The 142,434-nt window shown below is 56.2% G+C and overlaps 1 protein-coding gene across 1 annotated transcript; it reads right to left on the bottom strand.

The window, feature by feature from the left end:
* Positions 1 to 22,058: 22,058 nt before the first annotated feature.
* On the bottom strand, positions 22,059 to 140,938 carry LOC140724336 (NACHT, LRR and PYD domains-containing protein 3-like). The gene is made up of 11 exons (XM_073038789.1): positions 140,840 to 140,938; positions 138,580 to 138,939; positions 137,847 to 138,013; positions 134,051 to 134,222; positions 133,886 to 133,951; positions 127,028 to 127,920; positions 126,448 to 126,958; positions 126,186 to 126,267; positions 22,715 to 22,885; positions 22,389 to 22,559; positions 22,059 to 22,233 (listed from the first exon to the last, which is right to left on the bottom strand). The coding sequence occupies exons 1-11, from the start codon at positions 140,847 to 140,849 to the stop codon at positions 22,059 to 22,061; spliced, it is 2,778 nt and encodes a 925-aa protein (XP_072894890.1). The 5' UTR covers positions 140,850 to 140,938.
* Between the last annotated feature and the right edge of the window lie 1,496 nt (positions 140,939 to 142,434).

Below are 142,434 nucleotides of genomic sequence, written 5' to 3'. Positions count from 1 at the left end.
CACTCTGTGTCTGAGCCCGGGAGTGTGTGATGGGACGGTGCGGAGGAAGATTCACTCTGTGTCTGAGCCCGGGAGTGTGTGATGGGTCGGTGAGGAGGGAGCTTCACTCTGTGTCTGACCCCGGGAGTGTGTGATGGGTCGGTGAGGAGGGAGCTTCACTCTGTGTCTGACCCCGGGAATGTGTGATGGGACGGTGTGGAGGGAGTTTCACTCTGTTTCAGACCCCGGGAGTGTTTGATGGGTCGGAATGGAGGGAGATTCACTCTGTGTCTGACCCCGGGAGTGTGTGTGATCGGATCGTGTGGAGGGAGATTCACTCTGTGTCTGACCCCGGGAGTGTGTGATGGGAGAGTGTGGACGGGGATTCACTCTGTGTCTGACCCCGGGAGTGTGTGATGGGACGGTGCGGAGGAAGATTCACTCTGTGTCTGAGCCCGGGAGTGTGTGATGGGACGGTGCGGAGGAAGATTCACTCTGTGTCTGAGCCCGGGAGTGTGTGATGGGTCGGTGAGGAGGAAGCTTCACTCTGTGTCTGACCCCGGGAGTGTGTGATGGGTCGGTGAGGAGGGAGCTTCACTCTGTGTCTGACCCCGGGAATGTGTGATGGGACGGTGTGGAGGGAGTTTCACTCTGTTTCTGACCCCGGGAGTGTTTGATGGGGCGGAATGGAGGGAGATTCGCTCTGTGTCTGACCCCGGGGGTGTGTGTGATCGGATCGTGTGGAGGGAGATTCACTCTGTGTCTGACCCCGGGAGTGTGTGATGGGACGGTGTGGAGGGAGATTCACTCTGTATCTGACCCCAGGAGTGTTTGATGGGGCGGTGTGGAGGGAGATTCACTCTATGTGTGACCCCGGGAGTGTGTGATGGGACGGTGTGGAGGGAGATTCACTCTGTGTCTGACCCCTGGAGTGTGTGATGGGACGGTGTGGAGGGAGAATCAGTCAGTGTCTGACGCCGGGAGTGTGTGATGGGACGGTGCGGAGGGAGATTCACTCTGTGTCTGTCCCCGGGAGTGTGTGATGGGACGGTGTGTTGGGAGATTCGCTCTGTGTCTGGCCCCGGGAGTGTGTGATGGGACGGTGAGGAGGGAGATTCTCTCTGTGTCTGACCCCGGGAGTGTGTAATGGGACGGTGCGGAGGAAGATTCACTCTGTGTCTGAGCCCGGGAGTGTGTGATGGGTCGGTGAGAAGGGAGCTTCACTCTGTGTCTGACCCCGGGAGAGGGTGATGGGTCGGTGAGGAGGGAGCTTCACTCTGTGTCTGACCCCGGGAGAGTGTGATGGGACGGTGCGGAGGGAGATTCACTCTGCGTCTGATCCCGGGAGTGTGTGATGGGATGGTGTGGAGGGAGATTCACTCTGTATCTGACCCCAGGAGTGTTTGATGGGGCGGTGTGAAGGGAGATTCACTCTGTGTCTGACCCCGTAAGTGTGTGATGGGACAGTGTGGAGGGAGATTCTCTCTGTGTCTGACCCCGGGAGTGTGTGATGGGACGGTGCGGAGGAAGATTCACTTTGTGTCTGGATCCGGGAGTGTGTGATGGGACGGTGCGGAGGAAGATTCGCTCTGTGTCTGGCTCCGGGAGTGTGTGATGGGACGGTGCGGAGGAAGATTCACTCTGTGTCTGAGCCCGGGAGTGTGTGATGGGACGGTGCGGAGGAAGATTCACTCTGTGTCTGAGCCCGGGAGTGTGTGATGGGTCGGTGAGGAGGGAGCTTCACTCTGTGTCTGACCCCGGGAGTGTGTGATGGGTCGGTGAGGAGGGAGCTTCACTCTGTGTCTGACCCCGGGAATGTGTGATGGGACGGTGTGGAGGGAGTTTCACTCTGTTTCAGACCCCGGGAGTGTTTGATGGGTCGGAATGGAGGGAGATTCACTCTGTGTCTGACCCCGGGAGTGTGTGTGATCGGATCGTGTGGAGGGAGATTCACTCTGTGTCTGACCCCGGGAGTGTGTGATGGGAGAGTGTGGACGGGGATTCACTCTGTGTCTGACCCCGGGAGTGTGTGATGGGACGGTGCGGAGGAAGATTCACTCTGTGTCTGAGCCCGGGAGTGTGTGATGGGACGGTGCGGAGGAAGATTCACTCTGTGTCTGAGCCCGGGAGTGTGTGATGGGTCGGTGAGGAGGAAGCTTCACTCTGTGTCTGACCCCGGGAGTGTGTGATGGGTCGGTGAGGAGGGAGCTTCACTCTGTGTCTGACCCCGGGAATGTGTGATGGGACGGTGTGGAGGGAGTTTCACTCTGTTTCTGACCCCGGGAGTGTTTGATGGGGCGGAATGGAGGGAGATTCACTCTGTGTCTGACCCCGGGAGTGTGTTTGATCGGATCGTGTGGAGGGAGATTCACTCTGTGTCTGACCCCGGGAGTGTGTGATGGGAGAGTGTGGACGGGGATTCACTCTGTGTCTGACCCCGGGAGTGTGTGATGGGACGGCGTGGAGGGAGATTCACTCTGTATCTGACCCCAGGAGTGTGTGATGGGACGGTGTGGAGGGAGAATCATTCTGTGTCTGACACCGGGAGTGTGTAATGGGACGGTGTGGAGGGAGATTCACTCTGTGTCTGACCCCGGGAGTGTGTGTTGGGACGGTGTGGAGGGAGATTCGCTCTGTGTCTGACGCCGGGAGTGTGTGATGGGACGGTGTGGAGGGAGATTCGCTCTGTGTCTGACCCCGGGAGTGTGTGATGGGACGGTGCGAAGGGAGATTCACTCTGTGTCTGACCCCGGGAGTGTGTGATGGGACGGTGAGAAGGGAGCTTCACTCTGTGTCTGACCCCGGGAGAGGGTGATGGGTCGGTGAGGAGGGAGCTTCACTCTGTGTCTGACCCCGGGAGAGTGTGATGGGACGGTGCGGAGGGAGATTCACTCTGCGTCTGATCCCGGGAGTGTGTGATGGGATGGTGTGGAGGGAGATTCACTCTGTATCTGACCCCAGGAGTGTTTGATGGGGCGGTGTGAAGGGAGATTCACTCTGTGTCTGACCCCGTAAGTGTGTGATGGGACAGTGTGGAGGGAGATTCTCTCTGTGTCTGACCCCGGGAGTGTGTGATGGGACGGTGCGGAGGAAGATTCACTTTGTGTCTGGATCCGGGAGTGTGTGATGGGACGGTGCGGAGGAAGATTCGCTCTGTGTCTGGCTCCGGGAGTGTGTGATGGGACGGTGCGGAGGAAGATTCACTCTGTGTCTGAGCCCGGGAGTGTGTGATGGGACGGTGCGGAGGAAGATTCACTCTGTGTCTGAGCCCGGGAGTGTGTGATGGGTCGGTGAGGAGGGAGCTTCACTCTGTGTCTGACCCCGGGAGTGTGTGATGGGTCGGTGAGGAGGGAGCTTCACTCTGTGTCTGACCCCGGGAATGTGTGATGGGACGGTGTGGAGGGAGTTTCACTCTGTTTCAGACCCCGGGAGTGTTTGATGGGTCGGAATGGAGGGAGATTCACTCTGTGTCTGACCCCGGGAGTGTGTGTGATCGGATCGTGTGGAGGGAGATTCACTCTGTGTCTGACCCCGGGAGTGTGTGATGGGAGAGTGTGGACGGGGATTCACTCTGTGTCTGACCCCGGGAGTGTGTGATGGGACGGTGCGGAGGAAGATTCACTCTGTGTCTGAGCCCGGGAGTGTGTGATGGGACGGTGCGGAGGAAGATTCACTCTGTGTCTGAGCCCGGGAGTGTGTGATGGGTCGGTGAGGAGGAAGCTTCACTCTGTGTCTGACCCCGGGAGTGTGTGATGGGTCGGTGAGGAGGGAGCTTCACTCTGTGTCTGACCCCGGGAATGTGTGATGGGACGGTGTGGAGGGAGTTTCACTCTGTTTCTGACCCCGGGAGTGTTTGATGGGGCGGAATGGAGGGAGATTCACTCTGTGTCTGACCCCGGGAGTGTGTTTGATCGGATCGTGTGGAGGGAGATTCACTCTGTGTCTGACCCCGGGAGTGTGTGATGGGAGAGTGTGGACGGGGATTCACTCTGTGTCTGACCCCGGGAGTGTGTGATGGGACGGCGTGGAGGGAGATTCACTCTGTATCTGACCCCAGGAGTGTGTGATGGGACGGTGTGGAGGGAGAATCATTCTGTGTCTGACACCGGGAGTGTGTAATGGGACGGTGTGGAGGGAGATTCACTCTGTGTCTGACCCCGGGAGTGTGTGTTGGGACGGTGTGGAGGGAGATTCGCTCTGTGTCTGACGCCGGGAGTGTGTGATGGGACGGTGTGGAGGGAGATTCCCTCTGTGTCTGACCCCGGGAGTGTGTGATGGGACGGTGCGAAGGGAGATTCACTCTGTGTCTGACCCCGGGAGTGTGTGATGGGACGGTGTGGAGGGAGATTCACTCTGCGTCTGGCCCCGGGAGTGTGTGATGGGACGGTGCGGAGGAAGATTCACTCTGTGTCTGAGCCCGGGAGTGTGTGATGGGACGGTGCGGAGGAAGATTCACTCTGTGTCTGAGCCCGGGAGTGTGTGATGGGACGGTGCGGAGGAAGATTCACTCTGTGTCTGAGCCCGGGAGTGTGTGATGGGTCGGTGAGGAGGCAGCTTCACTCTGTGTCTGACCCCGGGAGTGTGTGATGGGTCGGTGAGGAGGGAGCTTCACTCTGTGTCTGACCCCGGGAATGTGTGATGGGACGGTGTGGAGGGAGTTGCACTCTGTTTCTGACCCCGGGAGTGTTTGATGGGGCGGAATGGAGGGAGATTCGCTCTGTGTCTGACCCCGGGGGTGTGTGTGATCGGATCGTGTGGAGGGAGATTCACTCTGTGTCTGACCCCGGGAGTGTGTGATGGGAGAGTGCGGAGGGATATTCATTCTGTGTCTGACCCCGGGAGTGTGTGATGGGACGGTGTGGACGGGGATTCACTCTGTGTCTGACCCCGGGAGTGTGTGATGGGACGGTGTGGAGGGAGATTCACTCTGTATCTGACCCCAGGAGTGTTTGATGGGGCGGTGTGGAGGGAGATTCACTCTATGTGTGACCCCGGGAGTGTGTGATGGGACGGTGTGGAGGGAGATTCACTCTGTGTCTGACCCCTGGAGTGTGTGATGGGACGGTGTGGAGGGAGAATCAGTCAGTGTCTGACGCCGGGAGTGTGTGATGGGACGGTGCGGAGGGAGATTCACTCTGTGTCTGACCCCGGGAGTGTGTGATGGGACGGTGTGTTGGGAGATTCGCTCTGGGTCTGACCCCGTTAGTGTGTGATGGGACGGTGTGGAGGGAGATTCACTCTGCGTCTGGCCCCGGGAGTGTGTGATGGGACGGTGAGAAGGGAGATTCTCTCTGTGTCTGACCCCGGGAGTGTGTGATGGGACGGTGCGGAGGAAGATTCACTCTGTGTCTGAGCCCGGGAGTGTGTGATGGGTCGGTGAGGAGGGAGCTTCACTCTGTGTCTGACCCCGGGAATGTGTGATGGGTCGGTGAGGAGGGAGTTTCACACTGTTTCTGACCCCGGGAGTGTTTGATGGGGCGGAATGGAGGGAGATTCGCTCTGTGTCTGACCCCGGGAGTGTGTGATGGGACGGTGAGGAGGGAGATTCACTCTGTGTCTGAGCCCGGGAGTGTGTGATGGGTCGGTGGGGAGGGAGATTCACTCTGTGTCTGAGCCCGGGAGTGTGTGATGGGTCGGTGAGGAGGGAGCTTCACTCTGTGTCTGACCCCGGGAATGTGTGATGGGACGGTGTGGAGGGAGTTTCACTCTGTTTCTGACCCCGGGAGTGTTTGATGGGGCGGAATGGAGGGAGATTCGCTCTGTGTCTGACCCCGGGGGTGTGTGTGATCGGATCGTCTGGAGGGAGATTCACTCTGTGTCTGACCCCGGGAGTGTGTGATGGGACGGTGTGGAGGGAGATTCACTCTGTATCTGACCCCAGGAGTGTTTGATGGGGCGGTGTGGAGGGAGATTCACTCTATGTGTGACCCCGGGAGTGTGTGATGGGACGGTGTGGAGGGAGATTCACTCTGCGTCTGGCCCCGGGAGTGTGTGATGGGACGGTGTGGAGGGAGAATCAGTCAGTGTCTGACGGCGGGAGTGTGTGATGGGACGGTGCGGAGGGAGATTCACTCTGTGTCTGAGCCCGGGAGTGTGTGATGGGTCGGTGAGGAGGGAGCTTCACTCTGTGTCTGACCCCGGGAGTGTGTGATGGGTCGGTGAGGAGGGAGCTTCACTCTGTGTCTGACCCCGGGAATGTGTGATGGGACGGTGTGGAGGGAGTTTCACTCTGTTTCAGACCCCGGGAGTGTTTGATGGGTCGGAATGGAGGGAGATTCACTCTGTGTCTGACCCCGGGAGTGTGTGTGATCGGATCGTGTGGAGGGAGATTCACTCTGTGTCTGACCCCGGGAGTGTGTGATGGGAGAGTGTGGACGGGGATTCACTCTGTGTCTGACCCCGGGAGTGTGTGATGGGACGGTGCGGAGGAAGATTCACTCTGTGTCTGAGCCCGGGAGTGTGTGATGGGACGGTGCGGAGGAAGATTCACTCTGTGTCTGAGCCCGGGAGTGTGTGATGGGTCGGTGAGGAGGAAGCTTCACTCTGTGTCTGACCCCGGGAGTGTGTGATGGGTCGGTGAGGAGGGAGCTTCACTCTGTGTCTGACCCCGGGAATGTGTGATGGGACGGTGTGGAGGGAGTTTCACTCTGTTTCTGACCCCGGGAGTGTTTGATGGGGCGGAATGGAGGGAGATTCACTCTGTGTCTGACCCCGGGAGTGTGTTTGATCGGATCGTGTGGAGGGAGATTCACTCTGTGTCTGACCCCGGGAGTGTGTGATGGGAGAGTGTGGACTGGGATTCACTCTGTGTCTGACCCCGGGAGTGTGTGATGGGACGGCGTGGAGGGAGATTCACTCTGTATCTGACCCCAGGAGTGTGTGATGGGACGGTGTGGAGGGAGAATCATTCTGTGTCTGACACCGGGAGTGTGTAATGGGACTGTGTGGAGGGAGATTCACTCTGTGTCTGACCCCGGGAGTGTGTGTTGGGACGGTGTGGAGGGAGATTCGCTCTGTGTCTGACGCCGGGAGTGTGTGATGGGACGGTGTGGAGGGAGATTCGCTCTGTGTCTGACCCCGGGAGTGTGTGATGGGACGGTGCGAAGGGAGATACACTCTGTGTCTGACCCCGGGAGTGTGTGATGGGACGGTGTGGAGGGAGATTCACTCTGCGTCTGGCCCCGGGAGTGTGTGATGGGACGGTGCGGAGGAAGATTCACTCTGTGTCTGAGCCCGGGAGTGTGTGATGGGACGGTGCGGAGGAAGATTCACTCTGTGTCTGAGCCCGGGAGTGTGTGATGGGACGGTGCGGAGGAAGATTCACTCTGTGTCTGAGCCCGGGAGTGTGTGATGGGTCGGTGAGGAGGCAGCTTCACTCTGTGTCTGACCCCGGGAGTGTGTGATGGGAGAGTGCGGAGGGATATTCATTCTGTGTCTGACCCCGGGAGTGTGTGATGGGACGGTGTGGACGGGGATTCACTCTGTGTCTGACCCCGGGAGTGTGTGATGGGACGGTGTGGAGGGAGATTCACTCTGTATCTGACCCCAGGAGTGTTTGATGGGGCGGTGTGGAGGGAGATTCACTCTATGTGTGACCCCGGGAGTGTGTGATGGGACGGTGTGGAGGGAGATTCACTCTGTGTCTGACCCCTGGAGTGTGTGATGGGACGGTGTGGAGGGAGAATCAGTCAGTGTCTGACGCCGGGAGTGTGTGATGGGACGGTGCGGAGGGAGATTCACTCTGTGTCTGACCCCGGGAGTGTGTGATGGGACGGTGTGTTGGGAGATTCGCTCTGGGTCTGACCCCGTTAGTGTGTGATGGGACGGTGTGGAGGGAGATTCACTCTGCGTCTGGCCCCGGGAGTGTGTGATGGGACGGTGAGGAGGGAGATTCTCTCTGTGTCTGACCCCGGGAGTGTGTGATGGGACGGTGCGGAGGAAGATTCACTCTGTGTCTGAGCCCGGGAGTGTGTGATGGGTCGGTGAGGAGGGAGCTTCACTCTGTGTCTGACCCCGGGAATGTGTGATGGGTCGGTGAGGAGGGAGTTTCACACTGTTTCTGACCCCGGGAGTGTTTGATGGGGCGGAATGGAGGGAGATTCGCTCTGTGTCTGACCCCGGGAGTGTGTGATGGGACGGTGAGGAGGGAGATTCACTCTGTGTCTGAGCCCGGGAGTGTGTGATGGGTCGGTGGGGAGGGAGATTCACTCTGTGTCTGAGCCCGGGAGTGTGTGATGGGTCGGTGAGGAGGGAGCTTCACTCTGTGTCTGACCCCGGGAATGTGTGATGGGACGGTGTGGAGGGAGTTTCACTCTGTTTCTGACCCCGGGAGTGTTTGATGGGGCGGAATGGAGGGAGATTCGCTCTGTGTCTGACCCCGGGGGTGTGTGTGATCGGATCGTCTGGAGGGAGATTCACTCTGTGTCTGACCCCGGGAGTGTGTGATGGGACGGTGTGGAGGGAGATTCACTCTGTATCTGACCCCAGGAGTGTTTGATGGGGCGGTGTGGAGGGAGATTCACTCTATGTGTGACCCCGGGAGTGTGTGATGGGACGGTGTGGAGGGAGATTCACTCTGTGTCTGACCCCTGGAGTGTGTGATGGGACGGTGTGGAGGGAGAATCAGTCAGTGTCTGACGGCGGGAGTGTGTGATGGGACGGTGCGGAGGGAGATTCACTCTGTGTCTGACCCCGGGAGTGTGTGTGATCGGATCGTGTGGAGGGAGATTCACTCTGTGTCTGACCCCGGGAGTGTGTGATGGGAGAGTGTGGACGGGGATTCACTCTGTGTCTGACCCCGGGAGTGTGTGATGGGACGGTGCGGAGGAAGCTTCACTCTGTGTCTGACCCCGGGAGTGTGTGATGGGTCGGTGAGGAGGGAGCTTCACTCTGTGTCTGACCCCGGGAATGTGTGATGGGACGGGTGTGGAGGGAGTTTCACTCTGTTTCTGACCCCGGGAGTGTTTGATGGGGCGGAATGGAGGGAGATTCAGTCTGTGTCTGTCCCCGGGAGTGTGTGTGATCGGATCGTGTGGAGGGAGATTCACTCTGTGTCTGACCCCGGGAGTGTGTGATGGGAGAGTGTGGACGGGGATTCACTCTGTGTCTGACCCCGGGAGTGTGTGATGGGACGGTGTGTTGGGAGATTCGCTCTGGGTCTGACCCCGTTAGTGTGTGATGGGACGGTGTGGAGGGAGATTCACTCTGCGTCTGGCCCCGGGAGTGTGTGATGGGACGGTGAGGAGGGAGATTCTCTCTGTGTCTGACCCCGGGAGTGTGTAATGGGACGGTGCGGAGGAAGATTCACTCTGTGTCTGAGCCCGGGAGTGTGTGATGGGTCGGTGAGGAGGGAGCTTCACTCTGTGTCTGACCCCGGGAGAGGGTGATGGGTCGGTGAGGAGGGAGCTTCACTCTGTGTCTGACCCCGGGAGAGTGTGATGGGACGGTGCGGAGGGAGATTCACTCTGCGTCTGATCCCGGGAGTGTGTGATGGGATGGTGTGGAGGGAGATTCACTCTGTATCTGACCCCAGGAGTGTTTGATGGGGCGGTGTGAAGGGAGATTCACTCTGTGTCTGACCCCGTAAGTGTGTGATGGGACAGTGTGGAGGGAGATTCTCTCTGTGTCTGACCCCGGGAGTGTGTGATGGGACGGTGCGGAGGAAGATTCACTTTGTGTCTGGATCCGGGAGTGTGTGATGGGACGGTGCGGAGGAAGATTCCCTCTGTGTCTGAGCCCGGGACTGTGTGATGGGACGGTGCGGAGGAAGATTCACTCTGTGTCTGAGCCCGGGAGTGTGTGATGGGTCGGTGAGGAGGGAGCTTCACTCTGTGTCTGACACCGGGAGTGCGTGATGGGTCGGTGAGGAGGGAGCTTCACTCTGTGTCTGACCCCGGGAGTGTGTGATGGGACGGTGTGGAGGGAGTTTCACTCTGTTTCTGACCCCGGGAGTGTTTGATGGGTCGGAATGGAGGGAGATTCACTCTGTGTCTGACCCCGGGAGTGTGTGTGATCGGATCGTGTGGAGGGAGATTCACTCTGTGTCTGACCCCGGGAGTGTGTGATGGGAGAGTGTGGACGGGGATTCACTCTGTGTCTGACCCCGGGAGTGTGTGATGGGACGGCGTGGAGGGAGATTCACTCTGTATCTGACCCCAGGAGTGTGTGATGGGACGGTGTGGAGGGAGAATCATTCTGTGTCTGACACCGGGAGTGTGTAATGGGACGGTGTGGAGGGAGATTCACTCTGTGTCTGACCCCGGGAGTGTGTGTTGGGACGGTGTGGAGGGAGATTCGCTCTGTGTCTGACGCCGGGAGTGTGTGATGGGACGGTGTGGAGGGAGATTCGCTCTGTGTCTGACCCCGGGAGTGTGTGATGGGACGGTGCGAAGGGAGATTCACTCTGTGTCTGACCCCGGGAGTGTGTGATGGGACGGTGTGGAGGGAGATTCACTCTGCGTCTGGCCCCGGGAGTGTGTGATGGGACGGTGAGGAGGGAGATTCTCTCTGTGTCTGACCCCGGGAGTGTATGATGGGACGGTGCGGAGGAAGATTCACTCTGTGTCTGGCTCCGGGATTGTGTGATGGGACGGTGCGGAGGAAGATTCACTCTGTGTCTGTCTCCGGGAGTGTGTGATGGGACGGTGCCGAGGAAGATTCACTCTGTGTCTGAGCCCGGGAGTGTGTGATGGGACGGTGCGGAGGAAGATTCACTCTGTGTCTGAGCCCGGGAGTGAGTGATGGGTCGGTGAGGAGGGAACTTCACTCTGTGTCTGAGCCCGTGAGTGCGTGATGGGTCGGTGAGGAGGGAGCTTCACTCTGTGTCTGACCCCGGGAATGTGTGATGGGACTGTGTGGAGGGAGTTTCACTCTGTTTCTGATCCCGGGAGTGTGTGATGGGATGGTGTGGAGGGAGCTTCACTCTGTGTCTGACCCCTGGAGTGTGTGATGGGACGGTGAGGAGGGAGATTCGCTGTGTCTGAGCCCGGGAGTGTGTGATGGGACCGTGTGGAGGGAGCTTCACTCTGTGTCTGACCCCGGGAGTGTGTGATGGGACGGTGTGGAGGGAGATTCGTTCTGTGTCTGACCCCGGGAGTGTGTGATGGGACGGTGTGGAGGGAGCTTCACTCTGTGTCTGATCCCGGGAGTGTGTGATGGGATGGTGTGGAGGGAGCTTCACTCTGTGTCTGACCCCGGGAGTGTGTGATGGGACGGTGAGGAGGGAGATTCGCTGTGTCTGAGCCCGGGAGTGTGTGATGGGACGGTGTGGAGGGATCTTCACTCTGTGTCTGACCCCGGGAGTGTGTGATGGGACGGTTTGGAGGGAGATTCGTTCTGTGTCTGACCCCGGGAGTGTGTGATGGGACGGTGTGGAGGGAGCTTCACTCTGTGTCTGACCCCGGGAGTGTGTGACGGGACGATGTGGAGGGAGATTCACTCTGTGTCTGACCCCTGGAGTGTGTGATGGGAGAGTGTGGACGGGGATTCACTCTGTGTCTGACCCCGGGAGTGTGTGATGGGACGGCGTGGAGGGAGATTCACTCTGTATCTGACCCCAGGAGTGTGTGATGGGACGGTGTGGAGGGAGAATCATTCTGTGTCTGACACCGGGAGTGTGTAATGGGACGGTGTGGAGGGAGATTCACTCTGTGTCTGACCCCGGGAGTGTGTGTTGGGACGGTGTGGAGGGAGATTCGCTCTGTGTCTGACGCCGGGAGTGTGTGATGGGACGGTGTGGAGGGAGATTCGCTCTGTGTCTGACCCCGGGAGTGTGTGATGGGACGGTGCGAAGGGAGATTCACTCTGTGTCTGACCCCGGGAGTGTGTGATGGGACGGTGTGGAGGGAGATTCACTCTGCGTCTGGCCCCGGGAGTGTGTGATGGGACGGTGAGGAGGGAGATTCTCTCTGTGTCTGACCCCGGGAGTGTATGATGGGACGGTGCGGAGGAAGATTCACTCTGTGTCTGGCTCCGGGATTGTGTGATGGGACGGTGCGGAGGAAGATTCACTCTGTGTCTGTCTCCGGGAGTGTGTGATGGGACGGTGCCGAGGAAGATTCACTCTGTGTCTGAGCCCGGGAGTGTGTGATGGGACGGTGCGGAGGAAGATTCACTCTGTGTCTGAGCCCGGGAGTGTGTGATGGGTCGGTGAGGAGGGAACTTCACTCTGTGTCTGAGCCCGTGAGTGCGTGATGGGTCGGTGAGGAGGGAGCTTCACTCTGTGTCTGACCCCGGGAATGTGTGATGGGACTGTGTGGAGGGAGTTTCACTCTGTGTCTGATCCCGGGAGTGTGTGATGGGATGGTGTGGAGGGAGCTTCACTCTGTGTCTGACCCCTGGAGTGTGTGATGGGACGGTGAGGAGGGAGATTCGCTGTGTCTGAGCCCGGGAGTGTGTGATGGGACCGTGTGGAGGGAGCTTCACTCTGTGTCTGACCCCGGGAGTGTGTGATGGGACGGTGTGGAGGGAGATTCGTTCTGTGTCTGACCCCGGGAGTGTGTGATGGGACGGTGTGGAGGGAGCTTCACTCTGTGTCTGATCCCGGGAGTGTGTGATGGGATGGTGTGGAGGGAGCTTCACTCTGTGTCTGACCACGGGAGTGTGTGATGGGACGGTGAGGAGGGAGATTCGCTGTGTCTGAGCCCGGGAGTGTGTGATGGGACGGTGTGGAGGGATCTTCACTCTGTGTCTGACCCCGGGAGTGTGTGATGGGACGGTGTGGAGGGAGATTCGTTCTGTGTCTGACCCCGGGAGTGTGTGATGGGACGGTGTGGAGGGAGCTTCACTCTGTGTCTGACCCCGGGAGTGTGTGACGGGACGATGTGGAGGGAGATTCACTCTGTGTCTGACCCCGGGAGTGTGTGATGGGACGGTGTGGAGGGAGATTCACTCTGTGTCTGACCCCGGGAGTGTGCGATGGGACGGTGCGGAGGAAGATTCACTCTGTGTCTGAGCCCGGGAGTGTGTGATGGGACGGTGTGTTGGGAGATTCGCTCTGGGTCTGACCCCGTTAGTGTGTGATGGGACGGTGTGGAGGGAGATTCACTCTGCGTCTGGCCCCGGGAGTGTGTGATGGGACGGTGAGGAGGGAGATTCTCTCTGTGTCTGACCCCGGGAGTGTGTGATGGGACGGTGCGGAGGAAGATTCACTCTGTGTCTGAGCCCGGGAGTGTGTGATGGGTCGGTGAGGAGGGAGCTTCACTCTGTGTCTGACCCCGGGAGTGTGTGATGGGTCGGTGAGGAGGGAGCTTCACTCTGTGTCTGACCCCGGGAATGTGTGATGGGACGGTGTGGAGGGAGTTTCACTCTGTTTCTGACCCCGGGAGTGTTTGATGGGGCGGAATGGAGGGAGATTCGCTCTGTGTCTGACCCCGGGGGTGTGTGTGATCGGATCGTCTGGAGGGAGATTCACACTGTGTCTGACCCCGGGAGTGTGTGATGGGACGGTGTGGAGGGAGATTCACTCTGTATCTGACCCCAGGAGTGTTTGATGGGGCGGTGTGGAGGGAGATTCACTCTATGTGTGACCCCGGGAGTGTGTGATGGGACGGTGTGGAGGGAGATTCACTCTGTGTCTGACCCCTGGAGTGTGTGATGGGACGGTGTGGAGGGAGAATCAGTCAGTGTCTGACGCCGGGAGTGTGTGATGGGACGGTGCGGAGGGAGATTCACTCTGTGTCTGACCCCGGGAGTGTGTGTGATCGGATCGTGTGGAGGGAGATTCACTCTGTGTCTGACCCCGGGAGTGTGTGATGGGAGAGTGTGGACGGGGATTCACTCTGTGTCTGACCCCGGGAGTGTGTGATGGGACGGTGCGGAGGAAGATTCTCTCTGTGTCTGAGCCCGGGAGTGTGTGATGGGTCGGTGAGGAGGAAGCTTCACTCTGTGTCTGACCCCGGGAGTGTGTGATGGGTCGGTGAGGAGGGAGCTTCACTCTGTGTCTGACCCCGGGAATGTGTGATGGGACGGTGTGGAGGGAGTTTCACTCTGTTTCTGACCCCGGGAGTGTTTGATGGGGCGGAATGGAGGGAGATTCAGTCTGTGTCTGACCCCGGGAGTGTGTGTGATCGGATCGTGTGGAGGGAGATTCACTCTGTGTCTGACCCCGGGAGTGTGTGATGGGAGAGTGTGGACGGGGATTCACTCTGTGTCTGACCCCGGGAGTGTGTGATGGGACGGTGTGTTGGGAGATTCGCTCTGGGTCTGACCCCGTTAGTGTGTGATGGGACGGTGTGGAGGGAGATTCACTCTGCGTCTGGCCCCGGGAGTGTGTGATGGGACGGTGAGGAGGGAGATTCTCTCTGTGTCTGACCCCGGGAGTGTGTAATGGGACGGTGCGGAGGAAGATTCACTCTGTGTCTGAGCCCGGGAGTGTGTGATGGGTCGGTGAGGAGGGAGCTTCACTCTGTGTCTGACCCCGGGAGAGGGTGATGGGTCGGTGAGGAGGGAGCTTCACTCTGTGTCTGACCCCGGGAGAGTGTGATGGGACGGTGCGGAGGGAGATTCACTCTGCGTCTGATCCCGGGAGTGTGTGATGGGATGGTGTGGAGGGAGATTCACTCTGTATCTGACCCCAGGAGTGTTTGATGGGGCGGTGTGAAGGGAGATTCACTCTGTGTCTGACCCCGTAAGTGTGTGATGGGACAGTGTGGAGGGAGATTCTCTCTGTGTCTGACCCCGGGAGTGTGTGATGGGACGGTGCGGAGGAAGATTCACTTTGTGTCTGGATCCGGGAGTGTGTGATGGGACGGTGCGGAGGAAGATTCGCTCTGTGTCTGGCTCCGGGAGTGTGTGATGGGACGGTGCGGAGGAAGATTCCCTCTGTGTCTGAGCCCGGGAGTGTGTGATGGGACGGTGCGGAGGAAGATTCACTCTGTGTCTGAGCCCGGGAGTGTGTGATGGGTCGGTGAGGAGGGAGCTTCACTCTGTGTCTGACCCCGGGAGTGCGTGATGGGTCGGTGAGGAGGGAGCTTCACTCTGTGTCTGACCCCGGGAGTGTGTGATGGGACGGTGTGGAGGGAGTTTCACTCTGTTTCTGACCCCGGGAGTGTTTGATGGGTCGGAATGGAGGGAGATTCACTCTGTGTCTGACCCCGGGAGTGTGTGTGATCGGATCGTGTGGAGGGAGATTCACTCTGTGTCTGACCCCGGGAGTGTGTGATGGGAGAGTGTGGACGGGGATTCACTCTGTGTCTGACCCCGGGAGTGTGTGATGGGACGGCGTGGAGGGAGATTCACTCTGTATCTGACCCCAGGAGTGTGTGATGGGACGGTGTGGAGGGAGAATCATTCTGTGTTTGACACCGGGAGTGTGTAATGGGACGGTGTGGAGGGAGATTCACTCTGTGTCTGACCCCTGGAGTGTGTGTTGGGACGGTGTGGAGGGAGATTCGCTCTGTGTCTGACGCCGGGAGTGTGTGATGGGACGGTGTGGAGGGAGATTCGCTCTGTGTCTGACCCCGGGAGTGTGTGATGGGACGGTGCGAAGGGAGATTCACTCTGTGTCTGACCCCGGGAGTGTGTGATGGGACGGTGTGGAGGGAGATTCACTCTGCGTCTGGCCCCGGGAGTGTGTGATGGGACGGTGAGGAGGGAGATTCTCTCTGTGTCTGACCCCGGGAGTGTATGATGGGACGGTGCGGAGGAAGATTCACTCTGTGTCTGGCTCCGGGATTGTGTGATGGGACGGTGCGGAGGAAGATTCACTCTGTGTCTGTCTCCGGGAGTGTGTGATGGGACGGTGCCGAGGAAGATTCACTCTGTGTCTGAGCCCGGGAGTGTGTGATGGGACGGTGCGGAGGAAGATTCACTCTGTGTCTGAGCCCGGGAGTGTGTGATGGGTCGGTGAGGAGGGAACTTCACTCTGTGTCTGAGCCCGTGAGTGCGTGATGGGTCGGTGAGGAGGGAGCTTCACTCTGTGTCTGACCCCGGGAATGTGTGATGGGACTGTGTGGAGGGAGTTTCACTCTGTGTCTGATCCCGGGAGTGTGTGATGGGATGGTGTGGAGGGAGCTTCACTCTGTGTCTGACCCCTGGAGTGTGTGATGGGACGGTGAGGAGGGAGATTCGCTGTGTCTGAGCCCGGGAGTGTGTGATGGGACCGTGTGGAGGGAGCTTCACTCTGTGTCTGACCCCGGGAGTGTGTGATGGGACGGTGTGGAGGGAGATTCGTTCTGTGTCTGACCCCGGGAGTGTGTGATGGGACGGTGTGGAGGGAGCTTCACTCTGTGTCTGATCCCGGGAGTGTGTGATGGGATGGTGTGGAGGGAGCTTCACTCTGTGTCTGACCCCGGGAGTGTGTGATGGGACGGTGAGGAGGGAGATTCGCTGTGTCTGAGCCCGGGAGTGTGTGATGGGACGGTGTGGAGGGATCTTCACTCTGTGTCTGACCCCGGGAGTGTGTGATGGGACGGTGTGGAGGGAGATTCGTTCTGTGTCTGACCCCGGGAGTGTGTGATGGGACGGTGTGGAGGGAGCTTCACTCTGTGTCTGACCCCGGGAGTGTGTGACGGGACGATGTGGAGGGAGATTCACTCTGTGTCTGACCCCGGGAGTGTGTGATGGGACGGTGTGGAGGGAGATTCACTCTGTGTCTGACCCCGGGAGTGTGTGATGGGACGGTGCGGAGGAAGATTCACTCTGTGTCTGAGCCCGGGAGTGTGTGATGGGTCGGTGAGGAGGGAGCTTCACTCTGTGTCTGACCCCGGGAGTGTGTGATGGGTCGGTGAGGAGGGAGCTTCACTCTGTGTCTGACCCCGGGAATGTGTGATGGGACGGTGTGGAGGGAGTTTCACTCTGTTTCTGACCCCGGGAGTGTTTGATGGGGCGGAATGGAGGGAGATTCGCTCTGTGTCTGACCCCGGGGCTGTGTGTGATCGGATCGTGTGGAGGGAGATTCACTCTGTGTCTGACCCCGGGAGTGTGTGATGGGAGAGTGCGGAGGGATATTCATTCTGTGTCTGACCCCGGGAGTGTGTGATGGGACGGTGTGGACGGGGATTCACTCTGTGTCTGACCCCGGGAGTGTGTGATGGGACGGTGTGGAGGGAGATTCACTCTGTATCTGACCCCAGGAGTGTTTGATGGGGCGGTGTGGAGGGAGATTCACTCTATGTGTGACCCCGGGAGTGTGTGATGGGACGGTGTGGAGGGAGATTCACTCTGTGTCTGACCCCTGGAGTGTGTGATGGGACGGTGTGGAGGGAGAATCAGTCAGTGTCTGACGCCGGGAGTGTGTGATGGGACGGTGCGGAGGGAGATTCACTCTGTGTCTGACCCCGGGAGTGTGTGATGGGACGGTGTGTTGGGAGATTCGCTCTGGGTCTGACCCCGTTAGTGTGTGATGGGACGGTGTGGAGGGAGATTCACTCTGCGTCTGGCCCCGGGAGTGTGTGATGGGACGGTGAGGAGGGAGATTCTCTCTGTGTCTGACCCCGGGAGTGTGTAATGGGACGGTGCGGAGGAAGATTCACTCTGTGTCTGAGCCCGGGAGTGTGTGATGGGTCGGTGAGGAGGGAGCTTCACTCTGTGTCTGACCCCGGGAGAGGGTGATGGGTCGGTGAGGAGGGAGCTTCACTCTGTGTCTGACCCCGGGAGAGTGTGATGGGACGGTGCGGAGGGAGATTCACTCTGCGTCTGATCCCGGGAGTGTGTGATGGGATGGTGTGGAGGGAGATTCACTCTGTATCTGACCCCAGGAGTGTTTGATGGGGCGGTGTGAAGGGAGATTCACTCTGTGTCTGACCCCGTAAGTGTGTGATGGGACAGTGTGGAGGGAGATTCTCTCTGTGTCTGACCCCGGGAGTGTGTGATGGGACGGTGCGGAGGAAGATTCACTTTGTGTCTGGATCCGGGAGTGTGTGATGGGACGGTGCGGAGGAAGATTCGCTCTGTGTCTGGCTCCGGGAGTGTGTGATGGGACGGTGCGGAGGAAGATTCACTCTGTGTCTGAGCCCGGGAGTGTGTGATGGGACGGTGCGGAGGAAGATTCACTCTGTGTCTGAGCCCGGGAGTGTGTGATGGGTCGGTGAGGAGGGAGCTTCACTCTGTGTCTGACCCCGGGAGTGTGTGATGGGTCGGTGAGGAGGGAGCTTCACTCTGTGTCTGACCCCGGGAATGTGTGATGGGACGGTGTGGAGGGAGTTTCACTCTGTTTCTGACCCCGGGAGTGTTTGATGGGTCGGAATGGAGGGAGATTCACTCTGTGTCTGACCCCGGGAGTGTGTGTGATCGGATCGTGTGGAGGGAGATTCACTCTGTGTCTGACCCCGGGAGTGTGTGATGGGAGAGTGTGGACGGGGATTCACTCTGTGTCTGACCCCGGGAGTGTGTGATGGGACGGCGTGGAGGGAGATTCACTCTGTATCTGACCCCAGGAGTGTGTGATGGGACGGTGTGGAGGGAGAATCATTCTGTGTCTGACACCGGGAGTGTGTAATGGGACGGTGTGGAGGGAGATTCACTCTGTGTCTGACCCCGGGAGTGTGTGTTGGGACGGTGTGGAGGGAGATTCGCTCTGTGTCTGACGCCGGGAGTGTGTGATGGGACGGTGTGGAGGGAGATTCGCTCTGTGTCTGACCCCGGGAGTGTGTGATGGGACGGTGCGAAGGGAGATTCACTCTGTGTCTGACTCCGGGAGTGTGTGATGGGACGGTGTGGAGGGAGATTCACTCTGCGTCTGGCCCCGGGAGTGTGTGATGGGACGGTGAGGAGGGAGATTCTCTCTGTGTCTGACCCCGGGAGTGTATGATGGGACGGTGCGGAGGAAGATTCACTCTGTGTCTGGCTCCGGGATTGTGTGATGGGACGGTGCGGAGGAAGATTCACTCTGTGTCTGTCTCCGGGAGTGTGTGATGGGACGGTGCCGAGGAAGATTCACTCTGTGTCTGAGCCCGGGAGTGTGTGATGGGACGGTGCGGAGGAAGATTCACTCTGTGTCTGAGCCCGGGAGTGTGTGATGGGTCGGTGAGGAGGGAACTTCACTCTGTGTCTGAGCCCGTGAGTGCGTGATGGGTCGGTGAGGAGGGAGCTTCACTCTGTGTCTGACCCCGGGAATGTGTGATGGGACTGTGTGGAGGGAGTTTCACTCTGTGTCTGATCCCGGGAGTGTGTGATGGGATGGTGTGGAGGGAGCTTCACTCTGTGTCTGACCCCTGGAGTGTGTGATGGGACGGTGAGGAGGGAGATTCGCTGTGTCTGAGCCCGGGAGTGTGTGATGGGACCGTGTGGAGGGAGCTTCACTCTGTGTCTGACCCCGGGAGTGTGTGATGGGACGGTGTGGAGGGAGATTCGTTCTGTGTCTGACCCCGGGAGTGTGTAATGGGACGGTGTGGAGGGAGCTTCACTCTGTGTCTGATCCCGGGAGTGTGTGATGGGATGGTGTGGAGGGAGCTTCACTCTGTGTCTGACCCCGGGAGTGTGTGATGGGACGGTGAGGAGGGAGATTCGCTGTGTCTGAGCCCGGGAGTGTGTGATGGGTCGGTGTGGAGGGAGCTTCACTCTGTGTCTGACCCCGGGAGTGTGTGATGGGACGGTGTGGAGGGAGATTCGTTCTGTGTCTGACCCCGGGAGTGTGTGATGGGACGGTGTGGAGGGAGCTTCACTCTGTGTCTGACCCCGGGAGTGTGTGACGGGACGATGTGGAGGGAGATTCACTCTGTGTCTGACCCCGGGAGTGTGTGATGGGACGGTGTGGAGGGAGATTCACTCTGTGTCTGACCCCGGTAGTGTGTGATGGGACGGTGTGGAGGGAGATTCACTCTGAGTCTGACCCTGGGAGTGTGTGATGGGACGGTGTGGAGGGAGATTCACTCTGTGTCTGACCCCGGGAGTGTGTCACGGGACGGTGTGGAGGGAACTTCACTCTGTGTTTCACGCCGGTATTCCATCCTCCATCCGTCTCGTACTCGGGACCTCAGTGACTCACGTCTGATATTCGAGCCGATATTAACTGTCTGCGGGGTACAGGAGGGGGGACGGTTAGCCAGGAAGGGGGTTAACTTGTGACGAGATCCTGGGCACCCAGACTCTGCCAGTCCGACCTCCCTCAGCCTGGAGCTGAGACGCTACTGTGTCGGTGTGAGGAGCTCCGACCCACTGTTACAGTGCACAGGGTGCGGGGGGCAGCGGAAACCTCAAATAAAACTCAAGTCCGACACCAAGGCAGGAAGTTAAAGCGGTTTATTGATTTCATCAGGATAAATGATAATTAAACAGTATGTGAGCTGCTGACTTGCGGGAATAAATACACTGTTGTAGCGATGTACTATGTACAGAGTTAGAGACAACGACACGCAGTCGGTAAGTCTGTTCCAGACTAGTTTATTCAAACTTCGCGGCGCTGGTATTTAATCCCTGGGTATTTGTGAGCCGATGCGCCTGCGCATTTAATCCCGAGCGCCCGCCCTCTCCGAGCGGAAATGACGTCAGAGGTGCTCACCGCGCTGGCTATTTGTGAGTCCATGCGCCTGCGTAGAAAGTTGGTCGCCACACTGTTCCCGACTCACTCACAATTAACTGACCGGTAACAACGGGTGACCGGTAGATTAATCAGTCCCGTGTATCACCGTCACTCTGCATCCAATCACACTTCAGGGCCGTGTCCGGGATCGCTGCGGATCCAAGGCCATTGCCGAGGGATTTGTCAATTTAACACCATTGTATCGGCCTCGGCAACGGGAGCAAAAGGATTCTCTCGGTGTCTGAGACTGAGCCCCGGCCCCCCCCCCCCGGGACACCGGTGTCCCAGACTGAGCCCCGGCCCCTCCCCCCCCCCGGGACACCGGTGTCCCAGACTGAGCCCCGGCCCCCTCCCCGGGCTCCTCCTGTCCGGGTAATTCCCCGGGGGGTCACGCGGGAGAGTCTCGGACCCGCACATCCGGCGGAAGTGGCGCCGCCGGACAACGAGCGGAACTGCGTCACTGCGGGAGCGCTTCCGATATCACCGAGCTCGAGACCGCAGCCAGTTCCGTTAAAACCGTTGGGAATCAGCCCCGGCGCGCGGCCGTTAAAGGTAAGGGCGGGAGTTAAAGGGGAGGGGGGAGTTAAAGGGGAGGGGGAGTTAAAGGGGAGGGGGGAGTTAAAGGGGAGGGGGAATTAAAGGGGAGGGGTAGTTAAAGGGGAGGGGGAGTTAAAGGGGAGGGGTAGTTAAAGGGGAGGGGGGAGATAAAGGGGAGGGGGGAGTTAAAGTGGAGGAGGGAGTTATAGGGGAGTGGGGAGTTAAAGGGGAGGGGTAGTTAAAGGGGAGGGGGAGTTAAAGGGGAGGGGTAGTTAAAGGGGAGGGGATTTAAAGGGGAGGGGGAGTTAAAGGGGAGGGGGGAGTTAAAGGGGAGGTGGAGTTAAAGGGGAGGGGGGGAGTTAAAGGGGAAGGGGGAGTTAAAGGGGAGGGGGGAGTTAAAGGGGAAGGGGGAGTTAAAGGGGAGGGGGGGGAGTTAAAGGGGAGGTGGAGTTAAAGGGGAGGGCAGGGAATCGGCTCCATCCGGCGGGCGGGGATGTTCACACATTCAGATGTTCACAGACACACACTCAGTCCGGGTCTGACTCCCCGCAGAGATCTCAGTTCCTTCCTCCCGGTCTGACTGAACCGATTCCCGAACAGCCTGAAACAGAATGGAGAATGAAGATGAAATAAACAGATTACACAACAGTGTCAGTAACAGGGGACCGGGGTTAATGTTTCAACAACACTCACATACAAATATCACCAGAAAACCCGCGGATCCGCTGACATTTTATCACATTGAACATTAACACAAACACTCACTCGATCCGCTCCAGACTCGGGAGGGTCAGTATGAGGCGGCGGAGAGCGGGGACAGATCCGTCTGTCAGAGAGTTTCCTCCCAGACCCAGCTCCGTCAGGGATGGTTTTGTACTGAGAGCGGACGCGAGATCGTCTGCCCCAGAATCTGTGAGACCGACATCGTTCAGCCTGGAGATGAGAGAGAGTGAGGGTGAAGGACACAGAGAGACAGGAGACGGTACAAATCCCCAGTGTTTATCAGTAACACTATTACTGATCACATTAATGTTCGGTGTCAGACACCCAGTGTCTGTAAACACAATCTCCCACAGTCTGGTACTTACCCCAGTTTCTGTATTTTACACTCCAAGTTCACCAGAGCCGACAACACCAGTTTCACTCCTGAATCTCCCAGTTCATTATCACTCAGGTCCAGCTCCGTCAGTGATGGTTTTGTACTGAGAGCGGAGACAAGATCCTCGGCCCCTGAATCTGTGAGACCGACTTTCCACAGCCTGGAGATGAGAGAGAGTGAGGGTGAAGGACACAGAGAGACAGGAGACGGTACAAATCCCCAGTGTTTATCAGTAACACTATTACTGATCACATTAATGTTCAGTGTCAGACACCCAGTGACTGTAAACACAATCTTCCACAGTCTGGTACTTACCACAGTTTCTGTATTTTACACTCCGAGTTCCCCAGAGCCGCAGACACCAGTTTCACTCCTGAATCTCCCAGTTTATTATAACTCAGGTCCAGCTCCGTCAGTGATCGATTTGTACTGAGAGCGGAGGCGAGATCCTCGGCACCAGAATCTGTGAGACCGACTTTCCACAGCCTGGAGATGAGAGAGAGTGAGGGTGAAGGACACAGAGAGACAGGAGACGGTACAAATCCCCAGTGTTTATCAGTAACACAATTACTGATCACATTAATGTTCAGTGTCAGACACCCAGTGACTGTAAACACAATCTCCCACAGTCTGGTACTTACCCCAGTTTCTGTATTTTACACTCCGAGTTCACCAGAGCCGACAACACCAGTTTCACTCCTGAATCTCCCAGTTCATTATCACTCAGGTCCAGCTCCGTCAGTGATCGATTTGTACTGAGAGCGGAGACGAGATCCTCGGCCCCTGAATCTGTGAGACCGACCCGTTCCAGCCTGGAGATGAGAGAGTGTGAGGGTGAAGGACACAGAGAGACAGGAGACGGTACAAATCCCCAGTGTTTATCAGTAACACTATTACTGATCACATTAATGTTCAGTGTCAGACACCCCAGTGACTGTAAACACAATCTCACACAGTCTGGTACTTACCGCAGTTTCTGTATTTTACACTCCGGGTTCCTCAGAGCCGCAGACACCAGTTTCACTCCTGAATCTCCCAGTTTATTTTTACTCAGGTACAGCCCCGTCAGCGATGGGTTTGTATTGAGAGCGGAGGCGAAATCCTCGGCACCAGAATCTGTGAGACCGACACGGGCCAGCCTGGAGATGAGAGAGAGTGAGGGTGAAGGACACAGAGAGACAGGAGTCGGTGCAGATCCCCAGTGTTTATCAGTAACACTATTACTGATCACATTAATGTTCAGTGTCAGACACACAGTAAACACAATCTGCCACAGTCTGGTACTTACCACAGTTTCTGCATTTTACACTCCGGGTTCCTCAGAGCCGCAGACACCAGTTTAACTCCAGAATCTCCCAGGTCGTTTCCCCCAAGTCTAAACACAAACAGACAAATTGATGAACAAAGTGATACAAACCGTGCGTCTGAGGGTAATCCTCTCACGCGGATATTTCAGGAAACATTAAACCCTTCCGTAAATCACTGATCGGAGTTCCCATCACTGTCAAAGTCCCTCACTGCCCAGCTCCAGGGTACTCACCCAATGCCAGTCATTTAGTCTGTTGCTGTGACCCTGTGAACTCCACATATTCTGTATCGTTTTCCGTTGGCTCGAAAAGTGTTACTGACCACAGAGTGTCAGAAGGGGCAGGGATGAAGGTGATATGACCCCACAGATGGGAGATGGAGGAAGAGACCCCACCTGAGGGAACGGATGAAAGGACACAAGAGGAAAGGGATGGGTAAGAGAGATCCCACAGGAGGAACTGGGATGGGGAAGAGAGATCCCACAGGAGGAAGGGGGCTGGGGAAGAGAGATCCCAGAGGAGGAAGGGGGATGGGGAAGAGAGATCCCACAGGAGGAAGGGGGCTGGGGAAGAGAGATCCCACAGGAGGAAGGGGGATGGAGAAAGGAGATCCCATAGGAGGAAGGGGGATGGGGAAGAGAGATCCCACAGGAGGAAGGGGGATGGGGAAGAGTGATCCCACAGGAGGAAAGGGATGGGGAAACGAGATCCCATAGGAGGAAGTGGGATGGGTAAGAGAGATCCCACAGGAGGAAGGGGATGAAGAAGAGAGATTCCACCGGAGAAAAGGGATGGGTAAGAGAGATCCCACAGAAGGAAGGGGGATGGGGAAGAGAGATCCCTCAGGTGAAAGGGGGATGGGGAAGTGAGATCCCACAGGAGGAAGGGGATGCGGAAGAGAGATACCACAGGAAGAAATGGATGGGGAAAAAGACATCCCACAGGAGGAAGGGGGATGGGAAAAAGAGTTCCCAAAAGAGGAAGGGGGATGGGGAAAAGAGATCCCACAGTTGGGGGGATGGGGAAGAGAGTTCCAACAAGAGGAAAGGAACGGGGAAGAGATATCCCACAGGAGGAATGGGGATGGGGAAAGGAGATCCCACAGGAGGACGGGGATGGGGAAAGGAGATCCGACAGGAGGAAGGGGAATGGGGAAGAGAGATCCCACAGGAGGAAGGGGGATAGGAAAGAGAGATCCCACAGAAGGCAGGGGGGTGGGGAAGAGAGATCCCACAGGAGGAAGGCGGTTGGGGAACAGAGATCCCACAGGAGGAAGGGGGGTGGGGAAGAGAGATCCCACAGGAGGAAGGGGATGGGGAAGAGAGATCCCACAGAAGGCAGGGGGGTGGGGATGAAAGATCCCACAGGAGGAAGGGGGTTGGCGAAGAGAGATCCCCACGGGAGGAAGTAGGATGGGGAAGAGAGATCCCACAGGAGGAAGGGGATGGGGAAGAGAGATCACACAGAAGGCAGGGGGTGGGGAAGAGAGATCCCACAGGAGGAAGGGGGTTGGGGAAGAGAGATCCCACGGGAGGAAGGGGGATGGGGAAGAGTGATCCCACAGCAGGAAGGGGGATGGGGAAGAGAGATCCCACAGGAGGAAGGGGGATGGGGAAGAGAGATCCCACCGGAGGAAGGGGGATGGGGAAGAGAGATCCCACAGGAGGAAGGGGGCTGGGGAAGAGAGATCCCACATGAGGAAGGGGGATGGGGAGGAGAGATCCCACAGAAGGAAGGGGGATGGGGTAGAGAGATCCCGCAGGAGGAAGGGGGATGGGGAAGAGAGATCCCACAGTTGGGGGGATGGGGAAGAGAGTTCCCACAGGAGGAAGGGGATGGGGAAGACAGATCCCACAGAAGGCAGCGGGATGGGGAAGAGAGATCCCAGAGGAGGAAGGGGGATGGGGAAGAGAGATCCCACAGGAGGAAAGGGGATGGGGAAAAGAGATCCCACAGTTGGGGTGATGGGGAAGAGAGATCCCACAGGAGGAAGGGGGATGGCGAAGAGAGATCCCACAGGTGGAAGGGGGATGGGGAAGAGAGATCCCACAGGAGGATGGGGATGGGGAAAGGAGATCCCACAGGAGGAAGGGGTATGGGGAAGAGAGTTCCCACAGTAGGAAGGGGATGGGGAAGAGAGATCACACAGAAGGCAGTGGGTGGGGAAGAGAGATCCCACAGGAGGAAGGGGGTTGGGGAAGAGAGATCCCACAGCAGGAAGGGGGATGGGGAAGAGAGATCACACAGAAGGCACAGGGTGAAGAAGAGAGATCCCACAGGAAGAAGGGGGTTGTGGAAGAGAGATCCCACAGGAGGAAGTGGGATGGGGAAGAGAGGTCCCAAAGCAGGAACGTGGCTGGGGAAGAGAGATCCCACAGAAGGCAGGGGGTGGGGAAGAGAGATCCCACAGGAGGAAGGGGTTTGGGGAAGAGAGATCCCACGGGAGGAAGGGTGATGGGGAAGAGAGATCCCAAAGGAGGAAGGGGATGTGGAAGAGAGATCACACAGATGGAAGGGGATTGGGGAAGAGAGATCCCACAGGAGGAAGGGGGTTGGGGAAGAGAGATCCAACAGGAGGAAGGGGGATGGGGAAGAGAGATCCCAAAGGAGGAAGGGGATGGGGAAGAGAGATCACACAGATGGAAGGGGATTGGGGAAGAGAGATCCCACGGGAGGAAGGGGGATGGGGAAGAGAGATCCCACAGGAGGAAGGGGGATGGGGAAGAGAGATATCACAGGAGGATGGGGGCTGGGGAAGAGAGATCCCACAGGAGGAAGGGGGATGGGGAAGAGAGATCCCACAGGAGGAAGGGGGATGGTGAAGAGAGATCCCACAGGAGGAAGGGGATGGAGAAGAGAGATCACACAGAAGGAAGGGGGATGGGGAAGAGAGATCCCACAGGAGGAAGGGGATGCGGAAGAGAGATCACACAGAAGGAAGCGGGTTGGGGAAGAGAGATCCCACCGGAGGAAGGCGGATGGGGAAGAGAGATCCCGCAGGAGGAAGGGGGATGGGGAAGAGAGATCCCACAGTTGGGGGGATGGGGAAGAGAGTTCCCACAGGAGGAAGGGGATGGGGAAGAGAGATCCCACAGAAGGCAGCGGGATGGGGAAGAGAGATCCCAGAGGAGGAAGGGGGATGGGGAAGAGAGATACCACCGGAGGAAGGGGGATGGGGAAAAGAGATCCCACAGTTGGGGTGATGGGGAAGAGAGTTCCCACAGGAGGAAGGGGATGGGGAAGAGAGATCCCACAGGAGGAAGGGGGATGGTGAAGAGAGATCCCACAGGAGGAAGGGGATGGAGAAGAGAGATCACACAGAAGGAAGGGGGATGGGGAAGAGAGATCCCACAGGAGGAAGGGGATGCGGAAGAGAGATCACACAGAAGGAAGCGGGTTGGGGAAGAGAGATCCCACCGGAGGAAGGCGGATGGGGAAGAGAGATCCCGCAGGAGGAAGGGGGATGGGGAAGAGAGATCCCACAGTTGGGGGGATGGGGAAGAGAGTTCCCACAGGAGGAAGGGGATGGGGAAGAGAGATCCCACAGAAGGCAGCGGGATGGGGAAGAGAGATCCCAGAGGAGGAAGGGGGATGGGGAAGAGAGATACCACCGGAGGAAGGGGGATGGGGAAAAGAGATCCCACAGTTGGGGTGATGGGGAAGAGAGTTCCCACAGGAGGAAGGGGATGGGGAAGAGAGATCCCACAGAAGGCAGCGGGATGGGAAAGAGAGATCCCAGAGGAGGAAGGGGGATGGGGAAGAGAGATACCACCGGAGGAAGGGGGATGGGGAAAGGAGATCCCACAGGAGGACGAGGATAGAGAAAGGAGATCACACAGGAGGACGGGGGATGGGGAAGAGAGATCCCACATGAGGAAGGGGGCTGGGGAAGAGAGATCCCACAGGAGGAAAGGTGATGGGGAAAAGAGATCCCACAGTTGGGGTGATGGGGAAGAGAGTTCCCACAGGAGGAAGGGGATGGGGAAGAGAGATCCCACAGAAGGCAGCGGGATGGGAAAGAGAGATCCCAGAGGAGGAAGGGGGATGGGGAAGAGAGATACCACCGGAGGAAGGGGGATGGGGAAAGGAGAACCCACAGGAGGACGGGGATAGGGAAAGGAGATCACACAGGAGGACGGGGGATGGGGAAGAGAGATCCCACAGGTGGAAGGGGGATGGGGAACAGAGATCCCACAGGAGGACGGGGATGGGGAAAGGAGTTCCCACAGGAGGAAGGGGATGCGGAAGAGTGATCACACAGAAGGAAGGGGGTTGGGGAAGAGAGATCCCACCGGAGGAAGGGGGATGGGAAAGAGAGATCCCACAGGAGGAAGGGGGCTGGGGAAGAGAGATCCCACATGAGGAAGGCGATGGGGAGGAGAGATCCCACAGGAGGAAGGGGGATGGGGAAGAGAGATACCACCGGAGGAAGGGGGATGGGGAAAGGAGTTCCCACAGGAGGACGGGGATAGGGAAAGGAGATCCCACAGGAGGACGGGGGATGGGGAAGAGAGATCCCACATGAGGAAGGGGGCTGGGGAAGAGAGATCCCACAGGAGGAAAGGGGATGGGGAAAAGAGATCCCACAGTTGGGGTGATGGGGAAGAGAAATCACACAGGAGGAAGGGGGATGGCGAAGAGAGATCCCACAGGTGGAAGGGGGATGGGGAAGAGAGATCCCACAGGAGGACGGGGATGGGGAAAGGAGATCCCACAGGAGGAAGGGTTATGGGGAAGAGAGTTCCCACAGGAGGAAGGGGATGGGGAAGAGAGATCACACAGAAGGCAGTGGGTGGGGAAGAGAGATCCCACAGGAGGAAGGGGGTTGGGGAAGAGAGATCCCACAGCAGGAAGGGGGATGGGGAAGAGAGATCACACAGAAGGCACAGGGTGAGGAAGAGAGATCCCACAGGAAGAAGGGGGTTGTGGAAGAGAGATCCCACAGGAGGAAGTGGGATGGGGAAGAGAGGTCCCAAAGCAGGAACGTGGCTGGGGAAGAGAGATCCCACAGAAGGCAGGGGGTGGGGAAGAGAGATCCCACAGGAGGAAGGGGTTTGGGGAAGAGAGATCCCACGGGAGGAAGGGTGATGGGGAAGAGAGATCCCAAAGGAGGAAGGGGATGTGGAAGAGAGATCACACAGATGGAAGGGGATTGGGGAAGAGAGATCCCACAGGAGGAAGGGGGTTGGGGAAGAGAGATCCAACAGGAGGAAGGGGGATGGGGAAGAGAGATCCCAAAGGAGGAAGGGGATGGGGAAGAGAGATCACACAGATGGAAGGGGATTGGGGAAGAGAGATCCCACGGGAGGAAGGGGGATTGGGAAGAGAGATCCCACAGGAGGAAGGGGGATGGGGAAGAGAGATATCACAGGAGGATGGGGGCTGGGGAAGAGAGATCCCACAGGAGGAAGGGGGATGGGGAAGAGAGATCCCACAGGAGGAAGGGGGATGGTGAAGAGAGATCCCACAGGAGGAAGGGGATGGAGAAGAGAGATCACACAGAAGGAAGGGGGATGGGGAAGAGAGATCCCACAGGAGGAAGGGGATGCGGAAGAGAGATCACACAGAAGGAAGCGGGTTGGGGAAGAGAGATCCCACCGGAGGAAGGCGGATGGGGAAGAGAGATCCCGCAGGAGGAAGGGGGATGGGGAAGAGAGATCCCACAGTTGGGGGGATGGGGAAGAGAGTTCCCACAGGAGGAAGGGGATGGGGAAGAGAGATCCCACAGAAGGCAGCGGGATGGGGAAGAGAGATCCCAGAGGAGGAAGGGGGATGGGGAAGAGAGATACCACCGGAGGAAGGGGGATGGGGAAAGGAGATCCCACAGGAGGACGAGGATAGAGAAAGGAGATCACACAGGAGGACGGGGGATGGGGAAGAGAGATCCCACATGAGGAAGGGGGCTGGGGAAGAGAGATCCCACAGGAGGAAAGGTGATGGGGAAAAGAGATCCCACAGTTGGGGTGATGGGGAAGAGAGTTCCCACAGGAGGAAGGGGATGGGGAAGAGAGATCCCACAGAAGGCAGCGGGATGGGAAAGAGAGATCCCAGAGGAGGAAGGGGGATGGGGAAGAGAGATACCACCGGAGGAAGGGGGATGGGGAAAGGAGATCCCACAGGAGGACGGGGATAGGGAAAGGAGATCACACAGGAGGACGGGGGATGGGGAAGAGAGATCCCACAGGTGGAAGGGGGATGGGGAACAGAGATCCCACAGGAGGACGGGGATGGGGAAAGGAGTTCCCACAGGAGGAAGGGGATGCGGAAGAGTGATCACACAGAAGGAAGGGGGTTGGGGAAGAGAGATCCCACCGGAGGAAGGGGGATGGGAAAGAGAGATCCCACAGGAGGAAGGGGGCTGGGGAAGAGAGATCCCACATGAGGAAGGCGATGGGGAGGAGAGATCCCACAGGAGGAAGGGGGGATGGGGAAGAGAGATCCCGCAGGAGGAAGGGGGATGGGGAAGAGAGATCCCACAGTTGGGGGGGATGGGGAAGAGAGTTCCCACAGAAGGAAGGGGGATGGGGAAGAGAGATCCCACAGGAGGAAGGGGGATGGGGAAGAGAGATCCCACAGGAGGAAGGGGGATGGAGAAGAGAGATCACACAGAAGGAAGGGGGATGGGGAAGAGAGATCCCACAGGAGGAAGGGGATGCGGAAGAGAGATCACACAGAAGGAAGCGGGTTGGGGAAGAGAGATCCCACCGGAGGAAGGGGGATGGGGAAGTGAGATCCCACAGGAGGAAGGGGGCTGGGGAAGAGAGATCCCACATGAGGAAGGGGGATGGGGAGGAGAGATCCCACAGGAGGAAGGGGGATGGGGAAGAGAGATCCCGCAGGAGGAAGGGGGATGGGGAAGAGAGATCCCACAGTTGGGGGGAAGGGGAAGAGAGTTCCCACAGGAGGAAGGGGATGGGGAAGAGTGATCCCACAGAAGGCAGCGGGATGGGGAAGAGAGATCCCAGAGGAGGGAGGGGGATGGGGAAGAGAGATACCACCGGAGGAAGGGGGATGGGGAAAGGAGATCCCACAGGAGGACGGGGATAGGGAAAGGAGATCCCACAGGAGGACGGGGGATGGGGAAGAGAGATCCCACATGAGGAAGGGGACTGGGGAAGAGAGATCCCACAGGAGGAAGGGGGATGGCGAAGAGAGATCCCACAGGTGGAAGGGGGATGGGGAAGAGAGATCCCACAGGAGGACGGGGATGGGGAAAGGAGTTCCCACAGGAGGAAGGGGTATGGGGAAGAGAGATCCCACAGGAGGAAGGGGATGGGGAAGTGAGATCACACAGAAGGCAGTGGGTGGGGAAGAGAGATCCCACAGGAGGAAGGGGGTTGGGGAAGAGAGATCCCACAGCAGGAAGGGGGATGGGGAAGAGAGATCCCACAGAAGGAAGGGGATGGGGAAGAGAGATCACACAGAAGGCAGTGGGTGGGGAAGAGAGATCCCACAGGAGGAAGGGGGTTGGGGAAGAGAGATCCCACAGCAGGAAGGGGGATGCGGAAGAGAGATCACACAGAAGGAAGCGGGTTGGGGAAGAGAGATCCCACCGGAGGAAGGGGGATGGGGAAGTGAGATCCCACAGGAGGAAGGGGGCTGGGGAAGAGAGATCCCACATGAGGAAGGGGGATGGGGAGGAGAGATCCCACAGGAGGAAGGGGGATGGGGAAGAGAGATCCCGCAGGAGGAAGGGGGATGGGGAAGAGAGATCCCACAGTTGGGGGGATGGGGAAGAGAGTTCCCACAGGAGGAAGGGGATGGGGAAGAGTGATCCCACAGAAGGCAGCGGGATGGGGTAGAGAGATCCCAGAGGAGGAAGGGGGATGGGGAAGAGGGATACCACCGGAGGAAGGGGGATGGGGAAAGGAGATCCCACAGGAGGACGGGGATAGGGAAAGTAGATCCCACAGGAGGACGGGGGATGGGGAAGAGAGATCCCACATGAGGAAGGGGACTGGGGAAGAGAGATCCTACAGGAGGAATGGGGATGGGGAAAAGAGATCCCACAGTTGGGGTGATGGGGAAGAGAGATCCCACAGGAGGAAGGGGGATGGCGAAGAGAGATCCCACAGGTGGAAGGGGGATGGGGAAGAGAGATCCCACAGGAGGACGGGGATGGGGAAAGGAGTTCCCACAGGAGGAAGGGGTATGGGGAAGAGAGATCCCACAGGAGGAAGGGGATGGGGAAGTGAGATCACACAGAAGGCAGTGGGTGGGGAAGAGAGATCCCACAGGAGGAAGGGGGTTGGGGAAGAGAGATCCCACAGCAGGAAGGGGGATGGGGAAGAGAGATCCCACAGAAGGAAGGGGATGGGGAAGAGAGATCACACAGAAGGCAGTGGGTGGGGAAGAGAGATCCCACAGGAGGAAGGGGGTTGGGGAAGAGAGATCCCACAGCAGGAAGGGGGATGGGGAAGAGAGATCACACAGATGGAAGGCGGTTGTGGAAGAGAGATCCCACAGGAGGAAGGGGGTTGGGGAAGAGAGATCCCACAGGAGGAAGGGGATGGGGAAGAGAGATCCCACAGAAGGCAGGGGGGTGGGGATGAGAGATCCCACAGGAGGAAGGGGGTTGGCGAAGAAGATCCCACGGGAGGAAGTGGGATGGGGAAGAGAGATCCCACAGGAGGAAGGGGATGGGGAAGAGAGATCACACAGAAGGCAGGGGGTGGGGAAGAGAGATCCCACAGGAGGAAGGGGGTTGGGGAAGAGAGATCCCACAGGAGGAAGGGGATGGGGAAGAGAGATCCCACAGAAGGCAGGGGGGTGGGGATGAGAGATCCCACAGGAGGAAGGGGGTTGGCGAAGAAGATCCCACGGGAGGAAGTGGGATGGGGAAGAGAGATCCCACAGGAGGAAGGGGATGGGGAAGAGAGATCACACAGAAGGCAGGGGGTGGGGAAGAGAGATCCCACAGGAGGAAATGGGTTCGGGAAGAGAGATCCCACGGGAGGAAGGGGGATGGGAAAGAGAGATCCCACAGGAGGAAGGGGGATGGGGAAGAGAGATATCACAGGAGGAAGGGGGCTGGGGAAGAGAGATCCCACAGGAGGAAGGGGGATGGGACAGAGAGATCCCACAGGAGGAAGGGGGATGGGGAAGAGAGATCCCACAGGAGGAAGGGGATGCGGAAGAGAGATCACACAGAAGGAAGGGGGTTGGGGAAGAGAGATCCCACCGGAGGAAGGGGGATTTGGAAGAGAGATCCCACAGGAGGAAGGGGGCTGGGGAAGAGAGATCCCACATGAGGAAGGGGGATGGGGAGGAGAGATCCCACAGGAGGATGGGGGATGGGGAAGAGATATCCCGCAGGAGGAAGGGGGATGGGGAAGTGAGATCCCACAGGAGGAAGGGGGCTGGGGAAGAGAGATCCCACATGAGGAAGGGGGATGGGGAGGAGAGATCCCACAGGAGGAAGGGGGATGGGGAAGAGAGATCCCGCAGGAGGAAGGGGGATGGGGAAGAGAGATCCCACAGTTGGGGGGATGGGGAAGAGAGTTCCCACAGGAGGAAGGGGATGGGGAAGAGTGATCCCACAGAAGGCAGCGGGATGGGGAAGAGAGATCCCAGAGGAGGAAGGGGGATGGGGAAGAGGGATACCACCGGAGGAAGGGGGATGGGGAAAGGAGATCCCACAGGAGGACGGGGATAGGGAAAGTAGATCCCACAGGAGGACGGGGGATGGGGAAGAGAGATCCCACATGAGGAAGGGGACTGGGGAAGAGAGATCCCACAGGAGGAATGGGGATGGGGAAAAGAGATCCCACAGTTGGGGTGATGGGGAAGAGAGATCCCACAGGAGGAAGGGGGATGGCGAAGAGAGATCCCACAGGTGGAAGGGGGATGGGGAAGAGAGATCCCACAGGAGGACGGGGATGGGGAAAGGAGTTCCCACAGGAGGAAGGGGTATGGGGAAGAGAGATCCCACAGGAGGAAGGGGATGGGGAAGTGAGATCACACAGAAGGCAGTGGGTGGGGAAGAGAGATCCCACAGGAGGAAGGGGGTTGGGGAAGAGAGATCCCACAGCAGGAAGGGGGATGGGGAAGAGAGATCCCACAGAAGGAAGGGGATGGGGAAGAGAGATCACACAGAAGGCAGTGGGTGGGGAAGAGAGATCCCACAGGAGGAAGGGGGTTGGGGAAGAGAGATCCCACAGCAGGAAGGGGGATGGGGAAGAGAGATCACACAGATGGAAGGCGGTTGTGGAAGAGAGATCCCACAGGAGGAAGGGGGTTGGGGAAGAGAGATCCCACAGGAGGAAGGGGATGGGGAAGAGAGATCCCACAGAAGGCAGGGGGGTGGGGATGAGAGATCCCACAGGAGGAAGGGGGTTGGCGAAGAAGATCCCACGGGAGGAAGTGGGATGGGGAAGAGAGATCCCACAGGAGGAAGGGGATGGGGAAGAGAGATCACACAGAAGGCAGGGGGTGGGGAAGAGAGATCCCACAGGAGGAAGGGGGTTGGGGAAGAGAGATCCCACAGGAGGAAGGGGATGGGGAAGAGAGATCCCACAGAAGGCAGGGGGGTGGGGATGAGAGATCCCACAGGAGGAAGGGGGTTGGCGAAGAAGATCCCACGGGAGGAAGTGGGATGGGGAAGAGAGATCCCACAGGAGGAAGGGGATGGGGAAGAGAGATCACACAGAAGGCAGGGGGTGGGGAAGAGAGATCCCACAGGAGGAAATGGGTTCGGGAAGAGAGATCCCACGGGAGGAAGGGGGATGGGAAAGAGAGATCCCACAGGAGGAAGGGGGATGGGGAAGAGAGATATCACAGGAGGAAGGGGGCTGGGGAAGAGAGATCCCACAGGAGGAAGGGGGATGGGGCAGAGAGATCCCACAGGAGGAAGGGGGATGGGGAAGAGAGATCCCACAGGAGGAAGGGGATGCGGAAGAGAGATCACACAGAAGGAAGGGGGTTGGGGAAGAGAGATCCCACCGGAGGAAGGGGGATTTGGAAGAGAGATCCCACAGGAGGAAGGGGGCTGGGGAAGAGAGATCCCACATGAGGAAGGGGGATGGGGAGGAGAGATCCCACAGGAGGATGGGGGATGGGGAAGAGATATCCCGCAGGAGGAAGGGGGATGGGGAAGAGAGATCCCACAGTTGGGGGGATGGGGAAGAGAGTTCCCACAGAAGGAAGGGGATGGGGAAGAGAGATCCCACAGAAGGCAGCGGGATGGGGAAAGGAGATCCCACAGGAGGACGGGGATAGGGAAAGGAGATCCCACAGGAGGACGGGGGATGGGGACGAGAGATCCCACATGAGGAAGGGGGCTGGGGAAGAGAGATCCCACAGGAGGAAAGGGGATGGGGAAAGGAGATCCCACAGGAGGACGGGGATAGGGAAAGGAGATCCCACAGGAGGACGGGGGATGGGGACGAGAGATCCCACATGAGGAAGGGGGCTGGGGAAGAGAGATCCCACAGGAGGAAAGGGGATGGGGAAAAGAGATCCCACAGTTGGGATGATGGGGAAGAGAGATCCCACAGGAGGAAGGGGGATGGCGAAGAGAGATCCCACAGGTGGAAGGGTGATGGGAAAGAGAGATCCCACAGGAGGACGGGGATGGGGAAAGGAGATCCCACAGGAGGAAGGGGTATGGGGAAGAGAGATCCCACAGGAGGAAGGGGATGGGGAAGCGAGATCACACAGAAGGCAGTGGGTGGGGAAGAGAGATCCCACAGCAGGAAGGGGGATGTGGAAGAGAGATCCCGAAGGGGGTTGGGGAAAACAGATCCCACAGATGGAACGGGGATGGGGAAGAGAGATCCCACAGGAGGAAGGGGGCTGGGGAAGAGAGATCCCAGAGGAGGAAGGGGGATTGGGAAGAGGGATACCACCGGAGGAAGGGGGATGGGGAAAGGAGTTCCCACAGGAGGACGGGGATAGGGAAAGGAGATCCCACAGGAGGACGGGGGATGGGGAAGAGAGATCCCACATGAGGAAGGGGGCTGGGGAAGAGAGATCCCACAGGAGGAAAGGGGATGGGGAAAAGAGATCCCACAGGAGGAAAGGGGATGGGGAAAAGAGATCCCACAGTTGGGGTGATGGGGAAGAGAAATCCCACAGGAGGAAGGGGGATGGCGAAGAGAGATCCCACAGGTGGAAGGGGGATGGGGAAGAGAGATCCCACAGGAGGACGGGGATGGGGAAAGGAGATCCCACAGGAGGAAGGGTTATGGGGAAGAGAGATCCCACAGGAGGAAGGGGATGGGGAAGAGAGATCACACAGAAGGCAGTGGGTGGGAAAGAGAGATCCCACAGGAGGAAGGGGGTTGGGGAAGAGAGATCCCACAGCAGGAAGGGGGATGGGGAAGAGAGATCACACAGATGGAAGGGGGTTGGGGAAGAGAGATCCCAAAGGAGGAAGGGGGTTGGGGAAGAGAGATCCCACAGGAGGAAGGGGGATGGCTAAGAGAGATATCACAGGAGGAAGGGGGCTGGGGAAGAGAGATCGCACAGGAGGAAGGGGGATGGGGAAAAGAGATCCCACAGGAGGAAGGGGGATGGGGAAGAGAGATCCCACAGGAGGAAGGCGGTTGGGGAAGAGAGATCCCACAGGAGGAAGGGGGGTGGGGAAGAGAGATCCCACAGGAGGAAGGGGATGGGGAAGAGAGATCCCACAGAAGGCAGGGGGGTGGGGATGAGAGATCCCACAGGAGGAAGGGGGTTGGCGAAGAAGATCCCACGGGAGGAAGTGGGATGGGAAAGAGAGATCCCACAGGAGGAAGGGGGATGGGGAAGAGAGATATCACAGGAGGAAGTGGGCTGGGGAAGAGAGATCCCACAGGAGGAAGGGGGATGGGGAAAAGAGATCCCACATGAGGAAGGGGGATGGGGAAGAGAGATCCCACAGGAGGAAGGCGGTTGGGGAAGAGAGATCCCACAGGAGGAAGGGGGGTGGGGAAGAGATCCCACAGGAGGAAGGGGATGGGGAAGAGAGATCCCAAAGAAGGAAGGGGGGTGGGGATGAGAGATCCCACAGGAGGAAGGGGGTTGGCGAAGAAGATCCCACGGGAGGAAGGGGGATGGGGAAGAGAGATCCCAAAGAAGGAAGGGGATGGGGAAGAGAGATCCCACAGAAGGCAGCGGGATGGGGAAGAGAGATCCCAGAGGAGGAAGGGGGATTGGGAAGAGGGATACCACCGGAGGAAGGGGGATGGGGAAAGGAGTTTCCACAGGAGGATGGGGATAGGGAAAGGAGATCCCACAGGAGGACGGGGGATGGGGAAGAGAGATCCCACATGAGGAAGGGGGCTGGGGAAGAGAGATCCCACAGGAGGAAAGGGGATGGGGAAAAGAGATCCCACAGGAGGAAAGGGGATGGGGAAAAGAGATCCCACAGTTGGGGTGATGGGGAAGAGAAATCCCACAGGAGGAAGGGGGATGGCGAAGAGAGATCCCACAGGTGGAAGGGGGATGGGGAAGAGAGATCCCACAGGAGGACGGGGATGGGGAAAGGAGATCCCACAGGAGGAAGGGTTATGGGGAAGAGAGATCCCACAGGAGGAAGGGGATGGGGAAGAGAGATCACACAGAAGGCAGTGGGTGGGAAAGAGAGATCCCACAGGAGGAAGGGGGTTGGGGAAGAGAGATCCCACAGCAGGAAGGGGGATGGGGAAGAGAGATCACACAGATGGAAGGGGGTTGGGGAAGAGAGATCCCAAAGGAGGAAGGGGGTTGGGGAAGAGAGATCCCACAGGAGGAAGGGGGATGGCTAAGAGAGATATCACAGGAGGAAGGGGGCTGGGGAAGAGAGATCGCACAGGAGGAAGGGGGATGGGGAAAAGAGATCCCACAGGAGGAAGGGGGATGGGGAAGAGAGATCCCACAGGAGGAAGGCGGTTGGGGAAGAGAGATCCCACAGGAGGAAGGGGGGTGGGGAAGAGAGATCCCACAGGAGGAAGGGGATGGGGAAGAGAGATCCCACAGAAGGCAGGGGGTTGGGGATGAGAGATCCCACAGGAGGAAGGGGGTTGGCGAAGAAGATCCCACGGGAGGAAGTGGGATGGGAAAGAGAGATCCCACAGGAGGAAGGGGGATGGGGAAGAGAGATATCACAGGAGGAAGTGGGCTGGGGAAGAGAGATCCCACAGGAGGAAGGGGGATGGGGAAAAGAGATCCCACAGGAGGAAGGAGGATTGGGAAGAGGGATACCACCGGAGGAAGGGGGATGGGGAAAGGAGTTCCCACAGGAGGACGGGGATAGGGAAAGGAGATCCCACAGGAGGACGGGGGATGGGGAAGTGAGATCCCACATGAGGAAGGGGGCTGGGGAAGAGAGATCCCACAGGAGGAAAGGGGATGGGCAAGAGAGATCCCACAGGAGGAAAGGGGATGGGGAAAAGAGATCCCACAGTTGGGGTGATGGGGAAGAGAGATTCCACAGGAGGAAGGGGGTTGGGGAAGAGAGATCCCACAGCAGGAAGGGGGATGGGGAAGAGAGATCACACAGGAGGACGGGGATGGGGAAAGGAGATCCCACAGGAGGAAGGGTTATGGGGAAGAGAGATCCCACAGGAGGAAGGGGATGGGGAAGAGACATCACACAGAAGGCAGTGGGTGGGAAAGAGAGATCCCACAGGAGGAAGGGGGTTGGGGAAGAGAGATCCCACAGCAGGAAGAGGGATGGGGAAGAGAGATCACACAGATGGAAGGGGGTTGGGGAAGAGAGATCCCACAGGAGGAAGGCGGTTGGGGAAGAGAGATCCCACAGGAGGAAGGGGGGTGGGGAAGAGAGATCCCAAAGAAGGAAGGGGATGGGGAAGAGAGATCCCAAAGAAGGCAGGGGGGTGGGGATGAGAGATCCCACAGGAGGAAGGGGGTTGGCGAAGAAGATCCCACGGGAGGAAGGGGGATGGGGAAGAGAGATCCCAAAGAAGGAAGGGGATGGGGAAGAGAGATCCCACAGAAGGCAGCGGGATGGGGAAGAGAGATCCCAGAGGAGGAAGGGGGATTGGGAAGAGGGATACCACCGGAGGAAGGGGGATGGGGAAAGGAGTTCCCACAGGAGGACGGGGATAGGGAAAGGAGATCCCACAGGAGGACGGGGGATGGGGAAGAGAGATCCCACATGAGGAAGGGGGCTGGGGAAGAGAGATCCCACAGGAGGAAAGGGGATGGGGAAAAGAGATCCCACAGGAGGAAAGGGGATGGGGAAAAGAGATCCCCCAGTTGGGGTGATGGGGAAGAGAAATCCCACAGGAGGAAGGGGGATGGCGAAGAGAGATCCCACAGGTGGAAGGGGGATGGGGAAGAGAGATCCCACAGGAGGACGGGGATGGGGAAAGGAGATCCCACAGGAGGAAGGGTTATGGGGAAGAGAGATCCCACAGGAGGAAGGGGATGGGGAAGAGAGATCACACAGAAGGCAGTGGGTGGGAAAGAGAGATCCCACAGGAGGAAGGGGGTTGGGGAAGAGAGATCCCACAGCAGGAAGAGGGATGGGGAAGAGAGATCACACAGATGGAAGGGGGTTGGGGAAGAGAGATCCCAAAGGAGGAAGGGGGTTGGGGAAGAGAGATCCCACAGGAGGAAGGGGGATGGCTAAGAGAGATCCCACAGGAGGAAGGGGATGGGGAAGAGAGATCACACAGAAGGCAGTGGGTGGGAAAGAGAGATCCCACAGGAGGAAGGGGGTTGGGGAAGAGAGATCCCACAGCAGGAAGAGGGATGGGGAAGAGAGATCACACAGATGGAAGGGGGTTGGGGAAGAGAGATCCCAAAGGAGGAAGGGGGTTGGGGAAGAGAGATCCCACAGGAGGAAGGGGGATGGCTAAGAGAGATATCACAGGAGGAAGGGGGCTGGGGAAGAGAGATCGCACAGGAGGAAGGGGGATGGGGAAGAGAGATCCCACAGGAGGAAGGCGGTTGGGGAAGAGAGATCCCACAGGAGGAAGGGGGGTGGGGAAGAGAGATCCCACAGGAGGAAGGGGATGGGGAAGAGAGATCCCGCAGGAGGAAGGGGGATGGGGAAGAGAGATCCCACAGTTGGGGGGATGGGGAAGAGAGTTCCCACAGGAGGAAGGGGATGGGGAAGAGTGATCCCACAGAAGGCAGCGGGATGGGGAAGAGAGATCCCAGAGGAGGAAGGGGGATGGGGAAGAGGGATACCACCGGAGGAAGGGGGATGGGGAAAGGAGATCCCACAGGAGGACGGGGATAGGGAAAGTAGATCCCACAGGAGGACGGGGGATGGGGAAGAGAGATCCCACATGAGGAAGGGGACTGGGGAAGAGAGATCCCACAGGAGGAATGGGGATGGGGAAAAGAGATCCCACAGTTGGGGTGATGGGGAAGAGAGATCCCACAGGAGGAAGGGGGATGGCGAAGAGAGATCCCACAGGTGGAAGGGGGATGGGGAAGAGAGATCCCACAGGAGGACGGGGATGGGGAAAGGAGTTCCCACAGGAGGAAGGGGTATGGGGAAGAGAGATCCCACAGGAGGAAGGGGATGGGGAAGTGAGATCACACAGAAGGCAGTGGGTGGGGAAGAGAGATCCCACAGGAGGAAGGGGGTTGGGGAAGAGAGATCCCACAGCAGGAAGGGGGATGGGGAAGAGAGATCCCACAGAAGGAAGGGGATGGGGAAGAGAGATCACACAGAAGGCAGTGGGTGGGGAAGAGAGATCCCACAGGAGGAAGGGGGTTGGGGAAGAGAGATCCCACAGCAGGAAGGGGGATGGGGAAGAGAGATCACACAGATGGAAGGCGGTTGTGGAAGAGAGATCCCACAGGAGGAAGGGGGTTGGGGAAGAGAGATCCCACAGGAGGAAGGGGATGGGGAAGAGAGATCCCACAGAAGGCAGGGGGGTGGGGATGAGAGATCCCACAGGAGGAAGGGGGTTGGCGAAGAAGATCCCACGGGAGGAAGTGGGATGGGGAAGAGAGATCCCACAGGAGGAAGGGGATGGGGAAGAGAGATCACACAGAAGGCAGGGGGTGGGGAAGAGAGATCCCACAGGAGGAAGGGGGTTGGGGAAGAGAGATCCCACAGGAGGAAGGGGATGGGGAAGAGAGATCCCACAGAAGGCAGGGGGGTGGGGATGAGAGATCCCACAGGAGGAAGGGGGTTGGCGAAGAAGATCCCACGGGAGGAAGTGGGATGGGGAAGAGAGATCCCACAGGAGGAAGGGGATGGGGAAGAGAGATCACACAGAAGGCAGGGGGTGGGGAAGAGAGATCCCACAGGAGGAAATGGGTTCGGGAAGAGAGATCCCACGGGAGGAAGGGGGATGGGAAAGAGAGATCCCACAGGAGGAAGGGGGATGGGGAAGAGAGATATCACAGGAGGAAGGGGGCTGGGGAAGAGAGATCCCACAGGAGGAAGGGGGATGGGGCAGAGAGATCCCACAGGAGGAAGGGGGATGGGGAAGAGAGATCCCACAGGAGGAAGGGGATGCGGAAGAGAGATCACACAGAAGGAAGGGGGTTGGGGAAGAGAGATCCCACCGGAGGAAGGGGGATTTGGAAGAGAGATCCCACAGGAGGAAGGGGGCTGGGGAAGAGAGATCCCACATGAGGAAGGGGGATGGGGAGGAGAGATCCCACAGGAGGATGGGGGATGGGGAAGAGATATCCCGCAGGAGGAAGGGGGATGGGGAAGAGAGATCCCACAGTTGGGGGGATGGGGAAGAGAGTTCCCACAGAAGGAAGGGGATGGGGAAGAGAGATCCCACAGAAGGCAGCGGGATGGGGAAAGGAGATCCCACAGGAGGACGGGGATAGGGAAAGGAGATCCCACAGGAGGACGGGGGATGGGGACGAGAGATCCCACATGAGGAAGGGGGCTGGGGAAGAGAGATCCCACAGGAGGAAAGGGGATGGGGAAAGGAGATCCCACAGGAGGACGGGGATAGGGAAAGGAGATCCCACAGGAGGACGGGGGATGGGGACGAGAGATCCCACATGAGGAAGGGGGCTGGGGAAGAGAGATCCCACAGGAGGAAAGGGGATGGGGAAAAGAGATCCCACAGTTGGGATGATGGGGAAGAGAGATCCCACAGGAGGAAGGGGGATGGCGAAGAGAGATCCCACAGGTGGAAGGGTGATGGGAAAGAGAGATCCCACAGGAGGACGGGGATGGGGAAAGGAGATCCCACAGGAGGAAGGGGTATGGGGAAGAGAGATCCCACAGGAGGAAGGGGATGGGGAAGCGAGATCACACAGAAGGCAGTGGGTGGGGAAGAGAGATCCCACAGCAGGAAGGGGGATGTGGAAGAGAGATCCCGAAGGGGGTTGGGGAAAACAGATCCCACAGATGGAACGGGGATGGGGAAGAGAGATCCCACAGGAGGAAGGGGGCTGGGGAAGAGAGATCCCAGAGGAGGAAGGGGGATTGGGAAGAGGGATACCACCGGAGGAAGGGGGATGGGGAAAGGAGTTCCCACAGGAGGACGGGGATAGGGAAAGGAGATCCCACAGGAGGACGGGGGATGGGGAAGAGAGATCCCACATGAGGAAGGGGGCTGGGGAAGAGAGATCCCACAGGAGGAAAGGGGATGGGGAAAAGAGATCCCACAGGAGGAAAGGGGATGGGGAAAAGAGATCCCACAGTTGGGGTGATGGGGAAGAGAAATCCCACAGGAGGAAGGGGGATGGCGAAGAGAGATCCCACAGGTGGAAGGGGGATGGGGAAGAGAGATCCCACAGGAGGACGGGGATGGGGAAAGGAGATCCCACAGGAGGAAGGGTTATGGGGAAGAGAGATCCCACAGGAGGAAGGGGATGGGGAAGAGAGATCACACAGAAGGCAGTGGGTGGGAAAGAGAGATCCCACAGGAGGAAGGGGGTTGGGGAAGAGAGATCCCACAGCAGGAAGGGGGATGGGGAAGAGAGATCACACAGATGGAAGGGGGTTGGGGAAGAGAGATCCCAAAGGAGGAAGGGGGTTGGGGAAGAGAGATCCCACAGGAGGAAGGGGGATGGCTAAGAGAGATATCACAGGAGGAAGGGGGCTGGGGAAGAGAGATCGCACAGGAGGAAGGGGGATGGGGAAAAGAGATCCCACAGGAGGAAGGGGGATGGGGAAGAGAGATCCCACAGGAGGAAGGCGGTTGGGGAAGAGAGATCCCACAGGAGGAAGGGGGGTGGGGAAGAGAGATCCCACAGGAGGAAGGGGATGGGGAAGAGAGATCCCACAGAAGGCAGGGGGGTGGGGATGAGAGATCCCACAGGAGGAAGGGGGTTGGCGAAGAAGATCCCACGGGAGGAAGTGGGATGTGAAAGAGAGATCCCACAGGAGGAAGGGGGATGGGGAAGAGAGATATCACAGGAGGAAGTGGGCTGGGGAAGAGAGATCCCACAGGAGGAAAGGGGATGGGGAAAGGAGATCCCACAGGAGGACGGGGATAGGGAAAGGAGATCCCACAGGAGGACGGGGGATGGGGACGAGAGATCCCACATGAGGAAGGGGGCTGGGGAAGAGAGATCCCACAGGAGGAAAGGGGATGGGGAAAAGAGATCCCACAGTTGGGATGATGGGGAAGAGAGATCCCACAGGAGGAAGGGGGATGGCGAAGAGAGATCCCACAGGTGGAAGGGTGATGGGAAAGAGAGATCCCACAGGAGGACGGGGATGGGGAAAGGAGATCCCACAGGAGGAAGGGGTATGGGGAAGAGAGATCCCACAGGAGGAAGGGGATGGGGAAGCGAGATCACACAGAAGGCAGTGGGTGGGGAAGAGAGATCCCACAGCAGGAAGGGGGATGTGGAAGAGAGATCCCGAAGGGGGTTGGGGAAAACAGATCCCACAGATGGAACGGGGATGGGGAAGAGAGATCCCACAGGAGGAAGGGGGCTGGGGAAGAGAGATCCCAGAGGAGGAAGGGGGATTGGGAAGAGGGATACCACCGGAGGAAGGGGGATGGGGAAAGGAGTTCCCACAGGAGGACGGGGATAGGGAAAGGAGATCCCACAGGAGGACGGGGGATGGGGAAGAGAGATCCCACATGAGGAAGGGGGCTGGGGAAGAGAGATCCCACAGGAGGAAAGGGGATGGGGAAAAGAGATCCCACAGGAGGAAAGGGGATGGGGAAAAGAGATCCCACAGTTGGGGTGATGGGGAAGAGAAATCCCACAGGAGGAAGGGGGATGGCGAAGAGAGATCCCACAGGTGGAAGGGGGATGGGGAAGAGAGATCCCACAGGAGGACGGGGATGGGGAAAGGAGATCCCACAGGAGGAAGGGTTATGGGGAAGAGAGATCCCACAGGAGGAAGGGGATGGGGAAGAGAGATCACACAGAAGGCAGTGGGTGGGAAAGAGAGATCCCACAGGAGGAAGGGGGTTGGGGAAGAGAGATCCCACAGCAGGAAGGGGGATGGGGAAGAGAGATCACACAGATGGAAGGGGGTTGGGGAAGAGAGATCCCAAAGGAGGAAGGGGGTTGGGGAAGAGAGATCCCACAGGAGGAAGGGGGATGGCTAAGAGAGATATCACAGGAGGAAGGGGGCTGGGGAAGAGAGATCGCACAGGAGGAAGGGGGATGGGGAAAAGAGATCCCACAGGAGGAAGGGGGATGGGGAAGAGAGATCCCACAGGAGGAAGGCGGTTGGGGAAGAGAGATCCCACAGGAGGAAGGGGGGTGGGGAAGAGAGATCCCACAGGAGGAAGGGGATGGGGAAGAGAGATCCCACAGAAGGCAGGGGGGTGGGGATGAGAGATCCCACAGGAGGAAGGGGGTTGGCGAAGAAGATCCCACGGGAGGAAGTGGGATGGGAAAGAGAGATCCCACAGGAGGAAGGGGGATGGGGAAGAGAGATATCACAGGAGGAAGTGGGCTGGGGAAGAGAGATCCCACAGGAGGAAGGGGGATGGGGGAAAAGAGATCCCACATGAGGAAGGGGGATGGGGAAGAGAGATCCCACAGGAGGAAGGCGGTTGGGGAAGAGAGATCCCACAGGAGGAAGGGGGGTGGGGAAGAGATCCCACAGGAGGAAGGGGATGGGGAAGAGAGATCCCAAAGAAGGAAGGGGGGGTGGGGATGAGAGATCCCACAGGAGGAAGGGGGTTGGCGAAGAAGATCCCACGGGAGGAAGGGGGATGGGGAAGAGAGATCCCAAAGAAGGAAGGGGATGGGGAAGAGAGATCCCACAGAAGGCAGCGGGATGGGGAAGAGAGATCCCAGAGGAGGAAGGGGGATTGGGAAGAGGGATACCACCGGAGGAAGGGGGATGGGGAAAGGAGTTTCCACAGGAGGATGGGGATAGGGAAAGGAGATCCCACAGGAGGACGGGGGATGGGGAAGAGAGATCCCACATGAGGAAGGGGGCTGGGGAAGAGAGATCCCACAGGAGGAAAGGGGATGGGGAAAAGAGATCCCACAGGAGGAAAGGGGATGGGGAAAAGAGATCCCACAGTTGGGGTGATGGGGAAGAGAAATCCCACAGGAGGAAGGGGGATGGCGAAGAGAGATCCCACAGGTGGAAGGGGGATGGGGAAGAGAGATCCCACAGGAGGACGGGGATGGGGAAAGGAGATCCCACAGGAGGAAGGGTTATGGGGAAGAGAGATCCCACAGGAGGAAGGGGATGGGGAAGAGAGATCACACAGAAGGCAGTGGGTGGGAAAGAGAGATCCCACAGGAGGAAGGGGGTTGGGGAAGAGAGATCCCACAGCAGGAAGGGGGATGGGGAAGAGAGATCACACAGATGGAAGGGGGTTGGGGAAGAGAGATCCCAAAGGAGGAAGGGGGTTGGGGAAGAGAGATCCCACAGGAGGAAGGGGGATGGCTAAGAGAGATATCACAGGAGGAAGGGGGCTGGGGAAGAGAGATCGCACAGGAGGAAGGGGGATGGGGAAAAGAGATCCCACAGGAGGAAGGGGGATGGGGAAGAGAGATCCCACAGGAGGAAGGCGGTTGGGGAAGAGAGATCCCACAGGAGGAAGGGGGGTGGGGAAGAGAGATCCCACAGGAGGAAGGGGATGGGGAAGAGAGATCCCACAGAAGGCAGGGGGTTGGGGATGAGAGATCCCACAGGAGGAAGGGGGTTGGCGAAGAAGATCCCACGGGAGGAAGTGGGATGGGAAAGAGAGATCCCACAGGAGGAAGGGGGATGGGGAAGAGAGATATCACAGGAGGAAGTGGGCTGGGGAAGAGAGATCCCACAGGAGGAAGGGGGATGGGGAAAAGAGATCCCACAGGAGGAAGGAGGATTGGGAAGAGGGATACCACCGGAGGAAGGGGGATGGGGAAAGGAGATCCCACAGGAGGACGGGGGATGGGGAAGTGAGATCCCACATGAGGAAGGGGGCTGGGGAAGAGAGATCCCACAGGAGGAAAGGGGATGGGGAAAAGAGATCCCACAGGAGGAAAGGGGATGGGGAAAAGAGATCCCACAGTTGGGGTGATGGGGAAGAGAGATTCCACAGGAGGAAGGGGGTTGGGGAAGAGAGATCCCACAGCAGGAAGGGGGATGGGGAAGAGAGATCACACAGGAGGACGGGGATGGGGAAAGGAGATCCCACAGGAGGAAGGGTTATGGGGAAGAGAGATCCCACAGGAGGAAGGGGATGGGGAAGAGACATCACACAGAAGGCAGTGGGTGGGAAAGAGAGATCCCACAGGAGGAAGGGGGTTGGGGAAGAGAGATCCCACAGCAGGAAGAGGGATGGGGAAGAGAGATCACACAGATGGAAGGGGGTTGGGGAAGAGAGATCCCACAGGAGGAAGGCGGTTGGGGAAGAGAGATCCCACAGGAGGAAGGGGGGTGGGGAAGAGAGATCCCAAAGAAGGAAGGGGATGGGGAAGAGAGATCCCAAAGAAGGCAGGGGGGTGGGGATGAGAGATCCCACAGGAGGAAGGGGGTTGGCGAAGAAGATCCCACGGGAGGAAGGGGGATGGGGAAGAGAGATCCCAAAGAAGGAAGGGGATGGGGAAGAGAGATCCCACAGAAGGCAGCGGGATGGGGAAGAGAGATCCCAGAGGAGGAAGGGGGATTGGGAAGAGGGATACCACCGGAGGAAGGGGGATGGGGAAAGGAGTTCCCACAGGAGGACGGGGATAGGGAAAGGAGATCCCACAGGAGGACGGGGGATGGGGAAGAGAGATCCCACATGAGGAAGGGGGCTGGGGAAGAGAGATCCCACAGGAGGAAAGGGGATGGGGAAAAGAGATCCCACAGGAGGAAAGGGGATGGGGAAAAGAGATCCCACAGTTGGGGTGATGGGGAAGAGAAATCCCACAGGAGGAAGGGGGATGGCGAAGAGAGATCCCACAGGTGGAAGGGGGATGGGGAAGAGAGATCCCACAGGAGGACGGGGATGGGGAAAGGAGATCCCACAGGAGGAAGGGTTATGGGGAAGAGAGATCCCACAGGAGGAAGGGGATGGGGAAGAGAGATCACACAGAAGGCAGTGGGTGGGAAAGAGAGATCCCACAGGAGGAAGGGGGTTGGGGAAGAGAGATCCCACAGCAGGAAGAGGGATGGGGAAGAGAGATCACACAGATGGAAGGGGGTTGGGGAAGAGAGATCCCAAAGGAGGAAGGGGGTTGGGGAAGAGAGATCCCACAGGAGGAAGGGGGATGGCTAAGAGAGATATCACAGGAGGAAGGGGGCTGGGGAAGAGAGATCGCACAGGAGGAAGGGGGATGGGGAAGAGAGATCCCACAGGAGGAAGGCGGTTGGGGAAGAGAGATCCCACAGGAGGAAGGGGGGTGGGGAAGAGAGATCCCACAGGAGGAAGGGGATGGGGAAGAGAGATCCCACAGAAGGCAGGGGGGTGGGGATGAGAGATCCCACAGGAGGAAGGGGGTTGGCGAAGAAGATCCCCCGGGAGGAAGTGGGATGGGAAAGAGAGATCCCACAGGAGGAAGGGGGATGGGGAAGAGAGATATCACAGGAGGAAGTGGGCTGGGGAAGAGAGATCCCACAGGAGGAAGGGGGATGGGGAAAAGAGATCCCACAGGAGGAAGGGGGATGGGGAAGAGAGATCCCACAGGAGGAAGGCGGTTGGGGAAGAGAGATCCCACAGGAGGAAGGGGGGTGGGGAAGAGAGATCCCACAGGAGGAAGGGGATGGGGAAGAGAGATCCCAAAGAAGGCAGGGGGGTGGGGATGAGAGATCCCACAGGAGGAAGGGGGTTGGCGAAGAAAATCCCACGGGAGGAAGGGGGATGGGGAAGAGAGATCCCAAAGAAGGAAGGGGATGGGGAAGAGAGATCCCACAGAAGGCAGCGGGATGGGGAAGAGAGATCCCAGAGGAGGAAGGGGGATTGGGAAGAGGGATACCACCGGAGGAAGGGGGATGGGGAAAGGAGTTCCCACAGGAGGACGGGGATAGGGAAAGGAGATCCCACAGGAGGACGGGGGATGGGGAAGAGAGATCCCACATGAGGAATGGGGCTGGGGAAGAGAGATCCCACAGGAGGAAGGGGGTTGGGGAAGAGAGATCCCACCGGAGGAAGGGGGATGGGGAAGAGAGATCCCACAGGAGGAAGGGGGCTGGGGAAGAGAGATCCCACATGAGGAAGGGGGATGGGGAGGAGAGATCCCACAGAAGGCAGCGGGATGGGGAAGAGAGATCCCAGAGGAGGAAGGGGGATGGGGAAGAGAGATCCCACCGGAGGAAGGGGGATGGGGAAAGGAGATCCCACAGGAGGACGGGGATAGGGAAAGGAGATCCCACAGGAGGACGGGGGATGGGGACGAGAGATCCCACATGAGGAAAGGGGCTGGGGAAGAGAGTTCCCACAGGAGGAAAGGGGATGTTGAAAAGAGATCCCACAGTTGGGGTGATGGGGAAGAGAGATCCCACAGGAGGAAGTGGGATGGCGAAGAGAGATCCCACAGGTGGAAGGGGGATGTGAAAGAGAGATCCCACAGGAGGACGGGGATGGGGAAAGGGCATCCCACAGGAGGAAGGGGTATGGGGAAGAGAGATCCCACAGGAGGAAGGGGATGGGGAAGCGAGATCACACAGAAGGCAGTGGGTGGGGAAGAGAGATCCCACAGCAGGAAGGGGGATGGGGAAAAGAGATCACACAGTAGGAAGGAGAATGTGGAAGAGAGATCCCTCAGGAGGAAGGGGTTAGTGAAGAGATATCCCACAGAAGGAAGGGGGATGGGGAAGAGAGATCCCAGAGGAGGAAGGGGGATGGGGAAGAGAGATACCACCGGAGGAAGGGGGATGGGGTAAGGAGATCCCACAGGAGGACGGGGATAGGGAAAGGAGATCCCACAGGAGGACGGGGGATGGGGAAGAGAGATCCCACATGAGGAAGGGGGCTGGGGAAGAGAGATCCCACAGGTGGAAGGGGGATGGGGAAGAGAGATCCCACAGGAGGACGGGGATGGGGAAAGGAGTTCCCACAGGAGGAAGGGGTATGGGGAAGAGAGATTCCACAGGAGGAAGGGGATGGGGAAGAGAGATCACACAGAAGGCAGTGGGTGGGGAAGAGAGATCCCACAGGAGGAAGGGGGTTGGGGAAGAGAGATCCCACAGCAGGAAGGGGGATGGGGAAGAGAGATCCCACAGGAGGAAGGGGATGGGGAAGAGAGATCACACAGAAGGCAGTGGGTGGGGAAGAGAGATCCCACAGGAGGAAGGGGGTTGGGGAAGAGAGATCCCACAGCAGGAAGGGGGATGGGGAAGAGAGATCACACAGATGGAAGGCGGTTGGGGAAGAGAGATCCCACAGGAGGAAGGGGGTTGGGGAAGAGAGATCTCACAGGAGGAAGGGGATGGGGAAGAGAGATCCCACAGAAGGCAGGGGGGGTGGGGGATGAGAGATCCCACAGGAGGAAGGGGGTTGGCGAAGAAGATCCCACGGGAGGAAGTGGGATGGGGAAGAGAGATCCCACAGGAGGAAGGGGATGGGGAAGAGAGATCACACAGAAGGCAGGGGGTGGGAAAGAGAGATCACACAGGAGGAAGGGGGTTGGGGAAGAGAGATCCCACGGGAGGAAGGGGGATGGGAAAGAGAGATCCCACAGGAGGAAGGTGGATGGGGAAGAGAGATATCACAGGAGGAAGGGGGCTGGGGAAGAGAGATCCCACAGGAGGAAGGGGGATGGGGCAGAGAGATCCCACAGGAGGAAGGGGGATGGGGAAGAGAGATCCCACAGGAGGAAGGGGATGCGGAAGAGAGATCACACAGAAGGAAGGGGGTTGGGGAAGTGAGATCCCACCGGAGGAAGGGGGATGGGGAAGAGAGATCCCACAGGAGGAAGGGGGCTGGGGAAGAGAGATCCCACAGGAGGAAGGGGGATGGGGAAGAGAGATCCCGCAGGAGGAAGGGGGATGGGGAAGAGAGATCCCACAGTTGGGGTGATGTGGAAGAGAGTTCCCACAGAAGGAAGGGGATGGGGAAGAGAGATCCCACAGAAGGCAGCGGGATGGGGAAGAGAGATCCCACCGGAGGAAGGGGGATGGGGAAAGGAGATCCCACAGGAGGACGGGGATAGGGAAAGGAGATCCCACAGGAGGACGGGGGATGGGGACGAGAGATCCCACATGAGGAAGGGGGCTGGGGAAGAGAGATCCCACAGGAGGAAAGAGGATGGGGAAAAGAGATCCCACAGTTGGGGGTGATGGGGAAGAGAGATCCCACAGGAGGAAGTGGGGTGGCGAAGAGAGATCCCACAGGTGGAAGGGGGATGGGAAAGAGAGATCCCACAGGAGGACGGGGATGGGGAAAGGAGATCCCACAGGAGGAAGGGGTATGGGGAAGAGAGATCCCACAGGAGGAAGGGGGATGGGGAAGAGAGATCCCACAGGAGGAAGGCGGTTGGGGAAGAGAGATCCCACAGGAGGAAGGTGGATGGGGAAGAGAGATCCCACGGGAGGAAGGGGATGGGGAAGAGAGATCACACAGAAGGAAGGGGGATGGGGAAGTGAGATCCCACAGGAGGAAGGGGATGGGGAAGAGAGATCCCACAGATGGGGGGATGGGGAAGAGAGTTCAAACAGGAGGAAGGGGATGGGGAAGAGAGATCTCACAGAAGGCAGCGGGATGGGGAAGAGAGATCCCAGAGGAGGAAGGGGGATGGGGAAGAGAGATACCACCGGAGGAAGGGGGATGGGGAAAGGAGTTCCCACAGGAGGACGGGGATAGGGAAAGGAGATCCCACAGGAGGACGGGGGATGGGGAAGAGAGATCCCACATGAGGAAGGGGGCTGGGGAAGAGAGATCCCACAGGAGGAAAGGGGATGGGGAAAAGAGATCCCACAGTTGGGGTGATGGGGAAGAGAAATCCCACAGGAGGAAGGGGGATGGCGAAGAGAGATCCCACAGGTGGAAGGGGGATGGGGAAGAGAGATCCCACAGGAGGACTGGGATGGGGAAAGGAGATCCCACAGGAGAAAGGGTTATGGGGAAGAGAGATCCCACAGGAGGAAGGGGATGGGGAAGAGAGATCACACAGAAGGCAGTGGGTGGGGAAGAGAGATCCCACAGGAGGAAGGGGGTTGGGGAAGAGAGATCCCAAAGGAGGAAGGGGGTTGGGGAAGAGAGATCCCACAGGAGGAAGGGGGATGGGGAAGAGAGATATCACAGGAGGAAGGGGGCTGGGGAAGAGAGATCGCACAGGAGGAAGGGGGATGGGGAATAGAGATCCCACAGGAGGAAGGGGAATGGGGAATAGAGATCCCACAGGAGGAAGGCGGTTGGGGAAGAGAGATCCCACAGGAGGAAGGGGGATGGGGAAGAGAGATCCCACGGGAGGAAGGGGATGGGGAAGAGAGATCACACAGAAGGAAGGGGGATGGGGAAGTGAGATCGCACAGGAGGAAGCGGATGCGTAAGAGAGATCACACAGAAGGAAGGGGGTTGGGGAAGAGAGATCCCACCGGAGGAAGGGGGATGGGGAAGAGAGATCCCACAGAAGGCATAGGGTGGGGAAGAGCGATCCCACAGGAAGAAGGGGTTTGGGGAAGAGAGATCCCACAGGAGGAAGTTGGATGGGGAAGAGAGGTCCCAAAGGTGGAAGGGGATGGGGAACAGAGATCCCACAGTTGGGGTGATGGGGAAGAGAGATCCCACAGGAGGAAGGGGGATGGCGAAGAGAGATCACACAGGAGGAAGGGGTATGGGGAAGAGAGATCCCACAGGAGGAAGGTGGATGGGGAAAGGAGATCCCACAGGAGGTCGGGGATGGGGAAAGGAGATCCCACAGGAGGAAGGGGGATTGGGAAGAGAGATCCCTCAGGAGGAAGTGGGTTGGGGAAGAGAGATCCCACAGGAGGAAGTGGGATGGCGAAGAGAGATCCCACAGGTGGAAGGGGGATGTGAAAGAGAGATCCCACAGGAGGACGGGGATGGGGAAAGGAGATCCCACAGGAGGAAGGGGTATGGGGAAGAGAGATCCCACAGGAGGAAGGGGATGGGGAAGCGAGATCACACAGAAGGCAGTGGGTGGGGAAGAGAGATCCCACAGCAGGAAGGGGGATGGGGAAGAGAGATCACACAGTAGGAAGGAGAATGTGGAAGAGAGATCCCTCAGGAGGAAGGGGTTAGTGAAGAGATATCCCACAGAAGGAAGGGGGATGGGGAAGAGAGATCCCAGAGGAGGAAGGGGGATGGGGAAGAGAGATACCACCGGAGGAAGGGGGATGGGGTAAGGAGATCCCACAGGAGGACGGGGATAGGGAAAGGAGATCCCACAGGAGGACGGGGGATGGGGAAGAGAGATCCCACATGAGGAAGGGGGCTGGGGAAGAGAGATCCCACAGGTGGAAGGGGGATGGGGAAGAGAGATCCCACAGGAGGACGGGGATGGGGAAAGGCGTTCCCACAGGAGGAAGGGGTATGGGGAAGAGAGATTCCACAGGAGGAAGGGGATGGGGAAGAGAGATCACACAGAAGGCAGTGGGTGGGGAAGAGAGATCCCACAGGAGGAAGGGGGTTGGGGAAGAGAGATCCCACAGCAGGAAGGGGGGATGGGGAAGAGAGATCCCACAGGAGGAAGGGGATGGGGAAGAGAGATCACACAGAAGGCAGTGGGTGGGGAAGAGAGATCCCACAGGAGGAAGGGGGTTGGGGAAGAGAGATCCCACAGCAGGAAGGGGGATGGGGAAGAGAGATCACACAGATGGAAGGCGGTTGGGGAAGAGAGATCCCACAGGAGGAAGGGGGTTGGGGAAGAGAGATCTCACAGGAGGAAGGGGATGGGGAAGAGAGATCCCACAGAAGGCAGGGGGGTGGGGATGAGAGATCCCACAGGAGGAAGGGGGTTGGCGAAGAAGATCCCACGGGAGGAAGTGGGATGGGGAAGAGAGATCCCACAGGAGGAAGGGGATGGGGAAGAGAGATCACACAGAAGGCAGGGGGTGGGGAAGAGAGATCACACAGGAGGAAGGGGGTTGGGGAAGAGAGATCCCACGGGAGGAAGGGGGATGGGAAAGAGAGATCCCACAGGAGGAAGGGGGATGGGGAAGAGAGATCCCACGGGAGGAAGGGGATGGGGAAGAGAGATCACACAGAAGGAAGGGGGATGGGGAAGTGAGATCCCACAGGAGGAAGGGGATGGGGAAGAGAGATCCCACAGAAGGCTGCGGGATGGGGAAGAGAGATCCCAGAGGAGGAAGGGGGATGGGGAAGAGAGATACCACCGGAGGAAGGGGGATGGGGAAAGGAGTTCCCACAGGAGGACGGGGATAGGGAAAGGAGATCCCACAGGAGGACGGGGGATGGGGAAGAGAGATCCCACATGAGGAAGGGGGCTGGGGAAGAGAGATCCCACAGGAGGAAAGGGGATGGGGAAAAGAGATCCCACAGTTGGGGTGATGGGGAAGAGAAATCCCACAGGAGGAAGGGGGATGGCGAAGAGAGATCCCACAGGTGGAAGGGGGATGGGGAAGAGAGATCCCACAGGAGGACTGGGATGGGGAAAGGAGATCCCACAGGAGAAAGGGTTATGGGGAAGAGAGATCCCACAGGAGGAAGGGGATGGGGAAGAGAGATCACACAGAAGGCAGTGGGTGGGGAAGAGAGATCCCACAGGAGGAAGGGGGTTGGGGAAGAGAGATCCCACAGCAGGAAGGGGGATGGCGAAGAGAGATCACACAGATGGAAGGGGGTTGGGGAAGAGAGATCCCAAAGGAGGAAGGGGGTTGGGGAAGAGAGATCCCACAGGAGGAAGGGGGATGGGGAAGAGAGATATCACAGGAGGAAGGGGGCTGGGGAAGAGAGATCGCACAGGAGGAAGGGGGATGGGGAATAGAGATCCCACAGGAGGAAGGGGAATGGGGAAGAGAGATCCCACAGGAGGAAGGCGGTTGGGGAAGAGAGATCCCACAGGAGGAAGGGGGGATGGGGAAGAGAGATCCCACGGGAGGAAGGGGATGGGGAAGAGAGATCACACAGAAGGAAGGGGGATGGGGAAGTGAGATCGCACAGGAGGAAGCGGATGCGGAAGAGAGATCACACAGAAGGAAGGGGGTTGGGGAAGAGAGATCCCACCGGAGGAAGGGGGATGGGGAAGAGAGATCCCACAGAAGGCATAGGGTGGGGAAGAGAGATCCCACAGGAAGAAGGGGTTTGGGGAAGAGAGATCCCACAGGAGGAAGTTGGATGGGGAAGAGAGGTCCCAAAGGTGGAAGGGGATGGGGAAGAGAGATCACACAGGAGGAAGTTGGATGGGGAAGAGAGGGTCCCAAAGGTGGAAGGGGGATGGGGAACAGAGATCCCACAGTTGGGGTGATGGGGAAGAGAGATCCCACAGGAGGAAGGGGGATGGCGAAGAGAGATCCCACAGGAGGAAGGGGTATGGGGAAGAGAGATCCCACAGGAGGAAGGTGGATGGGGAAAGGAGATCCCACAGGAGGTCGGGGATGGGGAAAGGAGATCCCACAGGAGGAAGGGGGATGGGGAAGAGAGATCCCTCAGGAGGAAGTGGGTTGGGGAAGAGAGATCCCACAGGTGGAAGGGGATGTGGAAGAGAGATCACACAGGGGGGAAGGGGGATGGGGAAGAGAGATCCCACAGGAGGAAGGGGGATGGGGAAGAGAGATCCCACAACAGGAAGGAGAATGGGGAAGAGAGATTCGACAGGAAGAAGGAGAATGTGAAAGAGAGATCCCATAGGTGGCAGGGGGCTGGGGAAGAGAGAACCCACAGGAGGATGGGGATGGGTAAGAGAGATCCTACAGGAGGAAGTGGGATGGGGTAGTGAGATCCCACAGGAGGAAGGGGGATGGTGCAGAGGTCCCATAGGAGGAGGGCGATGGGGAAGAGAGATCACACAGTAGGAAGGAGAATGTGGAAGAGAGATCCCTCAGGAGGAAGGGGTTAGGGAAGAGATATCCCACAGAAGGAAGGGGGATGTGGAAGAGAGATCCCGAAGGGGGATGGGGAAAACAGATCCCACAGATGGAAGGGGGATGGGGAAGAGAGATCCCGCAGGAGGAAGTGGGATGGGCAAGGTAGATCCCAGAGCAGGATGTGCATATAGAAGATAGATCCTGGAGTAGGAAGCTGAATCAGGAAGAGATCCCCCACATGAGGAAGGCGGATGAGGAAAAAAGATCCCACAGGAGGAAGGAGAAAGGGGAGGAGAGATCCCAAAGCAGGAACGTGGCTGGGGAAGAGAGATCCCACAGAAGGCAGGGGGTGGGGAAGAGAGATCCCACAGGAGGAATGGGGTTGGGGAAGAGAGATCCCACGGGAGGACGGGGGATGGGGAAGAGAGATCCCAAAGGAGGAAGGGGATATGGAAGAGAGATCACACAGATGGAAGGGGATTGGGGAAGAGAGATCCCACAGGAGGAAGGGGGTTGGGGAAGAGAGATCCCACAGGAGGAAGGGGGATGGGGAAGAGAGATCCCAAAGGAGGAAGGGGATGGGGAAGAGAGATCACACAGATGGAAGGGGATTGGGGAAGAGAGATCCCACGGGAGGAAGGGGGATGGGGAAGAGAGATCCCACAGGAGGAAGGGGGATGGGGAAGAGAGATATCACAGGAGGATTGGGGCTGGGGAAGAGAGATCCCACAGGAGGAAGGGGGATGGGGAAGAGAGTTCCCACAGGAGGAAGGGGGATGGGGAAGAGAGATCCCACAGGAGGAAGGGGGATGGAGAAGAGAGATCACACAGAAGGAAGGGGGATGGGGAAGAGAGATCCCACAGGAGGAAGGGGATGCGGAAGAGAGATCACACAGAAGGAAGCGGGTGGGGAAGAGAGATCCCACCGGAGGAAGGGGGATGGGGAAGAGAGATCCCACAGGAGGAAGGGGGCTGGGGAAGAGAGATCCCACATGAGGAATTGGGATGGGGAGGAGAGATCCCACAGGAGGAAGGGGGATGGGGAAGAGAGATCCCGCAGGAGGAAGGGGGATGGGGAAGAGAGATCCCACAGTTGGGGGGATGGGGAAGAGAGTTTCCACAGGAGGAAGGGGATGGGGAAGAGAGATCCCACAGAAGGCAGCGGGATGAGGAAGAGAGATCCCAGAGGAGGAAGGGGGATGGGGAAGAGAGATACCACCGGAGGAAGGGGGATGGGGAAAGGAGATCCCACAGGAGGACGGGGATAGGGAAAGGAGATCCCACAGGAGGACGGGGGATGGGGAAGAGAGATCCCACATGAGGAAGGGTGCTGGGGAAGAAAGATCCCACAGGAGGAAAGGGGGATGGGGAAAAGAGATCCCACAGTTGGGGTGATGGGGAAGAGAGATCCCACAGGAGGAAGGGGGATGGCGAAGAGAGATACCACAGGTGGAAGGGGGATGGGGAAGAGAGATCCCACAGGAGGACGGGGATGGGGAAAGGAGTTCCCACAGGAGGAAGGGGTATGGGGAAGAGAGATCCCACAGGAGGAAGGGGATGGGGAAGAGAGATCACACAGAAGGAAGGGGGATGGGGAAGAGAGATCCCACAGGAGGAAGGGGATGGGGAAGAGAGATCACACAGAAGGCAGTGGGTGGGGAAGAGAGATCCCACAGGAGGAAGGGGGTTGGCGAAGAAGATCCCACGGGAGGAAGTGGGATGGGGAAGAGAGATCCCACAGGTGGAAGGGGGTGGGGAAGAGAGATCCCACAGGAGGAAGGGGGTTGGGGAAGAGAGATCCCACGGGAGGAAGGGGGATGGGAAAGAGAGATCCCACAGGAGGAAGGGGGATGGGGAAGAGAAATATCACAGGAGGAAGGGGGCTGGGGAAGAGAGATCCCACAGGAGGAAGGGGGATGGGGCAGAGAGATCCCACCGGAGGAAGGGGGATGGGGAAGAGAGATCACACAGGAGGAAGGGGATGCGGAAGAGAGATGACACAGAAGGAAGGGGGTTGGGGAAGAGAGATCCCACCGGAGGAAGGGGGATGGGGAAGAGAGATCCCACAGGAGGAAGGGGGCTGGGGAAGAGAGATCCCACATGAGGAAGGGGGATGGGAGGAGAGATCCCACAGGAGGAAGGGGGATGGGGAAGAGAGATCCCGCAGGAGGAAGGGGGATGGGGAAGAGAGATCCCACAGTTGGGGGGGATGGGGAAGAGAGTTCCCACAGAAGGAAGGGGATGGGGAAGAGAGATCCCACAGAAGGCAGCGGGATGGGGAAGAGAGATCCCAGAGGAGGAAGGGGGATGGGGAAGAGAGATCCCACCGGAGGAAGGGGGATGGGGAAAGGAGATCCCACGGGAGGGACGGGGATAGGGAAAGGAGATCCCACAGGAGGACGGGGGATGGGGACGAGAGATCCCACATGAGGAAGGGGGCTGGGGAAGAGAGATCCTCCAGGAGGAAAGGGGATGGGGAAAAGAGATCCCACAGTTGGGGTGATGGGGAAGAGAGGATCCCACAGGAGGAAGGGGGATGGCGAAGAGAGATCCCACAGGTGGAAGCGGGATGGGAAAGAGAGATCCCACAGGAGGACGGGGATGGGGAAAGGAGATCCCACAGGAGGAAGGGGTATGGGGAAGAGAGATCCCACAGGAGGAAGGGGATGGGGAAGCGAGATCACACAGAAGGCAGTGGGTGGGGAAGAGAGATCCCACAGCAGGAAGGGGGATGGGGAAGAGAGATCACACAGTAGGAAGGAGAATGTGGAAGAGAGATCCCTCAGGAGGAAGGGGTTAGGGAAGAGATATCCCACAGAAGGAAGGGGGATGTGGAAGAGAGATCCCGAAGGGGGATGGGGAAAAGAGATCCCACAGGAGGAAGGGGGGTGGGGAAGAGAGATCCCACAGGAGGAAGGGGATGGGGAAGAGAGATCCCACAGAAGTCAGGAGGTTGGGGATGAGAGATCCCACAGGAGGAAGGGGTTGGCGAAGAAGATCCCACGGGAGGAAGTGGGATGGGGAAGAGAGATCCCACAGGAGGAAAGGGATGGGGAAGAGAGATCCCACAGTTGGGGGAATGGGGAAGAGAGTTCCCACAGGAGGAAGGGCATGGGGAAGAGAGATCCCACAGAAGGCAGCGGGATGGGGAAGAGAGATCCCAGAGGAGGAAGGGGGATGGGGAAGAGAGATACCACCGGAGGAAGGGGGATGGGGAAAGGAGTTCCCACAGGAGGACGGGGATAGGGAAAGGAGATCCCACAGGAGGACGGGGGATGGGGAAGAGAGATCCCACATGAGGAAGGGGGCTGGGGAAGAGAGATCCCACAGGAGGAATTGGGATGGGGAGGAGAGATCCCACAGGAGGAAGGGGGATGGGGAAGAGAGATCCCGCAGGAGGAAGGGGGATGGGGAAGAGAGATCCCACAGTTGGGGGGATGGGGAAGAGAGTTTCCACAGGAGGAAGGGGATGGGGAAGAGAGATCCCACAGAAGGCAGCGGGATGAGGAAGAGAGATCCCAGAGGAGGAAGGGGGATGGGGAAGAGAGATACCACCGGAGGAAGGGGGATGGGGAAAGGAGATCCCACAGGAGGACGGGGATAGGGAAAGGAGATCCCACAGGAGGACGGGGGATGGGGAAGAGAGATCCCACATGAGGAAGGGTGCTGGGGAAGAAAGATCCCACAGGAGGAAAGGGGATGGGGAAAAGAGATCCCACAGTTGGGGTGATGGGGAAGAGAGATCCCACAGGAGGAAGGGGGATGGCGAAGAGAGATACCACAGGTGGAAGGGGGGATGGGGAAGAGAGATCCCACAGGAGGACGGGGATGGGGAAAGGAGTTCCCACAGGAGGAAGGGGTATGGGGAAGAGAGATCCCACAGGAGGAAGGGGATGGGGAAGAGAGATCACACAGAAGGAAGGGGGATGGGGAAGAGAGATCCCACAGGAGGAAGGGGATGGGGAAGAGAGATCACACAGAAGGCAGTGGGTGGGGAAGAGAGATCCCACAGGAGGAAGGGGGTTGGCGAAGAAGATCCCACGGGAGGAAGTGGGATGGGGAAGAGAGATCCCACAGGTGGAAGGGGGTGGGGAAGAGAGATCCCACAGGAGGAAGGGGGTTGGGGAAGAGAGATCCCACGGGAGGAAGGGGGATGGGAAAGAGAGATCCCACAGGAGGAAGGGGGATGGGGAAGAGAAATATCACAGGAGGAAGGGGGCTGGGGAAGAGAGATCCCACAGGAGGAAGGGGGGATGGGGCAGAGAGATCCCACCGGAGGAAGGGGGATGGGGAAGAGAGATCACACAGGAGGAAGGGGATGCGGAAGAGAGATGACACAGAAGGAAGGGGGTTGGGGAAGAGAGATCCCACCGGAGGAAGGGGGATGGGGAAGAGAGATCCCACAGGAGGAAGGGGGCTGGGGAAGAGAGATCCCACATGAGGAAGGGGGATGGGGAGGAGAGATCCCACAGGAGGAAGGGGGATGGGGAAGAGAGATCCCGCAGGAGGAAGGGGGATGGGGAAGAGAGATCCCACAGTTGGGGGGATGGGGAAGAGAGTTCCCACAGAAGGAAGGGGATGGGGAAGAGAGATCCCACAGAAGGCAGCGGGATGGGGAAGAGAGATCCCAGAGGAGGAAGGGGGATGGGGAAGAGAGATCCCACCGGAGGAAGGGGGATGGGGAAAGGAGATCCCACGGGAGGACGGGGATAGGGAAAGGAGATCCCACAGGAGGACGGGGGATGGGGACGAGAGATCCCACATGAGGAAGGGGGCTGGGGAAGAGAGATCCTCCAGGAGGAAAGGGGATGGGGAAAAGAGATCCCACAGTTGGGGTGATGGGGAAGAGAGATCCCACAGGAGGAAGGGGGATGGCGAAGAGAGATCCCACAGGTGGAAGCGGGATGGGAAAGAGAGATCCCACAGGAGGACGGGGATGGGGAAAGGAGATCCCACAGGAGGAAGGGGTATGGGGAAGAGAGATCCCACAGGAGGAAGGGGATGGGGAAGAGAGATCCCGCAGGAGGAAGGGGGATGGGGAAGAGAGATCCCACAGTTGGGGGGATGGGGAAGAGAGTTTCCACAGGAGGAAGGGGATGGGGAAGAGAGATCCCACAGAAGGCAGCGGGATGAGGAAGAGAGATCCCAGAGGAGGAAGGGGGATGGGAAGAGAGATACCACCGGAGGAAGGGGGATGGGGAAAGGAGATCCCACAGGAGGACGGGGATAGGGAAAGGAGATCCCACAGGAGGACGGGGGATGGGGAAGAGAGATCCCACATGAGGAAGGGTGCTGGGGAAGAAAGATCCCACAGGAGGAAAGGGGATGGGGAAAAGAGATCCCACAGTTGGGGTGATGGGGAAGAGAGATCCCACAGGAGGAAGGGGGATGGCGAAGAGAGATACCACAGGTGGAAGGGGGATGGGGAAGAGAGATCCCACAGGAGGACGGGGATGGGGAAAGGAGTTCCCACAGGAGGAAGGGGTATGGGGAAGAGAGATCCCACAGGAGGAAGGGGATGGGGAAGAGAGATCACACAGAAGGAAGGGGGATGGGGAAGAGAGATCCCACAGGAGGAAGGGGATGGGGAAGAGAGATCACACAGAAGGCAGTGGGTGGGGAAGAGAGATCCCACAGGAGGAAGGGGGTTGGCGAAGAAGATCCCACGGGAGGAAGTGGGATGGGGAAGAGAGATCCCACAGGTGGAAGGGGGTGGGGAAGAGAGATCCCACAGGAGGAAGGGGGTTGGGGAAGAGAGATCCCACGGGAGGAAGGGGGATGGGAAAGAGAGATCCCACAGGAGGAAGGGGGATGGGGAAGAGAAATATCACAGGAGGAAGGGGGCTGGGGAAGAGAGATCCCACAGGAGGAAGGGGGATGGGGCAGAGAGATCCCACCGGAGGAAGGGGGATGGGGAAGAGAGATCACACAGGAGGAAGGGGATGCGGAAGAGAGATGACACAGAAGGAAGGGGGTTGGGCAAGAGAGATCCCACCGGAGGAAGGGGGATGGGGAAGAGAGATCCCACAGGAGGAAGGGGGCTGGGGAAGAGAGATCCCACATGAGGAAGGGGGATGGGGAGGAGAGATCCCACAGGAGGAAGGGGGATGGGGAAGAGAGATCCCGCAGGAGGAAGGGGGATGGGGAAGAGAGATCCCACAGTTGGGGGGATGGGGAAGAGAGTTCCCACAGAAGGAAGGGGATGGGGAAGAGAGATCCCACAGAAGGCAGCGGGATGGGGAAGAGAGATCCCAGAGGAGGAAGGGGGATGGGGAAGAGAGATCCCACCGGAGGAAGGGGGATGGGGAAAGGAGATCCCACGGGAGGACGGGGATAGGGAAAGGAGATCCCACAGGAGGACGGGGGATGGGGACGAGAGATCCCACATGAGGAAGGGGGCTGGGGAAGAGAGATCCTCCAGGAGGAAAGGGGGATGGGGAAAAGAGATCCCACAGTTGGGGGTGATGGGGAAGAGAGATCCCACAGGAGGAAGGGGGATGGCGAAGAGAGATCCCACAGGTGGAAGCGGGATGGGAAAGAGAGATCCCACAGGAGGGACGGGGATGGGGAAAGGAGATCCCACAGGAGGAAGGGGTATGGGGAAGAGAGATCCCACAGGAGGAAGGGGATGGGGAAGCGAGATCACACAGAAGGCAGTGGGTGGGGAAGAGAGATCCCACAGCAGGAAGGGGGATGGGGAAGAGAGATCACACAGTAGGAAGGAGAATGTGGAAGAGAGATCCCTCAGGAGGAAGGGGTTAGGGAAGAGATATCCCACAGAAGGAAGGGGGATGTGGAAGAGAGATCCCGAAGGGGGATGGGGAAAAGAGATCCCACAGGAGGAAGGGGGGTGGGGAAGAGAGATCCCACAGGAGGAAGGGGATGGGGAAGAGAGATCCCACAGAAGTCAGGAGGTTGGGGATGAGAGATCCCACAGGAGGAAGGGGTTGGCGAAGAAGATCCCACGGGAGGAAGTGGGATGGGGAAGAGAGATCCCACAGGAGGAAAGGGATGGGGAAGAGAGATCCCACAGTTGGGGGAATGGGGAAGAGAGTTCCCACAGGAGGAAGGGCATGGGGAAGAGAGATCCCACAGAAGGCAGCGGGATGGGGAAGAGAGATCCCAGAGGAGGAAGGGGGATGGGGAAGAGAGATACCACCGGAGGAAGGGGGATGGGGAAAGGAGTTCCCACAGGAGGACGGGGATAGGGAAAGAGATCCCACAGGAGGACGGGGGATGGGGAAGAGAGATCCCACATGAGGAAGGGGGGCTGGGGAAGAGAGATCCCACAGGAGGAAAGGGGATGGGGAAAAGAGATCCCACAGTTGGGGTGATGGGGAAGAGAAATCCCACAGGAGGAAGGGGGATGGCGAAGAGAGAACCCACAGGTGGAAGGGGGATGGGGAGGAGAGTTCCCACAGGAGGACGGGGATGGGGAAAGGAGATCCCACAGAGGAAGGGTTATGTGGAAGGGAGATCCCACAGGAGGAAGGGGATGGGGAAGAGAGATCACACAGAAGGCAGTGGGTGGGGAAGAGAGATCCCACAGGAGGAAGGGGGTTGGGGAAGAGAGATCCCACAGCAGGAAGGGGGATGGGGAAGAGAGATCACACAGATGGAAGGGGGTTGGGGAAGAGAGATCCCAAAGGAGGAAGGGGGTTGGGGAAGAGAGATCCCACAGGAGGAAGGGGGATGGGGAAGAGAGATATCACAGGAGGAAGCGGGCTGGGGAAGAGAGATCGCACAGGAGGAAGGGGGATGGGGAAAAGAGATCCCACAGGAGGAAGGGGGATGGGGAAGAGAGATCCCACAGGAGGAAGGCGGTTGGGGAAGAGAGATCCCACAGGAGGAAGGGGGGTGGGGAAGAGAGATCCCACAGGAGGAAGGGGATGGGGAAGAGAGATCCCACAGAAGGCAGGGGGGTGGGGATGAGAGATCCCACAGGAGGAAGGGGGGTTGGCGAAGAATATCCCACGGGAGGAAGTGGGATGGGGAAGAGAGATCCCACAGGAGGAAGGGGATGCGGAAGAGAGATCACACAGAAGGAAGGGGGTTGGGGAAGAGAGATCCCACCGGAGGAAGGGGGATGGGAAGAGAGATCCCACAGGAGGAAGGGGGCTGGGGAAGAGAGATCCCACATGAGGAAGGGGGATGGGGAAGAGAGATCCGCAGGAGGAAGGGAGATGGGGAAGAGAGATCCCACAGTTGGGGGGATGGGGAAGAGAGATTCCACAGAAGGCAGCGGGGATGGGGAAGAGAGATCCCAGAGGAGGAAGGGGGATGGGGAAGAGAGATCCCACCGGAGGAAAGGGGATGGGGACGAGAGATCCCACATGAGGAAGGGGGCTGGGGAAGAGAGATCCCACAGGAGGAAAGGGGATGGGGAAAAGAGATCCCACAGTTGGGGTGATGGGGAAGAGAGATCCCACAGGAGGAAGGGGGATGGCGAAGAGAGATCCCACAGGTGGAAGGGGAATGGGAAAGAGAGATCCCACAGGATGACGGGGATGGGGAAAGGAGATCCCACAGGAGGAAGGGGTATGGGGAAGCGAGATCACACAGAAGGCAGTGGGTGGGGAAGAGAGATCCCACTGGAGGAAGGGGTTTGGGAAGAGAGATCCCACAGCAGGAAGGGGGATGGGGAAGAGAGATCATACAGATGGAAGGAGGTTGGGGAAGAGAGATCCCAAAGGAGGAAGGGGGTTGGGGATGAGAGATCCCACAGGAGGAAGGGGGATGGGGGTAGAGAGATATCACAGGAGGAAGGGGGCTGGGGAAGAGAGATCGCACAGGAGGAAGGGGGATGGGGAAAAGAGATCCCAGAGGAGGAAGGGGGATGGGGAAGAGAGATCCCACAGGAGGAAGGAGAATGGGGAAGAGAGATTCGACAGGAAGAAGTAGAATGTGAAAGAGAGATCCCATAGGTGGCAGGGGGCTGGGGAAGAGAGAACCCACAGGAGGATGGGGATGGGTAAGAGAGATCCTGCAGGGGGAAGTGGGATGGGGTAGTGAGATCCCACAGGAGGAAGGGTGATGGTGCAGAGGTCCCATAGGAGGAAGGCGATGGGGAAGAGAGATCACACAGTAGGAAGGAGAATGTGGAAGAGAGATCCCGAAGGGGGATGGGGAAAACAGATCCCACAGATGGAAGGGGGATGGAGAAGAGAGATCCCGCAGGAGGAAGAGGATTTGAAGGAGATATCCCACAGGAGGAAGTGGGATGGGCAAGGTAGATCCCAGAGCAGGATGTGCATATAGAAGAGAGATCCTGGAGTAGGAAGCTGAATCAGGAAGAGATCCCACAAGAGGAAGGCGGATGAGGAAAAAAGATCCCACAGGAGGAAGGAGAAAGGGGAGGAGAGATCCCAAAGCAGGAACGTGGTTGGGGAAGAGAGATCCCACAGAAGGCAGGGGGTTGGGGAAGAGAGATCCCACGGGAGGAAGGGGGATGGGGAAGAGAGATCCCAAAGGAGGAAGGGGATGGGGAAGAGAGATCACACAGATGGAAGGGGATTGGGGAAGAGAGATCCCACAGGCGGAAGGGGGTTGGGGAAGAGAGATCCCACAGGAGGAAGGGGGATGGGGAAGAGAGATCCCAAAGGAGGAAGGGGATGGGGAAGAGAGATCACACAGATGGAAGGGGATTGGTGAAGAGAGATCCCACGGGAGGAAGGGGAATGGGGAAGAGAGATCCCACAGGAGGAAGGGGGATGGGGAAGAGAGATATCACAGGAGGATGGGGGCTGGGGAAGAGAGATCCCACAGGAGGAAGGGGGATGGGGAAGAGAGATCCCACAGGAGGGAGGGGGATGGGGAAGAGAGTTCCCACAGGAGGAAGGTGATGGAGAAGAGAGATCACACAGAAGGATGGGGGATGGGGAAGAGAGATCCCACAGGAGGAAGGGGATGCGGAAGAGAGATCACACAGAAGGAAGGGGGTTGGGGAAGAGAGATCCCACCGGAGGAAGGGGGATGGGGAAGAGAGATCCCACAGGAGGAAGGGGGATGGGTAAGAGAGATCCCACATGAGGAAGGGGGATGGGGAGGAGAGTTCCCACAGGAGGAAGGGGGGATGGGGAAGAGAGATCCCGCAGGAGGAAGGGGATGCGGAAGAGAGATCACACAGAAGGAAGGGGGTTGGGGAAGAGAGAACCCACCGGAGGAAGGGGGGATGGGGAAGAGAGATCCCACAGGAGGAAGGGGGCTGGGGAAGAGAGATCCCACATGAGGAAGGGGGATGGGGAGGAGAGATCCCACAGGAGGAAGGGGGATGGGGAAGAAAGATCCCGCAGGAGGAAGGGGGATGGGGAAGAGAGATCCCACAGTTGGGGGGATGGGGAAGGGAGTTCCCACAGGAGGAAGGGGATGGGGAAGAGACATCCCACAGAAGGCAGCGGGATGGGGAAGAGAGATCCCAGAGGAGGAAGGGGGATGGGGAAGAGAGATACCACCGGAGGAAGGGGGATGGGGAAAGGAGTTCCCACAGGAGGACGGGGATAGGGAAAGGAGATCCCACAGGAGGACGGGGGATGGGGAAGAGCGATCCCACATGAGGAAGGGGGCTGGGGAAGAGAGAACCCACAGGAGGAAAGGGGATGGGGAAAAGAGATCCCACAGTTGGGGTGATGGGGAAGAGAGATCCCACAGGAGGAAGGGGGATGGCGAAGAGAGATCATACAGGTGGAAGGGGGATGGGGAAGAGAGATCCCACAGGAGGACGGGGATGGGGAAAGGAGATCCCACAGGAGGAAGGGTTATGGGGAAGAGAGATCCCACAGGAGGAAGGGGATGGGGAAGAGACATCACACAGAAGGCAGTGGGTGGGGAAGAGAGATCCCACAGGAGGAAGGGGGTTGGGGAAGAGAGATCCCACAGCAGGAAGGGGGATGGGGAAGAGAGATCACACAGATGGAAGGGGGTTGGGGAAGAGAGATCCCAAAGGAGGAAGGGGGTTGGGGAAGAGAGATCCCACAGGAGGAAGGGGGATGGGGAAGAGAGATATCACTGGAGGAAGGGGGCTGGGGAAGAGAGGTCGCACAGGAGGAAGGGGGATGGGGAAAAGAGATCCCACAGGAGGAAGGGGGATGGGGAAGAGAGATCCCACAGGAGGAAGGCGGTTGGGGAAGAGAGATCCCACAGGAGGAAGGGGGTGGGGAAGAGAGATCCCACAGGAGGAAGGGGATGGGGAAGAGAGATCACACAGAAGGCAGGGGGTGGGGAAGAGAGATCCCACAGGAGGAAGTGTGTTGGGGGAAGAGACATCCCACGGGAGGAAGGGGGATGGGGAAGAGAGATCCCACAGGAGGAAGGGGGATGGGGAAGAGAGATATCACAGGAGGAAGGGGGCTGGGGAAGAGAGATCCCACAGGAGGAAGGGGGATGGGGCAGAGAGATCCCACAGGAGGAAGGGGGATGGGGAAGAGAGATCCCACAGGAGGAAGGGGATGCGGAAGAGAGATCACACAGAAGGAATGGGGTTGGGGAAGAGAGATCCCACCGGAGGAAGGGGGATGGGGAAGAGAGATCCCACAGGAGGAAGGGGGCTGGGGAAGAGAAATCCCACATGAGGAAGGGGGATGGGGAGGAGTGATCCCACAAGAAGAAGGGGGATGGGGAAGAGAGATCCCGCAGGAGGAAGGGGGATGGGGAAGAGAGATCCCACAGTTGGGGGGATGGGGAAGAGAGTTCCCACAGGAGGAAGGGGATGGGGAAGAGAGATCCCACAGAAGGCAGCGGGATGGGGAAGAGAGATCCCACCGGAGGAAGGGGGATGGGGAAAGGAGATCCCACAGGAGGACGGGGATAGGGAAAGGAGATCCCACAGGAGGACGGGGGATGGGGACGAGAGATCCCACATGAGGAAGGGGGCTGGGGAAGAGAGATCCCACAGGAGGAAAGGTGATGGGGAAAAGAGATCCCACAGTTGGGGTGATGGGGAAGAGAGATCCCACAGGAGGAAGGGGGATGGCGAAGAGAGATCCCACAGGAGGAAGGGGATGGGGAAAAGAGATCCCACAGTTAGGGTGATGGGGAAGAGAGATCCCACAGGAGGAAGGGGGATGGCGAAGAGAGATCCCACAGGTGGAAGGGGGATGGGAAAGAGAGATCCCACAGGAGGACGGGGATGGGGAAAGGAGATCCCACAGGGGGAAGGGGTATGGGGAAGAGAGATCCCACAGGAGGAAGGGGATGGGGAAGAGAGATCACACAGAAGACAGTGGGTGGGGAAGGGAGATCCCACAGGAGGAAGGGGGTTGGGGAAGAGAGATCCCACAGCAGGAAGGGGGATGGGGAAGAGTGATCACACAGATGGAAGGGGGTTGGGGAAGAGAGATCCCAAAGGAGGAAGGGGGTTGGGGAAGAGAGATCCCACAGGAGGAAGGTGGATGGGGAAGAGAGATATCAGAGGAGGAATGGGGCTGGGGAAGAGAGATCGCACAGGAGGAAGGGGGATGGGGAAAAGAGATCCCACAGGAGGAAGGGGGATGGGGAAGAGAGATCCCACAGGAGGAAGGCGGTTGGGGAAGAGAGATCCCACAGGAGGAAGGAGAATGGGGAAGAGAGATTCGACAGGAAGAAGGAGAATGTGAAGTAGAGATCCCATAGGTGGCAGGGGGCTGGGGAAGAGAGAACCCACAGGAGGATGGGGATGGGTAAGAGAGATCCTACAGGAGGAAATGGGACGGGGGTAGTGAGATCCCACAGGAGGAAGGGGGATGGTGCAGAGGTCCCATAGGAGGAAGGCGATGGTGAAGAGAGATCACACAGTTGGAAGGAGAATGTGGAAGAGAGATCCCTCAGGAGGAAGGGGTTAGGGAAGAGATATCCCACAGAAGGAAGGGGGATGTGGAAGAGAGATCCCGAAGGGGGATGGGTAAAACAGATCCCACAGATGGAAGGGGGATGGGGAAGAGAGATCCCGCAGGAGGAAGAGGATTTGAAGGAGATATCCCACAGGAGGAAGTGGGATGGGCAAGGTAGATCCCAGAGCAGGATGTGCATATAGAAGAGAGATCCTGGAGTAGGAAGCTGAATCAGGAAGAGATCCCACAAGAGGAAGGCGGATGAGGAAAAAAGATCCCACAGGAGGAAGGAGAAAGGGGAGGAGAGATCCCAAAGCAGGAACGAGGCTGGGGAAGAGAGATCCCACAGAAGGCAGGGGTGGGGAAGAGAGATCCCACAGGAGGAAGGGGGTTGGGGAAGAGAGATCCCAAAGGAGGAAGGGGATGGGGAAGAGAGATCACACAGATGGAAGGGGATTGGGGAAGAGAGATCCCACAGGAGGAAGGGGGTTGGGGAAGAGAGATCCCACAGGAGGAAGGGGGATGGGGAAGAGAGATCCCAAAGGAGGAAGGGGATGGGGAAGAGAGATCACACAGATGGAAGGGGATTGGGGAAGAGAGATCCCACGGGAGGAAGGGGGATGGGGAAGAGAGATCCCACAGGAGGAAGGGGGATGGGGAAGAGAGTTATCACAGGAGGATGGGGGCTGGGGAAGAGAGATCCCACAGGAGGAAGGGGGATGGGGAAGAGAGATCCCACAGAAGGCAGCGGGATGGGGAAGAGAGATCCCACCGGAGGAAGGGGGATGGGGAAAGGAGATCCCACAGGAGGAAGTGGGATGGGGAAGAGAGATCCCACAGGAGGAAGGCGGTTGGGGAAGAGAGATCCCACAGGAGGAAGGAGAATGGGGAAGAGAGATTCGACAGGAAGAAGGAGAATGTGAAAAAGAGATCCCATAGTTGGCAGGGGGCTGGGGAAGAGAGAACCCACAGGAGGATGGGGATGGGTAAGAGAGATCCTACAGGAGGAAGTGGGATGGGGTTGTGAGATCCCACAGGAGGAAGGGGTATGGTGCAGAGGTCCCATAGGAGGAAGGCGATGGGGAAGAGAGATCACACAGTTGGAAGGAGAATGTGGAAGAGAGATCTCTCAGGAGGAAGGGGTTAGGGAAGAGATATCCGACAGAAGGAAGGGGGATGTGGAAGAGAGATCACGAAGGGGGATGGGGAAAACAGATCCCACAGATGGAAGGGGGATGGGGAAGAGAGATCCCGCAGGAGGACAGGGGATGGGGACGAGAGATCCCACATGAGGAAGGGGGCTGGGGAAGAGAGATCCCACAGGAGGAAAGGTGATGGGGAAAAGAGATCCCACAGTTGGGGTGATGGGGAAGAGAGATCCCACAGGAGGAAGGGGGATGGCGAAGAGAGATCCCACAGGAGGAAGGGGATGGGGAAAAGAGATCCCACAGTTGGGGGGATGGGAAAGAGAGATCCCACAGGACGGGGATGGAGAAAGGAGATCCCACAGGAGGAAGGGGTATGGGGAAGAGAGATCCCACAGGAGGAAGGGGATGGGGAAGAGAGATCACACAGAAGGCAGTGGGTGGGGAAGAGAGATCCCACAGGAGGAAGGGGGTTGGGGAAGAGAGATCCCACAGCAGGAAGTGGGATGGGGAAGAGAGATCACACAGATGGAAGGGGGTTGGGGAAGAGAGATCCCAAAGGAGGAAGGGGGTTGGGGAAGAGAGATCCCACAGGAGGAAGGGGGATGGGGAAGAGAGATATCACAGGCGGAAGGGGGCTGGGGAAAAGAGATCCCACAGGAGGAAGGGGGATGGGGAAGAGAGATCCCACAGGAGGAAGGCGGTTGGGGAAGAGAGATCCCACAGGAGGAAGGAGAATGGGGAAGAGAGATTCGACAGGAAAAAGGAAAATGTGAAAGAGAGATCCCATAGGTGGCAGGGGGCTGGGGAAGAGAGAACCCACAGGAGGATGGGGATGGGTAAGAGAGATCCTACAGGAGGAAGTGGGATGGGGTAGTGAGATCCCACAGGAGGAAGGGGGATGGTGCAGAGGTCCCATAGGAGGAAGGCGATGGGGAAGAGAGATCACACAGTTGGAAGGAGAATGTGGAAGAGAGATCCCTCAGGAGGAAGGGGTTAGGGAAGAGATATCCCACAGAAGGAAGGGGGATGTGGAAGAGAGATCCCGAAGGGGGATGGGGGAAAACAGATCCCACAGATGGAAGGGGGATGGGGAAGAGAGATCCCGCAGGAGGAAGAGGATTTGAAGGAGATATCCCACAGGAGGAAGTGGGATGGGCAAGGTAGATCCCAGAGCAGGATGTGCATATAGAAGAGAGATCCTGGAGTAGGAAGCTGAATCAGGAAGAGATCCCACAAGAGGAAGGCGGGTGAGGAAAAAAGATCCCACAGGAGGAAGGAGAAAGGGGAGGAGAGATCCCAAAGCAGGAACGTGGCTGGGGAAGAGAGATCCCACAGAAGGCAGGGGTGGGGAAGAGAGATCCCACAGGAGGAAGGGGGTTGGGGAAGAGAGATCCCACGGGAGGAAGGGGGTTGGGGAAGAGAGATCCCAAAGGAGGAAGGGGATGGGGAAGAGAGATCACACAGATGGAAGGGGATTGGGGAAGAGAGATCCCACAGGAGGAAGGGGGTTGGGGAAGAGAGATCCCACAGGAGGAAGGGGGATGGGGAAGAGAGATCCCAAAGGAGGAAGGGGATGGGGAAGAGAGATCACACAGATGGAAGGGGATTGGGGAAGAGAGATCCCACGGGAGGAAGGGGGATGGGGAAGAGAGATCCCACAGGAGGAAGGGGGATGGGGAAGAGAGATATCACAGGAGGATGGGGGTCTGGGGAAGAGAGATCCCACAGGAGGACGGGGGATGGGGAAGAGAGATCCCACAGAAGGCAGCGGGATGGGGAAGAGAGATCCCACCGGAGGAAGGGGGATGGGGAAAGGAGATCCCACAGGAGGACGGGGATAGGGAAAGGAGATCCCACAGGAGGACGGGGGATGGGGACGAGAGATCCCACATGAGGAAGGGGGCTGGGGAGAGAGATCCCACAGGAGGAAAGGTGATGGGGAAAAGAGATCCCACAGTTGGGGTGATGGGGAAGAGAGATCCCACAGGAGGAAGGGGGATGGCGAAGAGAGATCCCACAGGTGGAAGGTGGATGGGAAAGAGAGATCCCACAGGAGGACGGGGATGGGGAAAGGAGATCCAACAGGAGGAAGGGGTATGGGGAAGAGAGATCCCGCAGGAGGAAGGGGATGGGGAAGAGAGATCACACAGAAGGCAGTGGGTGGGGAAGAGAGATCCCACAGGAGGAAGGGGGTTGGGGAAGAGAGATCCCACAGCAGGAAGGGGGATGGGGAAGAGAGATCACACAGATGGAAGGGGGTTGGGGAAGAGAGATCCCAAAGGAGGAAGGGGGTTGGGGAAGAGAGTTCCCACAGGAGGAAGGGGGATAGGGAAGAGAGATATCACAGGAGGAAGGGGGCTGGGGAAGAGAGATCGCACAGGAGGAAGGGGGATGGGGAAAAGAGATCCCACAGGAGGAAGTGGGATGGGGAAGAGAGATCCCACAGGAGGAAGGCGGTTGGGGAAGAGAGATCCCACAGGAGGAAGGAGAATGGGGAAGAGAGATTCGACAGGAAGAAGGAGAATGTGAAAGAGAGATCCCATAGGTGGCAGGGGGCTGGGGAAGAGAGAACCCACAGGAGGATGGGGATGGGTAAGAGAGATCCTACAGGAGGAAGTGGGATGGGGTAGTCAGATCCCACAGGAGGAAGGGGGATGGTGCAGAGGACCCATAGGAGGAAGGCGATGGGGAAGAGAGATCACACAGTTGGAAGGAGAATGTGGAAGAGAGATCCCTCAGGAGGAAGGGGTTAGGAAGAGATATCCCACAGAAGGAAGGGGGATGTGGAAGAGAGATCCCGAAGGGGGATGGGGAAAACAGATCCCACAGATGGAAGGGGGATGGGGAAGAGAGATCCCGCAGGAGGAAGAGGATTTGAAGGAGATATCCCACAGGAGGAAGTGGGATGGGCAAGGTAGATCCCAGAGCAGGATGTGCATATAGAAGAGAGATCCTGGAGTAGGAAGCTGAATCAGGAAGAGATCCCACAAGAGGAAGGCGGATGAGGAAAAAAGATCCCACAGGAGGAAGGAGAAATGGGAGGAGAGATCCCAAAGCAGGAACGTGGCTGGGGAAGAGAGATCCCACTGAAGGCAGGGGTGGGGAAGAGAGATCCCACAGGAGGAAGGGGTTTGGGGAAGAGAGATCCCACGGGAGGAAGGGGGATTGGGAAGAGAGATCACAAAGGAGGAAGGGGATGGGGAAGAGAGATCACACAGATGGAAGGGGATTGGGGAAGAGAGATCCCACAGGAGGAAGGGGGTTGGGGAAGAGAGATCGCACAGGAGGAAGGGGGATGGGGAAGAGAGATCCCAAAGGAGGAAGGGGATGGGGAAGAGAGATCGCACAGATGGAAGGGGATTGGGGAAGGGAGATCCCACGGGAGGAAGGGGGGATGGGGAAGAGAGATCCCACAGGAGGAAGGGGGATGGGTAAGAGAGATCCCACATGAGGAAGGGGGATGGGGAGGAGAGTTCCCACAGGAGGAAGGGGGATGGGGAAGAGAGATCCCGCAGGAGGAAGGGGATGCGGAAGAGAGATCACACAGATGGAAGGGGGTTGGGGAAGAGAGATCCCACCGGAGGAAGGGGGATGGGGAAGAGAGATCCCACAGGAGGAAGGGGGCTGGGGAAGAGAGATCCCACATGAGGACGGGGGATGGGGAGGAGAGATCCCACAGGAGGAAGGGGGATGGGGAAGAGAGATCCCGCAGGAGGAAGGGGATGGGGAAGAGAGATCCCACAGTTGGGGAGATGGGGAAGAGAGTTCCCACAGGAGGAAGGGGATGGGGAAGAGAGATCCCACAGAAGGCAGCGGGATGTGGAAGAGAGATCCCAGAGGAGGAAGGGGGATGTGGAAGAGAGATACCACCGGAGGAAGGGGGATGGGGAATGGAGTTCCCACAGGAGGACGGGGATAGGGAAAGGAGATCCCACAGGAGGACGGCGGATGGGGAAGAGAGATCCCACATGAGGAAGGGGGCTGGGGAAGAGAGATCCCACAGGAGGAAAGGGGATGGGGAAAAGAGATCCCACAGTTGGGGTGATGGGGAAGAGAGATCCCACAGGAGGAAGGGGGATGGCGAAGAGAGATCCCACAGGTGGAAGGGGGATAGGGAAGAGAGATCCCACAGGAGGACGGGGATGGGGAAAGGAGATCCCACAGGAGGAAGGGTTATGGGGAAGAGAGATCCCACAGGAGGAAGGGGATGGGGAAGAGAGATCACACAGAAGGCAGTGGGTGGGGAAGAGAGATCCCACAGGAGGAAGGGGGTTGGGGAAGAGAGATCCCACAGCAGGAAGGGGGATGGGGAAGAGAGATCACACAGATGGAAGGGGGTTGGGGAAGAGAGATCCCAAAGGAGGAAGGGGGTTGGGGAAGAGAGATCCCACAGGAAGAAGGGGGATGGGGAAGAGAGATATCACAGGTGGAAGGGGGATGGCGAAGAGAGATCCCACAGGTGGAAGGGGGATGGGAAAGAGAGATCCCACAGGAGGACGGGGATGGGGAAAGGAGATCCCACAGGAGGAAGGGGTATGGGGAAGAGAGATCCCACAGGAGGAAGGGGATGGGGAAGAGAGATCACAAAGCAGGAAGGGGATGGGGAAGAGAGATCACACAGATGGAAGGGGATTGGGGAAGAGAGATCCCACAGGAGGAAGGGGGATGGGGAAGAGAGATCCCACGGGAGGAAGGGGGATGGGGAAGAGAGATCCCACAGGAGGAAGGGGGATGGGGAAGAGAGTTATCACAGGAGGATGGGGGCTGGGGAAGAGAGATCCCACAGGAGGAAGGGGGATGGGGAAGAGAGAACCCACAGAAGGCAGCGGGATGGGGAAGAGAGATCCCACCGGAGGAAGGGGGATGGGGAAAGGAGATCCCACAGGAGGACGGGGATAGGGAAAGGAGATCCCACAGGAGGAAGGGGTATGGGGAAAAGAGATCACACAGCAGGAAGGGGGTTGGGGAAGAGAGATCCCAAAGGAGGAAGGGGGTTGGGGAAGAGAGATCCCACAGGAGGAAGGGGGATGGGGAAGAGAGATATCACAGGCGGAAGAGGGCTGGGGAAGAGAGATCGCACAGGAGGAAGGGGGATGGGGAAAAGAGATCCCACAGGAGGAAGGGGGATGGGGAAGAGAGATCCCACAGGAGGAAGGCGGTTGGGGAAGAGAGATCCCACAGGAGGAAGGAGAATGGGGAAGAGAGATTCGACAGGAAAAAGGAAAATGTGAAAGAGAGATCCCATAGGTGGCAGGGGGCTGGGGAAGAGAGAACCCACAGGAGGATGGGGATGGGTAAGAGAGATCCTACAGGAGGAAGTGGGATGGGGTAGTGAGATCCCACAGGAGGAAGGGGGATGGTGCAGAGGTCCCATAGGAGGAAGGCGATGGGGAAGAGAGATCACACAGTTGGAAGGAGAATGTGGAAGAGAGATCCCTCAGGAAGAAGGGGTTAGGGAAGAGATATCCCACAGAAGGAAGGGGGATGTGGAAGAGAGATCCCGAAGGGGGATGGGTAAAACAGATCCCACAGATGGAAGGGGGATGGGGAAGAGAGATCCCGCAGGAGGAAGAGGATTTGAAGGAGATATCCCACAGGAGTAAGTGGGATGGGCAAGGTAGATCCCAGAGCAGGATATGCATATAGAAGAGAGATCCTGGAGTAGGAAGCTGAATCAGGAAGAGATCCCACAAGAGGAAGGCGGGTGAGGAAAAAAGATCCCACAGGAGGAAGGAGAAAGGGGAGGAGAGATCCCAAAGCAGGAACGTGGCTGGGGAAGGGAGATCCCACAGAAGGCAGGGGTGGGGAAGAGAGATCCTACAGGAGGAAGGGGGTTGGGGAAGAGAGATCCCACGGGAGGAAAGGGGATGGGGAAGAGAGATCGCAAAGGAGGAAGGGGATGGGGAAGAGAGATCACACAGATGGAAGGGGATTGGGGAAGAGAGATCCCACAGGAGGAAGGGGGTTGGGGAAGAGAGATCCCACAGGAGGAAGTGGGATGGGGAAGAGAGATCCCAAAGGAGGAAGGGGGATGGGGAAGAGAGATATCACAGGAGGATGGGGGCTGGGGAAGAGAGATCCCACAGGAGGAAGGGGGATGGGGAAGAGAGATCCCACAGAAGGCAGCGGGATGGGGAAGAGAGATCCCACCGGAGGAAGGGGGATGGGGAAAGGAGATCCCACAGGAGGACGGGGATAGGGAAAGGAGATCCCACAGGAGGACGGGGGATGGGGACGAGAGATCCCACATGAGGAAGGGGGCTGGGGAAGAGTGATCCCACAGGAGGAAAGGTGATGGGGAAAAGAGATCCCACAGTTGGGGTGATGGGGAAGAGAGATCCCACAGGAGGAAGGGGGATGGCGAAGAGAGATCCCACAGGTGGAAGGGGGATGGGAAAGCGAGATCCCACAGGAGGACGGGGATGGGGAAAGGAGATCCCACAGGAGGAAGGGGTATGGGGAAGAGAGATCCCGCAGGAGGAAGGGGATGGGGAAGAGAGATCACACAGAAGGCAGTGGGTGGGGAAGAGAGATCCCACAGGAGGAAGGGGGTTGGGGAAGAGAGATCCCACAGCAGGAAGGGGGATGGGGAAGAGAGATCACACAGATGGAAGGGGGTTGGGGAAGAGAGATCCCAAAGGAGGAAGGGGGTTGGGGAAGAGAGTTCCCACAGGAGGAAGGGGGATGGGGAAGAGAGATATCACAGGAGGAAGGGGGCTGGGGAAGAGAGATCGCACAGGAGGAAGGGGGATGGGGAAAAGAGATCCCACAGGAGGAAGTGGGATGGGGAAGAGAGATCCCACAGGAGGAAGGCGGTTGGGGAAGAGAGATCCCACAGGAGGAAGGAGAATGGGGAAGAGAGATTCGACAGGAAGAAGGAGAATGTGAAAGAGAGATCCCATAGGTGGCAGGGGGCTGGGGAAGAGAGAACCCACAGGAGGATGGGGATGGGTAAGAGAGATCCTACAGGAGGAAGTGGGATGGGGTAGTGAGATCCCACAGGAGGAAGGGGGATGGTGCAGAGGTCCCATAGGAGGAAGGCGATGGGGAAGAGAGATCACACAGTTGGAAGGAGAATGTGGAAGAGAGATCCCTCAGGAGGAAGGGGTTAGGAAGAGATATCCCACAGAAGGAAGGGGGATGTGGAAGAGAGATCCCGAAGGGGGATGGGGAAAACAGATCCCACAGATGGAAGGGGGATGGGGAAGAGAGATCCCGCAGGAGGAAGAGGATTTGAAGGAGATATCCCACAGGAGGAAGTGGGATGGGCAAGGTAGATCCCAGAGCAGGATGTGCATATAGAAGAGAGATCCTGGAGTAGGAAGCTGAATCAGGAAGAGATCCCACAAGAGGAAGGCGGATGAGGAAAAAAGATCCCACAGGAGGAAGGAGAAAGGGGAGGAGAGATCCCAAAGCAGGAACGTGGCTGGGGAAGAGAGATCCCACAGAAGGCAGGGGTGGGGAAGAGAGATCCCACAGGAGGAAGGGGTTTGGGGAAGAGAGATCCCACGGGAGGAAGGGGGATGGGGAAGAGAGATCACAAAGGAGGAAGGGGATGGGGAAGAGAGATCACACAGATGGAAGGGGATTGGGGAAGAGAGATCCCACAGGAGGAAGGGGGTTGGGGAAGAGAGATCCCACAGGAGGAAGGGGGATGGGGAAGAGAGATCCCAAAGGAGGAAGGGGATGGGGAAGAGAGATCGCACAGATGGAAGGGGATTGGGGAAGAGAGATCCCACGGGAGGAAGGGGGATGGGGAAGAGAGATCCCACAGGAGGAAGGGGGATGGGGAAGAGAGATATCACAGGAGGATGGGGGCTGGGGAAGAGAGATCCCACAGGAGGAAGGGGGATGGGGAAGAGAGATCCCACAGGAGGGAGGGGGATGGGGAAGAGAGATCCCACAGGAGGAAGGTGATGGAGAAGAGAGATCACACAGAAGGATGGGGGATGGGGAAGAGAGATCCCACAGGAGGAAGGGGATGCGGAAGAGAGATCACACAGAAGGAAGGGGGTTGGGAAGAGTGATCCCACCGGAGGAAGGGGGATGGGGAAGAGAGATCCCACAGGAGGTAGGGGGATGGGGAGGAGAGTTCCCACAGGAGGAAGGGGGATGGGGAAGAGAGATCCCGCAGGAGGAAGGGGATGCGGAAGAGAGATCACACAGATGGAAGGGGGTTGGGGAAGAGAGATCCCACCGGAGGAAGGGGGATGGGGAAGAGAGATCCCACAGGAGGAAGGGGGCTGGGGAAGAGAGATCCCACATGAGGAAGGGGGATGGGGAGGAGAGATCCCACAGGAGGAAGGGGGATTGGGAAGAGATATCCCGCAGGAGGAAGGGGATGGGGAAGAGAGATCCCACAGTTGGGGAGATGGGGAAGAGAGTTCCCACAGGAGGAAGGGGATGGGGAAGAGAGATCCCACAGAACGCAGCGGGATGGGGAAGAGAGATCCCAGAGGAGGAAGGCGGATGGGGAAGAGAGATACCACCGGAGGAAGGGGGATGGGGAATGGAGTTCCCACAGGAGGACGGGGATAGGGAAAGGAGATCCCACAGGAGGACGGGGGATGGGGAAGAGAGATCCCACAGGAGGAAAGGGGATGGGGAAAAGAGATCCCACAGTTGGGGTGATGGGGAAGAGAGATCCCACAGGAGGAAGGGGGATGGCGAAGAGAGATCCCACAGGTGGAAGGGGGATAGGGAAGAGAGATCCCACAGGAGGACGGGGATGGGGAAAGGAGATCCCACAGGAGGAAGGGTTATGGGGAAGAGAGATCCCACAGGAGGAAGGGGATGGGGAAGAGAGATCACACAGAAGGCAGTGGGTGGGGAAGAGAGATCCCATAGGAGGAAGGGGGTTGGGGAAGAGAGATCCCACAGCAGGAAGGGGGATGGGGAAGAGAGATCACACAGATGGAAGGGGGTTGGGGAAGAGAGATCCCAAAGGAGGAAGGGGGTTGGGGAAGAGAGATCCCACAGGAAGAAGGGGGATGGGGAAGAGAGATATCACAGGTGGAAGGGGGATGGCGAAGAGAGATCCCACAGGTGGAAGGGGGATGGGAAAGAGAGATCCCACAGGAGGACGGGGATGGGGAAAGGAGATCCCACAGGAGGAAGGGGTATGGGGAAGAGAGATCCCACAGGAGGAAGGGGATGGGGAAGAGAGATCACAAAGGAGGAAGGGGATGGGGAAGAGAGATCACACAGATGGAAGGGGATTGGGGATGAGAGATTCCACAGGAGGAAGGGGGTTGGGGAAGAGAGATCCCACAGGAGGAAGGGGGATGGGGAAGAGAGATCCCACGGGAGCAAGGGGGATGGGGAAGAGAGATCACACAGTTGGAAGGAGAATGTGGAAGAGAGATCCCTCAGGAGGAAGGGGTTAGGGAAGAGATATCCCACAGAAGGAAGGGGGATGTGGAAGAGAGATCCCGAAGGGGGATGGGTAAAACAGATCCCACAGATGGAAGGGGGATGGGGAAGAGAGATATCACAGGCGGAAGGGGGATGGGGAAGAGAGATCCCACAGGAGGAAGGGGGATGGGGAAAAGAGATCCCACAGGAGGAAGTGGGATGGGGAAGAGAGATCCCACAGGAGGAAGGCGGTTGGGGAAGAGAGATCCCACAGGAGGAAGGAGAATGGGGAAGGGAGATTCGACAGGAAGAAGGAGAATGTGAAATAGAGATCCCATAGGTGGCAGGGGGCTGGGGAAGAGAGAACCCACAGGAGGATGGGGATGGGTAAGAGAGATCCTACAGGAGGAAGTTGGATGGTGTTGTGAGATCCCACAGGAGGAAGGGGGATGGTGCAGAGGTCCCATAGGAGGAAGGCGATGGGGAAGAGAGATCACACAGTTGGAAGGAGAATGTGGAAGAGAGATCTCTCAGGAGGAAGGGGTTAGGGAAGAGATATCCCACAGAAGGAAGGGGGATGTGGAAGAGAGATCACGAAGGGGGATGGGGAAAACAGATCCCACAGATGGAAGGGGGATGGGGAAGAGAGATCCCGCAGGAGGAAGAGGATTTGAAGGAGATATCCCACAGGAGGAAGTGGGATGGGCAAGGTAGATCCCAGAGCAGGATGTGCATATAGAAGAGAGATCCTGGAGTAGGAAGCTGAATCAGGAAGAGATCCCACAAGAGGAAGGCGGATGAGGAAAAAAGATCCCACAGGAGGAAGGAGAAAGGGGAGGAGAGATCCCAAAGCAGGAACGTGGCTGGGGAAGAGAGATCCCACAGAAGGCAGGGGTGGGGAAGAGAGATCCCACAGGAGGAAGGGGGTTGGGGAAGAGAGATCCCAATGGAGGAAGGGGATGGGGAAGAGAGATCACACAGATGGAAGGGGATTGGGGAAGAGAGATCCCACAGGAGGAAGGGGGATGGGGAAAGGAGATCCCACAGGAGGACGGGGATAGGGAAAGGAGATCCCACAGGAGGACAGGGGGATGGGGACGAGAGATCCCACATGAGGAAGGGGGCTGGGGAAGAGAGATCCCACAGGAGGAAAGGTGATGGGGAAAAGAGATCCCACAGTTGGGGTGATGGGGAAGAGAGATCCCACAGGAGGAAGGGGGATGGCGAAGAGAGATCCCACAGGAGGAAGGGGATGGGGAAAAGAGATCCCACAGTTGGGGGGATGGGAAAGAGAGATCCCACAGGACGGGGATGGGGAAAGGAGATCCAACAGGAGGAAGGGGTATGGGGAAGAGAGATCCCACAGGAGGAAGGGGATGGGGAAGAGAGATCACACAGAAGGCAGTGGGTGGGGAAGAGAGATCCCACAGGAGGAAGGGGGTTGGGGAAGAGAGATCCCACAGCAGGAAGGGGGATGGGGAAGAGAGATCACACAGATGGAAGGGGGTTGGGGAAGAGAGATCCCAAAGGAGGAAGGGGGTTGGGGAAGAGAGATCCCACAGGAGGAAGGGGGATGGGGAAGAGAGATATCACAGGCGGAAGGGGGCTGGGGAAGAGAGATCGCACAGGAGGAAGGGGGATGGGGAAAAGAGATCCCACAGGAGGAAGGGGGATGGGGAAGAGAGATCCCACAGGAGGAAGGCGGTTGGGGAAGAGAGATCCCACAGGAGGAAGGAGAATGGGGAAGAGAGATTCGACAGGAAAAAGGAAAATGTGAAAGAGAGATCCCATAGGTGGCAGGGGGCTGGGGAAGAGAGAACCCACAGGAGGATGGGGATGGGTAAGAGAGATCCTACAGGAGGAAGTGGGATGGGGTAGTGAGATCCCACAGGAGGAAGGGGGATGGTGCAGAGGTCCCATAGGAGGAAGGCGATGGGGAAGAAATCACACAGTTGGAAGGAGAATGTGGAGGAGAGATCCCAAAGCAGGAACGTGGCTGGGGAAGAGAGATCCCACAGAAGGCAGGGGTGGGGAAGAGAGATCCCACAGGAGGAAGGGGTTTGGGGAAGAGAGATCCCACGGGAGGAAGGGGGATGGGGAAGAGAGATCACAAAGGAGGAAGGGGATGGGGAAGAGAGATCACACAGATGGAAGGGGATTGGGGAAGAGAGATCCCACAGGAGGAAGGGGGTTGGGGAAGAGAGATCCCACAGGAGGAAGGGGGATGGGGAAGAGAGATCCCAAAGGAGGAAGGGGATGGGGAAGAGAGATCGCACAGATGGAAGGGGATTGGGGAAGAGAGATCCCACGGGAGGAAGGGGGATGGGGAAGAGAGATCCCACAGGAGGAAGGGGGATGGGGAAGAGAGATATCACAGGAGGATGGGGGCTGGGGAAGAGAGATCCCACAGGAGGGAGGGGGATGGGGAAGAGAGATCCCACAGGAGGAAGGTGATGGAGAAGAGAGATCACACAGAAGGATGGGGGATGGGGAAGAGAGATCCCACAGGAGGAAGGGGATGCGGAAGAGAGATCACACAGAAGGAAGGGGGTTGGGAAGAGTGATCCCACCGGAGGAAGGGGGATGGGGAAGAGAGATCCCACAGGAGGTAGGGGGATGGGGAGGAGAGTTCCCACAGGAGGAAGGGGGATGGGGAAGAGAGATCCCGCAGGAGGAAGGGGATGCGGAAGAGAGATCACACAGATGGAAGGGGGTTGGGGAAGAGAGATCCCACCGGAGGAAGGGGGATGGGGAAGAGAGATCCCACAGGAGGAAGGGGGCTGGGGAAGAGAGATCCCACATGAGGAAGGGGGATGGGGAGGAGAGATCCCACAGGAGGAAGGGGGATTGGGAAGAGAGATCCCGCAGGAGGAAGGGGATGGGGAAGAGAGATCCCACAGTTGGGGAGATGGGGAGGAGAGTTCCCACAGGAGGAAGGGGATGGGGAAGAGAGATCCCACAGTACGCAGCGGGATGGGGAAGAGAGATCCCAGAGGAGGAAGGGGGATGGGGAAGAGAGATACCACCGGAGGAAGGGGGATGGGGAATGGAGTTCCCACAGGAGGACGGGGATAGGGAAAGGAGATCCCACAGGAGGACGGGGGATGGGGAAGAGAGATCCCACAGGAGGAAAGGGGATGGGGAAAAGAGATCCCACAGTTGGGGTGATGGGGAAGAGAGATCCCACAGGAGGAAGGGGGATGGCGAAGAGAGATCCCACAGGTGGAAGGGGGATAGGGAAGAGAGATCCCACAGGAGGACGGGGATGGGGAAAGGAGATCCCACAGGAGGAAGGGTTATGGGGAAGAGAGATCCCACAGGAGGAAGGGGATGGGGAAGAGAGATCACACAGAAGGCAGTGGGTGGGGAAGAGAGATCCCACAGGAGGAAGGGGGTTGGGGAAGAGAGATCCCACAGCAGGAAGGGGGATGGGGAAGAGAGATCCCACAGGAAGAAGGGGGATGGGGAAGAGAGATATCACAGGTGGAAGGGGGATGGCGAAGAGAGATCCCACAGGTGGAAGGGGGATGGGAAAGAGAGATCCCACAGGAGGACGGGGATGGGGAAAGGAGATCCCACAGGAGGAAGGGGTATGGGGAAGAGAGATCCCACAGGAGGAAGGGGATGGGGAAGAGAGATCACAAAGGAGGAAGGGGATGGGGAAGAGAGATCACACAGATGGAAGGGGATTGGGGAAGAGAGATCCCACAGGAGGAAGGGGGTTGGGGAAGAGAGATCCCACAGGAGGAAGGGGGATGGGGAAGAGAGATCCCACGGGAGCAAGGGGGATGGGGAAGAGAGATCACACAGTTGGAAGGAGAATGTGGAAGAGAGATCCCTCAGGAGGAAGGGTTTAGGGAAGAGATATCCCACAGAAGGAAGGGGGATGTGGAAGAGAGATCCCGAAGGGGGATGGGTAAAACAGATCCCACAGATGGAAGGGGGATGGGGAAGAGAGATATCACAGGCGGAAGGGGGATGGGGAAGAGAGATCCCACAGGAGGAAGGGGGATGGGGAAAAGAGATCCCACAGGAGGAAGTGGGATGGGGAAGAGAGATCCCACAGGAGGAAGGCGGTTGGGGAAGAGAGATCCCACAGGAGGAAGGAGAATGGGGAAGGGAGATTCGACAGGAAGAAGGAGAATGTGAAAGAGAGATCCCATAGGTGGCAGGGGGCTGGGGAAGAGAGAACCCACAGGAGGATGGGGATGGGTAAGAGAGATCCTACAGGAGGAAGTGGGATGGGGTTGTGAGATCCCACAGGAGGAAGGGGGATGGTGCAGAGGTCCCATAGGAGGAAGGCGATGGGGAAGAGAGATCACACAGTTGGAAGGAGAATGTGGAAGAGAGATCTCTCAGGAGGAAGGGGTTAGGGAAGAGATATCCCACAGAAGGAAGGGGGATGTGGAAGAGAGATCACGAAGGGGGATGGGGAAAACAGATCCCACAGATGGAAGGGGGATGGGGAAGAGAGATCCCGCAGGAGGAAGAGGATTTGAAGGAGATATCCCACAGGAGGAAGTGGGATGGGCAAGGTAGATCCCAGAGCAGGATGTGCATATAGAAGAGAGATCCTGGAGTAGGAAGCTGAATCAGGAAGAGATCCCACAAGAGGAAGGCGGATGAGGAAAAAGGATCCCACAGGAGGAAGGAGAAAGGGGAGGAGAGATCCCAAAGCAGGAACGTGGCTGGGGAAGAGAGATCCCACAGAAGGCAGGGGTGGGGAAGAGAGATCCCACAGGAGGAAGGGGGTTGGGGAAGAGAGATCCCAAAGGAGGAAGGGGATGGGGAAGAGAGATCACACAGATGGAAGGGGATTGGGGAAGAGAGATCCCACAGGAGGAAGGGGGATGGGGAAAGGAGATCCCACAGGAGGACGGGGATAGGGAAAGGAGATCCCACAGGAGGACAGGGGGATGGGGACGAGAGATCCCACATGAGGAAGGGGGCTGGGGAAGAGAGATCCCACAGGAGGAAAGGTGATGGGGAAAAGAGATCCCACAGTTGGGGTGATGGGGAAGAGAGATCCCACAGGAGGAAGGGGGATGGCGAAGAGAGATCCCACAGGAGGAAGGGGATGGGGAAAAGAGATCCCACAGTTGGGGGGATGGGAAAGAGAGATCCCACAGGACGGGGATGGGGAAAGGAGATCCCACAGGAGGAAGGGGTATGGGGAAGAGAGATCCCACAGGAGGAAGGGGATGGGGAAGAGAGATCACACAGAAGGCAGTGGGTGGGGAAGAGAGATCCCACAGGAGGAAGGGGGTTGGGGAAGAGAGATCCCACAGCAGGAAGGGGGATGGGGAAGAGAGATCACACAGATGGAAGGGGGTTGGGGAAGAGAGATCCCAAAGGAGGAAGGGGGTTGGGGAAGAGAGATCCCACAGGAGGAAGGGGGATGGGGAAGAGAGATATCACAGGCGGAAGGGGGCTGGGGAAGAGAGATCGCACAGGAGGAAGGGGGATGGGGAAAAGAGATCCCACAGGAGGAAGGGGGATGGGGAAGAGAGATCCCACAGGAGGAAGGCGGTTGGGGAAGAGAGATCCCACAGGAGGAAGGAGAATGGGGAAGAGAGATTCGACAGGAAAAAGGAAAATGTGAAAGAGAGATCCCATAGGTGGCAGGGGGCTGGGGAAGAGAGAACCCACAGGAGGATGGGGATGGGTAAGAGAGATCCTACAGGAGGAAGTGGGATGGGGTAGTGAGATCCCACAGGAGGAAGGGGGATGGTGCAGAGGTCCCATAGGAGGAAGGCGATGGGGAAGAAATCACACAGTTGGAAGGAGAATGTGGAGGAGAGATCCCAAAGCAGGAACGTGGCTGGGGAAGAGAGATCCCACAGAAGGCAGGGGTGGGGAAGAGAGATCCCACAGGAGGAAGGGGTTTGGGGAAGAGAGATCCCACGGGAGGAAGGGGGATCGGGAAGAGAGATCACAAAGGAGGAAGGGGATGGGGAAGAGAGATCACACAGATGGAAGGGGATTGGGGAAGAGAGATCCCACAGGAGGAAGGGGGTTGGGGAAGAGAGATCCCACAGGAGGAAGGGGGATGGGGAAGAGAGATCCCAAAGGAGGAAGGGGATGGGGAAGAGAGATCGCACAGATGGAAGGGGATTGGGGAAGAGAGATCCCACGGGAGGAAGGGGGATGGGGAAGAGAGATCCCACAGGAGGAAGGGGGATGGGGAAGAGAGATATCACAGGAGGATGGGGGCTGGGGAAGAGAGATCCCACAGGAGGAAGGGGGATGGGGAAGAGAGATCCCACAGGAGGGAGGGGGATGGGGAAGAGAGATCCCACAGGAGGAAGGTGATGGAGAAGAGAGATCACACAGAAGGATGGGGGATGGGGAAGAGAGATCCCACAGGAGGAAGGGGATGCGGAAGAGAGATCACACAGAAGGAAGGGGGTTGGGAAGAGTGATCCCACCGGAGGAAGGGGGATGGGGAAGAGAGATCCCACAGGAGGTAGGGGGATGGGGAGGAGAGTTCCCACAGGAGGAAGGGGGGTGGGGAAGAGAGATCCCGCAGGAGGAAGGGGATGCGGAAGAGAGATCACACAGATGGAAGGGGGTTGGGGAAGAGAGATCCCACCGGAGGAAGGGGGATGGGGAAGAGAGATCCCACAGGAGGAAGGGGGCTGGGGAAGAGAGATCCCACATGAGGAAGGGGGATGGGGAGGAGAGATCCCACAGGAGGAAGGGGGATTGGGAAGAGAGATCCCGCAGGAGGAAGGGATGGGGAAGAGAGATCCCACAGTTGGGGAGATGGGGAGGAGAGTTCCCACAGGAGGAAGGGGATGGGGAAGAGAGATCCCACAGTACGCAGCGGGATGGGGAAGAGAGATCCCAGAGGAGGAAGGGGGATGGGGAAGAGAGATACCACCGGAGGAAGGGGGATGGGGAATGGAGTTCCCACAGGAGGACGGGGATAGGGAAAGGAGATCCCACAGGAGGACGGGGGATGGGGAAGAGAGATCCCACAGGAGGAAAGGGGATGGGGAAAAGAGATCCCACAGTTGGGGTGATGGGGAAGAGAGATCCCACAGGAGGAAGGGGGATGGCGAAGAGAGATCCCACAGGTGGAAGGGGGATAGGGAAGAGAGATCCCACAGGAGGACGGGGATGGGGAAAGGAGATCCCACAGGAGGAAGGGTTATGGGGAAGAGAGATCCCACAGGAGGAAGGGGATGGGGAAGAGAGATCACACAGAAGGCAGTGGGTGGGGAAGAGAGATCCCACAGGAGGAAGGGGGTTGGGGAAGAGAGATCCCACAGGAGGAAGGGGGATGTGGAAGAGAGATCCCACGGGAGCAAGGGGGATGGGGAAGAGAGATCACACAGTTGGAAGGAGAATGTGGAAGAGAGATCCCTCAGGAGGAAGGGGTTAGGGAAGAGATATCCCACAGAAGGAAGGGGGATGTGGAAGAGAGATCCCGAAGGGGGATGGGTAAAACAGATCCCACAGATGGAAGGGGGATGGGGAAGAGAGATATCACAGGCGGAAGGGGGATGGGGAAGAGAGATCCCACAGGAGGAAGGGGGATGGGGAAAAGAGATCCCACAGGAGGAAGTGGGATGGGGAAGAGAGATCCCACAGGAGGAAGGCGGTTGGGGAAGAGAGATCCCACAGGAGGAAGGAGAATGGGGAAGGGAGATTCGACAGGAAGAAGGAGAATGTGAAAGAGAGATCCCATAGGTGGCAGGGGGCTGGGGAAGAGAGAACCCACAGGAGGATGGGGATGGGTAAGAGAGATCCTACAGGAGGATGTGGGATGGGGTTGTGAGATCCCACAGGAGGACGGGGGATGGTGCAGAGGTCCCATAGGAGGAAGGCGATGGGGAAGAGAGATCACACAGTTGGAAGGAGAATGTGGAAGAGAGATCTCTCAGGAGGAAGGGGTTAGGGAAGAGATATCCCACAGAAGGAAGGGGGATGTGGAAGAGAGATCACGAAGGGGGATGGGGAAAACAGATCCCACAGATGGAAGGGGGATGGGGAAGAGAGATCCCGCAGGAGGAAGAGGATTTGAAGGAGATATCCCACAGGAGGAAGTGGGATGGGCAAGGTAGATCCCAGAGCAGGATGTGCATATAGAAGAGAGATCCTGGAGTAGGAAGCTGAATCAGGAAGAGATCCCACAAGAGGAAGGCGGATGAGGAAAAAAGAAAGGGGAGGAGAGATCCCAAAGCAGGAACGTGGCTGGGGAAGAGAGATCCCACAGAAGGCAGGGGTGGGGAAGAGAGATCCCACAGGAGGAAGGGGGTTGGGGAAGAGAGATCCCAAAGGAGGAAGGGGATGGGGAAGAGAGATCACACAGATGGAAGGGGATTGGGGAAGAGAGATCCCACAGGAGGAAGGGGGATGGGGAAAGGAGATCCCACAGGAGGACGGGGATAGGGAAAGGAGATCCCACAGGAGGACGGGGGATGGGGACGAGAGATCCCACATGAGGAAGGGGGCTGGGGAAGAGAGATCCCACAGGAGGAAAGGTGATGGGGAAAAGAGATCCCACAGTTGGGGTGATGGGGAAGAGAGATCCCACAGGAGGAAGGGGGATGGCGAAGAGAGATCCCACAGGAGGAAGGGGATGGGGAAAAGAGATCCCACAGTTGGGGGGATGGGAAAGAGAGATCCCACAGGACTGGGATGGGGAAAGGAGATCCCACAGGAGGAAGGGGTATGGGGAAGAGAGATCCCACAGGAGGAAGGGGATGGGGAAGAGAGATCACACAGAAGGCAGTGGGTGGGGAAGAGAGATCCCACAGGAGGAAGGGGGTTGGGGAAGAGAGATCCCACAGCAGGAAGGGGGATGGGGAAGAGAGATCACACAGATGGAAGGGGGTTGGGGAAGAGAGATCCCAAAGGAGGAAGGGGGTTGGGGAAGAGAGATCCCACAGGAGGAAGGGGGATGGGGAAGAGAGATATCACAGTCGGAAGGGGGCTGGGGAAGAGAGATCGCACAGGAGGAAGGGGGATGGGGAAAAGAGATTCCACAGGAGGAAGGGGGATGGGGAAGAGAGTTCCCACAGGAGGAAGGCGGTTGGGGAAGAAAGATCCCACAGGAGGAAGGAGAATGGGGAAGAGAGATTCGACAGGAAAAAGGAAAATGTGAAAGAGAGATCCCATAGGTGGCAGGGGGCTGGGGAAGAGAGAACCCACAGGAGGATGGGGATGGGTAAGAGAGATCCTACAGGAGGAAGTGGGATGGGGTAGTGAGATCCCACAGGAGGAAGGGGGATGGTGCAGAGGTCCCATAGGAGGAAGGCGATGGGGAAGAGAGATCACACAGTTGGAAGGAGAATATGGAAGAGAGATCCCTCAGGAGGAAGGGGTTAGGGAAGAGATATCCCACAGAAGGAAGGGGGATGTGGAAGAGAGATCCCGAAGGGGGATGGGTAAAACAGATCCCACAGATGGAAGGGGGATGGGGAAGAGAGATCCCGCAGGAGGAAGAGGATTTGAAGGAGATATCCCACAGGAGGAAGTGGGATGGGCAAGGTAGATCCCAGAGCAGGATGTGCATATAGAAGAGAGATCCTGGAGTAGGAAGCTGAATCAGGAAGAGATCCCACAAGAGGAATGCGGGTGAGGAAAAAAGATCCCACAGGAGGAAGGAGAAAGGGGAGGAGAGATCCCAAAGCAGGAACGTGGCTGGGGAAGAGAGATCCCACAGAAGGCAGGGGTGGGGAAGAGAGATCACACAGGAGGAAGGGGGTTGGGGAAGAGATATCCCACTGGAGGAAGGGGGATGGGGAAGAGAGATCCCAAAGGAGGAAGGGGATGGGGAAGAGAGATCACACAGATGGAAGGGGATTGGGGAAGAGAGATCCCACAGGAGGAAGGGGGTTGGGGAAGAGAGATCCCACAGGAGGAAGGGGGATGGGGAAGAGAGATCCCAAAGGAGGAAGGGGATGGGGAAGAGAGATCACACAGATGGAAGGGGATTGGGGAAGAGAGATCCCACGGGAAGGGGGATGGGGAAGAGAGATCCCACAGGAGGAAGGGGGATGGGGAAGAGAGATATCACAGGAGGATGGGGGCTGGGGAAGAGAGATCCCACAGGAGGAAGGGGGATGGGGAAGAGAGATCCCACAGAAGGCAGCTGGATGGGGAAGAGAGATCCCACCGGAGGAAGGGGGATGGGGAAAGGAGATCCCACAGGAGGACGGGGATAGGGAAAGGAGATCCCACAGGAGGACGGGGGATGGGGACGAGAGATCCCACATGAGGAAGGGGGCTGGGGAAGAGAGATCCCACAGGAGGAAAGGTGATGGGGAAAAGAGATCCCACAGTTGGGGTGATGGGGAAGAGAGATCCCACAGGAGGAAGGGGGATGGCGAAGAGAGATCCCACAGGTGGAAGGGGGATGGGAAAGAGAGATCCCACAGGAGGACGGGGATGGGGAAAGGAGATCCCACAGGAGGAAGGGGTATGGGGAAGAGAGATCCCGCAGGAGGAAGGGTATGGGGAAGAGAGATCACACAGAAGGCAGTGGGTGGGGAAGAGAGATCCCAGAGGAGGAAGGGGGTTGGGGAAGAGTGATCCCACCGGAGTAAGGGGGATGGGGAAGAGAGATCCCACAGGAGGAAGGGGGATGGGTAAGAGAGATCCCACATGAGGAAGGGGGATGGGGAGGAGAGTTCCCACAGGAGGAAGGGGGATGGGGACGAGAGATCCCGCAGGAGGAAGGGGATGCGGAAGAGAGATCACACAGATGGAAGGGGGTTGGGGAAGAGAGATCCCACCGGAGGAAGGGGGATGGGGAAGAGAGATCCCACAGGAGGAAGGGGGCTGGGGAAGAGAGATCCCACATGAGGAAGGGGGATGGGGAGGAGAGATCCCACAGGAGGAAGGGGGATGGGGAAGAGAGATCCCACAGTTGGGGAGATGGGGAAGAGAGTTCCCACAGGAGGAAGGGGATGGGGAAGAGAGATCCCACAGAAGGCAGCGGGATGGGGAAGAGAGATCCCAGAGGAGGAAGGGGGATGGGGAAGAGAGATACCACCGGAGGAAGGGGGATGGGGAATGGAGTTCCCACAGGAGGACGGGGATAGGGAAAGGAGATCCCACAGGAGGACGGGGGATGGGGAAGAGAGATCCCACATGAGGAAGTGGGCTGGGGAAGAGAGATCCCACAGGAGGAAAGGGGATGGGGAAAAGAGTTCCCACAGTTGGGGTGATGGGGAAGAGAGATCCCACAGGAGGAAGGGGGATGGCGAAGAGAGATCCCACTGGTGGAAGGGGGATAGGGAAGAGAGATCCCACAGGAGGACGGGGATGGGGAAAGGAGATCCCACAGGAGGAAGGGTTATGGGGAAGAGAGATCCCACAGGAGGAAGGGGATGGGGAAGAGAGATCACACAGAAGGCAGTGAGTGGGGAAGAGAGATCCCACAGGAGGAAGGGGGTTGGGGAAGAGAGATCCCACAGCAGGAAGGGGGATGGGGAAGAGAGATCCCACAGGAAGAAGGGGGATGGGGAAGAGAGATATCACAGGTGGAAGGGGGATGGCGAAGAGAGATCCCACAGGTGGAAGGGGGATGGGAAAGAGAGATCCCACAGGAGGACGGGGATGGGGAAAGGAGATCCCACAGGAGGAAGGGGTATGGGGAAGAGAGATCCCACAGGAGGAAGGGGATGGGGAAGAGAGATCACACAGAAGGCAGTGGGTGGGGAAGAGAGATCCCACAGGAGGAAGGGGGTTGGGGAAGAGAGATCCCACAGCAGGAAGGGGGATGGGGAAGAGAGATCACACAGATGGAAGGGGGTTGGGGAAGAGAGATCCCAAAGGAGGAAGGGGGTTGGGGAAGAGAGTTCCCACAGGAGGAAGGGGGATGGGGAAGAGAGATATCACAGGAGGAAGGGGGCTGGGGAAGAGAGATCGCACAGGAGGAAGGGGGATGGGGAAAAGAGATCCCACAGGAGGAAGTGGGATGGGGAAGAGAGATCCCACAGGAGGAAGGCGCTTGGGGAAGAGAGATCCCACAGGAGGAAGGAGAATGGGGAAGAGAGATTCGACAGGAAGAAGGAGAATGTGAAGGAGAGATCCCATAGGTGGCAGGGGGCTGGGGAAGAGAGAACCCACAGGAGGATGGGGATGGGTAAGAGAGATCCTACAGGAGGAAGTGGGATGGGTTAGTGAGATCACTCAGGAGGAAGGGGGATGGTGCAGAGGTCCCATAGGAGGAAGGCGATGGGGAAGAGAGATCACACAGTTGGAAGGAGAATGTGGAAGAGAGATCCCTCAGGAGGAAGGGGTTAGGGAAGAGATATCCCACAGAAGGAAGGGGGATGTGGAAGAGAGATCCCGAAGGGGGAAGAGGATTTGAAGGAGATATCCCACAGGAGGAAGTGGGATGGGCAAGGTAGATCCCAGAGCAGGATGTGCATATAGAAGAGAGATCCTGGAGTAGGAAGCTGAATCAGGAAGAGAGCCCACAAGAGGAAGGCGGATGAGGAAAAAAGATCCCACAGGAGGAAGGAGAAAAGGGAGGAGAGATCCCAAAGCAGGAACGTGGCTGGGGAAGAGAGATCCCACAGAAGGCAGGGGTGGGGAAGAGAGATCCCACAGGAGGAAGGGGGTTGGGGAAGAGAGATCCCACGGGAGGAAGGGGGATGGGGAAGAGAGATCCCAAAGGAGGAAGGGGATGGGGAAGAGAGATCACACAGATGGAAGGGGATTGGGGAAGAGAGATCCCACAGGAGGAAGGGGGTTGGGGAAGAGAGATCCCACAGGAGGAAGGGGGATGGGGAAGAGAGATCCCAAAGGAGGAAGGGGATGGGGAAGAGAGATCGCACAGATGGAAGGGGGTTGGGGAAGAGAGATCCCACGGGAGGAAGGGGGATGGGGAAGAGAGATCCCACAGGAGGAAGGGGGATGGGGAAGAGAGATATCACAGGAGGATGGGGGCTGGGGAAGAGAGACCCCACAGGAGGAAGGGGGATGGGGAAGAGAGATCCCACAGGAGGGAGGGGGATGGGGAAGAGAGATCCCACAGGAGGAAGGGGGATGGGGAAGAGAGATCCCACAGGAGGAAGGGGGATGGGTAAGAGAGATCCCACATGAGGAAGGGGGATGGGGAGGAGAGTTCCCAGAGGTGGAAGTGGGATGGGGAGGAGAGATCCCACAGGAGGAAGGGGGATGGGGAAGAGATATCCCGCAGGAGGAAGGGGGATGGGGAAGAGAGATCCCACAGTTGGGGAGATGGGGAAGAGAGTTCCCACAGGAGGAAGGGGATGGGGAAGAGAGATCCCACAGAAGGCAGCGGGATGGGGAAGAGAGATCCCAGAGGAGGAAGGGGGATGGGGAAGAGAGATACCACCGGAGGAAGGGGGATGGGGAATGCAGTTCCCACAGGAGGACGGGGATAGGGAAAGGAGATCCCACAGGAGGACGGGGGATGGGGAAGAGAGATCCCACATGAGGAAGGGGGCTGGGGAAGAGAGATCCCACAGGAGGAAAGGGGATAGGGAAAAGAGATCCCACAGTTGGGGTGATGGGGAAGAGAGATCCCACAGGAGGAAGGGGGATGGCGAAGTGAGATCCCACAGGTGGAAGGGGGATGGGGAAGAGAGATCCCAAAGGAGGACGGGGATGGGGAAAGGAGATCCCACAGGAGGAAGGGTTATGGGGAAGAGAGATCACACAGAAGGCAGTGGGTGGGGAAGAGAGATCCCACAGGAGGAAGGGGGTTGGGGAAGAGAGATCCCACAGCAGGAAGTGGGATGGGGAAGAGAGATCACACAGATGGAAGGGGGTTGGGGAAGAGAGATCCCAAAGGAGGAAGGGGGTTGGGGAAGAGAGATCCCACAGGAAGAAGGGGGATGGGGAAGAGAGATTTCACAGGTGGAAGGGGACTGGGGAAGAGAGGTCGCACAGGAGGAAGGGGGATGGGGAAAAGAGATCCCACAGGAGGAAATGGGATGGGGAAGAGAGATCCCACAGGAGGAAGGCGGTTGGGGAAGAGAGATCCCACAGGAGGAAGGGGGGTGGGGAAGAGAGATCCCACAGGAGGAAGGGGGATGGGGAAGAGAGATATCACAGTAGGAAGGGGGCTGGGGAAGAGAGATCCCACAGGAGGAAGGGGGATGGGGCAGAGAGATCCCACAGGAGGAACGGGATGCGGAAGAGAGATCACACAGAAGGAAGGGGGTTGGGGAAGAGTGATCCCACCGGAGGAAGGGGGATGGGGAAGAGAGATCCCACAGGAGGAAGGGGGCTAGGGAAGAGAGATCCCACATGAGGAAGGGGGATGGGGAGGAGAGATCTCACAGGAGGAAGGGGATGCGGAAGAGAGATCACACAGAAGGAAGGGGGTTGGGGAAGAGAGATCCCACCGGAGGAAGGGGGATGGGGAAGAGAGATCCCACAGGAGGAAGGGGGCTAGGGAAGAGAGTTCCCACATGAGGAAGGGGGATGGGGAGGAGAGATCCCACAGGAGGAAGGGGGATGGGGAAGAGAGATCCCGCAGGAGGAAGGGGGATGGGGAAGAGAGATCCCACAGTTGGGGGGATGGGGAAGAGAGTTCCCACAGGTGGAAGGGGATGGGGAAGAGAGATCCCACAGAAGGCAGCGGGATGGGGAAGAGAGATCCCACCGGAGGAAGGGGGATGGGGAAAGGAGATCCCACAGGAGGACGGGGATAGGGAAAGGAGATCCCACAGGAGGACGGGGGATGGGGACGAGAGATCCCACATGAGGAAGGGGGCTGGGGAAGAGAGATCCCACAGGAGGAAAGGTGATGGGGAAAAGAGATCCCACAGTTGGGGTGATGGGGAAGAGAGATCCCACAGGAGGATGGGGGATGGCGAAGAGAGATCCCACAGGTGGCAGGGGGATGGGAAAGAGAGATCCCACAGGAGGACGGGGATGGGGAAAGGAGATCCCACAGGAGGAAGGGGTATGGGGAAGAGAGATCCCACAGGAGGAAGGGGATGGGGAAGAGAGATCACACAGAAGGCAGTGGGTGGGGAAGAGAGATCCCACAGGAGGAAGGGGGTTGGGGAAGAGAGATCCCACAGCAGGAAGGGGGATGGGGAAGAGAGATCACACAGATGGAAGGGGGTTGGGGAAGAGAGATCCCAAAGGAGGAAGGGGGTTGGGGAAGAGAGATCCCACTGGAGGAAGGGGGATGGGGACGAGAGATATCACAGGAGGAAGGGGGCTGGGGAAGAGAGATCGCACAGGAGGAAGGGGGGTGGGGAAAAGATATCCCACAGGAGGAAGGGGGATGGGGAAGAGAGATCCCACAGGAGGAAGGCGGTTGAGGAAGAGAGATCCCACGGGAGGAAGGGGGATGGGGAAGAGAGATCCCAAAGGAGGAAGGGGATGTGGAAGAGAGATCACACAGATGGAAGGGGATTGGGGAAGAGAGATCCCACAGGAGGAAGGGGGTTGGGGAAGAGAGATCCCACAGGAGGAAGGGGGATGGGGAAGAGAGATATCACAGGAGGAAGGGGGCTGGGGAAGAGAGATCGCACAGGAGGAAGGGGGATGGGGAAAACAGATCCCACAGGAGGAAGGGGGATGGGGAAGAGAGATCCCACAGGAGGAAGGCGGTTGAGGAAGAGAGATCCCACAGGAGAAAGGAGAATGGGGAAGAGAGATTCGACAGGAAGAAGGAGAATGTGAAAGAGAGATCCCATAGGTGGCAGGGGGCTGGGGAAGAGAGATCCCACAGGAGGAAGGGGATGGAGAAGAGAGATCACACAGAAGGAAGGGGGATGGGCAAGAGAGATCCCACAGGAGGAAGGGGATGCGGAAGAGAGATCACACAGAAGGTAGGGGGTTGGGGAAGAGAGATCCCACCGGAGGAAGGGGGATGGGGAAGAGAGATCCCACAGGAGGAAGGGGGCTGGGTAAGTGAGATCCCACATGAGGAAGGGGGATGGGGAGGGGAGATCCCACAGGAGGAAGGGGGATGGGGAAGAGAGATCCCGCAGGAGGAAGGGGGATGGGGAAGAGAGATCCCACAGTTGGGGGGATGGGGAAGAGAGTTCCCACAGGAGGAAGGGGATGGGGAAGAGAGATCCCACAGAAGGCAGTGGGATGGGGAAGAGAGATCCCAGAGGAGGAAGGGGGATGGGGAAGAGAGATACCACCGGAGGAAGGGGGGTGGGGAAAGGAGATCCCACAGGAGGACGGGGATAGGGAAAGGAGATCCCACAGGAGGACGGGGGATGGGGAAGAGAGAACCCACAGGAGGAAAGGGGATGGGGAAAAGAGATCCCACAGTTGGGGTGATGGGGAAGAGAGATCCCACAGTTGGGGTGATGGGGAAGAGAGATCCCACAGGAGGAAGGGGGATGGAGAAGAGAGATCCCACAGGTGGCAGGGGGATGGGAAAGAGAGATCCCACAGGAGGACGGGGATGGGGAAAGGAGATCCCACAGGAGGAAGGGGTATGGGGAAGAGAGATCCCACAGGAGGAAGGGGATGGGGAAGAGAGATCACACAGAAGGCAGTGGGTGGGGAAGAGAGATCCCACAGGAGGAAGGGGGTTGGGGAAGAGAGATCCCACAGCAGGAAGGGGGATGGGGAAGAGAGATCACACAGATGGAAGGGGGTTGGGGAAGAGAGATCCCAAAGGAGGAAGGGGGTTGGGGAAGAGAGATCCCACAGGAGGAAGGGGGATGGGGAAGAGAGATATCACAGGAGGAAGGGGGCTGGGGAAGAGAGATCGCACAGGAGGAAGGGGGATGGGGAAAAGATATCCCACAGGAGGAAGGGGGATGGGGAAGAGAGATCCCACAGGAGGAAGGCGGTTGAGGAAGAGAGATCCCACAGGAGGAAGGAGAATGGGGAAGAGAGATTCGACAGGAAGAAGGAGAATGTGAAAGAGAGATCCCATAGGTGGCAGGGGGCTGGGGAAGAGAGAACCCACAGGAGAATGGGGATGGGTAAGAGAGATCCTACAGGAGGAAGTGGGATGGGGTTGTGAGATCCCACAGGAGGAAGGGGGATGGTGCAATGGTCCCATACGAGGAAGGCGATGGGGAAGAGAGATCACACAGTTGGAAGGGGTTAGGGAAGAGATATCCCACAGAAGGAAGGGGGATGGGGAAGAGAGATCCCGCAGGAGGAAGAGGATTTGAAGGAGATATCCCACAGGAGGAAGTGGGATGGGCAAGGTAGAAACCAGAGCAGGATGTGCATATACAAGAGAGATCCTGGAGTAGGAAGCTGAATCAGGAAGAGATCCCACAAGAGGAAGGCAGATGAGGAAAAAAGATCCCACAGGAGGAAGGAGAAAGGGGAGGAGAGATCCCAAAGCAGGAACGTGGCTGGGGAAGAGAGATCCCACAGAAGGCAGGGGTGGGGAAGAGAGATCCCACAGGAGGAAGGGGGTTGGGGAAGAGAGATCCCACGGGAGGAAGGGGGATGGGGAAGAGAGATCCCAAAGGAGGAAGGGGATGGGGAAGAGAGATCACACAGATGGAAGGGGATTGGGGAAGAGAGATCCCACTGGAGGAAGGGGGTTGGGGAAGAGAGATCCCACAGGAGGAAGGGGGATGGGGAAGAGAGATCCCAAAGGAGGAAGGGGATGGGGAAGAGAGATCACACAGATGGAAGGGGATTGGGGAAGAGAGATCCCACGGGAGGAAGGGGGATGGGGAAGAGAGATCCCACAGGAGGAAGGGGGATGGGGAAGAGAGATATCACAGGAGGATGGGGGCTGGGGAAGAGAGATCCCACAGGAGGAAGGGGGATGGGGAAGAGAGATCCCACAGGAGGAAGGGGGATGGGGAAGAGAGATCCCACAGGAGGAAGGGGATGGAGAAGAGAGATCACACAGAAGGAACGGGGATGGGCAAGAGAGATCCCACAGGAGGAAGGGGATGCGGAAGAGAGATCACACAGAAGGTAGGGGGTTGGGGAAGAGAGATCCCACCGGAGGAAGGTGGATGGGGAAGAGAGATCCCACAGGAGGAAGGGGGCTGGGTAAGTGAGATCCCACATGAGGAAGGGGGATGGGGAGGAGAGATCCCACAGGAGGAAGGGGGATGGGGAAGAGAGATCCCGCAGGAGGAAGGGGGATGGCGAAGAGAAATCCCAGAGGAGGAAGGGGGATGGGGAAGAGAGATACCACCGGAGGAAGGGGGATGGGGAAAGGAGATCCCACAGGAGGACGGGGATAGGGAAAGGAGATCCCACAGGAGGACGGGGGATGGGGAAGAGAGAACCCACAGGAGGAAAGGGGATGGGGAAAAGAGATTCCACAGTTGGGATGATGGGGAAGAGAGATCCCACAGGAGGAAGGGGGATGGCGAAGAGAGATCCCACAGGTGGAAGGGGGATGGGGAAGAGAGATCCCACAGGAGGACGGGGATCGGGAAAGGAGATCCCACAGGAGGAAGGGGTATGGGGAAGAGAGATCCCACAGGAGGAAGGGGATGGGGAAGAGAGATCACACAGAAGGCAGTGGGTGGGGAAGAGAGATCCCACAGGAGGAAGGGGGTTGGGGAAGAGAGATCCCACAGCAGGAAGGGGGATGGGGAAGAGAGATCACACAGATGGAAGGGGGTTGGGGAAGAGAGATCCCAAAGGAGGAAGGGGGTTGGGGAAGAGAGATCCCACAGGAGGAAGGGGGATAGGGAAGAGAGGTATCACAGTTGGGGGGATGGGGAAGAGAGTTCCCACAGGAGGAAGGGGAGGGGGAAGAGAGATCCCACAGAAGGCAGCGGGATGGGGAAGAGAGATCCCACCGGAGGAAGGGGGATGTGGAAAGGAGATCCCACAGGAGGACGGGTATAGGGAAAGGAGATCCCACAGGAGGACGGGGGATGGGGACGAGAAATCCCACTTGAGGAAGGGGGCTGGGGAAGAGAGATCCCACAGGAGGAAAGGTGATGGGGAAAAGAGATCCCACAGTTGGGGTGATGGGGAAGAGAGATCCCACAGGAGGAAGGGGGATGGCGAAGAGAGATCCCACAGGTGGAATGGGGATGGGAAAGAGAGATCCCACAGGAGGACGGGGATGGGGAAAGGAGATCCCACAGGAGGAAGGGGTATGGGGAAGAGAGACCCCACAGGAGGAAGGGGATGGGGAAGAGAGATCACACAGAAGGCAGTGGGTGGGGAAGAGAGATCCCACAGGAGGAAGGGGGTTGGGGAAGAGAGATCCCACAGCAGGAAGGGGGATGGGGAAGAGAGATCACACAGATGGAAGGGGGTTGGGGAAGAGAGATCCCAAAGGAGGAAGGGGGTTGGGGAAGAGAGATCCCACAGGAGGAAGGGGGATGGGGAAGAGAGATATCACAGGAGGAAGGGGGCTGGGGAAGAGAGATCGCACAGGAGGAAGGGGGATGGGGAAAAGAGATCCCACAGGAGGAACGGGTATGGGGAAGAGAGATCCCACAGGAGGAAGGCGGTTGGGGAAGAGAGATCCCACAGGAGGAAGGAGAATGTGGAAGAGAGATCCCTCAGGAGGAAGGGGTTAGGGAAGAGATATCCCACAGAAGGAAGGGGGATGTGGAAGAGAGATCCCGAAGGGGGATGGGGAAAACAGATCCCACAGATGGAAGGGGGATGGGGAAGAGAGATCCCCCAGGAGGAAGAGGATTTGAAGGAGATATCCCACAGTAGGAAGTGGGATGGGCAAGGTAGATCCCAGAGCAGGATGTGCATATAGAAGAGAGATCCTGGAGTAGGAAGCTGTATCATGAAGAGATCCCACAAGAGGAAGGCGGATGAGGAAAAAAGATCCCACAGGAGGAAGGAGAAAGGGGAGGAGAGATCCCAAAGCAGGAACGTGGCTGGGGAAGAGAGATCCCACAGATGGCAGGGGTGGGGAAGAGAGATCCCACAGGAGGAAGGTGGTCGGGGAAGAGAGATCCCACGGGAGGAAGGGGGATGGGGAAGAGAGATCCCAAAGGAGGAAGGGGATGGGGAAGAGAGATCCCACAGGAGGAAGGGGGATGGGGAAGAGAGATCCCAAAGGAGGAAGGGGATGGGGAAGAGAGATCACACAGATGGAAGGGGATTGGGGAAGAGAGATCCCACGGGAGGAAGGGGGATGGGGAAGAGAGATCCCACAGGAGGAAGGGGGATTGGGGAAGAGAGATATCACAGGAGGATGGGGGCTGGGGAAGAGAGATCCCACAGGAGGAAGGGGGATGGGGAAGAGAGATCCCACAGGAGGAAGGGGGATGGGGAAGAGAGATCCCACAGGAGGAAGGGGATGGAGAAGAGAGATCACACAGAAGGAAGGGGGATGGGCAAGAGAGATCCCACAGGAGGAAGGGGATGCGGAAGAGAGATCACACAGAAGGAAGGGGGTTGGGGAAGAGAGATCCCACAGGAGGAAGGGGATGGAGAAGAGAGATCACACAGAAGGAAGGGGGGATGGGCAAGAGAGATCAAAAAAGGAGGAAGGGGGATGGGGAGGAGAGATCCCACAGGAGGAAGGGGATGGAGAAGAGAGATCACACAGAAGGAAGGGGGATGGGCAAGAGAGATCCCACAGGAGGAAGGGGATGCGGAAGAGAGATCACACAGAAGGAAGGGGGTTGGGGAAGAGAGATCCCACCGGAGGAAGGGGGATGGGGAAGAGAGATCCCACAGGAGGAAGGGGGCTGGGTAAGAGAGATCCCACATGAGGAAGGGGGATGGGGAGGAGAGATCCCACAGGAGGAAGGGGGATGGGGAAGAGAGATCACGCAGGAGGAAGGGGGATGGGGAAGAGAGATCCCACAGTTGGGGGGATGGGGAAGAGAGTTCCCACAAGAGGAAGGGGATGGGGAAGAGAGATCCCACAGAAGGCAGCGGGATGGGGAAGAGAGATCCCAGAGGAGGAAGGGGGATGGGGAAGAGAGATACCACCGGAGGAAGGGGGATGGGGAAAGGAGATCCCACAGGAGGACGGGGATAGGGAAAGGAGATCCCACAGGAGGACGGGGGATGGGGAAGAGAGATCCCACAGGAGGAAAGGGGATGGGGAAAAGAGATCCCACAGTTGGGGTGATGGGGAAGAGAGATCCCACAGGAGGAAGGGGGATGGCGAAGAGAGATCCCACAGGTGGAAGGGGGATGGGGAAGAGAGATCCCACAAGAGAACGGGGATCGGGAAAGGAGATCCCACAGGAGGAAGGGGTATGGGGAAGAGAGATCCCACAGGAGGAAGGGGATGGGGAAGAGAGATCACACAGAAGGCAGTGGGTGGGGAAGAGAGATCCCACAGGAGGAAGGGGGTTGGGGAAGAGAGATCCCACAGCAGGAAGGGGGATGGGGAAGAGAGATCACACAGATGGAAGGGGGTTGGGGAAGAGAGATCCCACAGGAGGAAGGGGGATGGGGAAAAGAGATCCCACAGGAGGAAGTGGGATGGGGAAGAGAGATCCCAAAGGAGGAAGGCGGTTGGGGAAGAGAGATCCCACAGGAGGAAGGGGATGGGGAAGAGAGATCCCACAGAAGGCTGGGGGTGGGGATGAGAGATCCCACAGGAGGAAGGGGGTTGGCGAAGAAGATCCCACGGGAGGAAGTGGGATGGGGAAGAGAGATCCCACAGGAGGAAGGGGATGGGGAAGAGAGATCACACAGAAGGCAGGGGGTGGGGAAGAGAGATCCCACAGGAGGAAGGGGGTTGGGGAAGAGAGATCCCACAGGGGGAAGGGGGATGGGGAAGAGAGATCCCACAGGAGGAAGGGGGATGGGGCAGAGAGATCCCACAGGAGGAAGGGGGATGGTGAAGAGAGATCCCACAGGAGGAAGGGGATGGAGAAGAGAGATCACACAGAAGAAAGGGGGATGGGGAAGAGAGATCCCACAGGAGGAAGGGGATGCGGAAGAGAGATCACACAGAAGGAAGGGGGTTGGGGAAGAGAGATCCCACCGGAGGGTGGGGGATGGGGAAGAGAGATCCCACAGGAGGAAGGGGGCTGGGGAAGAGAGATCCCACATGAGGAAGGGGGATGGGGAGGAGAGATCCCGCAGGAGGAAGGGGGATGGGGAAGAGAGATCCCGCAGGAGGAAGTGGGATGGGGAAGAGAGATCCCACAGTAGAGGGGATGGGGAAGAGAGTTCCCACAGGAGGAAGGGGATGGGGAAGAGAGATCCCACAGAAGGCAGCGGTATGGGGAACAGAGATCCCAGAGGAGGAAGGGGGATGGGGAAGAGAGATCCCACCGGAGGAAGGGGGATGGGGAAAGGAGATCCCACATGAGGACGGGAATAGGGAAACGAGATCCCACAGGAGGACGGGAGATGGGGACGAGAGATCCCACATGAGGCAGGGGGCTGGGGAAGAGAGATCCCACAGTAGGAAGGGGGATGGCGAAAAGAGATCCCGCAGTTGGGGGGATGGGGAAAAGAGATCCCACAGGAGGAAGGGGGATGGAGAAGTGAGATCCCACGGGAGGAAGGGGGATGGGGAAGAGAGATCCCACAGTTGGGGAGATGCGGAAGAGAGATCCCAAAGGAGGAAGTGGGATGGGGAAGAGAGATCCCACAGGAGGAAGGGGGATGGGGAAGTGAGATACCACAGGAGGACGTGGATGGGGAAAGGAGATCCGACAGGAGGAAGAGGGATGGGGAAGAGAGTTCCCACAGGAAGAAGGGGGATAGGAAAGAGAGATCCCACAGGAGGAAGGGGTATGGGGAAGAGAGATCCCACAGGAGGAAGGGGATGGGGAAGAGAGATCACACAGAAGGCAGTGGGTGGGGAAGAGAGATCCCACAGGAGGAAGGGGGTTGGGGAAGAGAGATCCCACAGCACGAAGGGGGATGGGGAAGAGAGATCCCACAGGAGGAAGGCGGTTGGGGAAGAGAGATCCCACAGGAGGAAGGGGGGTGGGGAAGAGAGATCCCACAGGAGGAAGGGGATGGGGAAGAGAGATCCCACAGAAGGCAGGGGGGGTGGGGATGAGATATACCACAGGAGGAAGGGGGTTGGCGAAGAAGATCCCACGGGAGGAAGTGGGATGGGGAAGAGAGATCCCACAGGAGGAAGGGGATGGGGAAGAGAGATCACACAGAAGGCAGGGGGTGGGGAAGAGAGATCCCACAGGAGGAAGGGGTTGGGGAAGAGAGATCCCACGGGAGGAAGGGGGATGGGGAAGAGTGATCCCACAGCAGGAAGGGGGATGGAGAAGAGAGATCCCACAGGAGGAAGGGGGATGGGGAAGAGAGATCGCAAAGGAGGCAGGGGATGGGGAACAGAGATCACACAGATGGAAGGGGATTGGGGAAGAGAGTTCCCACGGGAGGAAGGGGGATGGGGAAGAGAGATCCCACAGGAGGAAGGGGGATTGGGAAGAGAGATATCACGGGAGGAAGGGGATGGGGAAGAGAGATCACACAGAAGGAAGGGGGATGGGGAAGAGAGATCCCACAGGAGGAAGGGGATGCGGAAGAGAGATCACACAGAAGGAAGGGGGTGGGGAAGAGAGATCCCACAGGAGGAAGGGGTTGGGGAAGAGAGATCCCACGGGAGGAAGGGGGATGGGGAAGAGTGATCCCACAGCAGGAAGGGGGATGGAGAAGAGAGATCCCACAGGAGGAAGGGGGATGGGGAAGAGAGATCGCAAAAGAGGCAGGGGATGGGGAACAGAGATCACACAGATGGAAGGGGATTGGGGAAGAGAGTTCCCACGGGAGGAAGGGGGATGGGGAAGAGAGATCCCACAGGAGGAAGGGGGATTGGGAAGAGAGATATCACGGGAGGAAGGGGATGGGGAAGAGAGATCACACAGAAGGAAGGGGGATGGGGAAGAGAGATCCCACAGGAGGAAGGGGATGCCGAAGAGAGATCACACAGAAGGAAGGGGGTTGGGGAAGAGAGATCCCACAGTTGGGGTGATGGGGAAGAGAGATCCCACAGGAGGAAGGGGGATGGCGAAGAGAGATCCCACAGGAGGAAGGTGGATGGGGAAAGGAGATCCCACAGGAGGTCGGGGATGGGGAAAGGAGATCCCACAGGAGGAAGGGGGATGGGGAAGAGAGATCCCACAGGAGGAAGTGGGTTGGGGAAGAGAGATCCCACAGGAGGAAGGGGGATGGGGAATAAAGATCCCATAGGTGGAAGGGGATGTGGAAGTGAGATCCCACAGGAGGAAGGGGATGGGGAAGAGAGATCGCAAAGGAGGCAGGGGATGGGGAACAGAGATCACACAGATGGAAGGGGATTGGGGAAGAGAGTTCCCACGGGAGGAAGGGGGATGGGGAAGAGAGATCCCACAGGAGGAAGGGGGATTGGGAAGAGAGATATCACGGGAGGAAGGGGATGGGGAAGAGAGATCACACAGAAGGAAGGGGGATGGGGAAGAGAGATCCCACAGGAGGAAGGGGATGCGGAAGAGAGATCACACAGAAGGAAGGGGGTGGGGAAGAGAGATCCCACAGGAGGAAGGGGTTGGGGAAGAGAGATCCCACGGGAGGAAGGGGGATGGGGAAGAGTGATCCCACAGCAGGAAGGGGGATGGAGAAGAGAGATCCCACAGGAGGAAGGGGGATGGGGAAGAGAGATCGCAAAGGAGGCAGGGGATGGGGAACAGAGATCACACAGATGGAAGGGGATTGGGGAAGAGAGTTCCCACGGGAGGAAGGGGGATGGGGAAGAGAGATCCCACAGGAGGAAGGGGGATTGGGGAAGAGAGATATCACGGGAGGAAGGGGATGGGGAAGAGAGATCACACAGAAGGAAGGGGGATGGGGAAGAGAGATCCCACAGGAGGAAGGGGATGCGGAAGAGAGATCACACAGAAGGAAGGGGGTTGGGGAAGAGAGATCCCACAGTTGGGGTGATGGGGAAAGAGAGATCCCACAGGAGGAAGGGGGATGGCGAAGAGAGATCCCACAGGAGGAAGGTGGATGGGGAAAGGAGATCCCACAGGAGGTCGGGGATGGGGAAAGGAGATCCCACAGGAGGAAGGGGGATGGGGAAGAGAGATCCCACAGGAGGAAGTGGGTTGGGGAAGAGAGATCCCACAGGAGGAAGGGGGATGGGGAATAAAGATCCCATAGGTGGAAGGGGATGTGGAAGTGAGATCCCACAGGAGGAAGGGGATGGGGAAGAGAGATCACACAGGGGGAAGGGGGATGGGGAAGAGAGATCCCACAGGAGGAAGGAGAATGGGGAAGAGAGATTCGACAGGAAGAAGGAGAATGTGAAAGAGAGATCCCATAGGTGGCAGGGGGCTGGGGAAGAGAGAACCCACAGGAGGATGGGGATGGGTAAGAGAGATCCTACAGGAGGAAGTGGGATGGGTTAGTGAGATCCCACTGGAGGAAGGCAGATGGGGAAGAGAGATCCCACAGGAGGAAAGGGATGAACAAGAGAGATCCCACAGGAGGAAGGAGAATGGGAAAGAGTGATACCACAGGAGGAAGGGGGATGGGGAAGAGAGATCCCACAGGAGGAAGGGGGATGGGGAAAGGAGATCCCACAGGAGGACGGAGGATGGGGAAGAGAGATTCCACATGAGGAAGGGGGCTGGGGAAGAGAGATCCCACAGGAGGAAGGGGTTGGGGAATAAAGATCCCATAGGTGGAAGAGGATGTGGAAGTGAGATCCCACAGGAGGAAGGGGATGGGGAAGAGAGATCACACAGGGGGAAGGTGGATGGGGAAGAGAGATCCCACAGGAGGAAGGAGAATGGGGAAGAGAGATTCGACAGGTAGAAGGAGAATGTGAAAGAGAGATCCCATAGGTGGCAGGGGGCTGGGGAAGAGAGAACCCACAGGAGGATGGGAATGGGTAAGAGAGATCCTACAGGAGGAAGTGGGATGGGTTAGTGAGATCCCACTGGAGGAAGGCAGATGGGGAAGAGAGATCCCACAGCAGGAAAGGGATGAACAAGAGAGATCCCACAGGAGGAAGGAGAATGGGAAAGAGTGATACCACAGGAGGAAGGGGGATGGGGAAGAGAGATCCCACGGGAGGAAGGGGGATGGGGAAGAGAGATCCCACAGTTGGGGAGATGCGGAAGAGAGATCCCAAAGGAGGAAGTGGGATGGGGAAGAGAGATCCCACAGCAGGAAGGGGGATGGGGAAGAGAGATCACACAGATGGAAGGGGGTTGGGGAAGAGAGATCCCAAAGGAGGAAGGGGGTTGGGGAAGAGAGATCCCACAGGAGGAAGGGGGATGGGGAAAAGAGATCCCACAGGAGGAAGGGGGATGGGGAAGAGAGATCCCACAGGAGGAAGGCGGTTGGGGAAGAGAGATCCCACAGGAGGAAGGGGGGTGGGGAAGAGAGATCCCACAGGAGGAAGGGGATGGGGAAGAGAGATCCCACAGAAGGCAGGGGGGTGGGGATGAGATATACCACAGGAGGAAGGGGGTTGGCGAAGAAGATCCCACGGGAGGAAGTGGGATGGGGAAGAGAGATCCCACAGGAGGAAGGGGATGGGGAAGAGAGATCACACAGAAGGCCGGGGGTGGGGAAGAGAGATCCCACAGGAGGAAGGGGTTGGGGAAGAGAGATCCCACGGGAGGAAGGGGGATGGGGAAGAGTGATCCCACAGCAGGAAGGGGGATGGAGAAGAGAGATCCCACAGGAGGAAGGGGGATGGGGAAGAGAGATCGCAAAGGAGGCAGGGGATGGGGAACAGAGATCACACAGATGGAAGGGGATTGGGGAAGAGAGTTCCCACGGGAGGAAGGGGGATGGGGAAGAGAGATCCCACAGGAGGAAGGGGGATTGGGAAGAGAGATATCACAGGAGGAAAGGGGCTGGGGAAGAGAGATCCCACAGGAGGAAGGGGGATGGGGAAGAGAGATCCCAAGGTAAGGAAGGGGATGGGGAAGAGAGATCACACAGAAGGAAGGGGGATGGGGAAGAGAGATCCCACAGGAGGAAGGGGATGCGGAAGAGAGATCACACAGAAGGAAGGGGGTTGGGGAAGAGAGATCCCACAGTTGGGGTGATGGGGAAGAGAGATCCCACAGGAGGAAGGGGGATGGCGAAGAGAGATCCCACAGGAGGAAGGGGTATGGGGAAGAGAGATCCCACAGGAGGAAGGTGGATGGGGAAAGGAGATCCCACAGGAGGTCGGGGATGGGGAAAGGAGATCCCACAGGAGGAAGGGGGATGGGGAAGAGAGATCCCACAGGAGGAAGTGGGTTGGGGAAGAGAGATCCCACAGGAGGAAGGGGGATGGGGAATAAAGATCCCATAGGTGGAAGGGGATGTGGAAGTGAGATCCCACAGGAGGAAGGGGATGGGGAAGAGAGATCACACAGGGGGAAGGGGGATGGGGAAGAGAGATCCCACAGGAGGAAGGAGAATGGGGAAGAGAGATTCGACAGGAAGAAGGAGAATGTGAAAGAGAGATCCCATAGGTGGCAGGGGGCTGGGGAAGAGAGAACCCACAGGAGGATGGGGATGGGTAAGAGAGATCCTACAGGAGGAAGTGGGATGGGTTAGTGAGATCCCACTGGAGGAAGGCAGATGGGGAAGAGAGATCCCACAGGAGGAAAGGGATGAACAAGAGAGATCCCACAGGAGGAAGGAGAATGGGAAAGAGTGATACCACAGGAGGAAGGGGGATGGGGAAGAGAGATCCCACAGGAGGAAGGGGGATGGGGAAAGGAGATCCCACAGGAGGACGGAGGATGGGGAAGAGAGATTCCACATGAGGAAGGGGGCTGGGGAAGAGAGATCCCACAGGAGGAAGGGGTTGGGGAATAAAGATCCCATAGGTGGAAGAGGATGTGGAAGTGAGATCCCACAGGAGGAAGGGGATGGGGAAGAGAGATCACACAGGGGGAAGGTGGATGGGGAAGAGAGATCCCACAGGAGGAAGGAGAATGGGGAAGAGAGATTCGACAGGTAGAAGGAGAATGTGAAAGAGAGATCCCATAGGTGGCAGGGGGCTGGGGAAGAGAGAACCCACAGGAGGATGGGAATGGGTAAGAGAGATCCTACAGGAGGAAGTGGGATGGGTTAGTGAGATCCCACTGGAGGAAGGCAGATGGGGAAGAGAGATCCCACAGGAGGAAAGGGATGAACAAGAGAGATCCCACAGGAGGAAGGAGAATGGGAAAGAGTGATACCACAGGAGGAAGGGGGATGGGGAAGAGAGATCCCACAGGAGGAAGGGGGATGGGGAAAGGAGATCCCATAGGAGGAAGGGGATGGGGAAGAGAGATCACACAGGGGGAAGGGGGATGGGGAAGAGAGATCCCACAGGAGGAAGGAGAATGGGGAAGAGAGATTCGACAGGAAGAAGGAGAATGTGAAAGAGAGATCCCATAGGTGGCAGGGGGCTGGGGAAGAGAGAACCCACAGGAGGATGGGGATGGGTAAGAGAGATCCTACAGGAGGAAGTGGGATGGGTTAGTGAGATCCCACTGGAGGAAGGCAGATGGGAAGAGAGATCCCACAGGAGGCAGGGCGCTGGGAAAGAGACATCCCACAGGTGGATGGGGATGGGGAAGAGAGATCACGTATTAGGAAGGAGAATGGGGAAGAGAGATCCCACAGGAGAAAATGGAATGTGGAAGAGAGATCCCACAGGAGGAAAGGGATGAACAAGAGAGATCCCACAGGAGGAAGGAGAATGGGAAAGAGTGATACCACAGGAGGAAGGGGGATGGGGAAGAGAGATCCCACAGGAGGAAGGGGGAAGGGGAAAGGAGATCCCACAGGAGGACGGAGGATGGGGAAGAGAGATTCCACATGAGGAAGGGGGCTGGGGAAGAGAGATCCCACAGGAGGAAGGGGGATGGCGAAAAGAGATCCCGCAGTTGGGGGGATGGGGAAAAGAGATCCCACAGGAGGAAGGGGGATGGAGAAGTGAGATCCCACGGGAGGAAGGGGGATGGGGAAGAGAGATCCCACAGTTGGGGAGATGCGGAAGAGAGATCCCAAAGGAGGAAGTGGGATGGGGAAGAGAGATCCCACAGGAGGAAGGGGGATGGGGAAGAGAGATACCACAGGAGGACGTGGATGGGGAAAGGAGATCCGACAGGAGGAAGAGGGATGGGGAAGAGAGTTCCCACAGGAAGAAGGGGGATAGGAAAGAGAGATCCCACAGGAGGAAGGGGATGGGGAAGAGAGATCCCGCAGGAGGAAGGGGTATGGGGAAGAGAGATCCCACAGTTGGGGGGATGGGGAAGAGAGTTCCCACAGGAGGAAGTGGATGGGGAAGAGAGATCCCACAGATGGCAGGGGAATGGGGAAGAGAGATCCCACAGGAGGAAGGGGATGGGGAACAGAGATCCCACAGGAGGAAGGTGGATGGGAAAGGTGATCCCACAATTGGACGGGGATGGGGAAAGGAGACACCACAGGAGGAAGGGGGATGGGGAAGTGAGATCCCACAGAAGGCGGAGGGATGGGGAAGAGAGATCGCACAGGAGGAAGGGGGATGGGGAAGGGAGATCCCACAGGAGGAAGGTGGATGGGGAAAGGTAATCCCACAAGAGGACGGGGATGGGGAAAGGTGATACCACAGGAGGAAGGGGGATGGGGAATAGAGATCCAACAGGAGGAAGGGGGCTGCGGAAGAGAGATCCCACAGGAGGAATGGGGATGCGGAACAGAGATCACACAGAAGGCAGGGGGATGGGGAAGGGATATCCCACAGGAGGAATGGGATGGGGAAGAGAGATCACACAGAAGGCAGGGGGATGGCGAAGGGATATCCCACAGGAGGAATGGGGATGGGGAAGAGAGATCAGAGAGAATGCAGGGGGTTGGGGAAGAGAGATCCCACAGGAGGAAGGGGGATGGGGAAGAGAGATATCACAGGAGGATGGGGATGGGGAAGAGAGATCACACAGAAAGAAGGGAGTTGGGGAAGAGAGATCCCACAGCAGGAAGGGGGATGGAGAAGAGAGATCCCACAGGAGGAAGGGGGATGGGGAAGAGAGATCGCAAAGGAGGCAGGGGATGGGGAACAGAGATCACACAGATTGAAGGGGATTGGGGAAGAGAGTTCCCACGGGAGGAAGGGGGATGGGGAAGAGAGATCCCACAGGAGGAAGGGGGATTGGGAAGAGAGATATCACAGGAGGAAAGGGGCTGGGGAAGAGAGATCCCACAGGAGGAGGGGGGATGGGGAAGAGAGATCCCACGGGAGGAAGGGGATGGGGAAGAGAGATCACACAGAAGGAAGGGGGATGGGGAAGAGAGATCCCACAGGAGGAAGGGGATGCGGAAGAGAGATCACACAGGAGGAAGGGGGTTGGGGAAGAGAGATCCCACAGTTGGGGTGATGGGGAAGAGAGATCCCACAGGAGGAAGGGGGATGGCGAAGAGAGATCCCACAGGAGGAAGGGGTATGGGGAAGAGAGATCCCACAGGAGGAAGGTGGATGGGGAAAGGAGATCCCACAGGAGGTCGGGGATGGGGAAAGGAGATCCCACAGGAGGAAGGGGGATGGGGAAGAGAGATCCCACAAGAGGAAGTGGGTTGGGGCAGAGAGATCCCACAGGAGGAAGGGGGATGGGGAATAAAGATCCCATAGGTGGAAGGGGATGTGGAAGTGAGATCCCACAGGAGGAAGGGGATGGGGAAGATAGATCCCACAGAAGGAAGGAGAATGGGGAAGAGAGATTCGACAGGAAGAAGGAGAATGTGAAAGAGTGATCCCATAGGTGGCAGGGGGCTGGGGAAGAGAGAACCCACAGGAGGATGGGGATGGGTAAGAGAGATGCTACAGGAGGAAGTGGGATGGGTTAGTGAGATCCCACTGGAGGAAGGCAGATGGGGAAGAGAGATCCCACAGGAGGCAGGGCGCTGGGAAAGAGACATCCCACAGGAGGATGGGGATGGGGAAGAGAGATCACGTATTAGGAAGGAGAATGGGGAAGAGAGATCCCACAGGAGAAAAGGGATGAACAAGAGAGATCCCACAGGAGGAAGGAGAATGGGAAAGAGTGATACCACAGGAGGAAGGGGGATGGGGAAGAGAGATCCCACAGGAGGAAGGGGGATGGGGAAGCGAGATCCCACAATTGGGGGGATGGGGAAGAGAGTTCCCACAGGAGGAAGGGGATGGGGAAGAAGATCCCACAAGTGGAAGGGGGATGGGGAAGAGAGATCCCACAGGAGGAAGGGGGATGGGGAAGAGAGATCCCACAGGAGGAAGGGGGATGGGGAAGAGACATCCCGCAGGAGGAAGGAGGATGGGGAGGAGAGTTCCCACAATTGGGGGGATGTCGAAGAGACTTCCCACAGGAGGAAGGGGATAGGGAAGAGAGATCCCACAGAAGGCAGGGGAATGGGGAAGAGAGATCCCAGAGGAGGAAGGGGGATGGGGAAGTTAGATCCCACAGGAGGAAGGGGGATGGGGAAACGAGATCCCACAGCCGGACGGGGGATGGGGAAGAGAGATCCCACAGGAGGAATGGGGCTGGGGAAGAGTGATCCCACAGGAGGAAGGGGGATGAACAAGAGAGATCCCACAGGAGGAAGGAGAATGGGAAAGAGTGATCCCACAGGAGGAAGGGTATGGGGAAGAGAGATCACACAGAAGGCAGGGTGATGGGGAAGAGCGATCCCACAGGAGGAAGGGGATGAAGAAGAGAGATCCCACAGGAGGAAGGAGAATGGGAAAGAATGATACCACAGGAGGAAGGGGATGGTGAAGAGAGATCACACAGAAGGCAGGGGGATGGGGAAGAGAGATCCCACAGGAGGAAGGGGATGAACAAGTGAGATCCCACAGGAAGAAGGAGAATGGGAATGAGTGATACCACAGGAGGAAGGGGATGGGGAAGAGAGATCACACAGAAGGCAGGGGGATGGGGAAGAGTGATCCCACCGGAGGAATGGGGATGGGGAAGAGAGATCCCACAGGAGGAAAGCAATGCGGAAGAGAGATCACACAGAAGGAAGGGGGTTGGGGAAGAGACATCCCACGGGAGGAAGGGGGATGGGGAAGAAGATCACACAGGAGGAAGGGGGATGGGGAAGAGAGATCCCACAATTGGGGGGATGGGGAAGAGAGTTCCCACAGGAGGAAGGTGATGGGGAAGAAGATCACACAGGTGGAAGGGGGATGGGGAAGAGAGATCCCACAGGAGGAAGGGGGATGGGGAAGAGAGATCCCACAGGAGGAAGGGGGATGGGGAAGAGACATCCCGCAGGAGGAAGGAGGATGGGGAAGAGAGATCCCACAATTGGGGGGATGTCGAAGAGACTTCCCACAGGAGGAAGGGGATAGGGAAGAGAGATCCGACAGAAGGCAGGGGAATGGGGAAGAGAGATCCCAGAGGAGAAAGGGGGATGGGGAAGTTAGATCCCATAGGATGAAGGGGGATGGGTAAAGGAGATCCCACAGCCGGACGGGGAATGGGGAAGAGAGATCCCACAGGAGGAATGGGGCTGGGGAAGAGTGTTCCCACAGGAGGAAGGGGGATGAACAAGAGAGATCCCACAGGAGGAAGGAGAATGGGAAAGAATGATACCACAGGAGGAAGGGGATGGTGAAGAGAGATCACACAGAAGGCAGGGGGATGGGGAAGAGAGATACCACAGGAGGAAGGGGATGGGTAACAGAGATCCCACAGGAGGAAGGAGAATGGGGAAGAGAGATCCCACAGGAGGAAGGGGGATGGGGAAGAGAGAACCCGCAGGAGGAAGGGGGATGGGGAAGAGAAATATCACAGGAGGAAGGGGATGGGGAAGAGAGATCCCACAGGAGGAATGGGGATGGGGATGAGAGATCACACAGAAGGCAAGGGGATGGGGAAGGGACATCCCACAGGAGTAAGGGGGATGGGGAAGAGAGATCACACAAGAGGAAGGGGGAAGGGGAAGAGAGATATCACAGGAGGAAGGGGGCTGCGGAAGAGAGATCCCACAGGATGAAGGGGGATGGGGAAGAGAGATAACACAGAAGGCAGGGGGATGGGGAAGGGATATCCAACAGGAGGAAGGGGGATGGGGAAGATAGATCCCACAGGAGGAACGGGGATGGGGAAGAGAGATATCACAGGAGGAATGGGGATGGGGAAGAGAGATCAGGCTGAAGGCAGGGGGATGGGGCAGGGATATCCCACAGGAGGAAGGGGGATGGGGAAGAGAGATCCCACAGGAGGAATGGGGATGGGGAAGAGAGATCACACAGAAGGCAGGGGGATGGGGAAGAGAGATCACACAGTAGGCAGGGGGATGGCGAAGGGATATCCCACAGGAGGAATGGGGATGGGGAAGAGAGATATTACAGGAGGAAGGGGGCTGGGGAAGAGAGATCGCGCAGGAGGCAGGTGAATGGGGAAGAGAGATCCCACAGGAGGAATGGGGATGGGTAAGAGAGATCACACAGAAGACAGGGGGATGGGGAAGGGATATCCCACAGGAGGAAGGGTGATGGGGAAGAGAGATCCCACAGGAGGAAGGGGGATGGGGAAGATAGATCCCACAGGAGGAAAGGGGATGGGGAAGAGAGATATCACAGGAGGAAGGGGTGGGCGAAGAGAGATCCCGCAGGAGGCAGGGGGATGGGGAAGAGAGATCAGAGAGAATGCAGGGGGTTGGGGAAGAGAGATCCCACAGGAGGAAGGGGGATGGGGAAGAGAGATATCACAGGAGGATGGGGATGGGGAAGAGAGATCACACAGAAAGAAGGGGGTTGGGGAAGAGAGATCCCACAGGAGGAAGGGGGATGGTGCAGAGGTCCCATAGGAGGAAGGCGATGGGGAAGAGAGATCACACAGTAGGAAGGAGAATGTGGAAGAGAGATCCCTCAGGAGGAAGTGGTTAGGGAAGAGATATCCCACAGAAGGAAGGGGGATGTGGAAGAGAGATCCCACAGTAGGAAGGAGAATGGGGAAGGTAGATCCCTCAGGAGGAAGGGGATAGGGACGAGATTTCCCACAGAAGGAAGGGGGATTGGGAAGAGAGATCCCGAAGGGGGATGGGGAACACAGATCCCACAGGTGTAAGGGTGATGGGGAAGAGAGATCCCGCAGGAGGAAGAGGATTTGAAGGGGATAAACCCACAGGAGGAAGGGGGATGGGCAAGCGAGGTCCCAGAGCAGGATGTGCATATATAAGAGAGATCCTGGAGTATGAAGCTGAATCAGGAACAGATCCCACAGGAGGAAGGAGAAAGGGGAAGAGTGATCCCAAAGGAGGAACGTGGCTTGGGAAGAGAGATTCCACAGGAGGATGGGGGACGGGGAAGGAGAGATCCCACAGGAGGAAGGCGGATGGGGAAGAGAGATCACACAGAAGGCAGGGGGATGGGGAAGAGAGATCCCACAAGAGGAAGCGGGATGGGGAAGAGAGATCCCACAGGAGGAAGGAGATGGGGAAGATAGATCACACAGAAGGAAGGGGGTTGGGGAAGAGACATCCCATGGGAGGAAGAGGGATGGGGAAGAGAGATCCTACAGGAGGAAGGGGGATGGGGAAGAGAGATACCACAGGAGGAAGGGGGCTGGGGAAGGGAGATCCCACAGGAGGAAGGGGGATGGGGAAGAGAGATCCCACAGTTGGAAGGGGATGGGGAAGAGAGATCACACAGAAGGATGGGGGTTGGGGAAGAGAATTCCCACAGGAGGAAGGGGATGGGGAAGAGAGATCCCACAGAAGGCAGGGGGATTGGGAAGAAGATCACACAGGAGGAAGGGGGATGGGGAAGCGAGATCCCACAATTGGGGGGATGGGGAAGAGAGATCCCACAGAAGGCAGGGGGATTGGGAAGAAGATCACACAGGAGGAAGGGGGATGGGGAAGCGAGATCCCACAATTGGGGGGATGGGGAAGAGAGTTCCCACAGGAGGAAGGGGATGGGGAAGAAGATCCCACAGGTGGAAGGGGGATGGGGAAGAGAGATCCCACAGGAGGAAGGGGGATGGGGAAGAGACATCCCGCAGGAGGAAGGAGGATGGGGAGGAGAGATCCCACAATTGGGGGGATGTCGAAGAGACTTCCCACAGGAGGAAGGGGAATGGGGAAGAGAGATCCCAGAGGAGAAAGGGGGATGGGGAAGTTAGATCCCACAGGAGGAAGGGGGATGGGGAAACGAGATCCCACAGCCGGACTGGGGATGGGGAAGAGAGATCCCACAGGAGGAATGGGGCTGGGGAAGAGTGATCCCACAGGAGGAAGGGGGATGAACAAGAGAGATCCCACAGGAGGAAGGAGAATGGGAAAGAGTGATCCCACAGGAGGAAGGGTATGGGGAAGAGAGATCACACAGAAGGCAGGGTGATGGGGAAGAGCGATCCCACAGGAGGAAGGGGATGAAGAAGAGAGATCCCACAGGAGGAAGGAGAATGGGAAAGAATGATACCACAGGAGGAAGGGGATGGTGAAGAGAGATCACACAGAAGGCAGGGGGATGGGGAAGAGAGATCCCACAGGAGGAAGGGGATGAACAAGTGAGATCCCACAGGAAGACGGAGAATGGGAATGAGTGATACCACAGGAGGAAGGGGATGGGGAAGAGAGATCACACAGAAGGCAGGGGGATGGGGAAGAGTGATCCCACCGGAGGAAGGGGGATGGGGAAGAGAGATCCCACAGGAGGAAAGCAATGCGGAAGAGAGATCACACAGAAGGAAGGGGGTTGGGGAAGAGACATCCCACGGGAGGAAGGGGGATGGGGAAGAAGATCACACAGGAGGAAGGGGGATGGGGAAGAGAGATCCCACAATTGGGGGGATGGGGAAGAGAGTTCCCACAGGAGGAAGGGGATGGGGAAGAAGATCACACAGGTGGAAGGGGGATGGGGAAGAGAGATCCCACAGGAGGAAGGGGGATGGGGAAGAGAGATCCCACAGGAGGAAGGGGGATGGGGAAGAGACATCCCGCAGGAGCAAGGAGGATGGGGAAGAGAGATCCCACAATTGGGGGTATGTCGAAGAGTCTTCCCACAGGAGGAAGGGGATAGGGAAGAGAGATCCCACAGAAGGCAGGGGAATGGGGAAGACAGATCCCAGAGGAGAAAGGGGGATGGGGAAGTTAGATCCCATAGGAGGAAGGGGGATGGAGAAAGGAGATCCCACAGCCGGACGGGGAATGGGGAAGAGAGATCCCACAGGAGGAATGGGGCTGGGGAAGAGTGTTCCCACAGGAGGAAGGGGGATGAACAAGAGAGATCCCACAGGAGGAAGGAGAATGGGAAAGAGTGATCCCACAGGAGGAAGGGTATGGGGAAGAGAGATCACACAGAAGGCAGGGTGATGGGGAAGAGCGATCCCACAGGAGGAAGGGGATGAAGAAGAGAGATCCCACAGGAGGAAGGAGAATGGGAAAGAATGATACCACAGGAGGAAGGGGATGGTGAAGAGAGATCACACAGAAGGCAGGGGGATGGGGAAGAGAGATCCCACAGGAGGAAGGGGATGAACAAGTGAGATCCCACATGAAGAAGGAGAATGGGAATGAGTGATACCACAGGAGGAAGGGGATGGGGAAGAGAGATCACACAGAAGGCAGGGGGATGGGGAAGAGTGATCCCACCGGAGGAAGGGGGATGGGGAAGAGAGATCCCACAGGAGGAAAGCAATGCGGAAGAGAGATCACACAGAAGGAAGGGGGTTGGGGAAGAGACATCCCACGGGAGGAAGGGGGATGGGGAAGAGAGATCCCACTGGAGGAAGGGGGATGGGGAAGAGAGATATCACAGGAGGAAGGGGGCTGGGGAAGGGAGATCCCACAATTGGGTGGATGGGGAAGAGAGTTCCCACAGGCGGAAGGGGATGGGGAAGAGAGATCCCACAGAAGGCAGGGGGATTGGGAAGAAGATCACACAGGAGGAACGGGGATGGGGAAGCGAGATCTCACAATTGGGGGGATGGGGAAGAGAGTTCCCACAGGAGGAAGGGGATGGGGAAGGGAGATCCCACAATTGGGTGGATGGGGAAGAGATTTCCCACAGGAGGAAGGGGATGGGGAAGAGAGATCCCACAGAAGGCAGGGGGATTGGGAAGAAGATCACACAGGAGGAAGGGGGATGGGGAAGCGAGATCACACAATTGGGGGGATGGGGAAGAGAGTTCCCACAGGAGGAAGGGGATGGGGAAGAAGATCCCATAGGTGGAAGGGGGATGGGGAAGAGAGATCACAAAGGAGGAAGGGGGATGGGGAAGAGAGATATCACAGGAGGAAGGGGGATGGGGAAGAGACATCCCGCAGGAGGAAGGAGATTGGGGAAGAGAGATCCCACAATTGGGGGGATGTCGATGAGACTTCCCACAGGAGGAAGGGGATGGGGAAGAGAGATCCGACAGAAGGCAGGGGAATGGGGAAGAGAGATCCCAGAGGAGGAAGGGGGATGGGGAAGTTAGATCCCACAGGAGGAAGGGGGATGGGGAAAGGAGATCCCACAGCCGGACGGGGGATGGGGAAGAGAGATCCCACAGGAGGAATGGGGCTGGGGAAGAGTGATCCCACAGGAGGAAGGGGGATGAACAAGAGAGATCCCACAGGAGAAAGGAGAATGGGAAAGAGTGATCCCACAGGAGGAAGTGTATGGGGAAGAGAGATCACACAGAAGGCAGGGTGATGGGGAAGAGAGATCCCACAGGAGGAAGGGGATGGTGAAGAGAGATCACACAGAAGGCAGGGGGATGGGGAAGAGAGATCGCACAGGAGGAAGGGGGATGGGGAAGAGAGATCCCACAGGAGGAAGTGGATGGGGAAGAGAGATCACACAGAAGGAAGGGAGTTGGGGAAGAGACATCCCACGGGAGGAAGGGGGATGGGGAAGAGAGATCCCACTGGATGATGGGGGAAGAGAGATCCCAGAGTAGAAAGAAGAATCAGGAAGAGAGATCCAACAGGAGGTAGGGGGATGGGAAAGAGAAATACCACACGAGGAAGGGGATCTGGAAGGGCGATCCCACAGGAGGAACGGAGATAGGGTAGAGAGATCCCACAGGAGGAAGGGGATGGGGAAGAGAGATCCCACAGGAGGAAGGGGATGGGGAAGAGAGATCCCACAGGAGGAAGGGGATGGGGAAGAGAGATCCCACAGGAGGAAGGGGAATGTGGAAGAGAGATCCGACAGGAGGAAGGGGGATGGGGAAGGGAGATCCCATAGGAGGAAGGGGAATGTGGAAGAGGGTTCCCACAGGATGAACTGGGATGGGGATGAGAGATCCCACCGAAATAAGGGGATGGGGTAGAGAGATCCCACAGGAGGAAGAGGGATGGGGAAGAAAGATCCCACAGGATGAAGGTGGATGGGGATGAGAGATCCCACAGGAGGTAGTGAGATGGGGAACAGAGATCGTATAGGAGGAAGGGGAAAGGGAAAGAGAGATCACACAGGAGGAAGGGGATGGGGAAGACAGATCCGACAGGAGGAAGGGGATGGGTAAGAGAGATCACACAGAAGGAAGGGGGTTGAGGAAGAGAATTCCCACGGGAGGAAGGGGGTTGGGGAAGAGAGATCCCACAGGAGGAATGGGGATGGGAAGAGAGATCACACAGAAGGCAGGGGTATGGGGATGGGAGATTCCACAGGAGGATGGGGGATGGGGAAGAGAGATATCACAGGAGGAAGGGGGATGGGGAAGAGAGATGCCACAGATGGCAGGGGGATGGGGAAGAGAGTTCCCACAGGAGGAAGGGGGATGGGGAAGAGAGATATCACTGGAGGAAGGAGGCTGGGGAAGAGAGATCCCACAGGAGGAAGGGGATGGGGAAGAGAGATCCCACAGAAGGCAGGGGTTGGGGAAGGGAGATCCCACAGGAGGAAGGGGGATGGGGAAGAGAGATCCCACAGAAGGCAGGGGGATGGGGAAGAGAGATATCACAGGAGGAAGGGGGCTGGGGAAGAGAGATCCCACAGGAGGAAGAGGGATGGGGCAGAGAGATCCCGCAGGAGGAAGGGTGATGGGAAAGAGAGATCTCACAATTGGGGGGATGGGGAAGAGAGTTCCAACAGGAGGAAGAGGATAGGGAAAAGAGATCCCACAGAAGGCAGGGGGATGGGGAGGAGAGATCCCAGAGGAGGAAGGGGGATGGGGTAGAGAGATCCCACAGGAGGAAGGGGAATGGGGAAAGGAGATCCCACAGGAGGAAGGGGGATGGGGAAAGGAGATCCCACAACAGGACGGGGGCTGGTGAAGAGAGATCCCACAGGAGGAAGGGTGATAGGGAAAAGAGATCCCAAAGTTGGGGGGATTGGGAAGGGCTATCCCACAGGAGGAAGGGGGATGGGGAAGAGAGATCCCACAGGGGGAAGGGGGCTGGGGATGAGAGATCCCACAGGAGGAAGGAGAATGTGGAAGAGAGATTCGACACGAAGAAGGAGAATGTGAAAGAGAGATCCCATAGGAGGCAGGGGGCTGGGGAAGAGAGATCCCACAGGAGGATGGGGATGGGGAAGAGAGATCCCACAGGAGGATGGGGATGGGGAAGAGAGATCCGACAGGACGGGGGATGGGGAAGAGAGAACCCAAAGGAGGAATGGGGCTGCGGAAAAGAGATCCCCACAGGTGGGAGGGGATGAGGTAATGAGATCCCGCAGGAAGAATTGGGATGGGGAACAGAGATCCCACAGGAGCTGGGGGTAGTGGGAAGGAGAGATCCCACATGAGGAAGGGGGACTGGGAAGAGAGATCCCACAAGAGGAAGGGGATGTAGAGAGTTCCCACATGAGGAAGGGGGATTGGGAAGAGAAATCTCACAGGACGAAATGGATAGGGAAGAGAGATCCCACAGATGTAAGGAGATGGGGAAGAGATCCCACAGGTGGAAGGAGAATGTGGAAGAGAGATTCGACACGAAGAAGGAGAATGTGAAAGAGAGATCCCATAGGAGGCAGGGGGCTGGGGAAGAGAGATCCCACAGGAGGATGGGGATGGGGAAGAGAGATCCCACAGGAGGATGGGGATGGGGAAGAGAGATCCGACAGGACGGGGGATGGGGAAGAGAGAACCCAAAGGAGGAATGGGGCTGCGGAAAAGAGATCCCCACAGGTGGGAGGGGATGAGGTAATGAGATCCCGCAGGAAGAATTGGGATGGGGAACAGAGATCCCACAGGAGCTGGGGGTAGTGGGAAGGAGAGATCCCACATGAGGAAGGGGGACTGGGAAGAGAGATCCCACAAGAGGAAGGGGATGTAGAGAGTTCCCACATGAGGAAGGGGGATTGGGAAGAGAAATCTCACAGGACGAAATGGATAGGGAAGAGAGATCCCACAGATGTAAGGAGATGGGGAAGAGATCCCACAGGTGGAAGAGAATGGGGAAGAGAGATCCCACAAGAGGAATGAGAATGGGGAAGAGAGATTCGACAGGAAGAAGGAGAATGTGGAAGAGAGATCCCACAGGAGGATGGGGATGGGGAAGAGAGATACCACAGGAGGAAGAGGGGTGGGGAAGAGAGATCCCACAGGAGGAAGGGAGATGGTGCAGAGGCCACAAAGGAGGAACGCGATGTGGAAGAGAGATCCCACAGTAGGAAGGAGAATGGGGAAGGTAGATCCCTCAGGAGGAAGGGGATAGGGACGAGATATCCCACAGAAGAAAGGGGGATGGGGAAAAGAGATCCCGAAGGGGGATGGGGAACATAGATCCCACAGGTGGAAGGGTGATGGGGAACAGTGATCCCGCAGGAGGAAGAGGATTTGAAGGAGATAAACCCACAGGAGGAAGGGGGATGGGCAAACGAGGTCCCAGAGCAGGATGTGCATATATAAGAGAGATCCTGGAGTAGGAAGCTGAATCAGGAACAGATCCCACAGGAGGAAGGAGAAAGGGGAAGAGTGATCCCAAAGGAGGAACGTGGCTTGGGAAGAGAGATTCCACAGGAGGATGGGGGACGGGGAAGGAGAGATCCCACAGAAGGAAGGGGGTTGGGGAAGAGACATCCCACGGGAGGAAGAGGGATGGGGAAGAGAGATCCCACAGGAGGAAAGCAATGCGGAAGAGAGATCACACAGAAGGAAGGGGGTTGGGGAAGAGACATCACACGGGAGGAAGAGGGATGGGGAAGAGAGATCTCACAGGAGGAAGGGGGATGGGGAAGAGAGATATCACAGGAGGAAGGGGGCTGGGGAAGGGAGATCCCACAGGAGGAAGGGGGATGGGGAAGAGATATATCACAGGAGGAAGGGGGCTGGGGAAGGAAGATCCCACAATTGGCTGGATGGGGAAGAGAGTTCCCACAGGAGGAAGGGGATGGGGAAGAGAGATCCCACAGAAGGCAGGGGGATTGGGAAGAAGATCACACAGGAGGAAGGGGGATGGGGAAGCGAGATCCCACAATTGGGGGGATGGGGAAGAGAGTTCCCACAGGAGGAAGGGGATGGGGAAGGGAGATCCCACAATTGGGTGGATGGGGAAGAGAGTTCCCACAGGAGGAAGGGGATGGGAATGAGAGATCCCACAGAAGGCAGGGGGATTGGGAAGAAGATCACACAGGAGGAAGGGGGAAGGGGAAGCGAGATCCCACAGGAGGAAGGAGAATGGGAAAGAATGATACCACAGGAGGAAGGGTATGGGGAAGAGAGATCACACAGAAGGCAGGGGGATGGGGAAGAGAGATCCCACAGGAGGAAGGGGAATGGGGAAGAGAGATCCCACAGGAGGAAGTGGATGGGGAAGAGAGATCACACAGAAGGAAGGGGGATGGGGAAGAGAGATCCCACAGGAGGAAGGGGGATGGGGAAGAGACATCCCACGGGAGGAAGGGGGATGGGGAAGAGAGATCCCACTGGAGGAAGGGGGAAGAGAGATCCCAGAGTAGAAAGAAGAATCAGGAAGAGAGATCCAACAGGAGGTAGGGGGATGGGAAAGAGAAATACCACACGAGGAACGTGATCTGGAAGGGCGATCCCACAGGAGGAACGGAGATAGGGTAGAGTGATCCCACAGGAGGAAGGGGATGGGGAAGAGAGATCCCACAGGAGGAAGTGGATGGGGAAGAGAGATCCCACAGGAGGAAGGGGATGGGGAAGAGAGATCCCACAGGAGGAAGGGGAATGTGGAAGAGAGATCCGACAGGAGGAAGGGGGATGGGGAAGGGAGATCCCATAGAAGGAAGGGGAATGTGGAAGAGTGTTCCCACAGGATGAAGGGGGATGGGGATGAGAGATCCCACCGAAATAAGGGGATGGGGTAGAGAGATCCCACAGGAGGAAGAGGGATGGGGAAGAAAGATCCCACAGGATGAAGGGGGGTGGGGATGAGAGATCCCACAGGAGGTAGTGGGATGGGGAACAGAGATCGTATAGGAGGAAGGGGAAAGGGAAAGAGAGATCCCAAAGGAGGAACGTGGCTGGGGAAGAGAGATCCCACAGGATGATTGGGATGGGGAAGAGAGATCCGACAGGAGGAAGGGAATGGGGAAGAGAGATCCCATAGAAGGAGTGGGGATGGGGAAGAGAGATCCGACAGGAGGAAGGGAATGGGAAGGTGAGATCCCACAGGAGGAAGGGGGATGTGGAAAAGAGATCCCACAGGAAGTAGGGAATGGGGAATTTCAACATGCAGGTGAACTGGGAGAAACAGTTCGGTGCTGGACCCCAGGATAGGGAGTTTGTAGAGGGCCTACGGGATGCATTCTTGGAACAGCTTTTACAAGAGCCGACCAGGGACAAGGCTATTCTGGATTTAGTCTTGTGTAATGAACAGGATTTGATAAGCGATCTTGAAGTAAAGGAGCCATTAGGAGGTAGTGACCATAACATGATATTTTTTTATCTGCAGTTTGAGAAGGATAAGGGCAGCTCGGAGGTGTGAGTGTTGCAGTTGAACAGGGGAAACTATGGAGCCATGAGGGAGGAGCTGGCCAAAGTTGACTGGACCGATAGCCTAGCAGAAAAGACAGTGGAACAGCAACGGCAGGTATTCTTGTGAATAATGCACATGGTGCAAAATCAGTTCATCCCCAGAGAAGGAAGGATTCAAAGGGGGGGTGAATGGCCACAGTGGTTGACAAAGTAAGTCAGAGATTGCATAGCTTTAAAAAAAAAAGGAAGTATGACAGAGCTAAGGTGAGTGGAAGGACAGATGTTTGGGAAGTTTTCAAGGAACAACAGAATTTAACTAAAAAGGCAATACGGGGAGAAAAAATATGGTACGAACGCAAGCTAGCCAGGAATATAAAGGAAGATAGCAAAAGCTTTTTACGTATGTGAAGAGAAAGAAGATAGTAAAGAACAATGTTGGGCCCTTGAAGAATGAATTGGGTGAAATTGTTATGGGAAACAGAGAAATGGCAGAAAAATTTAATGAGTACTTTAGATCTGTTTTCACTAAGGAAGACACAAGCAATCTCCCACATGTATGGATGGGCCAAAGACATAGGGTAACAGAGGAAATGAAACAGATTGACATTAGGAAGGAAACGGCGATGAGTAGACTGATGGGACTGAAGGCTGACAAATCCCCAGTTCCAGATGGTCTGCATCCTAGGGTACTAAAGGAAGTGGCCCTGGAAAATGCAAATGCATTGGTAATCATTTTCCAATGTTCCTTAGATTCAGGATCAGTTCCTGAGGATTGGAGAATGGCTAATGTTATCCCATTTTTTAAGAAAGGAGGGAGGGAGAAAACAGAGAACTATCGACCTGTCAGCCTGACATCGGTGCTGGGGAAGATGCTAGAGTCCATTATTAAGGATGAAATAGTGGCATATCTAGATAGCAGTGATAGGATTGGTCCGAGCCAGCATGGATTTACCAAGGGTAAATCATGCTTGACTAATCTGTTGGAGTTTTTCGAGGATGTAACCAGGAAGTTAGACGGGTGAGATCCAGTGGATGTAGTGTACCTCGATTTTCAGAAGGCATTTGATAAGGTCCCACATAGGAGATTGGTGGGTAAAATCAAAGCTCAGGGCATCGGGGGGGAGACATTGACATGGATAGAAAACTGGCAGATAGAAAGCAAAGGGTAGCGGTGAATGGGTGTTTCTTGGAATGGCAGGTGGTGACTAGTGGGGTGCCACAGGGCTCGGTATTGGGACCACAACTGTTTACAATTTACATCACCGATTTAGATGAAGGCATTGAGAATAACATCAGCAAATTTGCTGATGATACTAAGCTGGGTGGCAGTGTGACATGTGATGAGGATGTTAGGAGAATTCAGGGTGACTTGGATAGGCTGGGTGAGTGGGCAGATACTTGGCAGATGATGTTTAATGTGAATAAGTGTGAGGTTATCCACTTTGGGAGTAAGAACAGGAAGGCAGATTATTATCTGAGCGGTGTAGAGTTAGGTAAGGGAGAAATACAAAGAGATCTAGGAGTCCTTGTTCATCAGTCACTGAAGGTGAATGAGCAAGTGCAGCAGGCAGTGAAGAAGGCTAATGGAATGTTGGCCTTTATTACAAAAGGAATTGAGTACAAGAGCAAGGAAATCCTCTTGCATTTGTACAGATCCCTGATGAGACCACACCTGGAGTATTGTGTACAGTTTTGGTCTCCAGGGTTAAGGAAGGACATCCTGGCTGTAGAGGAAGTGCAGCGTAGATTCACGAGGTTGATTCCTGGGATGTCTGGACTGTCTTACGCAGAGAGGTTAGAGAGACTGGGCTTGTACACACTGGAATTGATATTGAGAGGGGATCTGATTGAAACATATAAGATTATTAAGGGATTGAACAAGATAAAGGCAGGAAATATGTTCCAGATGCTGGGAGAGTCCAGTACCAGAGGGTATGGTTTGAGAATAAGGGGTAGGTCATTTAGGACAGAGTTAAGGAAAAACTTCTTCTCCCAGAGGGTTGTGGGGGGTCTGGAATACACTGCCTCGGAAGGTAGTGGTGGCCAATTCTCTGGATGCTTTCAAGAAGGAGCTAGATAGGTATCTTATGGATAGGGGAATCAAGGGATATGGGGACAATGCAGGAACCAGGTATTGATAGTAGATGATCAGCCATGATCTCAAAATGGCTGTGCAGGCTCGAAGGACCGAATGGTCTAATTCTGCACCTATTGTCTATTGTTTATTGTCCCACAGGAGGAAGGGGGATGGGGAAGAGAGATCCTACGTGAGGAACGGGAATGGGAAGAGAGATCCCACAGGAGGACGGGGGATGGGGAAGAAATTTCCGACAGGAGGAAGTGGATGGGGAAGAGTGTTCTTACAGTAGGAAGCAGAATCAGGAAGAGAAATCCAACAGGAGGTAGGGGGATGGGAAAGAGAGATACCACAGGAGGAAGGGGGATGTGAAAGAGAGATCCCACAGAGGGAAGGAGGATTGGGAAGAAATTTCCGGCAGGAGGAATTGGATGCGGAAGAGAGATCCCACAATAGGAAGCAGAATCAGGAAGAGAGATCCAACAGGAGGTAGGGGGATGGGAAAGAGAGATACCACAGGAGGTAGGGGGATGGGAAAGAGATACCACAGGAGGAAGGGGATTGGGAAGAGAGATCCCACAGGAGGAAGGGAGATGTGGAAGAGAGATCCCACAAAAGGAGGGGGATGGAGAAGCGAGATCCCACAGGAGGAAGGGGATGAGGAAGAGAGATCTGACAGGAGGAAGGGGATGGGGAAGAGAGATCCCACAGAAGGAGGGTGGATGGGGAAGGGAGATCCCTCAGGAGGAAGGGGATGGGGAAGAGAGATCCGATAGGAGGAAGGGAATGGGAAGGTGAAATCCCACAGGAGGAAATGGATGTGGAAAAGAGATCCCACAGGAGGTAGGGGATGGGGAATTTCAACATTCAGGTGAACTGGGAGAAACAGTTTGGTGCTGGACCTCAGGATAGGGAGTTTGTAGAGGACCTACGGGATGCATTCTTGGAACAGCTTGTACGAGAGCCGACCAGGGACAAGGCCATTCTGGATTTAGTCTTGTGTAATGAACAGGGTTTGATAAGTGATCTTGAAGTAATGGAGCCATTAGGAGGTAGTGGCAATAACATGATATGTTTTTATCTGCAGTTTGAGAAGGATAAGGGCAGCTCGGAGGTGTCAGTGTTGCAGATGAACAGGGGAAACTATGGAGCCATGAGGGAGGAGCTGGCCAAAGTTGACTGGACCGATAGACTAGCAGAAAAGACAGTGGAACAGCAATGGCAGGTATTCTTGGGAATAATGCACAAGGTGCAAAATGAGTTCATCCCCAGAGAAGGAAGGATTCAAAGGGGGGAAAGGGGCCACAGTGGTTGACAAAGGAAGTCAGAGATTGCATAGCATTAAAAAAAGGAAGTATGACAGAGCTAAGCTGAGTGGGAGGACAGATGATTGGGAAGTTTTTAAGGAACAACAGAACTTAACTAAAAAGGCAATACGGGGAGAAAAAAAATGAGGTACGAACGCAAGCTAGCCAGGAATATAAAGGAAGATAGCAAAAGCTTTTTACGTATGTGAAGAGAAAGAAGATAGTTAAGAACAATATTGGGCCCTTGAAGAATGAATTGGGTGAAATTGTTATGGGAAACAGAGAAATGGCAGAAGAATTTAATGAGTACTTTAGATCTGTCTTCACTAGGGAAGACAGAAGCAATCTCCCAGTTGTATGGATGGGCCAAGGACATAGGGTAACAGAGGAAATGAAACAGATTGACATTAGGAAGAGAGATCCCACTGGAGGTAGGGGGATGGGAAAGAGAGATCCCACAGGAGGAAGGGGGATGGGGAAGAGATCCCACAGGACGAAAGAGATGGGGATGAGAGATCCCACAGGCGGAAGGAGAAAGGGGAAGAGAGATACCACAGGAGGGTGGGGATGAGGAAGAGAGATCCCACAGGAGGATGGGGATGGGGAAAAGAGATCCCACAGGAGGAATGGGGATGGTTAAGAGAGATCCTACAGGAGGAAGAGGATGGGAAAGCGATATCCCACAGGAGGAAGAGGGATGGGGAAGAGATAATTCAGAGGAGGAAGTGGATATAGAAGAGAGATCCCGCAGTAGGAAGCTGAATCAGGAAGAGAGATCGAAGGGGAGGAAGGAGATCGGGTAAAGAAATCTACATGGGGAAGCGGAATCCCACAGGAAGAATGGAATGGGGAAGAGATATCCCACAGGAGGAAGGAGATCGCGAAAAGAAATCCCTCAGGAGGAACGTGAATGGGGAAGAGAGATCCCACAGGAGGAAGCGGGATGTCGATAAGTGATCCCGCAGTAGGAAATGGGATGGGGAAAAGAGATACCACAGTTATGGGGGGATTGGGAAGAGAGTTCCCACAGGTAGTAAAGGGATAGGAAAGGGAGATCCTGCAGGAGGAAAGGTGATGTGGAAAAGAGATCCCATAGGAGGAAGGGGGACTGGGAAGACATATCCCACAGCAGGAAGGGGGATGGGGAAGAGGTCCCATAAGAGTTGGGGGTTTGGGGAAGAGAGATCCCACTCGAGGAAGGGGGATAGGAAAGAGTGATCCTACGGGAGGAATGGGAATGGGAAGGAGAGATCCCACAGGAGGAAGGCGGATGGGGAAGGGAGATCCAACAGGAGGAAGAGGGATGGGAAAGAGAGATCCTATAGGAGGAAGTGGGATGGGGAACAGAGTTCCCACAGGTCGAAAGGGGATTGAAAAGAGAGATCCTACGGGAGAAAGGGGAATGGGAAGGAGAGATCCCACAGGAGGAAGGCGGATGGTGAAGGGAGATCCAACAGGAGGAAGAGTGATGGGGAAGAGAGATCCCACTGGAGGAAGGGGATGGGGAAGAGAGATCCCACAGGAGGAAGGGGATGGGGAAGAGAGATCCCACAGGAGGAAGGGGGATGGGGAAGAGAGATCCTATAGGAGGAAGGGGGATGGGGAAAAATGATCGCTTGGGAGGAAGGGGGATGGGTAAAGGAGATTCCACACGAGGAAGGGGATGGGGAAGAGATATCCCACAGGAGGAAGGGGGATGGGGAAGAGAGATCCCACACGAGGAAGGGGGATGGGGAAGGGAGATTCCACAGGAGGTAGGGGATGGGTTATCGAGATCCCAGAGGAGGAAGGGGATGGGTTATCGAGATCCCAGAGGAGGAAGGGGATGGGGAAGAGAGATCCCTCAGGAAGAAGAGTGATGGGGATGAGAGATCCCACAGGAGGATGGGAATGGGGAAGAGAGATCCCACAGTAAGGGGGATGGGGAAACTGATCCGACAGGAGGAAGGGGATGGGGAAGAGTTTTACCACAGTAGGAAAGGTATCAGGAAGAGAGATCCTATAGGAGGAAGGGGGATTTGGAAGAGAGATCCCACAGGAGGAAGGGGGATGGCTAAGAGAGATCCCACAGGAGGAAGTGGATAGGGAAGAGAGATCCCACAGCAGGAACGTGGGTGTGGAAGAGAAATCTGACAAGAGGAAGGGTAATGGCTAAGAGAAATCCAACAGGAAAAAGGGGGATGGGGAAGAGTGATCGCACAGGATGAAGGGGGTGGCATTTGTCACAATTCATCTCAATCTGATTTACTGCAGTTTTACCCAAATCCCTTTTCATTGAAACAGCACAATGTAACAGTTTTACAGTTCTGAGTGAGAGATAAATCAAGTTACCTCAACTCCTGGCACTTGTGTAGCCCGGCTCCCAGCCGCTGGATTCCTTCACACTGAATGTGGCAGTACTCCAGGTTGAGATCTTTTATTGTATCACAGAGTCCGATGGCATGAGACAGGACCGCGCAGTCAACCGGGGTCAGTGTCATTCCACTGAATGACAGTGTTTCCACAGATCCCAGTGCGGCCTGAGCCAGTCCACGATTCTGAGACTCAAACAGGTAGTGCAATGTGTTCAGGAGTCTCTTTCTACTAATGTCACCTGTGTTTCCACTCTGGCGTTTAACCTTGTTCTTCAACCAGTCAATCACCCGGCAGGTTGTTTGATGAGGAAATGGACCCAGAAACTCCTCCAGGCACCGAGCTGTCATTGGGTTGGAGAGACCAGCAATAAAACGGAGAAATACCTCAAATCGCCCATCTTTTGTCTTATAGGCTTCAGTGAGGAATTTCAGGATATCCTCGGGATGTACAGTCAGGAATTGTGCGACTGCAGCTACAAACTCTTGGATGGTGAGGTGTGGGAATGTGTACACCACGCTCTGGGCAGAATCCTCTCTCTCCAGAAGCTCCATCAGGAACCCGGACAGGAACTGGGAAGGCTGCAGATTGAACTTGATCAAATCTCCGTCTGCAAACACAATCTTCTTCTCGGACACTCCTCTGTAGGCCATCTGACCCACCCTGAGTAACACATCACGGGGTCTCTCAATCTCACGGCCGTGGTTTTTCAGGATGTTGTAAATATAGTAGGAGTACAGTTGAGTGATGGTCTTGGGAACTCTCTGAGGGTCCCTGACTCTTTGTGTGAAGAAGGGGCCCAGTGCCAGAGCGAGGATCCAGCAGTAGGAGGGGTTGTAGCTCATGGTGTGCAGGATCTCGTTCTCCTGCACGTGTTTGAAAACAGCTGCTGCCACCATCTGATCTTCAAAATGCCTGATGAAATATTCCTTCCGTTCCTCACCAACAAATCCCAGGATTTCAGCCCAGACACCGATCTTCGCCTTTTCCAATAAATGTAACACAGAGGGGCGGGTGGTCACCAGCACTGAACACCCTGGGAGCAGCTTGCCCTGGATTAAACTGTACACAATGTCAGACACCTTGCATCGGAATTCAGGATCTGTGCATGAGTCCTGAGGGTCCGTGTTTCTCCGGCTGTCAGCAAAATCAATTGTGTCGTTGAATTCATCCAAGCCATCAAATATAAATAGCATTCCCTCTGGATTCTTCCACAGTGATTTCAGGACATTCCCGAGGTAAGGATAAAAACACAGCACCAGGTTCGAGAGGTTTATTGTACAATTGATCGTGTTTAAATCTCGGAACTTGAAACTGAAGACGAACTGGAACTGTTGGTAAATTTTTCCCGTGGTCCAGTCATAAACAATCTTTTGTACCATTGTGGTTTTCCCGATCCCTGGGACTCCGGCCACTGCTGCCGAACTCCCAGATTTGGATTTCCTCCGGGAAAAGCTGCTCTGGAACAACTGATCAGTCCGGATTTTTTCCAGCTCCCTGCGGAGATGTTTCTGTCTCCACTCCTCGTGGTCTCTGCCTCTTGCCAGCAGCTCATGTTCCACTAGTCTCCGATCTCGAACAGTAGAAATGACCGTGAGCTCAGCGTATCGATCATCCAGCTGGAAAACCTTCACCTTCTCCCTCATCAGGATCGTGTTCACTCTCAGTGTTTCAGTTTGTGCCCGCAGAGTCTCCTTGTGTTTCTGTTGAACATCTTCCATGGGAACAGAGAACATATTCAAAATGTTAACTAGCTCAACTGACAAATGTCTTTATAACTGCATTCCAATATTAAGTGTTTGAGATTACATGAATTAATTCAATGCTTCCATGGATATTAGGACAGAAAGTAAAATTCTGTTCACAGACACTGGAACTAACAGCGATGATTGTCCCAGAAAAATATCCAATCCTTATATTCTGACACTAATTACTGATGAAGGTGAACATTCCCTTGATATCCTATTGCAATCCTGACTGCACTCCCGTTACAACATTTCACTATATTTAAAGCATCGTTGCGTCATTAACAGATGATGTTAATGTTGACCTGGTGTGGAAGTATGGAGAGCAGGACAATGTGCATTTTGGCAAAACTGCACACTGGGGTGTCACGACTGTTCACTGCTCTTGCATCAAAACAGGAGCAGAATATGCGGGAAATATTCAAGCCGGGCAGCGCCTGGGGGAGAATCGCAGTGAACTTGCGGATCGTTAACCTTTCGGAATGATAAGAAATAAAATGGCTAGTTTGCAGTCCAACCGGGACACTCCGATATGGAGAGGAAGCTTTTGCCGATGCAGCAAGCTCCGTCTCTCCAAGCATCTGATGAACAGAGACTGACACAGCTTGGCACCAGAGGTGTTTCAGGAGATGCCAGTCTGCGTTGAACATTATTTAAGACTGCCTCAGGGGCTCTGGATCCACTGGGTTTACTCCCAAACTCTTCCCCATGAGGGGTACAGTTACGGAGCAGTGGATGTTTGAGATCAGAGCTTTCCTGTTGCTGGGTGAGCTGCCAATCACGGCTGACCAGACCCATCTGCCCAAAGCGACTGGTTTAAAGGAACCAGTAACCCGCCTTTACCCCTTCTGCTGTCGGAAGAAACGCTTCCACCGGGCTTAGTGGCTGAGGCAAACGCCTGCATCCCAGTTGCCCGTTATCCTACTGTTCCCAAGTCTGCAGATCCCAACAGTCACCAACGACCGTGCCATCATTCAGCACCGCAGACACACACACACACTCACACACACACACACACACACACACACACACACACACACACACACACACACACACACACACACACACACACACACACACACACACACACACACACACACACACACACACACACACACCCCTCGACCAGGGAAGAGAAGAGGGCTTAGGGTATGCTTTGCTTCATGGTCATGAATGCTTGGTGGAACCCCGGGATGTGCATGCCCTCAAATCCTTTTGATCCCCGGATCTGGAGTACCTGGTGCTGCTGTGTAAACCTTTCAGGTTACTGCAAGAGTTCCCGGCTGTTATTATCACAGCTGTGTAATACGTCCCCCAGATGTGTGTTATTGTCACCGAGGGGGAATGTTTGCCACCAGAAACCTGTCAGGATTGCCCAAACCAGCAACTCTGGATCAACCGTTCCGTGTGAACAGCACTTGCCGCGTGACCGACAGCTTACATTGCCGGTGATCAGCTGGAGCTCAGGAAACGCAGCTCCGATCTGTGCAAATTCATCCAGACAGTGAAACGACAATACAGAGACAGGATTCAGGGACAACTCTCCGCCAACAACACACACAGCTTATGGCCAGGTCTACACACCGTCACTGATTTCAGCTTACATTGCCGGTGATCAGCTGGAGCTCAGGAAACGCAGCTCCGATCTGTGCAAATTCATCCAGACAGTGAAACGACAATACAGAGACAGGATTCAGGGACAACTCTCCGCCAACAACACACACAGCTTATGGCCAGGTCTACACACCGTCACTGATTTCAGCTTACATTGCCGGTGATCAGCTGGAGCTCAGGAAACGCAGCTCCGATCTGTGCAAATTCATCCAGACAGTGAAACGCCAATACAGAGACAGGATTCAGGGACAACTCTCCGCCAACAACACACACAGCTTATGGCCAGGTCTACACACCGTCACTGATTTCAGCTTACATTGCCGGTGATCAGCTGGAGCTCAGGAAACGCAGCTCCGATCTGTGCAAATTCATCCAGACAGTGAAACGACAATACAGAGACAGGATTCAGGGACAACTCTCCGCCAACAACACACACAGCTTATGGCCAGGTCTACACACCGTCACTGATTTCAGCTTACATTGCCGGTGATCAGCTGGAGCTCAGGAAACGCAGCTCCGATCTGTGCAAATTCATCCAGACAGTGAAACGACAATACAGAGACAGGATTCAGGGACAACTCTCCGCCAACAACACACACAGCTTATGACCAGTTCTACACACCGTCACAGATTTCAGAGCTAATTGCAGTGATGCTGCCTCTCGCCCAGAGGAGCTAAATCTTTTCACGCTCGGTTCGACATCGCCGACACTGAGCCCCCGAGGAGAGCCGCCAAAGCGGTCTGCACATTGGTCATCTCTGAGTCTGAAGTACGCGGGTGTTTAAACATCCCGAGAAGAGGGATGTCTATGTGAGAATGCTGCTCTTGGACTACAGTTCAGCATTCAACACCATCATTCCCTCCAGGCTTGACCAGAAGCTCAGGGACCTCGGCCTTCACCCTGTCTTGTGCAGCGTGATCGTGGAGTTCCTGTCAGATCGCCGGCAAGTGGTAAGAGTGGGCTCCCGCACCTCTGCCACTCAATATAGGTGCCCCTCAGGGCTGTGTCCTAAGCCCCCTTCTTTACTCTCTGTATACGCATGACTGTGTCGCCACCCACAGCTCCAATCTGCTAATTAAATTTGCTGACGATACGATATTTATTGGCCAATTCTCAAATAATACCGAGATAGCCTACATGGAAGAAGTCATCACCCTGACACAGTGGTGTCAAGAAAGCAACTTCTCCCTCAATGTCGCAAAAACGAGGGAGATGGTTGCAATGTCTCAAAATCAGGAGGAATGGAGATAGGCTGACCCCTGTTGACCTCAATGGATCTGGGGTTGAGAGTGTGAACAGCTTTAATTTCCTCGGCAGAAACATCACTGAGGACCTCACGTGGTCTGTACACACCAGCTGTGTGGTGAAAAAAAGTCACAACAGCACCTCTTTCACCTCAGATGGTTGAGGAGGTTTGGTATGGGCCTCCGAATGCGAACAATTTTCTACAGGGGTGCAACTGAGAGCATCCCGACTGGCTGCATCACTGCCTGGTACGGGAACTGTACTTCCCTCGATCGCAGGACTCTGCAGACAGTGGTGCGGACAGCCCAGCCCATCTGTCGATGTGAACTTCCCACTATTCAGGACATTACAGAGACAGGAGGGTAAAAAGGGCCCAAAGGATCATTCTGGACCCAAGTCTCACCAAGCACACACTGTCCCAGCTCCTCCCATCAGAGAAATGGCACCACAGCTTAAAAGCCAGGACCAACAGGCTCCGGGACAGCTTCTTCCACCAGGCCATCAGACTGATTAAATCACGCTGATACAATCCTGTTTCTACAATTGTGCTGCTGGCACTGAAAACAGTTTTCATAACTTCTGTCCGTGATATCAAACCTGATTCTGAGAGTTTTTATCTTTCTGTTGTGTCATTTGTTTTCGATCTGTGACGCATCATACTCACACCGTCCTATTTCGTATCAAAGTGCGCTCCAGTGCACATGGTGTCTGCTAGAAATTGTTCTTTAAGTTCTTACTTTTCTTTGCGTATTTTCTAGATCCGTTTCAGACCAGGAAACTATACCAAAAGAATCCATCAATATGGGCCCAGTGAATGTTTACTCCCTTTGTTATACTGTTCAGCTCTGTTTGGCAGATTTCCTTCATCCTTGATGTAAATTCAGATTTTCCTTTATCACAAGATGATCTATTTTCCTTGCTTATTGATATCCTACGTATATGTTTCATATTCATCCATCGGCTGCCTTGTATCCTGATGCCTGTTTGATATTCTGCCGGCTTTATTGCACCTTTCTTTATGTTTCATGTTCTGTACTTTTCTAGTCTCAAGTTTATACCTTTGGAAATTAGTTCCATTATTTGAATTATTTGTTTTAGCTTTACTGATGCAAGAGCAAATAATTTCAAATCATCAATGTATAGCAGTGTCAAGGTATAATTTTTTTTTCTGATTTTATACCTGAGATTTCTCCGTTTCAGTAAATTATGAGCGGGTTTAAAGCCGGACAAAACCATAGTGGGCTTAAAGATTCACAATGGGAAATCCCTACATTTATTTTGATAACGGTGGTTGTTCATTTGTGGTTGTTAATAGGGTGATTATTGTCCACCAGTGCTTTATTAGATGTTGTAGAAATTTCACAAGTACTGGATGAATCTTATATATACTTGGAAGTTCTGTTAGCCAACCAAGGGAGAGAATCAAATGTTTTTTGATACAATATAACATTGAAAGATGTCTGCTTTCCTCAGTGTTGGATATAGAATAACATAATTGATTATCAGTTGTTCTTAAATTCGTTCATACGCTAAAGGTATTCTTTCCGCTTTTCTGTACGTATTATGGCTATCTAAATAAGTAGTTATTGTTTATGAGATACATAATGTTACAATTTTATATATAAAATTCTCTTATTATTAGGAGCCAGTAATAACATAGTAGGTGACCATTCAATAGTCATAAATGCAGAATTAAAGCTGTCCTTGAGGCTGGTGGTACGTACCTTCAGCTTTTTATATTTTCTGCCGCATGGGAGTATGAAAGGGAGAATGTTTGAGGGTTCATCAGCAAGGCTTTGGGTGGGGCTTGTGTCTGGCTAACTTAATTGAGTTCCTCCAGGAGGTGACAAAGGTGATGGATGAAGTTACAGATGGATGTTGTCTACTTGGATATTGGTAGAATCTTTGACAAGGTTCCCACATGGGAGGCTCATACACAAGGTTAACATGCCTGGGAACTGTGGTGAATTGCCCTGGCTGGCGGGGAACCATATTGCGAGAAATTGCTTTCGCTGGCGGGTGGTGAATCTGTGAAATTATTCTCAGAGTTGGCAGAGGAAGACAAGTCAATGGGTATATGTTCTTGATTCGGAAGAGCGTCAACATTTACAGAAGGCAGGATAATGGGGTTGAGAGGAATTGCGGAGCAAATTCACTGAGCTGAATGGCTTAATTGTCTGCCTAAGTCTGATGGTTTTAAGGTGCATCTAGAGCATATATGTCAAACTCAAGGCCCGCGGGCCAAATCCGGCCCGCGGTGGAATTATCTTTGGCCTGCAAGATAATATCTAATTACTATTAAAGCTGGCCTCAGTAATCGAAGCGCCTATGGTGTATGATATGGCTAATGCTGAGTTTATTCAGGTACCAGGTTTTCAGGGTTTTTAGTGTTTATTCGGCAGTCTTCTTCATAAGAAATGGAATTTGTAAAATGAAACACTTTGTAGTTATAGCAGAGACTGAAACACATGAGAGCAGGCTGAAAAAACGGAGGCAACGAAAGCTGCGTTCGCACGCGTCCGACTGATCCGGCCCGCATGAAGCTGCATTTTGCTCAATCCGGCCCGTAACCTAAAATGAGTTTGACACCCCTGAGTATTGTGTTCACTTCTGATTGTCCAACACTGGGAATGATTGGAGAGGATGCAGAACAGGTTCACCAGGATGTTGCAGGTGGCATGTGAGGTAAGTGGAGGTTTGAGAAACAGAATTGAGTGCAGCTGCTTTTACGAAGGAGAAGGTGCTTGGGAATCTGAAAGGTCTGAAGAGAGAAAGGTCACCTGGACTGGGTCATACAGTGTGTCAGGAGCCTGTCTGGGGTGTGTGGGGATTCTCAGAGCGTTAGGACCCGGAGTGGAAGGTTCAGAGACACAAGGACTGGATTAATACATCAACAGCTGGAACAGCTGGAAAAATACATTTTACAATGTTCAGGCTGCAACGAGAGATGATCTGAATTGTAACCTGAAACCAGAGATCGGCGAATGATTGATGGTGGATTTTCGTTCCCAGATTCTGCCAAGTCACAGTCTAACATTTGAGATGTGGTGTGAATTGAGGATTTCATCACTCACCTGTCAGTTCAGTGGGTAACTCAGACAACCCTTGTGCGATGTTGATGTATTCCTCTGGGTCAGGACCTGTTTAAATCAATAAAAGAGTTCATGAAAACAGAACTAAAATAATTACAACTATTCAGTTCAATGTGCCTTTGTGTTCAGTGCGTGGTTTTAACATACCGAGCTCCTGTATTTCCCTCAGTATCCTGTCCAACTTCGGTAACTCTGTCCTCCACATCACAAAGGATTCCCACATCGCCCTCCGGGCCCGGGAGCCTTTGCCCATCACCAAACTGAGGAAGAGTCTGGAACTCTCTGTCCGGTTTCCCTTCTCTGTCAGTTCAGTGACTTTCTATAAAAGCAAACAATTAATTTATTGTGGAGTAGATGGACAGACATGGCGAATCTCACAGATTAATATTCATCCTGGATTAATGAGCTGAGGTGAGTTTGACCGACGGTCCTGATAAGATGCAAAATTAATTTTAGACTGAATGCCTGTTCAACAGTCCAGATATGCAGCCCTTGCACTTATGTCATACAACAATATGACTATTACAGCACAGTAACACAGTCCGTGCCGAGCGCTTACTCTCACCTAGTCCCACCTACCTGCACTCAGCCCATAACCCTCCATTCCTTTCCTGTCCATATACATATCCAGTTTTTAAAATGACAATATTGAACCTGCCTTTGCCACTTCTACTGTAAGCTCATTCCACACAGTTACCACTCTCTGAGTAAAGAAGTTCCCCCTTGTGTTACCCCTAAACTTTTGCACCCAACTCTCAACTCATGTCCTCTTGTTTGAATCTCGTCTACTCTAAATGGAAAAAACCCTATGCACGTCAACTCTATCTATCCCCTCATAATTTTAAATGCCTCTATCAACTCCCCCCCCCCCAAAGTTCAACGCTCTAAAGAATAAAGACTTAACTTGTTCAACCTTTCTCTGTACTTAGGTGCTGAGACCCAGTTAACATTCTAGTAAATCTCCTCTGTACTCTCTATATTTTGTTGACATCTTTCCTATATTTCAGTGGCCAGAACTGTACACAATACTCCAAATTTGGCCTTACCAATGCCTTGAACAATTTATCTTTACTTCCCAACTCCTGTACTCAATGTTCTGATTTATGAAGGACAGCATACCAAAAGCTTTCTTCACCACCCTATCCACATGAGATTCCACCTTCAGTGAACTATGCACCATTATTAATAGTTCACTCTGTTAAACTGCATTCCTCAATGCCCTACCATTTACCATGTATGTCCTATTTTGATTAGTCCTACCAAAATGTAGCACCTCACACTTATCAGCATTAAACTCCATCTGCTATCTTTCAGCCCACTCTTCTAACTGGCCTAAATCTCTCTGTAAGATTTGAAAACCTACTTCATTATCCACAACGCCACCTATCTTAGTGTCCTCTGCATACTTAGTAATCCAATGTACCACCCCATCATCCAGATCATTTATGTACATTACAAACAACACTGGACCCATTACAGATCCCTGAGGCACACCACCAGTCACTGGCCTCCATCCTGACAAACAGTTATCCACCAATACTCTCTGGGATCTCCCATCCAGCCACTGTTGAATCCATTTCACAACTTCAATATTAATACCTAACGATTGAACCTTCCTAACTAACCTACCGTGCGGAACCTTGTCAAAGGTCTTACTGAGGTGCGGTACACTGATAAATACAGCAGGTGTGAGAGGAGAAGGTGACTCTGAACCTGCAGTTCCCAGTGCTCCCCACCTGAACAGCCGAAACAGATCTACTGAAGACAAAGGTCTGACTGAGGTCCGGTACACTGATAAATACAGCAGGTGTCAGAGGAAAAGGTGACGTTGAACCTGCAGTTCCCAGTGCTCCCCACCTGAACAGCTGAAACAGATCTACTGAAGACAAAGGTCTGACTGAGGTCCGGTACACTGATAAATACAGCAGGTGTCAGAGGAAAAGGTGACGTTGAACCTGCAGTTCCCAGTGCTCCCCACCTGAACAGCTGAAACAGATCTACTGAAGACAAAGGCCTGACTGAGGTCCGGTACACTGATAAATACAGCAGGTGTGAGAGGAGAAGGTGACTCTGAACCTGCAGTTCCCAGTGCTCCCCATTTGAACAGCTGAAACAGATCTACTGAAGACAAAGGTCTGACTGAGATCCGGTACACTGATAAATACAGCAGGTGTGAGAGGAGAAGGTGACTCTGAACCTGCAGTTCCCAGTGCTCCCCACCTGAACAGCTGAAACAGATCTACTGAAGACAAAGGTCTTACTGAGTTCCGGTACACTGATAAATACAGCAGGTGTCAGAGGAAAAGGTGACGTTGAACCTGCAGTTGCCAGTGCTCCCCACCTGAACAGCTGAAACAGATCTACTGAAGACAAAGGCCTGACTGAGGTCCGGTACACTGATAAATACAGCAGGTGTGAGAGGAGAAGGTGACTCTGAACCTGCAGTTCCCAGTGCTCCCCATTTGAACAGCTGAAACAGATCTACTGAAGACAAAGATCTGACTGAGATCCGGTACACTGATAAATACAGCAGGTGTGAGAGGAGAAGGTGACTCTGAACCTGCAGTTCCCAGTGCTCCCCACCTGAACAGCTGAAACAGATCTACTGAAGACAAAGGTCTGACTGAGGTCCGGTACACTGATAAATACAGCAGGTGTCAGAGGAAAAGGTGACGTTGAACCTGCAGTTCCCAGTGCTCCCCACCTGAACAGCTGAAACAGATCTACTGAAGACAAAGGCCTGACTGAGGTCCGGTACACTGATAAATACAGCAGGTGTGAGAGGAGAAGGTGACTCTGAACCTGCAGTTCCCAGTGCTCCCCATTTGAACAGCTGAAACAGATCTACTGAAGACAAAGGTCTGACTGAGATCCGGTACACTGATAAATACAGCAGGTGTGAGAGGAGAAGGTGACTCTGAACCTGCAGTTCCCAGTGCTCCCCACCTGAACAGCTGAAACAGATCTACTGAAGACAAAGGCCTGACTGAGGTCCGGTACACTGATAAATACAGCAGGTGTGAGAGGAGAAGGTGACTCTGAACCTGCAGTTCCCAGTGCTCCCCATTTGAACAGCTGAAACAGATCTACTGAAGACAAAGGTCTGACTGAGATCCGGTACACTGATAAATACAGCAGGTGTGAGAGGAGAAGGTGACTCTGAACCTGCAGTTCCCAGTGCTCCCCACCTGAACAGCTGAAACAGATCTACTGAAGACAAAGGTCTTACTGAGTTCCGGTACACTGATAAATACAGCAGGTGTCAGAGGAAAAGGTGACGTTGAACCTGCAGTTGCCAGTGCTCCCCACCTGAACAGCTGAAACAGATCTACTGAAGACAAAGGCCTGACTGAGGTCCGGTACACTGATAAATACAGCAGGTGTGAGAGGAGAAGGTGACTCTGAACCTGCAGTTCCCAGTGCTCCCCATTTGAACAGCTGAAACAGATCTACTGAAGACAAAGGTCTGACTGAGATCCGGTACACTGATAAATACAGCAGGTGTGAGAGGAGAAGGTGACTCTGAACCTGCAGTTCCCAGTGCTCCCCACCTGAACAGCTGAAACAGATCTACTGAAGACAAAGGTCTTACTGAGTTCCGGTACACTGATAAATACAGCAGGTGTGAGAGGAGAAGGTGACTCTGAACCTGCAGTTCCCAGTGCTCCCCACCTGAACAGCTGAAACCAGATCTACTGAAGACAAAGGTCTGACTGAGGTCCGGTACACTGATAAATACAGCAGGTGTGAGAGGAGAAGGTGACTCTGAACCTGCAGTTCCCAGTGCTCCCCACCTGAACAGCCGAATCAGATCTACTGAAGACAAGTCAGAGAGCAAAGTCTCCATTGCCATGTAGAACTCCTAGAACGTGCAGGAGATTAATATCGATCACTATTCCCTCTGATACCAGCAGTTCAGTGGCATTACACTGAATACACTCACCTCATTTTCTTCTCTACTGAAATGTCCCTCCTTTGTCAACATCCAACCGAGTCTTTCAACCTTTTCTTCAATTGCATGTTTGAGTCTGTTCCTGTAGAACTTGGTCAGTTGGTACAGTCGATACTCGCCCCCCTCTGCCAGGAGGTCGGAGATTGTAAACTCTGGCTCTGCGAATATAAAATGAGAATGTAGTCACAAACTCAAATATCGCTTGTCTCCACTGCTTCACCCAGCCCTAACAAACCAGTCATGTCTTGAACCTCAGTGTTTACCTGCTTTCAGCTGGAAACACGTATTTTGCCCTAATCTCCAACACTGGCCTTAAAAAACCGACCCATCAATGCGCTGTGCTAGACGTTCCCAGAAGGAACCCATTCACCAGAAACCTGTCTCTCCCACCGTCCCATCCACTCACCGATTTCAGTTTAAAATGGGCAATAAATGTTGGGACTGTCGCTTCCCAGAGATACTCTCTCTATCCTGGTGAATACATTTCCCATAACTCATATCCTGGACATACTCTCTTATCCGGATAGCTGCATTTCCTCCGATACACATCCTGGAAATCCTCAGAACAGGTAGGACATTTCCTGTAGTGCGGTAACCGGTGCCACACTACACCGCATGCACCACGCCCACACTTTCCCCTCTCTGACCAACCCTCCAGCAAGGAATCACATTTACCCACTTCCCACGTCATTCTGCGAACACATCACCCTCATGTTTTACTCACCCACTCCCTGTTGGGCACTTGACAATTCCGTGTTTAATGAGTTTCCGAGCTGACAGGCAGTCGCCTCACTTGTGCTGGTTCCAGGGTCCTGCTCAGTGTCTCTGACGTCACTGTCTCTGGGCTGACAGGCAGTCGCCTCACTTGTGCCGGTTCCAGGGTCCCTTTCAGTGTCTCTGACATCACTGTCTCTGGGCTGAATTTGCTCCTCCTCCTCTGCGGCCGGACCGCATTCCATTGGGACATTGCTCTCAATCTGACCCTGCTTTGGAACCTTGCTTCCCGTGTCTCGATCATCTTTCCTCGATGAGTTGCCTGGTAAAAGCCTCTTGAGTACTTTCTGTACCCGATTTAATTTCCCACCTGCAGTAAGTGATGAATTGCAGGTTTAGAGTGATTTATGCTCGAACAAGGATTCACAATGGGTGTCTGCAATGGGGCCGGGACTCCGGCTAACCGGATTTGGAGTGGGACTGTGCTGGTGAATGTGAACCACACATCCTGCCAGGTGACCATCCCCGTAAGCCAGTGAGTGGACACATCGACTCCCAGAAAAAGAACTGGATAGACACAGTAATACTGATCACCGACTACGCATTAGCTGAACACACCAATAACCAGCGGTTATTAATGGAACGGCATCAGCAGATACCGGGAATTATCACTGGGATTATCTCCCACAGACATAAATCTCCCTGGATCACAAACTGTCCAGTCACCTGTATCACTCACAGACAAGCCACTGGATTACTCGTAGTCCGATCCTCCAGATCAAACGTTCTCCGGTTGCTTTGTCACACACTGTCTTGTCCCCTGGGTCAAAGACTGACCACTGCCTTGAGATGGACAACGTCCAGTCCCCTGGGTTACAGATTGAACATAACCTTGAAGCCCATGATGCCTGGTCCCCTGGGTCCCATCCCGTCTCCTGGATAATAATTGTCACGTAGCTACTATACAATTCATTGGCAAAGGGAGAGTCGTGCGTGCAGTTCCAGTAGCTAAACAAAATCTCACTGAGAGAGCTTTGCATTTGCTAAGGATGCAGTTGCTAACAATCTACAGGATGGATGTGACTCAGCTGGGAAGAGTGTCGGGGAGATTCACAAGTACGTTACCGGATGGGGTTGTTTGTTATCTGGTTCGGCTGGGACAGTTTGCCCCGGAACACGGGAACTTGAAGGGTAAACTTGCACATGTAAAACAGTATCAGAATTAGGTTTATTATCACAGGCATGTGACGTGAAATTTGTTAACTTAGCAGCAGCAGTTCAATGCAATAGGTAATCTAGCAGTGAAAAATAATAATAAAATTTAAAAAAATAAGTAAACAAGTAAACCACTTATGTATATTGAATAGATTTTTTAAAAATGTGCAAGAACAGAAAGACTATATTTTGAACAAAGTAAGGGAGTGTCCAAAGATTCAATGTCTACCAGGCTGTGGTGGCCAGTGCTATCATGTTTGCTGTTGTGTGCTTGGGCAGCAGGCTGATGATAGCAGATACCAACAGAATCAACAAACTCATTCATAAGGCCAGTGATGTTGTAGGGGTGGAACTGGACTCTCTGACGGTGGTGTTTGAAAGGAGGATGCTGTCCAAGTTGCATGCCCTCTTGTACAATATCTCCCATCCACTCCACAATGTACTGGTTAGGCACAGGAGTACATTCAGCCAGAGACTCATTCCACCGAGATGCAACACTGAGCGTCATAGGAAGTCATTCCTGCCTGTTGTCATCAAACTTTACAACTCCTCCCTCGGAGTGTCAGACACCCTGAGCCAATAGGCGGGTCTTGGACTTATTTCCACTTGGCATGATTAAATTATTATTATTTATGGTTTTATATTGCTATACTTCTACACTACCCGTGGTTGGTGCGGCTGTAACGAAATCCAATTTCCCTCGGGATCAATAAAGTATGTCCGTCTGTCTGTAGACTTTTACGTAACAAACAACACCGCTGTCACATTCCTGTTCGTGTTTCACTCTCAACCTGCTGATTCAGGGTCTCCGGCTCCTTTCACTCAGGTGAAGCTTTGCCTGGTGAGTGGAGTCATTCGACCATTACTGGTGTCAGGTCCCTTCGCTGGAACTGTTGGACCGATCGATTACACAAAGTCACTTTACCAGTGGGATCAATGACACTGCTTGATGAAACTTTTTCTCTGCCCTGTTAGCGCCTGTGTAAGCTTCTTCATCTGAACTATTGTGCACCAACAGGGCAGAAGTTTAGTTATAAAGATCCAGGTAAACATACCTGTAGCCATTCTGATTCTGACTGACGGTTGTTGATTGTCGTCGTCTTGTTTACACTCTGATCCCGGTGCAGGACAGCGCCGCCTTCTGGTGATGCCCTGAATTACACACAACAAGCAGACAGTGAGTCAGAGAGAGTTGGATTACTTTGCAAATGTGACAGTACAGCCATTCACTGTATCAGAGCCGCAATTCGCATCAACTCCCAAACCATGTCTGTATGTCTGTCCAGTGATATCTAGAGCATCCTTCCGATAGAGGCACAGAGAAACAGAGCACAGATACTGACCCTTCAGCCCATCGAGACAATGCTGACCACAGTGTACACTGAGATGGTCCTAATTTTCTAAGTTGGGCCCGTTTTCCTCCTGGCCTCTTCCTTCCATCTTCACATCCCAATTGCTTCTGGAATTATACGATTGTGTCTACCTCATCCACTTCCTCTGGCAGTTCCCGCCACATAATCACCAGCCTCTGCATGAAACCGTTGCTGCTCGGGTTGGTTTTGGAATCTATTTCCCATCCTCTGCCCATTTAGATCCCCTATAAGCTTCGATAATATTCACCGTGAGTACCATCTACTAATTGTCTGTCATCGGCGAAATTTCTGGTCAAGCCTGGTGCACTTGCATTGTAATCATTGCTATCAAATAACGAATATCAAATGTCCCAACCTGTAGCCTCGCGGTACACCACTAGTTACCCGCCTCCACTCTGAGGAGAAACCTTCATCCACCACTCTTTGCTTGCTAGCTTCAAGGCAACTTTTGAACCCAACTAGCTCTGTCTCTGTACCACATGGGATGTTATCTTCCAGACCAAGCTGTCATGAGGCAGCTTGCCAATGCACAATACCCACTCCCCCACACTCATTGACAATCATCTTCAAAAATCTTAAAAAAGTATTGTTGAACACAACTTTCCATGCACAATGCCATGGTGACTCATGATCGGTCTTTGTAGAACTCTGTAGATATTCTGTGTGTGACTGGTCCATATTGTGGAAAATTGTCTCCGGCACCTCACTTTTTTTTGCTTATTTCGGGTTACCAGGCAAGGTTGTCCGCTTAGTCCATTATTATTTGATATTGCGCTGGAACCTTTGGCAATTGCTATTAGAGAATCACCTAACATTTTTGGCATTACTCGCGGGATGGATATCCGTAAGTTATCATAATATGCAGACAACTTGTTCTTATACATTTCTGATCCTGAGAAATCCATTACTGCAGTTATATCATTGTTGGCTCAGTTTAGTAATTCTTCCGGGTATAAACTGAATTTTAATAAGAGTGAATTGTTCCCCCTAAATAGGCAGGTTCCAATTTACAGAAATTTGCCTTTTAAATTAGTTACTGTTTATTTTATATACTTAGGGATTAAAATTACAAAAAAAGCATTTATTTAAGGTTATTTTTTTACCCTTAATTGATCACATTAAATATTTGTTTACTAAATGTTCACCATTGTCTTTATCATTGATAAGTCGGATTAATGCTATTAAGGTGATTATTTTTTCTATGTTCTTATATATATTTCAAGCGGTACCAATTTTTATTCCGAAATCTTTTTTTGACAATGTTCATTGAAAAATTT

The sequence above is a fragment of the Hemitrygon akajei genome, unplaced genomic scaffold (genome assembly GCF_048418815.1).
Source record: "Hemitrygon akajei unplaced genomic scaffold, sHemAka1.3 Scf000189, whole genome shotgun sequence".
Taxonomy (NCBI): domain Eukaryota; kingdom Metazoa; phylum Chordata; class Chondrichthyes; order Myliobatiformes; family Dasyatidae; genus Hemitrygon; species Hemitrygon akajei.
The sequence above is the reverse complement of the archived record's forward strand: the minus strand, read 5'-3'. Positions and strand labels throughout refer to the sequence as shown.

Bases quoted from the DNA above. Each gene is read 5' to 3' on its own strand.
- LOC140724336 (XM_073038789.1), bottom strand. The intron at 126,959-127,027 runs TGGATCCTCGCT...AGAGTTCCCAAG, and splicing joins GCTACAACCCCTCCTACTGC to ACCATCACTCAACTGTACTC. The intron at 22,886-126,185 runs GTAACTTGATTT...TCTCATCTCCAG, and splicing joins CACAAGTGCCAGGAGTTGAG to GCTGGAACGGGTCGGTCTCA.